The 112,405-nt window shown below is 39.3% G+C and overlaps 2 protein-coding genes across 5 annotated transcripts; one reads left to right on the top strand and one right to left on the bottom strand.

Annotated features, from left to right (window-relative positions):
• The first annotated feature begins 22,590 nt into the window (after positions 1 to 22,590).
• On the top strand, positions 22,591 to 85,080 carry LOC123745832 (Actin binding protein 1). Of its 4 annotated transcripts, none has more exons than XM_069321809.1 (14): positions 22,591 to 22,759; positions 30,544 to 30,599; positions 41,636 to 41,748; positions 43,849 to 44,061; positions 58,174 to 58,272; positions 58,847 to 59,011; positions 61,569 to 61,769; positions 63,505 to 63,650; positions 65,792 to 65,904; positions 73,724 to 73,851; positions 74,815 to 75,138; positions 77,216 to 77,452; positions 79,826 to 79,892; positions 81,157 to 85,080. In XM_069321809.1, exons 1-14 carry the CDS (start codon positions 22,677 to 22,679, stop codon positions 81,297 to 81,299), a joined length of 2,088 nt encoding a protein of 695 aa, XP_069177910.1. In that variant the 5' UTR covers positions 22,591 to 22,676; the 3' UTR covers positions 81,300 to 85,080. The 4 variants fall into 4 exon arrangements, with proteins under 4 accessions (XP_069177910.1, XP_069177911.1, XP_069177909.1 ...); XM_069321810.1 differs by lacking the exon at positions 58,174 to 58,272 and adding an exon at positions 45,756 to 45,803 and having other exon boundaries at positions 22,592 to 22,759; positions 65,789 to 65,904; XM_069321808.1 differs by having other exon boundaries at positions 22,592 to 22,759; positions 65,789 to 65,904.
• Positions 85,081 to 91,524: 6,444 nt separating this feature from the next.
• LOC123745823 (uncharacterized) lies at positions 91,525 to 102,614 on the bottom strand. The gene is made up of 3 exons (XM_045726853.2): positions 102,479 to 102,614; positions 94,721 to 97,577; positions 91,525 to 92,620 (listed from the first exon to the last, which is right to left on the bottom strand). Coding segments are annotated over exons 1-3 (3,042 nt in total). The 5' UTR covers positions 102,480 to 102,614; the 3' UTR covers positions 91,525 to 92,436.
• Between the last annotated feature and the right edge of the window lie 9,791 nt (positions 102,615 to 112,405).

Consider the following 112,405-nt stretch of genomic DNA (forward strand, 5'->3'; position numbering starts at 1 on the left):
CTCTCTCCTCATATATGTTCCTAAGTGAACATTGGAAGGTAAAGGTTGTTATCCTACATCAGCTCATCAGCTAATTTTTAGTTAGGTATAAACATTATTTAAGGGTTAAGCTACGCTCATAAGAGGGTAAGGGGCCAACTGATTGATTGATGATAAAGATTAAGCCACCCAAAAGGTGGCACGGGCATGAATAGCCCGTAAGTGGTACAATTTTTTGTTCAGTAATTCTTTTCAGTATTCTTTCAGAGCAAGAAGAAATTTCAAAATGTTGTGAGTCTCCGACTAAGGCGATATTGCTACTCAATGGCTTATAATGTGGGGAGGCTGTGGACAAGGTGATGTCCATTATCAATAAATTGGCAAACCGCAGCAAAGTTAAGAGTCTGGGGCCAGATTCACGAAAGCACTTACGAACCTGTACATCTTTTCTCAATCTTTGGCGGCTTTGTTTCCAATTATTAAACAGTTAATGAGCTCCGAAGCACCAGGAGGCTGTTTATAACAATAACAACAGTTGAATGGGAAGTTTTCATGCTTGTAAACTGTTTAATAAATGTAACCAAAGCCGTCAAAGATTGCGGAAAGATGTACACGTTCGCAAGTGCTTGCGTAAGTGCTTTCGTGAATCTGGGCCCTGGGAACATAGAGGGGAAAATTACTGCATCTACTTTGTGTTCTTCCTATGTTGGTGTTAAGTGTTTCTTTGGCAATGAAATACATTCTTGAAGGATAAGGATCATAAGGAAGGATAAGGAAACATAAGGAAACATTTCATTATCTCTGAAATTCTAACCCCAATACTCTGTATGTTTAATCATATCATTATCTCAGTAAGCTAATTTTTCTACAGCTTCAATCCTCTGATCCAACTTTTTTAGGTATTTCAATATCTCTGTGCCGACCGCAGAATCCACGACGCTTCTGTACCTCATCACCACCTTGAGGTTATCTTGAGGTGCTTCCGGGGCTTAGCGTCCCCACCGCCCGGTTGTCGACCAGGCCTCCTCGTTGCTGGAATGGTCAACCAGGCTGTTGGACGCGGCTCGCAGCCTGACGTACGAATCACAGCCTGGTTGATCAGGTATCCTTTGGAGGTGCTTATCCAGTTCTCTTGAACATTGTGAGGGGTCGGCCAGTTATGCCCCTTATGTGTAGTGGAAGCATGTTGAACAGTCTCGGGCCTCTGATGTTCATAGAGTTCTCTCTCAGAGTACCTATTGCACCTCTACTCTTCAACAGGGGTATTCTGCACATCCTGCCATGCCTTCTGGTCTCATGTGATGTTATTTCTGTGTGCAGGTTTGGGACCAGCCCCTCTACTACCACTAGGATACACTTTTTCTACTTCGTTTTCTACTGACACTAGACTATCCTTAATCGTCGCCGTGCCTTTCTCCCAAAAGTTGGTCACAGAGACTATCGTTGTCTTTCCACTGTTTCTTCTTTGTTCCTGCTGTGCGATCTTTCTTTCCTTCGGAGCCTCATTTGCCCTGCTAATGGTTGCCGGTTTGGAATCTCTCACATGGTGCTTCATGGGACATAGCGAGGAACCAGCATTGTGTATGCCTCGACAATTGCAGCAAGATGGCAAAAAAAAAAAATTGTCTATCCTAAGTATACTGTCGCGAGTCATGCTTCAGACCACAATCTCCGTGGTGTAGTGGTAAGACACTCGCCTGGCGTTCCGCGAGCGCTATGTCATGGGTTCGTATCCTGGCCGGGGAGGATTTACTGGGCGCAATTCCTTAACTGTAGCCTCTGTTTAACGCAAGAGTAAAATGTGTACTTGGATGAAAAAACGATTCTTCGCGGCAGGGGATCGTATTCCAGGGACCATAGGATTAAGGACTTGCCCGAAACGCTACGCGTACTAGTGGCTGTACAAGAATGTAACAACTCTTGTATATATCTCAAAAAAAAAAAAAAAAAAAAATACCGACATCTGGGGGCAAATTTACATTTCCACGCCATATGTCCCCAACGATAACACTTCATGCATAATGTAGGCTCCTCAATATATTTTGCCACTTTCCTGTATCCATGTCCTTCCACAAAAAGTCTTTATGGAGCCTCACCCTTTAACAAGGCAACAATCTGCTCTTGTTTTTCACCACGTACAATGTTCCTCTTGGCCCCCACACAACACTTTCATTGTAGAGGTGAAGAAATTCAGGATCTAATTATGTCGGATATTTAAAAACAATAACTTTAGTGGAAATTATTCCGACTTCAGGAATAACCAAACATTATTCTTAGTTTCAGCACCCTCAAGACTATATTTTATTCCCTATATCTTATTCGTATTGCGTTTAACATATTTGTGTTGAATATGAATTGTATGAGTATTCTTGAATTATTTAAGTATGTCAAGTTCTACATCATGTTTGACAAGCCTCATGTATGTCAACTATATAGTTGGTGTTGGAAGTGGTGGAGGTTTACACTACACTACACTACACACAGTAATCACAATTGCGTGATGCATCAAATGAACAAATCCACAAGGGCCGTGACGGGGCAGCCCGTCCTCCAAACAAAGATCCAAAAGTGATTCCATGAACCCGCCAAACCCCCTGTTTATGAATGAAAAGCGGTTTACACACGACTCACAACTGCTGATGTTCGAACATATCCGGAACAAGTGCTTCACTGACGAATTTTGTTCGAATCACAACGCTATAAATGCTTCACCCACGTACTACAAATACAAATAATCGCCAACAGAACCTAAACACCTAACCTAACCTAACCTATGCCTATATATGCACAATATGCTAATATATTATAATATTAATTTATACTTGAGAAAATTCCCGTTTTGAATGAACAGCATGTTAAAATTTATGAATGCGTCTGTGGGGTCGACCGCTGGATGTAATGGACTTGAGTCGAGGACGGGTTGGACGGGGATTCGAACCTCCGTCCGAGAGCATCCCAGACGCTGTCTTAATCGACTGAACTACGACTTTCCCTTTTTAATTACTAATGGTAATTCACTTTGTTGCCAGTGATGCTATGTTATGCTCACTCGTATAAATTTCGGCCACATTTATTTATCTTGTTACATTACCATTTAATTCAATCAGTATGAACATTATACTCGTACGGCGAGAGCGTAGACCTCGCCGTTTACACGTTTGAAAGAGCATTTTAGAGGTAATGGCATCACTTCCTGACTTTTCACAGAATGCAACCCTACAAAAGTTGCTTAACTTTCGGGTGCCTATTTTACTGCTGGGTGAAGAAAGGCATAGGGTGAAAGGAAACCCAAGCGTCTCTGTCCTGCCGTGGGACTGGAATTTAGGATCTAGGTAATGAACCGATTACGCAGACTACTAAGCTACAGCACCCCTTTATGATAAATTAATGAATACGAAGTCAACAGTGAATGATCAAAAGTCGAGCAGTGGAAATGGAAATACCAAAACCCGGGATATAGAACGTTTACATACGAAACAAATGGCCATTTCTGGCTTGTACCAGTAGATTAATCCACATCCTGCCCTGCACTGGTAACTTGGTCAACAAGTTAGCCTTTACCAGTAGCCTAGTTCTCATCTCGGCATGTACTGGTAGTGTATTCCACAGCTTGACCTGTACTGGTAACTATAGTCCATATCTTGGCTAATATTGGTAGCCTAGTCAACATTATCATAGCGCTCAGACGCATCAAATTCTTATCACTTTAATTTGTCCTTATGTTTTTTGTCTTGCAATAACTGAACGATTGCAAAAAGCAAGTCCCATCTTGACTTCAGGTCAAACAGGTTAATTATCATTTATACCATTTGTGTATAAACATCAGAAGCGTAACGATTTTACAGTATTAGACATGGATTTTATAACATTTCAGTAGTGAAAATTGCTTAAGAGTTAAATGACGAGGTAACTTGTTGGGCTAAGATTTATTTCATTCATATTGGACAAGACTTGCGCGTCCGCCCATATATATACACACATATATATATCCGTGAGAAAGCTGCATGAACGCGTAAGCCATAGATCACTAAGGACTCTATTTGACCCGGCCAGGATTCGAACCCGGCTGTTATATTTGAACAGTGTTACAAAAAAGGAGTTGGTACAAAGATGATTATCATAAGTTGTCGAGTGCCTCCAACTCCTCAGATGGCAGGCAGGAACCCGAATACAGTGTGCGTTTCCCCTTTGTATCGCCACGCTGAGGCGCTGGAAAAGGAAGTTGATAGCTCTAGGGGTCTCTTGTTGTTTCAATTAGCCTAGAGCCCAGTTCCTTCAAAAAACTGGTGGCACTCTTACCCCAGGCGCCGAGTGTCTCAGAAACAATGGGGACAAAATTGTAGTGGTGATCCAGTTCTCTGTACTTACGGGATTTGGCTGATTCCCTGTAAGTGGCAGCACCACCTGATTTTGCAACACTAAAGTCAAAGTAGGTGTTAGCCAGGGTTGTTAGGCACGTGTAGTCCCATATCAACTGCTAACCATTCTTCCAGCGGCTCACAATCATTGTGTGATTGAAAAATGTACCAACTCCGGTCGGGAGTTAGTACATTTCGATCTAACACATTCAGACGCGAATAGATTCGTATTCTCGAGTGAAATTCGTTGCAATGACACTGCCACAATTAGACCTTACTTATGAATAATTGTTTCCGATACTCGGGCCTGTTGCAGATGAGTACGAGTCAACAGGAATCTTTTCGTTGTTACAACTTGTGCCCCGGCAGACAAGCAGCTAAGCTGACGTTGCTGATACGCACGTCTTATGTTACTCCTAATCGGACGTGGCGGTGTTATTTCCGGAAAAACTTTACAGATGGCATAAACTTACTTTTATTGCAGTGACGTAAAAACCCATGCACAGTGCTGGGGATCGGGGGTGGGGGTGGAGGGGGGTGAGGCTTCCAAGCTTCTATAACGGGTCTGATCTATACCAGGGGACCGGCTGTACATTAACAGGGAGGGATCCCGGAGCACTACTGTACTTGGTGGAATGCAGACTTCGCCAACTTCTGCTGTATTGGGAAAACACTGCCAACTCTGCTGCGCATCTCAAGTGTCTGCAGGTGGCCGATAAATATTATGTACTCCGTGGTTTGTGGTGCAGTCTCCAAGTCGTTTGCTCTTGAGATCTACACTTACGAGCCTGGCAGACTCAATACTGCTAGCAACTGGTGATGTCTTGAACCCCTCTCTACAAGAAATAAAAAAATGCCCAAGCAAAACATCATAAGGAGTAGACAAAGATAAGTTCACAAACTAAATATTTTCAGTTAGACACCGTAATCAGTCATTCCATCGGAGAGTTCTCAGGCTACACAAACCTTGTGGATGATTAGACATCTACTACAAAAAACGGTGTAGTTATCCGGCATCACTAAGCAAATTGCTCATATGATACCATCACGTTGCAGTGGTTACTGCAAGACCAACACGACTGTACAATTTCACCATTACCTAGACTTCTATGGACCGCTTCCAACCTGATGAGTCAATGTATGATGAACATACATGATAATTGTAAATTGTTTCAAATTCAAATTTATAATCATTTTAATTGTGCAGTTAAGGAATAATTAATTGCAGTATCCAGATGATGCTGTAAGCTGTATATAAGTGCAATGGAATCTTTGGTATTTTAGTGTTAATTCAACGTTTTATGTACAACTTACATCATCTTCAGGATGTTGTAATTAATTTTTCCTTAATTGCGCAATTACAATTATTAAAATGTTGAATTTATAAAAAAAAAATTATAATTTTCATAACAGAACAAAGGAAAGTTATATTATCTCCAGGATAATGATTGATAACCATGGAATCAATGTTTAAAGTTAAATACTAATAATTATATAATACTTCAAGGGTTGGCATACAAAACAATGATGTTAATGTTATCATGAAGAAGAGTCTTGCCGCCACACTAAGCTAGTGCCCAGCACAGAAACTATTTCTTCAGGGACAAAATCTTGGTAGTCCCTATTGTCGGCCAGACTGGATAACAATATATCATTGAAAGAATGGTAGACAGCTGGTGTGGAATTACAAATGTGTATCTACCCAGGCTGGTAACTGTATCTCCTCTATTGTTGATCTGATGGCACAACTTTCTTAAGCAGAAACCCCCATGTAGTTTCCAAATAATATCGTATCCTGTTTCAGCACCTCACTGTGGCGAGCCAGCAGGGAAACCCCTGCCCTAGCCTTCGTTTCCGCGCGGCCACATATTAAAGGACAAATATCTACATAAATATCATATTATCATCGATTACTTGATATCCAGGCTCGGGATCAATTATTTAAATATGTAAATAATGCTGGGAATAAGAGAAGAAGGGATGGGAGAGTCGACGAGTGCTCAAACTGACCAGGATTCGAATCCATGATTTTCAGAATCAACCACAAACGTACACACTACTGTGTACGTTTCGGGGTGAAACTGGACGTCGTTTCGAATCCTGGTCAGATCATTTAGAGTTTTTTATTTATTTATTTATTTATACAAGAGTTCTTACATTCATGTACAGCCACTAGCATGTACAGCGTTTCGGGCAGGTCCTTAATCATATGTTCCCCGGAATACGACCCGCCAAATCGTTTAACACCCAGGTACCCATTTTACTGTTGAGTAAACAGAGGCTACAGTTAAGGATTGACGCCCAGTAAATCCTCCCCGGCCAGGATACGAACCCAGGATAAAGTGAGAGAAAAGCCCTAGCTCGAGAAAAGCCAGCTAGGCCAGTGTCACGCCACTGCGCCATGGGGACTGCTAAAGTGAGTGAGTTCTTAGTGATCTATGGCTTTGCGCGTTCAAGTTCAAGTATGATTATTGAGACAAGGAAATACATCCCGAAGGGATAAAGTAGTTTAGGCTATTTCTAACCCCGCCCCCCCTGGGGCTTGCGCGTTCCGGCAACCATTCACACATACACACGGGGGGGGGGGGGCTGGTGGCTGAGTGGACAGCGCTTTAGACTTGTAACATACGTTTATGTTACGTTGTTGGGTAGATTAGATACACATTACACACAGAGATCACACTAACGTGATGCATCAAATGAACAAATCCACAAGGGCTGTGACGAGGATTCGAACCTGCGTCCGGGAGCATCCCAGACACTGCCTTAATCGACTGAGCTACGACAGGGTTAAAAGGGTTGAAACCGAAGTTCTACTGAACTTACTGGATCCCGTAGCCTCTCCGAGGCACAAACCAGGCTTTTACACCCCCCCCCCCCTCCTGCACCCGAGCTATGTCAATAGTAATAATAATAATAATAATAATAATTTTTATTAATAATAATAATAATAATAATAATAATTTTTATTTAGGCAAAGGTACATACATAAAGAGATTTTACAAAGTTTGTTGGCTTTATAGATAAGAGCTAGTACATACAATGCCTAAAGCCACTATTACGCAAAGCGTTTCGGGCAGGAAAAAACACTACTGACTAAAGCTTAAAACTAATGGGTAAAAAGAAAAAAATGCGTTGAGTACAAATAAAAATAGAGGTAAAAGAGGGGGGAACATTGTTGAAAAAACAGCACAAATACAATTACAAATTATTACAGAAAATTACATTAAAACAGCGTTGAATTGTAAAACAAAAAAAAACAAAAAAACAAAAAACATACATGGGTTGACAATAGAGAGGTAAGGTAGGTTACAGGGAATTTATTAGGTATAGCTTCGTTTTTAACTTAAACTGGTTGAGAGAGGTACTGTCTTTAACATGGTTGGGAAGGTCATTCCACATCCTGGGCCCCTTGATTTGTAGAGCATTTCTAGTTTGATTAAGTCGTACTCTAGGAATATCAAAACTGTATTTATTTCTGGTGTGGTGCTCATGGGTTCTGTTACAACCTTCTATGAAGCTTTTGAGATCAGGATTGGCATTACAATTTAGCGTTTTGTATATGTATAGTACATAGGCCGTTCATATAGTACATAGTAATAGGCCGTTCTCCCTCTTCGCCCTTACATCATCACACACATAGAACTTTGGTTTCAACCCTTTTTACCCTGTCGTAGCTCAGTCGATTAAGGCAGTGTCTGGGATGCTCCCAGACGCAGGTTCGAATCCTCGTCACGGCCCTTGTGGATTTGTTCATTAGATAGCACATTGTTTAGTGAGTTTTCATATTTATTTAGTAGTCTTGATTACAGTAGTCGGTTGGTAGCGTTGTCGTAAATGTTCAGACGGAGCTTGGAGCAGAGCTGAGTGAGACCGAAGTCGCGGAGCTCTATGTTGGAGAGCGTGGCGGCTCGATTGGGAATTGTGAGTGTCTGAACTCGGGGAGCGAGAGCGTGGCGGCTCGATTGGGAAATCGCGAGTGTCTGAACTCGGGGAGCGAGAACGTAGTAGCTCGATGCGGTCGTAGTCTGCTGTCTACTCTGTGTCGAAGCTGTAGCGTCTTGGGTCGATTAGAACTGTACACGCCGAGTGCTACATTGTTGACTGTGGAAATTGAACTGTCCCCTATTGATTGATGAAGATTAAGCCACCCAAAAGGTGGCACGGGCACGAATAGCCCGTAAGTGGTGGCCCTTTTTGAGTCATTACCAGTATCAAGAGCTGATACTGGAGATCTGTGGAGGTGCAACTGCACCGTGCGTGACGGGAGATGTCTCCCGTGTGTCCGCTATTCATCAAATCGCTTGCTTATATGGTGATTCCACCTCAGCTCCCTCCAACAAGATGAGAAGAGTATTACATGTAATTGGGGGAAAGGATTGTAGCTTCTGTAATTAGTTATGCTATTATGGTAATGAGATAATGGAGCGAGTATAAGATTTACTCGCTACAGACTTGTGGACCAAGGGACCGGAGTTTGATCCCCGGCGCCGGCGGAAAAACAAATGGGCAGAGTTTCCTTCACCCTAATGCCCCTGTTACCTAGCAGTAAATAGGTACCTGGGAGTTAGACAGCTGCTACGGGCTGCTTCCTGATGTGTGAAAAAAAAAATTAGTAGTGAGTAACAGTTGATTGATTGACAGTTGAGAGGCGGGCTGAAACAACAGAGCTCAACCCCCACACAGACCACAGACCACAACCCCCACTTGGTGAATACACACACACACACACACACACACACACACACACACACACACACACACACACACACACACACACACACACACACACACACACACACACAAACACACACACACACACAAAAAAAAAAAAAAAAAAAAAAAAAGTAGAATAACGTCTGCGGCATATGCGAGGCTGGCTAACATCAGAACAGCGTTCAGGAACCTGTGTAAGGAATCATTCAGAATCTTGTACACCACATATGTAAGATCAATCCTGGAGTATGCGGCCCCAGCAGGGAGCCCGTACCTTGTCAAGCACAAGACGAAGCTGGAAAAAGTCCAAAGGTATGCTACTAGACTAGTCCCAGAACTAAGAGGCATGAGTTATGAGGAAAGGCTGCGGGAAATGCACCTTACGACACTGGAAGACAGAAGAGTAAGGGGGGGACATGATCACAACCTACAAAATCCTCAGGGGAATCGACCGGGTAAACAAGGATGAACTATTCAACACTGGAAGGACGCGAACAAGGGGACACAGGTGGAAACTGAGTACCCAAATGAGCCACAGAGACATTAGAAAGAACTTTTTCAGTGTTAGAGTAGTTAACAAATGGAATGCATTAGGCTGTGATGTGGTGGAGGCTGACTCCATACACAGTTTCAAATGTAGATATTATAGAGCTCAGTAGGCTCAGGAATCTGTACATCAGTTGATTGACAGTTGAGAGGCGGGACCAAAGAGCCAGGGCTCAACCCCTGCAAGCAAAACTAAGTTAGTACAACTAGATGAGTACACACATAGGAATTGGAATAGGAATAGGAAACAAACATGGCAGGGGGAAGACGTAACACAGAGGGAGAAGGACAAGATGACTCGTTTCAGGAGATACTCTTTCAAATGTGGAGAGAAATCAGGGAAGAGCTAAAGGTAATGGGGAAAAGGTAGCCAACCTGTAGAATTACACGAATGAGGCAAAGGAGATTAAAAGCCTGAAAGAGAATCCTCCCCCAATACCAGACACGAACCAGCCCTCAGGAAGATGGTAATGTATCTATGTAGCCAAGTAGCCATGAAAGTTGCTACTTCTCGGGAAGCAGCAAGATGCATTAGCCGATTGATAGAGAGGAAAAGAGCAGTAATCGTAGTAGGTATTAAGGAGAAAATAGGCGCCAGTCCAGGTGAAAGGAGAGATATGGACAAAGCCACAGTCAAAGATATCATTGAAGGGGGTACCGATGGAGAGGAAAGAACATAATATAGGAAAGGTTTTCAGGCTTGGCCAGTACAACAAGGACAGAGATCGATTGATAAAAGTGGTTTTCAAAAGCGAAGACACAAAAGAATAAATTTTAACAAAGCTGAGGAGCCTATTCAATGTACCAAAGTTCAAAAAGGTATTCCTGCAGAGGGATGTGACCAGGGAGGAGAGATTGAGGGCAGCGAGGAAGGAGGGCAAGGAGAGAGATAGGAATCAGGGAACCACAGCCCTACCCCTATGATCCCAGAGGGGAGTGGGGAACCCTCCACAGGCAGTTCAACAGCCCCAGTGGGAGGACGATCACACCCACCTCCCACCCAAAAGAAGCCCTACCTACCCTAGCCCTTACGAGCCCCCCACTGAGTGGCCACCTGGACCACCCTCCCCCCTCTCAAGATGCCCCCTCTCCACCACCCCCAAACCCTCTCTTCTCCCCCAAGCCCTCCCCTCTTATCCCCCCCTAAGCCCCCCCTTTCTCCCTCACCCCCACAAGCCCTACCTTCTCTCCTGCCCTCACAAGACCTCCTTTCTCCCCCTCCCCGGCAAGCCCTCCTTTCTCCCCCACCCCTCCAAGCCCTTCCTTCGTCCTCATCCTCTCCAAACCAGATTCTCCCAGCCCTCTCACAACCCAGGTCCACTTTACCCTCAGCCGCCCTCACAACCCAGGCCTCCTTTACCATCAGCCACCCTCACAACCCAGGGGCCCCCCTTTCTCCTCTCTATCCAGGACCCACCATGTTTACCACCTCTAGTGGAATCAACAGAAACTGAGGATGGACAGAAAATCAACAGAAACTGAGGATGGTCAACTTCAAGGTGATGTAATCAAACATAGATGGGATTACAAGCATGGCAAGTGAACTTAGGGAAAGAGCACAGGAAGTAAACCCGGATATAATTGGACTCATGGAAACCAAATTCTCATAACGAATGCGGTGTTTCCCCTGGACTACACTGTAATAAGGAAAGAGAGGGAGGGTAGGGGAGGAGGCAGATTGGCCTTACTCATAAGAAAGGAATGGAATTTCAAGATGGTTATCCCAGGCTGCGAGGGGCTTAGGGACAACATGACAGGCACCATAACGATTGGAGGACCAAGAGTAGTAGTAGTAGCAGTGATATATATAATATATATATTCCCTTTCTTGTGGGTCAGGGAACCCACAAGAAAGAGGGAAAACGATGAACCAGCGAGACTCGACCTAGTCTTCACTCTGAATGACTCCGACATAAGGGAAATTGACTTTGAGGCCCCCAATAGGAATGAGCGATCACAGTGTACTGGCGTTTGAGTATCTGGTCGAAGAAGGGTTAAAGTACTCGAGAAAGAGAACTGAAAGCAAAAGGCTAGCATTCCGTAAGGGAAACTATGAGGAGATGAGAAAATTCCTAACGGATATCACATGGGAAACAGAGCTCAGAGGAAAGACGCTCCAAGACATGATGGAATACATCACGCAAAAGTGTAAGGAGGCAGCAGAAAAGTTTATCTCAGCCCATAAGGAAAAAAAGGAAATGCAGATGAGAAGTTCATGGTTTAATCAGAAGTGTAAGCTTGCTAAGCAACTAAGTAAAAGAGCGTGGAGAAATTATTGAAATAACAGGACACTTGAGAGCAGAGGAGGATAGCAGAGTGCCAGGAATGAAATCGTCAGGGTGAAAAGAGAGGCAGAAGGGCAATATGAAAACGACATAGCAATCAAGGCTAACACTCAACCTAAATTCCTGCACAGCCACATCAGGAGAAAGACAACAGTGAAGGAACAGGTAATGAAACTGAGGGTAGGGGCAGACAGATTCACTACAAACGACAAAGAGGTATGCGAGGTACTCAGTAAGAAATTCCAGGAAGTCTTCACATCAGAGCAATGAAAAGTTCCAGAGACATGAGAAGGAATAGTCAACCAGGCACCACTAGAGAAATTTGAGATTACCAGTGGGGATGTAAGGAAGCTTTTGCTAGAGTTGGATGTGACAAAGGCTATAGACCCGGATGGAATATCGCTATGGATACTAAAGAAAGGAGCAGAAGCACTGTGCCTGCCACTCTTCATAGAGTATAACAAATCACTGGTAACAGGTGAACTGACAAAAATTTGGAAGACAGCAAATGTAGCCCCGATATACAAGAAGAGGGGATAGACAGGAAGCCCTGAACTACAGGCCAGTGTCCCTGTTACGGCCCTCTCGGGACGCAACGGGGTTCTTACTCTGATGTTGTTAGAGGAAGTTGTATCCGACCCCAAGCCAGTAGTGGCTTTCAAGGGATGTGATCCGTGACGCAAGAAACTTAAAGGGGGAAGGGAAAGAAAGTTAAGAACTTAATATAATATAATGATTTCCAACACCAATAAATAATATATAAAAGTTACACAGGGGGAGGGGTATTAACACTTATTTACAGGGGAAATACACTGTAGTCTTCTGCTGAAGACTCTGGATGCCGACTCTCGGTGCTGAGTCCTCGGTCCCTTGACGAATCCTTCGACCAAGCTGAGTCTACCCCAAACACAGGCCAGCCTAAAACACAGGTCCACTGGGGGCACCGCCGTGGAGGCCGTCAACCACACGTCCAGCAGGTTTGCTGGCAGGTTCCGGATCAGCAAGGCTGGTCAGGCCACTCCACGAACGATATAAGGGTAACACCCTAGACAGGAGCCTCGTGTGATACCACAAATCACTCTCCTGTCCTCAGTACCCCAGTGGATAAACGTCTCCAGCAGTCGGTCCCGGGAACGACGATCCTTTCAACTGCCTCTTCATTGGCAGGGTAACACCACAGTGTTCTTCCGGGGGACGACTTCACAGCTGCTACAGCAAAGCACAAGGTATGGGGATGGCTGCCTTGGGTAGACTGACTCAACTTCCAACACAGCAGTCCCAGGTCGACTCTGCAAGCAGACACGTCATCAATAACAGGGACACTAAAACACCTCACTTACAGGCTCAGACACAAACGCCCACCTATCCACTCCATAGATGGCGCTGGTGTCTGAGCACCACCTCACCAGAGGTCAGCAGCGGCTGTGTTGAGCGCTGAACAGGACTGGAAACTGGCCCTCGAGGCCAGTACACGTCGTCCTCACCAGGTAGTCGTCGTCCGTTTGGAGGGGGTTTCGGGAGCTGACCCACAGATGGCGCGGTCGTCACTGCTCCGGGCTCGGATGCTGGATCCGGGTTCGTAACAGTCCCAAACTTGCATACCATGCAAGTTAATGGAGAAGATTGTTCCAAAAGAGCTAGTGAAACATCTGGAGCGAAGGAACTTTGTAACGCAACACCAACATGGTTTCAGGGATGGCAAGTCATGCCTCACAGGATTAATTAAATTCTACGATCAGTCAACTAGAATCAGGCAAGAAAGGTAGGGGTGGGCAGACTTCATATTTTTGGATTACCAGAAAGCCTATGACACAGTACCACACCAGAGACTATGCGAAAGCTGGAGATGCAGGCAGGAGTGAAAGGGAAGGTACTCCATCGGATAAGGGAGAATCTAAGTAACAGAAGACAGCGAGTCACTGTGAGGGATGAGGTCTTAGATTGGCGAGACGTCACCAGTGGATTCCCGCAGTGTTCAGTCCTTGGACCTATACTGTTTCTGATATATGTAAATGATCTACCAGAGGGCATAGAATCATTCCTCTCATTGTTTGCTGATGATGTAAAAATTATGAGGAGGATTAAGACGGAGGAAGATAGTATGAGGCTACAAGATGACCTAAACAGACTGAATAAATGGTCCAACAAATTGCTACTAAAGTTCAACCCGAGTAAATGTGAGGTAAAGAAATTTGGCAGTGGAAACAGGAGGCCAGACACAGGATACAGAATTGGAAATGAAGTCCTTCATGAAACGGACAGAGAGAAAGTTCTGGGAGTTGATATCACACCAAACCTATCTCTTGAAGCCCTCATCAAAAGAATAACATCTGCGGCTTATGCGAGGCAGGCAAATATCAGAACTGCCTTCAGGAACCTGTGTAAGGAATCATTTAGAACCTTGTATATCAAATATATAAGACCACTCCTGGAGTATGCGGCCCCAGCATGGAGCTCGTACCTTGTCAAGCACATTGCGAAGCTTCAAAAAATTCAGAGGTATGCCATTAGGCTAGTCCCAGAACTAAGAGGCATGAGTTACGAGGACAGGCTGTGTGAAATGCACCTCACGGCACTGGAAGACAGAAGAGTAAGGGGAAACATGATCAATACCAACAAAATTCTCAGAGGAATTGAGAGGGTAGATAAAGATAAACTGTTTAACACGGGTGGTACGCGAACAAGAGGGACACAGGTGGAAACTGAATACCCAAATGAGCCACAGAGACGTTAGAAAGAAGTTTTTCAGTGTCAGAGTAGTTAAAAGATGGAACGCATTAGCCAGTAATGTGGTACAGGCTGACTCCATACACAGTTTCAAATGTAAATATGACAGAGCCCAGTAGGCTCAGGAATCTGTACACCAGTTGAATTACAGTTGAGAGCCGGGATCAAAGAGCCAGAGCTCAACCCCAGCAAGCACAACTAGGTGAATACACACACACACACACACAATATATATAAAACAATAGTCAAACAGTTACTCCCACGATGTGACTGGGCCTGTCACGCCCAAGTCCAAATTCATTTTGACCTGGACAGAAAAACTAGTAGGATAATAAAGGCAATCCCTAGTGCCTCTGCAATAGAGATGGCTCCACTACCTAGGCAACTGTCTACTTGATGAAGAATAGTCCTACGCTGCAAACGGAGGACTTTTTTCATCTTTTCTAGCATCTGTACAAGAAGCTCCAATTGTTCCTGCATCTGCAGGATTTGAATTTGTAGGCCGTGCAGCTGGTATTGTTCCTCCGTGCAGTTTTCAGCTGAAGGCGTGTCCTCAGCCCGGGGTTCATAATCGGGAATCGGTTGATCTTCATTGACTGGGAGGCTGTCAGTTTCACGGGGCAAGGGGTCGGTTATATTGTCCACGGGGTCAGTTACATTGTCCAGAGGGTCAGTTACATTGTCCAGGGGGTCAGTTACATTGTCCAGGGGGTCAGTTACATTGTCCAGGGGGTCAGTTAAATTGTCCAGGAGGTCAGATACATTGGGCATTGGGTCGGTTACACTGGACAGGGGGTCAGTTATATTAGTCTGAGAGTCCGTTTCACTGGTTAAGGATTCCTCCTCCGGGAATACGTTTTCACTATGGGATAGGCGGGAGTATCTTCTCATAAGGAGACATAAACTCCACCATCCCCTGATCTTAGTCAGTATAGAGGGGGTCTTCTCTGGGAGAGGCTTCTCAACAGGGGCTATGGCAAAATACCTACCCACCAGGGGCAGGGTACTTAACCATCCCCTGATCTTAGTTAGTTTGGAGGGAGGCTGCTCTGGGAGGGGCTTCTCGACATGGGCTATGGAAAAATACCTACCCACCAGGGGCAGAGTACGTAACCATTCCCTGATCTTAGTCAGTTTGGAGGGCGGCTCCTCTGGGATTGTCTTCTCGACATTGGCTCTGGAAAAGTACCTATCCACCAGGGGCAGGGTACTTAACCATCCCCTGATCTTAGTCAGCATAGAGGGGGGTTCCACTGGGAGGTCCTTCTCGACATCGGCTCTGGAAAAGTACCTACCTAACAGGGGCAGAGTACTCAGCCACCCCTTGACCTTACTCAGTATAGAGGGAGGTTCCACTGGGAGGGCCTTCTCGACAGGGGCTTTGTCATAGTATCTACCCACAAGGGGCAAGGTGCTCAGGCATCCCCTGACCATAGCCATCAGGGAAGTGGGCGGCAAGGGCAGAGACTTCCTGTCAGGTGTCTGGGTGTCTAATCCAAAGATATTAACGAAGGTACTCCCCACTATGGGGATGGATTTTATCTTCTCCTTTAGGCCGTGACTTTTCTGGTCTGCTTTGTTACTATCTCCGTAAGTATCAGTTGCGTCCTACATCTTCCCCTCGCTGGGGACAACGCAGATTATTCCCCACCACACCAAGCACACAAGAAATACGTACCTGAAAGATTCCATCTTTAAAACTTTGAAAAAACTATAAAAAAACTATTCAAAGTATTATGTTCTTTAATACCGTGATAGTAGGAAAAGTTTTAATATTATCAGTTGTTAGGCACATGTCGTAAGTGTCATATATCAGCGATGTTTATTTATAGGGAGGATGGAATTTTTGTTTGAATTTTCAACTAAGTGAAGATGTTGACTGGCGGTAACAATGGTGATTAATGTCTTGGTGACTGACAGTGGAGGTGACTGTTTTAGACTGGCAGTGGAGGTGACTGTCTTAGACTGGCAGTGGAGGTGACTGTCTTAGACTGGCAGTGGAGGTGACTGTCTTAGACTGGCAGTGGAGGAGACTGTCTTAGACTGGCAGTGGAGGAGACTGTCTTAGACTGGCAGTGGAGGAGACTGTCTTAGACTGGCAGTGGAGGTGACTGTCTTAGACTGGCAGTGGAAGTGACTGTCTTAGACTGGCAGTGGAAGTGACTGTCTTAGACTGGCAGTGGAGGTGACTGTCTTAGACTGGCAGTGGAGGGCCTGGCACTAGCAGGGTAAGGAAGGGGTGAAGGGTAGGAAAGTTGCTGAAGAGTAGGGAAGGTGGTGAAAGGTAGGGTAGGGAAGGTGATAAAAGGTAGCATAGAGAAGGTGGTGAAAGTTAATGAAGGTGGTGAAAGATAGGGAAGGTGGTGAATGGTAGTGGTAGGGAAGGTGGTGAAGAGTAGGGAAGGTGGTGAAGGGTAGCGTAGAGAAAGTGGTGAAGGGTGGAAAGTTGGTGAAGGGTAGCGTAGAGACAGTGGTGAAGGGTGGAAAGTTGGTGAAGGGTAGCGTAGAGACAGTGGTGAAGGGTATGGTAGGGAAGGTGGTGAATGGTAGGATAGGGAAGGAGGTGAAGGGTAGGGAAGGTGATGAAAAACAGCGTAGAGAAGGTGGTGAAGGGTAGTGAAGGGTAGGGTAGGGAAGGTGGTGATAGGTAGAGAAGTTATCTTGAGAGGTTATCTTGAGATGATTTCGGGACTTCAGTGTCCCCGCGGCCCGGTCCTCGACCAGGCCTCCACCCCCAGGAATCAGCCCGTGACAGCTGACTAACTCCCAGGTACTTATTTACTGCTAGGTAACAGGTGCATCAGGGTGAAAGAAACTCTGCCCATTGTTTCTCGCCGGCGCCCAGGATCGAACCCGGGGCCACAGGATCACGCGTCCAGTGTTCTGTCCACTCAGCCGCCGGCTCCCTAGATGGGAGAAGGGTAGGGTAGGGAAGGTAGTGAAGGGTAGGGTAAAGAAGGTGTTGAAAGGAAGGGAGGTGATGAAGGGTAGGAATGGTGGTGATAGGTAGGGTAGGGAAGGTGGTGAATGGTAGGTTGAGGAAGGTGGTGGAGGGTACGGTTAGTGGTAAATTATAGGGTAGGGCAGATTGTGAAATGTAGGGAAGGTGGTGAATGGAAGGATGAGAAGGTCGTTAATGGTAGGGCAAAGAAGGTGGTTAGAGGTAGGGGAGGTGGTGAAGGGTAGGGATGATTGTGAATGGTAGCGTAGAGAAGGTGGTGAATGGTAGGTTAAGGAAGGTGGTGAAAGGTAGGGAAGGAGGGTGAAGGTTGGGAAGGTGGTGAATGGTAGGGTAGGGAAGGTGGTGAAAGGTAGATTGGGGAATGTGTTGAAAGGTAGGGAAGGTAGTGAAGAGTAGGGATGGTGGTGAAAGGTAGGGAAGGTAGTGAAGGGTAGCAAATGTGGTGAAGAATAGAGAAGGTTATGAATTGTAGGGTAAGGAAGAAGGTGAATGGTAGGGAAAGTGGTGAAAGGCAGGGCAGGTGGTAAATGGTAGGGTAAGGATGGTAGGGAAGGTGGTTAATGGTACGGTAGGGAAGGCGGTAAATGGTAGGGAAGGTGGTAAAGGGTATGGTAGGGAAGGTGTTAAAGGATTGGGTAGTGTAGGTGGAGATTGATAGTGAAGGTGGTGTAGGATATGGAAGGTGGAGTGTAGGGTAAGGAATGTGGTGAAGGGTAGGGAAGGTGGTGAAGGGTAGGGAAGGTGGTGAAGGGTAGGGAAGGTGGTGAAGGGGAAGGTAGGGAAGGAAGGGTATAGGGATATAAGGGTATAAGGGATATATATGTATATATATATACATATATATGTATATATATATATATATATACATATATATATATATATATATATATATATATATATATATATATATATATATATATATATATATATATATATATATATATATATATATATTGTGACGATAATCTCCTTCAAGAGATTGAGCCTGCTCTTCCCTCCAAAAGACGTCGACATAAACATCTATATAGAACAAGTATGGAAGAAAAATCCAACAACGACAACACCAGCAAGGTTTGCCAGAGCGCAAAACGTATGCAGCCAGGAACACCTGCTCCACCTCAAACCGCCAAACTACCTGTCTTGTCGCCGGCTCCTCGCTGATTGGCCGCGGGTCTAGCTGCAACTGCACTCCACCCCCCATACTACTTGATGTCTGGGGCCGCCACGACCTCAGTCTTCAGAATATTCAGTGCTTTCAAACGGTTAACACGTCTTCTTGGTAGACTGAGCTGTGGCTTACGTGTACTAAGAGAGGTGATAGCTAAAGCCAATATTCCTGCACCTCTCATTTTATTGTATATTGCACAGCTTGTTATTGCTCACTTGTCTTAACGTAACTTTTCATTTTGTCATTTAATTATTCTTATTATTTTGATTGATTGATTTTATTATACGAATTTGTATGTCCATTTTATTCATGTTTTGTTTTTCTAACGTAATTAAAATTGCATTGTTAAAATTTACTTGTGTTTTGTGTGTCTTCTCCTTACCTTACCACAGACGAAGTTCCAGATTTTCTATTTTTTTTTTATTCTATGTGACGAGGCCATACCCCTAGCTTTGAACAGCCGAACACCAATGCGTTACCGTCACAAATATATATATATATATATATATATATATATATATATATATATATATATATATATATATATATATATATATATATGTCATACCTAATAGCCAGAACGCACTTCTCAGCCTACTATGCAAGGCCCGATTTGCCTAATAAGCCAAGTTTTCATGAATTAATTGTTTTTCGTCTACCTAACCTACCTAACCTAACCTAACCTAACTTTTTCGGCTACCTAACCTAACCTATAAAGATAGGTTAGATTAGGTTAGGTAGGGTTGGTTAGGTTCGGTCATATATCTACGTTAATTTTAACTCCAATAAAAAAAAATTGACCTCATACATAATGAAATGGGTAGCTTTATCATTTCATAAGAAAAAAATTAGAGAAAATATATTAATTCAGGGAAACTTGGCTTATCAGGCAAATCGGGCCTTGCATAGTGGGCTGAGAAGTGAGTTCTGGCTACTAGGTACGACATATATATATTATTTATATATATATATATATATATATATATATATATATATATATATATATATATATATATATATATATATGGGTACCACCACTGGTTTAATTAAAGGGACCCACATCCTCGAAGAAGAAAATAAATAGTGTTCAGAGAAGACCTTGTGGATTCTCACTGAATACTTTAATCTTTTTCTCTCCTACCACCCCTATTATTTTTTTTTTTATTTGATTTTATTGCAATGTTACAGTTTACAGAAAACACACACTTATATAACAATATAACAATATACCAATCAGTGTTCGAAGACCTCATCCAGTTCCTCGGGGGTCGGGTGCGTACCCAAGATACAGCACGCATTTCCCCTCTGGACAGCGACACTGAGGCGCTGGAACATAAAACTGGCCGCTCTTGGGTCTCTAGTCTTCCCAATGAGTTCCTCGCCCAGCTCCTTCAGGAACTTAAGTGCACATTTACCCCAGGCGCCCAGAGTCTCAGAGCCTATTGGCACGAACCTGTAACAACGTTCTAGGTCCCTGTACTTGTTAGTTTTCTGGGTCTCCCTGAAGGTGGCCGCCCCGCCTCCCTCAGCTGCGCTGTAAGGTAGATAGGTATCAGCCAATGTGGATGCACACGTGTAGTCCCACACGACCTGTTTACCTTCCCTCCACGGCTGCAGGGTGACTCCATCTGGGCGTTTTTGGCTGTTGTCAGGCCTGCACAACTGAGGTTCCCGTTGTGCTGGGCACCCAGCTGAAGCCAAACTTCTCTTGATGATGTCATTGACTGCTTCATGTCTGGCAATCTTTCCCTGTGTCTTACGACAGATGAGACCATGGCTGCCGTATTGGTCTGCCCGTGCATGGCCGCAAATACACCGGTGCTCGGTGGAGATAGGGGCGGCAAGGCGCAGAGCAACACCAATAATTAGGGTCCGATGGTCCAGGCGGGTGCCCAAGGCGGAATTAGGGACTGCCAACAGGAAGTCCCCGGCATGGGGAGCTTGCACAGCTAGAAGACGCGCTTTGTCCTTCCTGGAAGCTGCCTCCAGCAATGATGTGGCGATGTTCTCCACTATGGGGCTATCCCATTTGGACTGTTTGCAGTCATTTGGAAAAGTCGGTCGAGGATGAGAGTTGACAAGAGTGTCCCACTGACCGGCTCCTTCCGCGAATTTGGGATCATGAATCCCAATGAAGTCTCTTAGGTGTTCCGGTAGTATTTCCTTAACTAATTCACCTGTTGCACTGGTCGAGGATAAGAATGCCGGCAATGATAACTGTGTCGCCTTGCGAATACCTATCCCCCCGAGTCTAACTGGGAGCGTTGCTTGGTCCCATTGGTCATCTTGCAGGGAGAGGTTTAACACTTTCACGGTTATTGACCTTAGGAGTGTGTCATATTCTGTTAATTTTGGGCTGTCGAAGGAGGGAGCACACCTTAGGAAATAGGTCAGTCTGGGCAAAGCCAGGCACCTTGTGAGAAGGTACAGAGCATCGTGGGCGTCCAAAGCCCCTATTCTTCCCTCCATCCTCCTCAGGTCGTTCAGCTTTTCTTCGAGGACTACCTCAATGGCGCTCGAGCCCCGAGGTGCCCCTAGCAGCACACTGTCGGTGGGAGCGATCACTTGGGCTCCTGGCAATATGGTTCGCACTGCATCTATGGTTGGTTGGCTAGATGAGATGATTTCACACTTTAATGGGTTTAGGGTGAGTCCTAACTCCTCTCCCTTAGATTTCACCAGCTGTAGATCTTCTAGCAGGGACTCCTGTGTCCCTGCCAGGGTGCCATCGTCCAGGAACCAGATGTTGAGTTCACTGGTCAACCTGCTTGTGACCTCTTTAACAGCCATGCAAAAAAGAAAAGGGGCAAGTGGGTCTCCCTGCTGGACACCTTCTGCAGAAACAACTTCCTATATATATATATACATAGGAACTATATATATATATATATATATATATATATATATATATATATATATATATATATATATATATATATATATATATATATATATATATATATATATATATATGTCGTACCTAGTAGCCAGAACACACTTCTCAGCCTACTATGCAAGGCCCGATTTGCCTAATAAGTGAAGTTTTCATGAATTAATGTTTTTTCGACTACCTAACCTAACTAACCTAACTTTTTCGGCTACCTAACCTAACCTAACCTATAAAGATAGGTTAGGTTAGGTAGGGTTGGTTAGGTTCGGTCATATATCTACGTTAATTTTAACTCCAATAAAAAAAAATTGACCTCATACATAATGAAATGGGTAGCTTTATCATTTCATAAGAAAAAAAATAGAGAAAATATATTAATTCAGGAAAACTTGGCTTGTTAGGCAAATCGGGCCTTGCATAGTAGGCTGAGAAGTGCGTTGGCTACTAGGTACGACATATATATATGTATATATATATATATATATATATATATATATATATATATATATATATATATATATACATATATATATATATATATATATATATATATATATATATACAGTATATATATATACTTTATCCTGTAACATAGTGTATAATCAATGTATATATATATACCGAAAAATAGGGTACATATCTCGGCGTGTATATATCCCTGTTGCGAGTGCCCTCGGTCCCGCAGTTGACCATATATATATATTATTATTATACATGTGGCCCTTAGAAGGCCATGGTCAGCGGGTCCCGCTTCCCACACGCGTTATCCTCGCCCAACTTCCACACACACACACACCCGTTCTAGAAAACACCCTTCCCATATTGAGCCGTTTTGCGCCCTGGTGGAAACCCATACGCGTTTTGATCATTATAGCGACATCTTTATTTTACATTAAATCGAAATGGAATGAAATCTCTGGAATTCGCGGCATCCGGCCAATGTTTACATCATATGAGGTGGGTGTACGCCCCTGCTGCCTCAGTTGTCGGTGCGTGACGGGCGGAGGTGCACGTCCCCCTCGCCCTCCTCGATACACCCGCCACCATGAGCATAGATCTCGAGAAAAACCGAAACTCAGTCTTACAGGCCTTTAACGATGTAGTGAGTGACAAGAAGGCCACAGACTGGTGAGTAGCCCGGCGGGCAGCACAGTACCGTAACATGGCTGGGGGTTCAATGGTACACAGAGAGAAAGAGGCAGGCCTGGCGTGTCTGTGGAAAGTGTTATTGTTATAACATGTGTGGCAGAGCATTTGAATGGTGGGTGTGAACAAGCCAGGGCATGGTAAAGCCTGCCCCACCATGCCCCCGCTGTCACCACTCCCGGCGGAGGCTTATCTAGGCCGGTGGTGGTAGATGGTCGTGAACTTTTGGGCTCGGCCGAGAGAAAGTCGGAAGCTGTGTCCTCTCCAGAAGAATGTGACTTATGTCTGGAGATATTGTTAGCTTGTCATTTTGCATGGTAGGGAGCGACAAGTGGCGGTGGAAGGCATGACAGGACAGTGTCAAGTGGTGGTGACTTGATGAGTGACGGGGGGAGGGTGTCACGAGGGAGGTGCTCCACGGCTTTGTTAAGTGTTGCTCTTTAAAATAAGTGACTGATCATTTATAATGAATTAAGATAATAACAAGAGGAGTTCTTTAAATAAAAGTTCACTCGAAGAACTTTGTTAATTGTGATAGTGCTTGTGGTGTGATTACTACTAGTATTCGTCACTGGATGTTGTTAAGACAAACTAGTAACCATTTTTTTTTTTTGTTCATATATGTCCCTACTTGGCCATGTCAGCTGTTAATACTTCACCACCACAACACCTCACATTATGAAATGTTGACACAATTCTTGAAAATAATGCATTACTGTTTATTTATTTATGTTAAGGAAAATTTGTGTTAGTAAAATTTTCATTTTTTTATTTTTTTTTTTAAGCTTGTATTAGAGGAATATGATCTGTAATAGGGTCAACATGTGATATACTTAGGTTCAGTGTGTGTTCTTGCATTTGAATTAATAATTACAACAAGATATGGTCTAGTTTCTAAAGTTACACTGCATTCATAGTGGATGCCACAAATACTGGAGTCTACACACTATGACTTTACATGGTTTTGTTTCAGATTAACTAAACATGGTGGGCTAGCTAACTAATTGATGGATAACCATTAAATATGATTATGAAATACAAGTTAAAAATTAAATGGAATACATAATACTGTAGGCCTACAAACTGTGATTCTCTAGCTGCCACATTGGCCGATGTATGCAAGTGGCATTAGAGATGCACCCGTTCTATGTAACGTAAGACCAATCCAATATTTATTAAAAAAGATAATATTCATGTTTGACATAATTAAATGCCTTTATATGTTAATATTTGCCAAATTCCTATTATTCTCATTGTTTTAGGATACATATACACATACATATATAAATATACACCTACACACACATATAAACATGTATATATGTGCTGTATATATACAAGAGTTCTCACTAGCACGCATAGCATTTTGGGCAGGTCCTTAATCCTAATTTTTCCTGGAATACGACCCATCAAATCGTTTAACAACCAGGTACCCATTCACTGCTGGGTGAATACAGGCGTACAGCTAAGGATTGGCACCTAATCAATCCTTCCTGGCCAGGAAACGAACCCGGGCTAAATCATTTGCGAAGCACTGGGCGAGTGTTTTACCACTGCTCCAAATGAGTTGTAATGAACGTGATGGGAACACTATGTTAGTGGTTTTGCCACAAAACTTGTATTGTCAACCAATTGCACAATGCTTTTTTTAGGCAAAATAGCAAAAATGTATTGTATTGAAATTTAGACCATAGTTTGTTGGGATGTTAAAAAATAATTGAGTTGATATCTATAGAGTAACAGTAGGCTATATTATTTAGTGTACAAAGCTAACAGACACTTAATACCATACTGTAAATTTTGGCTGGGAGACAAGAGTAGTTTTGTGTGTTCCAAATACTATGAGCACACCATATTTATTTATTTATTTATATACAAGAAGGTACATTGGGTTTGTGAGAATACATAGCATAGTATTTACAATCTTGTAAAGCCACTAGTACGTGCAGCGTTTTGGGCAGGTCCTTAATCTAACAGATAATTTTAAGTAGGTAAATTCTAGCAGAATTAATAAAATAAGACACATTGCAAGAAAAAATGAGATGAGAGAGATTAGTAAGTATATTAAAGCTCTGATTGATTACATTGACAGCTTGATTGGTAATTTAAACAAGATTAATAGGCATCATACAGCAGATTGAAAGCACATATAAGAAGACAGCAATGATCACAATGGTAAAGATGTTCGGATTGGGTACATTCTGTAAAGATTGGCAGATTGAGTAGCAATAGATACAGTGCAATTTTAAAGCAACAAGGTAAAAAAACGTATGAAGATGAAAATAGGTACTTTTTAGTTTTGTTTTTGAATGACTCAAAAGTTGGACAGCTTTTCAATTCATTAGGGAGTGAGTTCCATAGACTGGGTCCCTTTATTTGCATAGAGTTTTTACACAGATTAAGTTTGACTCTGGGGATATCAAAGAGAGATTTATTTCTGGTGTGGTAATAATGGGTCCTATTACATCTGTCCAGGGAGAGTTTCAGAGCAGGATTTGCATTTAGGAACAGGATTTTGTAAATGTAGTTGACACAAGAGAATTTGTGGAGTGAGATTATGTTTAGTATGTTTATGGAGTTAAACAAGGGGCCTGAGTGTTGTCTGAAAACAGAATTTGTTATAATTCTGATAGCAGATTTTTGCTGAGTGATGATGGACTTGAGGTGGTTTGCAGTGGTTAAACCCCATGCACAGATACCATAATTAAGATAGGGATAGATTAGTTCATAATATAGAGAGATGAGAGCAGAGCTAGGTACATAATATCTGATTTTGGAGAGTATACAGACTGTTTTAGAGACTTTCTTAGTTATATATATCTAATATATATATATATATATAAGATAATCCCACAAAGAAAGTCGAGAAATGGGATTAGCCCATCTAATAATAAAAAGATCAAATTAATTATAAATAATGTTAGTGTTCAGCATCAAGTGATTGCTTGGAATTGGTTGTAAGCAGTATGACAATTTAGTAACACCCAATTAATGATGTACAGTATTAACAAATTTTTTTTTTTTTTGGTATCATTGTGAAAATATAACGATGTTATAAATTTACTAAATACTTCAAATAGGCACTAGCCTAAAAAGGTCTAGTTCATTTATTATGCTTCCTATAGGTTAGGCCTACAATCCTTTTGAGCAGTGATGGAAATGTTACAGTACATATAACAGGGCTCAGGTTTTGAATTTATTAAATATTTGTTTGGCTAAGAATGTACTTTACCCACTGTTATTTTTGTCATTTTATTGATGAACTGAAGAGATTTCTAGTGGGACAGACAAAAGTAAAGAAAGAATATTTAAAAATGTTCGTCACTTGCTGACATCCTGGGCACTTGCAGTGTGAAACAGGTCCCGCCCAGTTAGCAAGGCGGGTTTCAAGAGCTAATAGGTTGATTCTGTAGGCACAAATACAGGGGACAAATTTAATAGGGAAACATGTTGGAAATGAAGCTGTTTTCTCTTTACTTTTCCCACCGAATTTGTGTTAATCTGGGTTTTTCCAGCTTGTCACGGAATCTCAAAGAAGATCGTGACTTAAAAATACTGTAATAATAATTCATTGTGTTGAGGGACAGGAAGCCAATGTGTATTCATACACATTAGGCTTTTATCGAGAGGATTTATTTTTGCCAAGTGGTGGTGCATCAAGTTTAGTGGTATTGTCAGAAAGTCATTAATGAAAACAAAAAAGATAAAATAGTTCAAAATTATAATTTTGAATGTAATTTTTGTATGTAAATATGGTCAGTCAGGGACAGAAAGCTTGTTAGACTTGTTGAGGTACCCCTAGCCAGGATGCAACACATAATACAATAGTTGCCTAATTCCCAGGGAACTTGTTTACTGCTTGGTGAATAGAGGCATCATGTGTAAGGAAAAGTGCACCTGCCAATTAATCAAACTGGTCCAGTTGATTGCAGGTAAACTGTATTAACTACTGAATAAAAATATTTACAATTTGTACTAATAAAAAGATAATGTGCATTAAGAAGTAACATTTTTAATTACAGTACTACTAAAAATAACATCAATGTTTGCAATGTCCAAGATTTTGAAGATATCAGTCCATTAGAGGCCAATTTGACTAAATATGAAATGTGGGTATAGCATGCCTTTGTTGAGACAGGCTGGTCAATTGAAATGGCTCTGGTTATACAAAGACTTTCCAGTAAAATAAAGGTTTGTCTGGTAGCAAATACGTTCCCCCATCTCAAAGATTCAGTTATATTGTGAACACTTTTAAGTCCACTACAGTATATATTAGGCAGACAGGATCTCATGAGCATAATTCTTTTGTTTTAATAACAAATACTGTAGTCCCAAGTAATCTCATGTACTCTACATCATCCCCCCACATCCCATATTTCAGAAGTGATCTTAGAGATGAAGATATTGTTTGATATGCAGACTGAAATGCTGACATGCATATACTGCAGAGAAACGCCAATATGAGAGTACGGGTAGATCATAGAAAGCCCCTGATTTTATAATGCCCATATAGGCACAACATTTTCTAAAAATAATGTACTCTTATCTTGGTGTTTCTTTACAGTACTTGGACTGGACAATAGAGCAATGATCTTGCTTCATTTAGGTCAGAGTTCAATCCCCGACCATCCAAGTGGTTGGGCTCTGTTCCTTCCCCCTGTACCATCCCAAATCTTTATCCTGGTCCCCTCCAAATTCTATAATCATAATGGCTTGGTACTTTCTCCTGATGGTTCCCTTTGCCAAGCTACCAGCTTCCTGTCCGTGTCGAGGTCACTGATGTGTGTAAACAGTTGATTCATTGTATCAGTTACTTATTGAATCATTATGGTGGTGGTAGCATCAGTACACAGAGAGAAAATTTGTTCATGACATTGCATTTGAGAGAAAGTGTAAGACTGTATAGGAGAAACTACAAGAAAGTCATTGCCAGTGGCAGTTTCTCAACAGATGGCTGAAATGTCTCTTCACTACAGTCACACAGGCTGAAATGTCTCTTCTCTACAGTCACACAACATTCTGTGCATTACTTATATACTGTATTTTATATCAGCAGGCATACATAAGGAAGTTTAAGAATTGGGCATTTGGTAGTGGGGCTGCATTTGACTGGGGGTGAATCAGATTTAATAGGCAGTTTTGAGGTGTGACGGTGTTTTTTTTTTTTTTTAAGAGGTGTGTGACGATGTGTTAAAAATTTCTATGTAGCACGGGCTATGGTGAGCCCATACCTGTAATTGAGTTTGTTTATTCACAATTACTCTGATATTTGGGTCAAAGTTTTAAAGGAAGGTAGTTTCCTTCTTTTCACACTGGTTTTTAGTCTTATTTTGATTAACATTATCTTGGAGCCAGATATAGATGCAAAATGTTCACTAGTGTGTCCCATTTTTCAACTGCTTTTTAAACCATTGTAGTCACTGTGGATTTTGAATTTAATGCAGCTGCTAAGGATTTTGAATTTAATGCAGCTGCTAAGGATTTTGAATTTAATGGTGGGGTTTTTGGAGTCGAGGGGTGACGGTGGGGTTTTTGGAGTCGAGGGGAGACGGTGGGGTTTTTGAAGTCGAGGGGAGACGGTGGGGTTTTTGGAGTCGAGGGGAGACGGTGGGGTTTTTGGAGTCGAGGGGTGACGGTGGGGTTTTTGGAGTCGAGGGGCGACGGTGGGGTTTTTGGAGTCGAGGGGCGACGGTGGGGTTTTTGGAGTCGAGGGGCGACGGTGGGGTTTTTGGGGTCGAGGGGCGACGGTGGGGTTTTTGGGGTCGAGGGGCGACGGTGGGGTTTTTGGGGTCGAGGGGCGACGGTGGGGTTTTTGGGGTCGAGGGGCGACGGTGGGGTTTTTGGGGTCGAGGGGCGACGGTGGGGTTTTTGGGGTCGAGGGGCGACGGTGGGGTTTTTGGGGTCGAGGGGCGACGGTGGGGTTTTTGGGGTCGAGGGGCGACGGTGGGGTTTTTGGGGTCGAGGGGCGACGGTGGGGTTTTTGGGGTCGAGGGGCGACGGTGGGGTTTTTGGGGTCGAGGGGCGACGGTGGGGTTTTTGGGGTCGAGGGGCGACGGTGGGGTTTTTGGGGTCGAGGGGCGACGGTGGGGTTTTTGGGGTCGAGGGGCGACGGTGGGGTTTTTGGGGTCGAGGGGCGACGGTGGGGTTTTTGGGGTCGAGGGGCGACGGTGGGGTTTTTGGGGTCGAGGGGCGACGGTGGGGTTTTTGGGGTCGAGGGGCGGCGGTGGGGTTTTTGGGGTCGAGGGGCGGCGGTGGGGTTTTTGGGGTCGAGGGGCGGCGGTGGGGTTTTTGGGGTCGAGGGGCGGCGGTGGGGTTTTTGGGGTCGAGGGGCGGCGGTGGGGTTTTTGGGGTCGAGGGGCGGCGGCGGGGTTTTTGGGGTCGAGGGGCGGCGGCGGGGTTTTTGGGGTCGAGGGGCGGCGGCGGGGTTTTTGGGGTCGAGGGGCGGCGGCGGGGTTTTTGGGGTCGAGGGGCGGCGGCGGGGTTTTTGGGGTCGAGGGGCGGCGGCGGGGTTTTTGGGGTCGAGGGGCGGCGGCGGGGTTTTTGGGGTCGAGGGGCGGCGGCGGGGTTTTTGGGGTCGAGGGGCGGCGGCGGGGTTTTTGGGGTCGAGGGGCGGCGGCGGGGTTTTTGGGGTCGAGGGGCGGCGGTGGAGGAATACTGAGGGTATGCCTTGTTCTTGGATCAATGTCTCTATGGCCCGGTCCTCTGACCAGGCCTCCTGCTTGCTGGTGTTGTCAACTAGGTTTTTATAGCAGATTGGTGTCAGCATACTGCAAGCAGAAATAATCATAAGCTGGTTAATTGGTTAATTAGTGTATCAGTCACCAATCGATTGCAGTATCCATCAATAAACTATTTTTTCTTAGAAGTATATTTTCTATTACAGAAGAGGTACAGATAATGTGCAGGATGAATAACCAAAACTGTAAAATATAGTTCTGTATTTGACAAATAAAGCAGGGTTAATGTGACATAAATAGCAAAATATTGTTTACACTTATTTTACAATGATGCTATTTCATCTAATAAGCATATAGTGTATACGCTCTCTAGTGTATACTCTTCTCTCAAGCAATGTGCTCATCTAGCCATGCACAGGGTAATTTGATAATACAATATCATACATAGTCAAATTTATGGCAGCTTTCCATTCTAAGCTGATGGAAATTAAAATGTCAACTGTATTTATTAAAAAAAAAAATTTTTGAAGGTCAAGATAGGAGGCAGGGGATACATTCCTCATTAGCCCTAATACAATTGAATCATAATTTGTCCATTTATTTTGTATAATTTAATATGATAGTTGGACAATGATGAGCATGCTTCATTACAGTAGTTATTACAATTCATCAAGCTTGATATGTCGAATTATTTTTTAATATTGAAGCTGTTGGAATATATTAAAATGTAAATACAATGTAACAAAAGGTTATTGATTTTACATGTATAGTATTTTATTTCTAAATTTGTGATACAAGTGGTTTTTTATTCTAAAGTGGAGTTGAATCTGTCCAGTGCTGCCTTGGCTGTAGAATTATTTTGTATGTACAAGTTTGTGCTTAATGGCCACAAACCACAGGTTCAGAGCTCGAGTCTCGGTAATTACTGTACTAATAATATAGTAATAATAATAGTAGTAGTTGTTATAATAATAATGATTGATAATGTAGGTTTTGAAAAAAAGATGGCATTTTAGTATTGAATTATTATGGGACATGCATTTTAAATTTTTCTTCGTTACTAATAATCTCCTTCATCTCTTATTTCAGGGCTCTTTTCGGTTATGAAGGACAAACAAATGTTTTGAAGGTGGTTGGAACTGGAGGTAAGAATTTGTTCTAAATCACCATTTTTCAGGATATATGCATCATATACCGCATATATATATATATATATATATATATATATATATATATATATATATATATATATATATATATATATATATATATATATATATATATATATATATATATTTATATATATATATGTCGTACCTAGTAGCCAGAACTCACTTCTCAGCCTACTATTCAAGGCCCGATTTGCCTAATAAGCCAAGTTTTCCTGAATTAATATAGTTACTATAATTTTTTTCTTATGAAATGATAAAGCAACCCTTTTCTCTATGTATGAGGTCAATTTTTTTTATTGGAGTTAAAATTAACGTAGATATATGACCGAACCTAACCAACCCTACCTAACCTAACCTAACCTATATTTATAGGTAAGGTTAGGTTAGGTAGCCAAAAAAAGCTAGGTTAGGTTAGGTTAGGTAGGTTAGGTAGACGAAAAAACATTAATTCATGAAAACTTGGCTTATTAGGCAAATCGGGCCTTGAATAGTAGGCTGAGAAGTGCGTTCTGGCTATTAGGTACGACATATATATATATATAAATATATATATAAATATATATATATATATATATATATATATATATATATATATATATATATATATATAAATATATATATATATATATATATATATATATATATATATATATATATATATATATATATATATATATATATATATATATATGTCGTACCTAGTAGCCAGAACTCACTTCTCGGCCTACTATGCAAGGCCCGATTTGCCTAATAAGCCAAGTTTTCATGAATTAATTGTTTTTCGAGAACCTAACCTACCTAACCTAACCTAACCTAACTTTTTCGGCTACCTAACCTAACCTAACCTATAAAGATAGGTTAGGTTAGGTTAGGTAGGGTTGGTTAGGTTCGGTCATATATCCACATTAATTTTAACTTCAATAAAAAAATATTGACCTCATACATAATGAAATAGGTTAGTTTTATCATTTCATAAGAAAAAAAATAAAGAAAATATATTAATTCAGGAAAACTTGGCTTATTAGGCAAATCGGGCCTTGCATAGTAGGCTGAGAACTGCGTTCTGGCTACTAGGTACGACATATATATATATATATATATATATATATATATATATATATATATATATATATATATATATATATATATATATATATATATGTCGTACCTAATAGCCAGAACTCACTTCTCAGTCTACTATGCAAGGCCCGATTTGCCTAATAAGCCAAGTTTTACTGAATTAATATATTTTCTCTAATTTTTTTCTTATGAAATGATAAAGCTACCCATTTCATTACGTATGAGGTCAATTTTTTTTTATTGGAATTAAAATTAACGTAGATATATAACCGAACCTAACCAACCCCACCTAACCTAACCTAACCTATCTTTATAGGTTAGGTAGCCGAAAAACGTTAGGTTAGGTTAGGTTAGGTAGGTTAGGTAGTCGAAAAAACATTAATTCATGAAAACTTGGCTTATTAGGCAAATTGGGCCTTGCATAGTAGGCTGAGAAGTGCGTTCTGGCTACTAGGTACGACATATATATATATATATATATATATATATATATATATATATATATATATATATATATATATATATATATATATATATATATATATATATATATATATATATATATATATATATATATATATATATATATATATATATATATATATATATATATATATATATATATATATATATATATATATATATATATATATATATATATATATATATATATATATATATATATATATATATATATATATATATATATATATATATATATATATATATATATATATATATATATATATATATATATATATATATATATATATATATATATATATATATATATATATATATATATGTCGTACCTAGTAGCCAGAACTCACTTTTTGGCCTACTATTCAAGGCCCGATTTGCCTAATAAGCCAAGTTTTCCTGAATTAATACATTTTTACTATAATTTTTTTCTTATGAAATGATAAAGCTACCCATTTCATTATGTATGAGGTCAATTTTTTTTTATTGGAGTTAAAATTAACGTAGATATATGACCGAACCTAACCAACCCTACCTAACCTAACCTAACCTATCTTTATAGGTTAGGTTTGGTTAGGTAGCCGAAAAAAGTTAGGTTAGGTTAGGTTAGGTAGGTTAGGTAGTCGAAAAAACAATTAATTCATGAAAACTTGGCTTATTAGGCAAATCGGGCCTTGAATAGTAGGCCAAAAGTGAGTTCTGGCTACTAGGTACGACATATATATATATATATATATATATATATATATATATATATATAATGTCGTACCTAGTAGCCAGAACTCACTTTTGGCCTACTATTCAAGGCCCGATTTGCCTAATAAGCCAAGTTTTCCTGAATTAATATATTTTTCTATAATTTTTTTCTTATGAAATGATAAAGCTACCCATTTCATTATGTATGAGGTCAATTTTTTTTTATTGTAGTTAAAATTAACGTAGATATATGACCGAACCTAACCAACCCTACCTAACCTAACCTAACCTATCTTCATAGGTTAGGTTGGGTTAGGTTGCCGAAAAAGGTAGGTTAGGTTAGGTAGGTTAGGTAGTCTAAAAAACATTAATTCATGAAAACTTGGCTTATTAGGCAAATCGGGCCTTGCATAGTAGGCCGAGAAGTGCGTTCTGGCTACTAGGTACGACATATATATATATATATATATATATATATATATATATATATATATATATATATATATATATATATATATATATAATATATATATATATATATATATATATATATATGTATATTATATATTATTTATTATTAAATATGACCGAAAAAGTAAGATTAATAATTCTAACACGAATTTTCTCAATGTTCCTTACATTTTTCTATACCTGCATTTGGGTGAAGTGATCTGTTGTAACATATCACTTCACCAAAATGCAGGTATATAAAAATCGAAGATGTTTAAGCTCTGTTCAGTTATAGTTGTGTGTGTGTGTGTTCTCAAGTCGAGTTTCTTTTAAACATTTAACTCGCTATTTGAGGTTTGCCTCGGTGCTCAAGTTTGTTGATACACGTATGGGTCGATTAAGCACTTGGTGCGCTTCAGTTTACAAGTGTCTCATGTCTAGTGACAACTTCGCTTGAATTCTTTGTGAAGAACTTCATTGTTTTTGTGCTTTTTTGGTTTCTGAACATAAATGTTCATATTATATATCACATCATGAGTTTCAAGAATGTCAGTGGTAAAGTTCAACGTAAGAAAATAGTTATGAGGATGAAGAGGAAAAACATGAGATCATTCATGGTGAGACAATGTGATGTCTCACTACAGACAAGTGTTTAAACATAGGGAAAGTGTGTATAGACAGAGTCTTAGTAAGACAAGCAAGCAGACACAACCAGGTCCTTTTTAAGTTAATATTTTTTTAGGGGGTAGAATGGATTTAATTCAATTTACATTATAGGTACAGTATTTCTTATGGGAAAATTAATTTCGTTTTTCGAACAGTCTCTGGGAACGAATTAAATTAGAAAATGAAGATACCACTGTACTCTATCATAAGGCAGTTGGAAACTACTGACTCTCTTGAACAAATCCACAAGGGCCTGTGACGAGGATTCGGCCTCAGGTCGATTAAGGCAGCATCTGGGATGCTCTCGGACGCAGGTTCGAATACTGACTCTCATGTCACCTGCTAACTTGTTCCGTGTACCATTCTGCAAAAGTGACATAACCAATGTTTTTAGGGTTGGGCCATGGGGTTAGTATCTATCAAATACTGTACTAATAGTTATTTTGAATGGTAATTTTCTAAAAGGTTTGTTCTAGATTTTACCATCATAATGGGTGTAATTGGCATCAAGGATGGCACACCCTGTATATTCAGTTCATAATGGGATAGCCACATCAGGATGAAGTGTTTACAGCATATAGCTAACTACATGCTTAACTAAATTTCTTCACATTTGATATACAGTATAGAATTCTTAGGATCCTATCCATTCATTATCATTATCCCATTTTGCAATTTCATGTGGTGGAGAGACATTAGTCTAGAGAAAATAGGTGAGTTACATAGTGAAAGATAATGCTGGTCTTTTGAAGTACAGGAATTTACAAAAAAATTGAAAAATTATAGGTATTAAAAAATAATGAAATAATAAAATATTCTTTGCACATTGATAATACCTGAATATATTATATAGCATCTCAACTGCCACACTGTAGCAATCCTCCACAGCAGCACCTCATTGCTATATAGAATATGGTGTACAGTGCCCCTAATGAAATGTCTTAATACTACATATTCAAATACTGTACATTAAATCCTTCCCTACAAATTGCTTCCACCAAGCCTTGTCCCATACCATATTACATGAGTTATTCATATTTACTTCCTGGTTCCTCTCTCCCTCACCATGTCCACACACTTTTCTCCAGTGCGCTAGCCTCCAATTTCTCGAATCTGGGACTTTCACCAGTCTACTATCATGCATCCCCTCAACATGCCCAAACCACCGTGATACATATTTTTTTTATCTTGTAGTTTGTTGACTTTCGATTTCATATACGTCCATGACACTCATTACTTTCTCAGTCTTCTCTCCAAATGTCATCATATATCTCATATTATCCACTTTTACTGCTCTAATGCTTGATTTATCACAGTCATACTTCCCCTTCATGCAGCCACTTTCTTAACATGACTGATCATACTCTCAAACTTTCATTGCATTAATTCCTCTCAGATATTTCTCACCAGGTATAGTATTTAAACTGGTCCACCACTTCAAGCACTTCAGTCACATTAACGTATACTCATTTAACAGCCCCCGTGGTGTAGTGGTTAAGACGCTCGCCTGGCGTTTCGCGAGTACTTTGTCCTGGGTTTATATCCTGGTCGGGGAGGATTTACTGGGCGCAAATCCTTAACTGTAGCCTCTGTTTAACTCGACTGCAAAATGAGTACTGTACTTGGTTGTTAAACGATTTTTCGCGGGGTCGTATTCCAGGAAACATAGGATTAAGGACCTGCCACTAGTAAGCTACGCGTACTAGTGGCTGTATAGGAATGTAAGAACACTTGTATATATAAATAAATACAAAATAAAAACAGAGTATTGAAAAGATGGGGACACCACAAGCGTAGCTCTTATCGTGTAACTACTTAAGTAATTACATACTTGAGGATACTTATCTCAACAAGCACATACTGTAGTCAGTTAAACTTGTTTGTACAATTTTATAAAGCTTTCAGTCTGCAACCAAGTAAGTGTTAAGAGCTTTCCTGCTGATTGTGATATTCTTATATTGTAGGAACATTGCCTGTTTTCAAAACAATGTTGTAATTTTTGCAGTCATTGACAACTCTTCCTATGTTGCCAACATAAACATATTTTGATGACTGGGTATGAACCAGCAGACTTTATAGTGGCATGTCTGTTCTGTAGCATAAGAATTTACAACACAAAGTTGACACTATTAATAACATACAGTGCATAATCTCCTGTGGTGATACCATATTATGCTAACAGTTTTCCATGTTTTGTTCCGATACCATAGTATGCTAACAGTTTTTCATGTTTTGTTCCTTGTTATAATTATGCTGAAGTGATAACACTTTGTAGTGTACAGGAAAATACTACATTTATAATAGGTGACTTGAACAGACTTTTCAAACCAAAATGTATATACCAATACTGTATACAAAGTCTGTTATTTTTGGAAGAATTTTTGTTAGAATACAAACAGTGAATACAAAACTCATGAGTTTGATAACCTTGTTGAACTATATATCTATTCAAGCTTCTTTTCAAGTGCCAGAGTTGCAAGTTGCTAAGTCTAATTTTACACCATGCAGGAAGAATCTTAACCCTTTTGCTGCTAGAAGCAATCATGGTTGTACAGAAGGAAATTGACCCAGTGGTTCTGTGTGGGATTTCATTCAGGTGCCTAAAGAAAGCTTCTTTGTTTGCTTAGGTTTTCTGACCTTCAAAACTGGTGCTCAAACCCAGTAAATGCACTTCGTAAGTATTTGAACAGTGACACAATGGTGTTTTGACTCTGTACTCCAGTACATTGGGGTTTTAAATGAATGAATGCCTATGAGGTTAAAGTGATTCAAGCATCATGGAAAAATTTCAGAGGTCATTGCTGAACTTGTTAACACTTTCGCGCTCTCGGCGCTCAAAAAAAATCAATACCCCAGATGCTTTCGGCACTTCGCGCGCCTACGCGGTAAGACCGAAAAAGTGTACACTCTTTTGACTGTCCTGACAATAATTGAAGGCGCACGTATTTAAATTTGGTATCGCTGTGTTCGCAATGAAATTGTCTATAAGAGCATACCTATAAAATGCCGCCCAAGCATAAGGAGTATCAACACCAAATAAAAAACTATGCAGATCACTCGCCGAGAGCGCCAAACAGCAACAAAATGTTTCCACTCTCTTAATGGTTGCGAAGCCTACAGTTGTCCTACATCGCTAATTTTGGTATCATTGGAATCACAATAAAATTCTCTACACGGACATATGCATATGAATGTTTAATATAGGTAATTGCCCACCCGCAAGAGTGTGTGAAGTGGAGAGTAGTTAGCCGCGAGCGCACTGGCAAAAACACAGGGGGGGAAATCATGCTTGGAAAGTTTATACATTTATACGTTTCCTGACCCTACTTTTCTATGTACGTATTTCTTTTTTATACCATTGTGTTCGCAATAAAATTTTCTATAAGATGAAATGTATAACATTTGTACAAAGCATGTGTAAGAGAAGCGCCAAATATAGAACCACGTCGCTCAGTATGCGTTTGCGGCAGAAACGAACGCATTGTTTTCGTTCGTTTGATGTTTGTCATGTTTGTACTTGTTGAAACATTTTATAATTTGTATGACAGTGATCGCAGTAAAATTCCCTACACAGACATATACATAACACATACAAATATTTCCCACGTGTTGGATATATCAACGGCTAAAGGGAACCCACTGCCACACGGCCGCCACACCCAGAGCCACACCCGCCACACCCCCAAACATACTTTGTGTTTTTTTTTTTTACTCATAGAAGTTTATGTGATATAATATTCATTCTGGTACCAAAAAATTCGCAAATAAATTCTCTACAAAACGTATATAATATAACTTCTTATAGATGATAAAAAATTCCAAATAGGTGTACTTACCCTGTCTATGTTGATTGAAGATCAACAGTTGAGCATTTTTTCTTCACTCCATCTTCAGGCTTCTGATCCTGAAGTTGCTCATCTGATGTTTCTTAGGTGGAGTGAAGCTGTTGCCGGTGATTATTTTTTCTCCACCCAAAATATCTTTCTTCGGTGGTACCTTGTGTAGCAAGGCGCAGCGCACAGTGCCACATCACAAGTTTTACATCCATATATCACGTCCCTCCTTTTGCCAGACTTGAAACAAACACGGCATCTTCTTTTTTTAGCCAAGTGCACGAGTTCATGCGTCAACTTGTAGTTGAGACGTTGTTCTGAATATATAATTCTTTTATTTCTTGGATGCACTGGAGGAATATTGTCTTCTACAGGAACCACCAAACTTGTAGTAGAATCTTCTATGAAATCAGAAACATCAAGTGGTTCTATGTCCTCAATGTCCATTTCAGAATTTGTGGTTGATGAGTGGGCTTGAGGTGTTGAGGTGAACAGAGGACGCCTCGCACCAGATGGCCCGGGTGTTGAAACTGCCACGTCAGCAGGAGGAGCTGCGCTGGCATCTATGTCGGGAACATGTGGTATGCTTGTTGTTGTTGGCCATTCCTTGCTGTTCCACGCCAATAAGGCTGAGTCATAAGGCTAAGGCCAATCTCAGAGTATCCCCATCCATTTCGGTTAAAAAATGGAATTTATAGAAATATTTTTTCGATGGACGAGAAAAGTAGGCTGTTATGCGGAATCGTAAGAAAAAACGGCGACGAGTTATCTCTAATCTAAAGCGCGAGTGTTAAAAAATGTGAAAAAAGGAAAAATAACTACAGTAGATGGATGATATTCAGTAAAAAGAGCTTTAACAACTAAGCTCTTCCTCAAGAGGATTTGAGATAAACCATATGATCATTAAATTTAGCTACCCAGGAAATCAGATTAGTCAAAAGAAACTTATGAAAGAAAACAGGTCTCAAATATGAACAAAAGATAGCTCTTTTTATGCTTATACAGTACAGTGGAAACTCAGTCCATGAATTTAATCTGTTCCAAGAGACGGTTTGTACACCGAAACAAATTTTCCCATAAGAAATAATGTAAATTGAATTAATTCATTCCACACACCCAAGTCTCGCTTCATGCAGATCGCCGTTCAATCCAAAACCATCCAAGTGGTTGGGCACCATCCCTTCCCCCCTATCCCATCCCAAATCCTTGACCAGACCCCTTCCCAGTGCTATATAGGCGTAATGGCGTGGCGCTTTTCCCTGACACTTGCCTCCCTCCACACACCCAAAAATATTAACTTAAAAATAAATTTTATACAGAATACAATACTACAGTACTCATTTTTTTTTTACTATACCTTACCTTTATTGAGGATTCTTGTTGGCGTATGGAAGATGGTGAGGGTGGGGGGGGGAGGTGTTAGTGTTTGTAAGGGGAGTCCTCTTCCTTTATAACATCAGGCAGTGATGCCATTTCTGGGGTACACTCTCTCTTTTATGTTTTGCAGGCATACCACTAGGACCTGGTTGTGGCTCACTGCTTGCTTGTCTTACTAAGAACAGAATTTTTCTATAGATACTTTTTTTTTTCCCCTACATTTTAACACTTGTCTGTAGTGAGACATCACATAGTCATTAAAAAGGTTAATGCAACGGCCTGCTGCAGCTTTATCTGGGTGAGACTTTTCAGCAAAACTTTGAAGCTCTTCCCATACTGCACACATTTTCTTAATTAATGAGGAAGGGACATCCTCTACTGCCTCCTCCTCCCCTGATGAAATTCCCTTAGCTGTCTCTTGTTGCTGCTCCTTGTGAAGGGGTAGGAGTTCTTTGGTGATATATAATAAGAACTTTTATGTTCAGAAAAAAAAACAGAAAAAAATGAAATTCTTCACAAAGAATTCAAGTACGGCCATCACTAGGCAGGAGTCACTGGTAAACCGAGCATGCCTCGCCCCGCAGCCAGGAGAACCCACTCGCCTGACCCATACAAGTACTGTATCAACAAACGACTCGTACTCCAGTGCAAACTTCGTACACCGAAAAAATCTTACTCTGGGGCATTCATAGATTGAAGTTCCACTGTATAAGGAGTAAAACTAGGACAAAAGAATATGTTGGGCCCGAGACGAAGGGGGGCTCTACATTGGGCGCAAAGTTGAGACCAAGTTATAACTGATAATACCAAGGTACCCAACACTGAATGAATCTATCGGTTTTCACACTAGAAAGTTTAATCATCCCAATATCCAGACAAAGATTTGAAGCAAAAGAGAATGAGTTAATGATTATCACCCATTACAAGTGAAATAATCAGGCAGAGCATTGACAAATTAAAGGAATCTAAAGCTCTAGGTGTGACTGGGATTCAATCCAAAATCATAAAACAACTGACTGATGAACTATGTTTTACCACTGAAACTGCAATTCAGAAAATTTCTGGACCAAAAAAACAAGTCCCCCATAGATTACAATAGGCAGAAAAAGTTCAGCAGACAACTACCAAACAATCAGCCTAACCTCACATCATTACAACATGGTTTTTTAACAAAATAAATCATGTGTAACTAACCAGCTCACATTTTTATGAATGGTAACCAGCTACTCAAAGAATTCCCAAGAAATGTTGTGAAGAAATGTAGTACATGAACTTCTCCAAAGCTTTGGATAAGGTACCACAGGTAAGACTGGTACAGACTTTGCAAGCACATGGAATACACAGCAAAATACAAAATATAACAATGGATGGAACTATGGTTAAACAAAGAAAGCACATTAAATGGAAATGAATCTGGTGGGAAAAATATTGAGTGGAGAACTACAAGGCTCCATCTTGGGGACATCCCTTTTTGTTGTATGTAGTAGGCATCGATCTGTCTCAGCAGGAGACTGTGGAGTTGCTGTCTAACAACCTCACCAGGGTGCAAAGCCAGGGGTAGGTTGATATGGAGGAGAAGCTGTTACCCAAGCAGCATGTCCCCTCTCTCCACGGCACCAAAAGTCTCCAATGGAAAGGCAAATGCCAATACGATTGGTTACAGTGCTGTTGCAGGAACTGTGAGCTCCGGAGTTGACCTTGAAGTTGGTGAAAGAAGGCACAGGGACTCCAAACCTGGTGACTGCCGTGGTTGGGACCGGAGAAGCTGGATGACCCCAAGATGGAGCCTTGCAGTTTTTATGTACATCAGCATATATACATTATATACATCAAATGAGAATACAGTACTGTATTACAAACCTTATCAAATTTGCAGACAACACAAATATCTATGGTAAAGTGAAAAGTAAAAACAATACTGAGACCTTGCAAAGTGATCTGCTGTACTTTTAACTCTATAAATGGTCAGAAGACCTGCAAATGTTTTTCAGTATTGAATATATTGCATTAAATATGACTATACAAAGCATAACTGTCATGTCAACAACATGATCTTGCAGAAGATTACCTTACCTTCTGGGTGGACAGCACTTCGGATTCGGAGTTCTGAGGTTCTGGGTTCGATCCCCAGTGGAGGCGGAGACAAATGGGCAAAATGTTTCTTTCACCCTGATGCCCCTGTTACCTATCAGTAGATAGGTACTTGGGAGTTAGCTGCTACGGTCTGCTTCCTGGGGATGTGTAATAAAAAGGAGGCCTGGTCGAGGATCGGGCCGCGGGGAAGCTAACCCTCAAAATCATCTCGAGATAACCTCAAGATACCTTACCTTGCGATGATTCCAGGGCTCAACATCCCTGCAGCCCAGTCCCTGGCTGCAGCAGACTTGTATAAAAATGGTACTTTACATATTTTCTTATGTGTTACAGAGGATGGGCTAGAGGAGCTTGCTGAAGACTTAAATAGTAGTAAGATCATGTATGCTGTTGTCAAAGTCATTGATACCAACACCACCAGACCAAAAATTGTCCTCATAAATTGGGTATGTATATTATTGTAATCTTTTTTTCAAGTGATGGTAGACGAGAGCTCCAGACATTTATATGAATGAGGTCAAGTAAGAAAATTCAGGAATCTGGGAACTCTTTAATTTTAGCTACAAGATTGCAGATGATGTGAATATTCCTTTACAAATTGAAATTCATAATAATAATGCTGGTGAACTGCTAGGTAAGCTACCATTCTATATGCAGAAAGAGGAAAAACCTTCACACTCCTCCATTAGGGGAAATGATCATGTTTTATTGACAGTTGCATGTGTAGTTTTATCCTTGTCCTAAGCTCTAGTTGCAGAAGATTTCAAGAAAAGTTCTCTCTTTGTCATCATTTGGCCTTGTTCTCTCTCTCTCTCTTCCTTGACTTCCACGGCTTTGCTCAAGTTGTTTTGTCTCTTCTTTGTGATGTGATGTTGGACTTCTTTATGGCTTGTCTTGCCTGCAGGTAAGCTGTGCTGGTTCAGGCTTTTAGTAAACAAATAGTCCCAGTTGTATTCCTTCCAGCTTACCATCTTAGGCTGGATGGTAGTTACAGTTTCGCTTTATGCAGGTCGATCCCCAACCATCCAAGTAGTTGGGGCACCATTCCTTTCCCTCGTCCCATTCCAAATCCTTATCCCGAGTCCTTCCAAGTACTATATAGTCGTAATGGCTTGGTGCTTTCTCATCATATTTCACTTCCCCTACAGCACCTCCAGTGATTGTGGGGTTGTGTTCCTCCCACTTCCAAAGTCTGAGTTGTGCCAGCTTGCCTTTCATGTGTGCATGGCAATTTGGAAGTTCTAGATGTCTGATCTTTGAGCATCTTGTAGGCTACCTAAACTTCACCTGGGCTAGGCATGGTTGGAGGCCTTGTACTGCATTTTTCTGTTGGGTACTCATCATTGGTTCCTGAATTCCTTGATGGCCTTCAGTTCAAAACTGTAAGCTTTCACTAACTACATTTTGTGGCGAGGCTTCTAAAGGTGGTTAGGGTCAATGGGATTCATTTAATTTTAATCTTTTTGAGATCAGTTCATATATTGTACTAACAGTTATTATAATTTGAAATTGTTTGTTACTTTTATGTTTTGTCTTTTGCTCTTTTATCAAGTTGACCTCGATTATAACTTTTCGCCAAAGAGCGCTATCTCCTGTATATAGGGAGAGAAGTTCATATTAGCTGAATGATGTGAACCATATGTATGATCTCATTTAGTATGGCACCAAATAAATGATCTGTAAATAGATTAACTTTCATTACAGCCCAGGACTTGAGCATTTGCACATGTAACTTTGGTTCCGTTCATCAGCATATTAATAATAGGAATACTGAATTTGCAGAATAGCATTCAGTTAACACCTTTTTTATTTGTAATAAAAAATTCAAGGCACTTGATCCACAGAGTGATTGTTTGTTTAAACCCACTTGACTTGTATTATTGGATCATGCTGTACCGCATATCCAACTTTAAATATCTTTATGATAGTGGGTTTAATGGTAAAACTTTCACGAGCTGGCAATACATTTGAGGTGACATTCAAACAAAGGCAAATTATCCTTTTGTTGTTGTTCGTACAATTGAGATGGTAAATATTTTGTGTGAATCAATCGGTGTTAAAGTAGATAGTATGTGAGCAGGCATGCCATGGAAGCAAGAGTTTCTGCACACCCTGAGAAAAATGTTTTCTTGTGCATGAGAGATAACAAGATACAAAAATGTTAATTAGGTGTAGATAGATGGCAGTGACAATTTACTTTTAAACAATGTTCATATGAACACTAAATCTTTATTCCCCTTCTCTCAAGCTTTCTTTTTCTTTCTCTATTTTCTCTGTTTTCTTTATTGATATTTTTAATTTAAAACTAGGGCTCATTACGAATGGTGCTGATATTCCTAATGAAAGTGCAAGCTAAGAACTGATATCCTACATTGCCTCATCTGAAGCCTAACTTTAGAAAACTCATTTATATTGAGGAGCTTATCAGTTTCCATTAGGAAGGCAGACAGGACAGGAGAAATACGGTAATATTAGTTATAATTACCTTTTAGTTCATAAATATTACAGCATTCTCTTATCTCTCACAATCTCCTTTGCACTTACAGCAAGGTGAAGGGGCCCCAACTATACGCAAGGGTACTTGTGCTCGACATCTCCATGACATACACAAGCTGCTCAGAGGCGTGCATGTTACGGTTAATGCCCGAACAGAAGAGGAAGTGGAACCTGAAGTTATTATGGCTGCAGTTCTTAAGGGATCGGCTACAACTTATAACTTCAATGAACGATCAGAGATCAATGATAAAACGGTTCCAGTAGTATGTCTTACCCATATCAGTTACTTTTTGTTAGAACGTTGGTTGACTTTAAGACAAAATTATATCTTTTTGCCATTGGTAGACTTATGATAAGACTTTAGTCTTCAAACAGGTTATTTGTGGGCCTTGTACATTTCATGTCCCAAGTTTTTGTTTATCATTATGGTAAATGTGCTAGCCGAGTGCAGGCATTTTTACCATAATGCACCAGAGGTAATCTGTGATTACCTCCTGTGCTCATATCACCATGAGATTTTTGTTTACGTTCGTTAAATCAACTACAGTATTTCTTGTTATGTGACCCCGTGATATAGGGCTTTAATTGGCCAAGATGATTAAGCATTAAAACTCTATAGCGTCCACACTGTTGGATAATACAAAAGCACAGAAAACCAGGAATCCTCGAAAATACTTAAATAACATACTAAAACTTAGAAAGATTTGCCATGAATTATTATTCATTGGGGTGAGGTACACACAGTTTTGTGAAGGATGCAGTCCTTAAAAGTTTCAAACTAATAAAATATTAAAAAAGTAGAAATCTTAAACATTATTATTCTAATAATACTAGATAAAATCTATGACTAAAAAGAAATAAGATGATTTACGGAACTAGTGAAATGTATTTTTGTCAACATTGGCTATTCTTCACCCTCAGATTGGGTGGATGGGTGTAAATGAATTTGATGAATATTACAAGGTTTTATTTAAAAGAAAAAAACTTTAAAATGTATCGAGCATAGTTTCCTTCGCTAAAACAATTTTGAAAGCATTTTCGATAGATAAAACAGATGACTTGTCACATCATTTTTCCAATTTATGCTCGAGTCAGGCATAACTGGCCGGCCCCCCACAGTGTTCAAGAGAGAACTTGACAAACATCTCTAAAGGATACCTGATCAACCAGGCTGTGACTCATACATCAGGCTGTGAGCAGCCGCGTCCAACAGCCTTGTTGACCAGTCCAGCAACGAGGAGGCCTGGTCGACGACCGGGCTGCTGGGTCGCTGAGCCCCAGAATCACCTCAAGGTAACCTCAAGGTTGAGTCAGTGGAGAGCCTTCATTGAATATTTCTTGCATTCCAACCTAAAGTAGTTGACTAAACTTGACTGTTAATGCAGGGAGTGACCAAGGTCTTTCACTACCACATTGTGATATCGTTCTTAAAGGAAACAAAAATTTGTCTGTCTTTTTTCTTACATTATTTATAGTTTTATATAAGTTTAAATGCAGTGGGTGAGCAAGTTTTAGTTCCAGATATTCTTAGTGAGTTACCATTTGCCTCTAAATATAAGAACCTTGTGTATGCATTTACAGTATTTGCAGTAATGGAAGTGTGTGTGTGCAGGTTTGCATGTGTGTGGTATCACTGTTCGTGTATATGTAGATAGCCTTATAAAGTTTTTAGAAAGAGATGCCTAAAGGATTTTCTGTCGTGGGTACCATGAATCTAAACTGAAAAATTTATGGAGGGAAGAATTTATGAATTAATGTATAATTAGAAGGCTAGTAGATAGATTTATAAATAAATCTAAAGATATACTTGTAGATAATATGTAAATGGTTTTGTCGCGATGAAAAGTGACGGGAAATTATTATTGAAAGGTGCTTACGTATAAGTATTATAAAATGTATATTTTTTCAGCATTGCTATTATTTTATCATAAATATAGGTCAAAACGTTTACTTTCAGAAAGGCTTAGTAGAGACTTTCAAGAAGGGTGAAGCCACTGGGGCTGTGGTAAAACAGCATGTGATGTGTGCAAATTGTTTTTTCTGCATTCTTGCATTCTGGAACAACTCTTCCTCTAATGTGCTAATCAGCATTGAGCCTTGCATTGGATTGTTGGATATGAGTGATGTTTTGACACAGTTCCCCTTCCCCCCTTAAAAAAATAACAATAATACATAGTAGACACGGTTGTGTCACATTGCTTACCTGAGTAGAGATTTTTTTAATTTGATAAATTTGGCTCTATTTTATGAAGGTTGTTTCAAACGTGCAGCTAATTATTTATTATTTGTTCCTGTTTCTTTTCCATAATCTTTCATCACTGATTTACTTCAAAATAATTTCAACAAATTACATATACCTGTCATCATCTATTTTCATAGCTAGTGCAGTAAACCTTTGCTTTTTCTGGGGGAAGCCACGTCGGCTCCCGGAGTTTACTAGGCTGATATGCTAATGTCAGACTTTGGCATCAGTCATGTGTATGGAGTTCTGTGGGCCTACAGGGGACCACGAGCCAGAACCTGGCCCTCCTCAGAGGCATGGGGAGCAATGGCCTATAGAAACCCCCGTGTGGTTGGAAGCATTCTATGTCTGCCATCCATCGGGTCAGGCACTCAGAAAGGTAATCATCCCAAAACAAACCCCTATTATGATGAAATTATTGCTACCTAAAGTTGACCAAGTGGATAGAACTCCCCTAAAAGAAACGAGCAAACAATCATGACGTCACACGTCGCCGCACCGCTGTCTGTGCAGCTTTACCCTTCCCAGGAGGGAGGAGCCCCAGACCCCTCACGCCGGCTATCCACCTATCAGTTCTAAGGCTGGATGTCAAAACACACGAAAAAAAATGCCAACCGGGGGAGGAAGGGATGCTGGGGAGCCTTCTGGGTCTCACCCAGAAAATGGCGTTTCATTACATTTAATGCTGGTTTTCTGGGGGGGAGCCCCTTCGGCTCCCCGGAGCTAACTACCCACAGTGGAAAAACTTAGGGACTTACCCGGGAGGCAGTCGTTGCTCACTCCACAACGTGAAGTCGAGACAACTGGCTGCAACCGCCGACCCAAAACGACACAGGCCCGATGAGGCCCCAGGACATGCACAAGGTAATGACCAGTCAGGACCCTGTTCGAACCTCCAAAAGTTGCGTGCCCGAATGTCAGTCAAAGACATGGTACCAAAGATGGCAGCAAGAGCAGCGAACTTACGAACGTTATGGGTACGGGGATAGACCGCAGGCTGGCTAGCCTGAAGAACACTGCGGACGACCTGGGAGACTCGCACACTATTGAACAGGGAAGAAGGGAAAACCAGATCAACCCAAAGTGCGTCCCCGGACACAGAAGCCGTGGCGCGTAAAAACGGCAAAAAGCCTGCCACCGGACACAAAACATGATGCACCCCCCGGCCCAACCAACCAAGCATCAACAACTCAGGGTACCCCTCCGGAAAGCAGCAGTCTCATTCTTCGCCAGAAAAGGAAGAAAACGGCTGCAGATGAACAAAACCAACACGAAGATCGAAAGAGCAAAAACCCCTGCGCCGGAGGAGAGCATGAAGCTCCCCAACCCGACCCCCAGAGGCCAATGCCAACAGAAAAGGAGCCTTGGAGAACAAACCTGAACCGAAGGGGCCACAACAAACCGGAGAAGAAAGAAAAGAGCCCTCTGTCCAATGACAAGGATGGCTCAGGTGGTGCAAGAACACGCCGGAGGTGAAACAATGCACGAGACAGCTTGCAAAACAGCGCAGAAGTAACATCAATACCGAAAGCAAGCTGAAGCGACTCCGCCAGCGCTGCACGATACGAGGCGACAGTATGGGGCAAGATGATGGCCCCTAAACCTCCACAAGAGAAGGACAAAACCACACCAACGAACGCAGCTACTGAAGGAGGGATAGAAGGAAAAGGAAGGACGGCCAAAAATCCCACACTGCCGCCAAGAAGAAGCATGCAGGTGGGACACCAACGAAGCCTCCCGACCACCAATAGAAGGTGAAAGACTCGAGGCAGAACCAAACCGGCCCCGCCATGTGCCAATCGAGCCTAGGAAGAGGCGAAGCTGTGGGAAGATCTCGGGTGCGACTACGGAGCCAGCAGAGCCTGAAACTCAAGCCGACAAAGGAGGAGATGGAACGTCCGCTGTACAGAAAAACATCCCAACGCCCGCGATTCCTGCCAGGAGGTTGGAGACGACAATCCCGATGCGTGAGTCTAAAGAAGGGAAACCACTGAGACCGTGAAAATGCCAACAGGCCGGGTAAGCCAGAAAACCAGGAACCCAACCTGGCAATCGGAGAGCCAAAAGGCACAAACAAAACACACAACCATGTGTAAGATAAAATGAGAAAACTGAAAAACACTATTAAAAACCAGAAGAAAGGCTCCAGCACCAACGGCAAGGGACAAGAAGTGTAGAAGGAAGATGAGGAACGAAGAAGACAAGTAGCAAAACGGGAATGAAAGGGACACGATCAACAACAACACAGAGCCGCTGGTCATGTCCCAACAAGCCATGCCAACACAGTTGTGTGACATGTCCCAAGATAAAAAGGAAAAAAGGAGCAAAGGTATGCCACCAGACCAGTACCCGAACCAAGGAGTACGTAACTACGAGGAGATGATCACAACATTTATGATTCCCAAAGGAAGGGATAAGGTAGAGAAAGGCCGGACCCAGGGGCACACGCACCAGGGGACACCGGTGGAACGAAAGCCCAAACGAGCCAGACGTGGGAAAGAAGTATTGCAGTGTCAGAGTAATAGACAAGCGGAACGCATGAGGAAGCGATGTGGTGGAGGATGACACCACACACAGCGTCAAGCGCAGATATGATAGAGCCCAGCAGGCCCCAGGAACCTGCACGTGTGCGAATGACAGGTGAGAAATGGGACCAAAAAGCCAGAGCTCAACTCCCGCAAACACAACTAGGTAAGTACTGTACAGAGAATCCAATGTATATGGAAGGGCTAAGCCAGGCACTGCAAGACGTGCAAGGAAAGAGTGACCCTAGATAAGACTACGAAAAAAGGGGCAATGACCCCCTTTGCAACCATTAACCCAGAAGAACAAGTAAGGCCTCAGGAAGCACGGAAGGGCCAAACAAAAATCCCCAACCAATCCCCAACACGCATCCACAGCATGAAAACTGCAAAAAAACGTCACCTCAAAACATCCAGACAGGAACACTTATCCTATAACATATACCTTCACCATTGTACCTCATAACCTGGTGGAGGTAGGGGCCCCTATCTGGACTCAAGCATGGACTTTACATGCATAAGAGTGGGACTGGATGGTATAAATAGGAGCTGCCTTGTATGGCCCAATAGGCCTGCTGCAGTCACCTGTGTTCTGATGTTCTTATATACGTATCCCAAAACCACGAACCAGCAGCCTGGTTGAAAGAGATGCCAGACCGCATAAACTCGCCTGCAAAACGTAGGCACAAACGTGTCATGATAACGTAGCAGAGAAGATTCTGGGAGCACTGCCAGTGGAAGAAGGCAGAGCCGCACATGCAGGAGAAGAGTAGGGTAGAGGCGAAGGAGGAGCTCCACACCCATACGCAGGGAAAACCCAGCGTCCTCCCCATAGCAGCAATCCAGAACACCCCCAGGAGCTACGGGGCACGGACTGGAGAATTGAGAAGAGTGAGAAGCGAAGCACCCGAGAGAAAAGGGACGCAAAACCCCAGCACACGTTCACACCACCCATATCAAAACAACCACGGCGCATGCGCAGCAGGGATGCTAGATGTGGGTCGCCAAAATTCGCTAGCTGAAGAAGAAACCACGAATGTAACTAGAAAAATAGACAAAATAGTGTTGTTAACGACTGAATCCCATATGAGAGTACAGGGGTACCTCGGTTTAAGAGTTTAATCCATTCCTGGAGATGGCTCGTAACCCAAAAACTCATAAACTGAAGCTAATTTCCCCATAAGAAATAATGGGAAATGAATTAATCCATTCCTGATTACCCAAAAACCTCACTTCAAACTAAATTTTATACCTAATTCATATAAATCTACACTATAAAAGTATGTTCAAGTTATTACTTACCCTTACTGAATACTGCTGTTGGCATATGGAAGATGGTGAGGAGGGGGGAGGAGGAGAGGTGTTACTGTTTGGGAGGGGAGTCCCCTTCCATTATAACATCAGGCAGTGAGGACCTCTCTAGGGTGCAATCTCTGGCACATTTTGCCTGCATACCATTACGTCCTGGTTGTGGCTCACTGCTCGATTTTCTCACAACAAAACAATCCATTGAAGATTGTTTTTCCCTTTTTTGCAAGATGTCTCTGTAGTGAGGCATCACATTGTCATTGAAAAGATTAATGCAACAGCCTACTACAGGTTTCTCTGGGGGGAGGCGTTTCAATAAAAGTTTGCATTTCTTCCCACATCTGACACCACTTCCTAATAGTTGGGGAAGGGACTTCTCTCTTCTGCCTCCTCCTCCTCCAGTGGAGAATTATCCTCAGCTGCCTCTTCTTGCTGCCCCTCTTGAAAGGCTTGGAGTTCTTTGTTGTGTTCTTCCACCAACTCCTCCACATCAGCACCATCCAATTCAAAGTACATTTTCTGGCCCAAAGTAACAATTTCCTCAACAATAGGCACTTCATTTACAGACTCAAACCCTTCAAAGTCTAGTTCTGGCACACATTCAGGCCACAATTTTCTCCAGCCAGAGATCAGGGTTCTTTGAGTCGCTTCTTGCCAGACTTTGTCAACGAGTTTTAAAGCACTACAAATGTTAAAATGGTGTTTCCAGAACACTTTGAGGGTGAGGTTTGTGGTTTCAGTCACTTCAAAACATTTCCAAAAAAGTACCCTTTCATAAAGTTTTTAAAATTCGCTATGATTTTCTGGTCCATAGGCTGAATTAGAGGAGTGGTGTTAGGAGGAAGGAACTTTACTGTGAAAAAATTACTGTATCTGTTCAACAATTCATCTTCCAAGCCTGGAGGATGAGCAGGAGCATTGTCGAGGAGAAGCAGGGCCTTGAGTGGCAAACTTTTCTCCTGCAGATATTTTTGTATAGCAGGACACACCACATCATTCACCCACTCTGTAAAAAATCCTAGTCACCCATGCCTTATTATTAGCCCTCCACATTACACACATTTGGTTTTTCTGCACTTTATACTGTTTGAAAACCCTTGGAATTTCAGAATGATACACAAGCAAGGGTTTAATTTTCACATCGCCACTTGCATTTCCACACAGCACAAGCGTTAACCTATCTTTCATAGGCTTGTGTCCGGGCAATGATTTTTCCTCCTTAGTAATGTATGTCCTCTTGGGCAATCTTTTCCAGAACAGTCCTGTCTCATCACAATTAAACACTTGTTGCAGTAGGTATCCCTCAGCCTCTACAAACTCTTTAAATTCTTCAATAAATCAGCCGCTGGTTTGCCTGAGCTGGCAGCCTCCCCATGCCTCACAACACTATGAATACCACTCCTTTTCTTTTTTAAATTTGTCAAACCATCCCGTTTGCCTTAAAGTCTATCGTATCTGCACTCGTTCCAGAGGTTTTCTTTACAAGGTGTTCATGCAATACCCTGGCTTTCTCACAAATGATGGCCTCTGAAACACTATCACCTGCTAACTCCTTGTTTCCAAATTAATAAAAACTTTTCCACTTCCTTAAGTATTTATGGTCTTTGTTTCGTGATTCTTGATACGTCTTATGCCACTTTAGCACTCAATGTTCTTTTTCTTGGCAAGTATAGTACATATCATTGACGTGGATTTGTTGTGCTACCTACAAAGTTCAACAACACATGCACCATTTTCATGCTTCCGAATGATCTCTTGTTTTTCCTCTATTGTCATCCTCATGTGATTTCTTGGCTTGAACCTTACCAGTGACTTTCTTGGGACCCATTGCGAGTACTGTATATATACAGTACAGTGGCACCTCGACTTACGATAATTTTGAGTTACAATGTAAATTTGATAGAAAAATGTGACTCGACATACGATGGTGTCATTGACTAACGATATTTGTTGGTACACGTTCGGGTCGACCAAGCACGTTGTTCCCGGTCATGCGGGCCGTCCTAGCCTAAGTTTACTACAGCTGCCCGCTTAGTGACGATCATGCCTATAAGAAATTCTGTTTTTGTGGTGATTTTTTGCTTTTTGAACATAAAAGTAATTATTATATATCACACCATGGGTCCCAAGAATGTCAGTGGTAAGGTTCAACATATGAAACCCTAAGGATCACTATAGAGCAAAACAAAGAGATCATTTGTAAATATGAAGATGGTGTGCATGTTGTTGAACTAGCTAGGCAGTACAACAAATCTCAGTCAATGGTATCCACCATATTGGCTAAGAAAAAGGACATTATAAGTGCTAAAGTAGCAAAAGGCTTATCAATAATCACGAAACATAGAACACAAACACTTGAGAAAGTTGAACAGTTGCTATTAATTTGGATAACTATGTATGTATGTAGTGTAGACTCTGATGTAGACTATGGGTAGAAATGCAAACTTTTGTTGGAACGACTCACCCAGAGCAAGTTGCAGTAGGCCGTTGCCTTAACCTATTCAATGACAGTGATGCATCACTATAGACAAATGTTAAAACGAAGGGAAAAACAAGTGTCTCTTGACAAATTTTTAGTGAGACAAACAAGCAGTGAACCACAACCAGGTCCTAGTGGTATGCAGGCAAAATGTAGGCGAGAGTATACCCTAGAGGAAACATCACTGCCTGATGTGATAATGGAAGGGGACTCCCCTTCCAAACAGTAACACCTCTCCTCCTCCCTCCTCATCACCATCTTCCATATGCCATCAAGGGTCCTCCATAAAGATAAGATAAACGTATGTACTGTATTGTAGTTAGAAAAAACAATTGTATTCAGTATAAAATGTATTTGTAAGTTAATATTTTGGAGGGTGGGGAACGGATTAATTCAATTCTCTTTATTTCTTATGGGAAAAATTGCTTTGACTTACGATATTTCGACTTACGATCCGTCTTTGGGAACGGATTACCATCGTAAGTCGAGGCCCCACTGTACTCATTCTCACAAGTCAAGACTGGCCTCAGGCAGGGTTTGGGGGAGTAGAACTCCCAGAACCCCATCAAGCAAGGTATCTAGTAGGTATATATATATATATCTGTACACACTTCACACATGATAAGCATATTACCGAACATTCTTAGTGATAAACATATGCATTTCCTCCTTTACACATGCAGTATATTACCAGACATACACGTCTGACGTCCAGACTGTACCAACTCTCAATGTGAGTGAACCTACCACTGTGCAGTTTAAATTTTAGCATTATAGCAAAGTTGCACAGGTACCAAATTGTGTTCACTGAACTCTGACAGCAAAGGCCTCGTGCTGTGCTTGTTTGCACTTCTCACCTTTCTGACCATATTATTGATACAGTAGTCCTAATATGTCTTCCACTGTTTTAAGGATCTGGTAAGTAAATGAAGCTTACAACACAATGTACGTGTCATTTACTGCTAAACGTACTGTATTCTTAAGAAGTGCAAGGGTTTACTGCATTTCATCCTAAGATATTAAAAATTTAAATTTTATTTTGAAGTAATGATAGATCATTGTTACCTTCACAATTCTAATGGTTTTCTTCCTTGTAAATAGTGTACATAAAAATTATTAGTTTACATAATGCATATATTGTACAAATATAACTGTGTCAAGTGCTTGAATCTGGCATCACAAGTGATAAACAAAACTGCACACTTTTCTCTCTTTATTCTCTCTCTCCATTTTAGATGCCTTGGAATTCTATTTAAGGAGGTATTAGCCTTGTATACTAAAGTCATTTTCTTCAATTCAGCTACCTTCAGGAGGGATGGTTCTGATATATGTAGAGAATTAAGGCAAATTAAAAACAAAGTAAAATAAAGTAATATGTAGAAGGAAGAAATCCATGACGTAGATACTCATCATTGGTGGTGATTATTATAATAGGCCGTGTTTGGAATGAAAGTTGGGGACTAAAGCTACAAAATAGTACTCTAGTTAAACTGTAGTCAGTATTATGTGGAGACTAGGGTACACTCCTTGTGTATGCTCTTACCATGTCTTCGTTCTTTTCACACATCCTCGCTTACAATGAGAAGGGGGGGGGGGGCACATAGCTCTAACACTTGTATTCTGTAATTATCCAACATGGAATTCATTGACTGGTATGTTTAATTGAATGGATTCAGGTTGTAAAGTATCTGTAAGTTCTCCAGGTTGGCAACTTCTCCAGCATTGAATGGTGCTGTTAGTATGCAACACAATATTCCACCTTAGAGAACACTAGTATCTTAACAGTTCCACCATTGGTCTGGTATCACTTGCATGAAGGGTTCTTGGTATCTACCATGTGATTTTTCTTGCATTTGCAGCAGCTACTTTATTGGCACCACAAAGTAGGGTGCAGCTCATTTCCATAATAGTTTCCTCAGGCACCCAAACTGTTGCATTCAACCAATTTTTTTTTTTTTTTTTTTTTTTTTTAACACTTTAATAACATTGGGCCTAGTTGTTATAAAACCCAGGAAGCAGTTAATTCCTATTGGTAAAGACAGGAAACCTGTTAACTTTGTCTGGGTCGCCTTAAATGAATGAATGTGACTGAAATTCCCCAGGATGCAACCCCACAATAGTTTTGTAACTCCCAGGTACCTATTGACTTCCTTGTGAACAGAAGCATAAGGTGTAAGGAAACATGCTCAAGCATATCATCCTGTCTGAGGATTGAACCCAGGTTGAGAGTTGATTATGGTGGCTACTGCATAGTAATAGTCTCCAGGTTTGCAGTGTTTTGTATAGATAGATAGCATCTGACTTCAGTTAAAAAAATTAAATTAGGTAACATATAAAATATTAGATAATCAAAACAATCTCAATTTTTTTTAATACTGCATTATATTTGAGAGGAAAGGTAGCGAATCATTTACATAACAATTAAAACCATTGTGCTTGTGATAAAGGCAACAATGATCAAGGCATAATATTGTTTCATTGTACTGCATTATAAATCATAACATTTTACCATTTGATTAACTGAAGTTGTGTATTTATTTTTCTATTTGTTTTGTTACTAATAACTGTTTTAACATAATTTTTAATTGTGTTATTAACATTCTCTGAAGATTATATATGTGGACATAAATATGTCCAGTTTATGCTTTCTGAAGATTTGTGCAGTAAGCATGTGTGAATTGTTGCTTGTAAATTGAGAGAGAGAGAGAGAGAGAGAGAGACGGGGGAGGGGGAAAGAGAGAGAGAGAGAGACGGGGGAGGGAGGGGAGAGAGAGAGAAAGAGGGGGGGGCATGGTAGGGGATAGGATATTAGACAGGAAATAAAAATGTGACTGGCAAGAGGGTGAGGAAAAAAGAATGGAGGAGTAGAGTGGGAGCATGAATGTGGTAAGGTGAGGGAGGGAAATGAGAAAAGCAAGAGAAAAGATGAGGGTAAGGTAGTGACAAGGAAGGGTAAGAGGAGTGAGGATGTGAAAGGGAGAAGTGGGTGGCAGGATATGGGATGAGAGTAGATAGGAAGGTATCTGACAAGGCATGAGGAAAGAGTAAGAAGGGTGAAGGAGGGGGGTTGTGCTTGAAATGAAGCGAGCATGGAAGGGAGAGAAGGGGAATACAGTAGAAGGGGTGAGAGTATGAAAGGGAGATGGAGAAGGGTTGAGGTGAAGTTTTGGTGGCTACAGTAGGTTATTCTGTTACTGCAGGTATTTATATCTGTTCTTTCTCTGATACTGTTTTATCTTAGTCTTTTATTTACACATTACAGTATAATAATCATAATAATATTGTAGTGACCGATATATTGGAAAGCATTTCCTTTCATGAACCCGTAACTCTTATGTCATACTTTTGGCATTGCATTACCATTTCGTGCATCTTGACATTACCATATCTTAAGTTTAGCACATTAGATACAGCTAGTTCTTTATAGTGTACTTTCAATATGTGAGATGCATCAACCATCTCGTTGTTTTCTTCTAACTTTCTGCGGGTTTTCTAAGTTACGAAAGGAAGTAAAAGTATTTTCAAAGTGCAAAAGAAATATTATTAATTTTAAAGTATTTTTGTTTTGATGTTCATAAAAATAAATTAAATTGGGCAGGCACTTTGAAAGAACATTTGGCCAGAATTATTCTAGAGTGAATCTCGCTAACTTGTATTCGTTAATAACCAAAAATTAGTCATTCTCGATAGTTATGTGAAGTTTCATCCCTCTATGCTTTATTCTTGTTATAGCTCAGTTCCTTATAGTATCCTCTGAAAATATTGACTTTTCAAGCACTTAATATGATCATTATTATTACTTTTTGCTGTCATATATTTGACTATGGAACTAGCTTCTATAATAAATATATTTTCTCGTACTTTGGGTAATGTATATTAATTTATACATAATGGGTTAATTCCAATGATGTGGAGATAGCGTTTGCTGATAACTTTTCCTCTTTGCTAAAAGTCGTAATTGTTTTTGTATATGTTGTAACAGAATGTACAGAGGTTTGGAAGCTCTATTCATGAATATGTTTTGTAGACAAGCATTAAATAGGAATGCATCTCGACATACTTATTCTGTTATGCCAATACTGTACCACTCTTGGCACATTATGGTGAGTTTTCCCAAAATCTAATTTAATATGACAGATTTGTTTTGTGGTACAACCACTAACTGACATTGTTAAATAACATTTAGATTAATGATTTTTGTCCTTGAATTTATAAGACAGTAAGTGGAAAATTTAAAGATTGGCATATGCAGAATTCTAACATTTGCACATTCTTCACATTCAGGGGAAATGGTATGCTAACCCCTATTTTAAGCCTCATCTGCATTAACATTTCACTGGGATATTGAACTCCTGCTAGACTGCATGTTGATATGACACGCTGAACATGGGAGTTGCCAGTACTAATATCCTACATCACGTAGGTGTATAACCGTGCACATTGCAGACATCTTCACTATTTTTCTTTTCCCCTTTTTTTTTTTTCGTGCATTAGACTTGGTTACACTTGAATAGTTATTAATGCACTTAAATTTCAATTATCAAAAGCATTTGTCAGCAAGTTTTATGTTTTCAAGATACATACAGTATATTAAAATGAGAATATTGAAGTGCCTGTTAATTTATTATTGTGGGCTAATTGTGAATGATCTCTTGTGAGATCTTTTAAAGAATCCAATGCCACATAACTTATTAATGTATCCTTAGCTGTTTTTTAATTGTGGCTATTAAAACATTTTTGTGGACAAAGTGAAACAAATTTTTAAATCAATTTTTTGTACAGTAAGGTAATAATATTGGTGTGACTAGCTTGGTAGTCATTGTAATACTTAGTCAAAGGTTACTGAACTTATTGTTTTGTAGTGCTACAGAATACTTGGAAAGATGCAGTTATTTATAAATGGAAGCTAAATATTTACAGAAAGATTCTGTGAAATGTATGTATGAATTTTGGGTATTAATTAAACAAGGAATGAAAGTTTATTAGGGGCTTGGTTTGGTGGAAGTTGATTAGTGTGTGGAGGGAAAATACAGTTATGTGCTGTTGATGAGCTTGTTGGAAGAATTCATGTGCAAACAAGGATATGAATTTGGTAAAGACTGATTTAGCGTGTACAGTAGTATGTCCTAGGTTACTGGTCCCATATTATAGTGGGAAAATTTCCATAATACAGTGATGATGATGATTGCAAATTTTCTATTAAGTTTTCAAGGTAATCAATATGATTGTGTTTTGTCATGTGAACAGTGCAATAAATCTTTAAATGCACTGGAGGTAAAGTGAATGTATTTGGCACTAGTAGTTAAAGACTGTGTGATATTTGGGTGGCTGAGCAGCAAAAGATTCAAGTCAAGTTAGAACTGGTTTGAGTTGTAATGCAAGTGTACTGATGGATGTAATATTCAGTAACCTTTTGTATATCTTGTGGGTTTTTTTAAATGTTAATTGATATTATTAGAGCTTAATATGGCACTGGATTCTTAAGCTGGCTGTATGTCTTGGTGTTAAATAGCATAATTTTTCATCCTAACAAATTCCCAGGCCACACATTAATTTTCCTATTCCCCTCTGGTGTCTGAAATGCTGGAGGATCCCATATGCATCAATATTTGTGTGGTGTAGCACATAGCAGCAGCCATGATCTCAGCATCTTCATCTAACAGTGTGTGGCCTTAACCTATATTCCTTAACCACTTCCATCCTTTTCCTTTCCTGTCCTTCCCTGACCTCCCTCATCCTTCATGTTCCTGTTTGATCCTTTCCAATTTAACGTTGGTGTATGCCCCAGCACCCAAAGTCTCTAAGCTTGCTGTCTGTGTTGTAGCCGATGCCTAGTGGTGCTAGTGGTGCTGCTGTAGCTTCTGGTGATGGCCCCCCAATTTTTCCCTCTAAAAAGCCTAAACCCAAATTGAAATCTGAAATGGTAAGTTATGCCAATAACCTCTTATTTTATCTCAACTGACTTGTTTTTTTCTCTCATGACTTGATTATAACTTCCATTAAACCTGAAGTGCTTTCCTAATTTTTGTTTGTCTGTGAAGTTTTACAGTGTTTATGTTTTTCACCTCACAAATTTAATATTTGTACTGTACAATATGTCATTCTTTTGTTTGAAAATTATGCATAACTGTAGTTCACTTTTTTAAACTTTTATTTTAAATTTTTTTATAATGCCAAGTCAAATTACTTTGTGTTTAAGTTTTTTATCCTGTTAAGTATTCTTCAATGTTTGGAACACTGTTATAAGCTGATAAATGTACTTATTGTTTTTATTTATACTGATATTTTTGTCACTCATTAGCTGCTCTGTAATATGTAATTCATCAGTAGATTGTAGTTACATATACAGTACTAAGTAAATATTTAGCTCAGTTTTTTTTTTTAACTTGTCCAATATAAACCTTAAAAATTACAAATTATAAATTACATTTACCTTTATGGTTTTCTTTGCCATCCTAAGGATATGTCGACTATTGACAATTTGACTTAATTTACAGGGTACTAATTACAAGCGCACAAATCCTCTTGCCGAGATAGATTCAAAGTCTCGCAATAAATTTTGGGAGGAACAAGAAGCAGAGGAGAAGAGGAGAAAAACTGAAGAACAGCGCCTAAAGGAAGAAGAATTAAAAAAGCTTGAAAATGAACGTAAACAGCGAGAGGTAATGAAGCAATAGAGGCCATATTTACAGTGCTGTAATGAGTTGATAAACATCTTCCATATGAGTGACATGACTCTCACTACTCCTACTTACTTCATTGGCTTTTTAGCCTGCATTTATTTTGTATTTTTCTTTCTCTGCCTCCTTCATGTTCCAATTATTGTTTTGCTGTTGCTTATCCAATTCCAGACCATTTCTCTTATCTTCTCTTTTCTTCATTAAATTTTTGTTTTCACTTAATGTATTCCTTTCATCACTTCATTCATGGGCAAATGTCTTCAGGTACTTAAATATCTATTACCCAATTTTCCTCTTTCCCTTTTCACTGGAGGCATCAGCCAGGATGTTACAAGAGAAGGAGAGGTAGCTGCTCTACCTCTGAGGTAGAAGTACCTATAGGAGAGGTAGAGTATGTTAAAAAATAATGCCCATCCAAACAACCCATCCTCTTACAAATTACGTCGCTTTTCACAAATATCGAGGTACTGTAATTCAAAATGAAAATTTATTTTCCAATTAAATTTTGGAATTTATTTTTCCAATACAGCAAGTTAAGGGTCCTCTGGTAGGTTTGAAAGGGCAGAAAGTTCTCCTAAGGTTTCAAAACGTCATGAAACCTAAGCCATATGACCCAAAACAGAAAACTGGACAGTACGTCACTTTCGCGAGCCGATTCCATTTTGAATTTAGTCGATTTTTAGCCGGAGTGTGCACACGAGCAAAAAGGGACGTAATTTGTAAGAGGATGGGTTGATCCAATTGCTAATCAATCATGTAAGTTCGTCTTTGTAAATATGGTAAGATTAATCTTTCATTTTTTTTATTAAACAAATTGTTATTGTGAAATCACCTGTATTGCAATACAGTAGTACCAGCAAAACTCTGTAACAAGTAAAATATTATATTGCAGCCAATTTTTGTTTTCATAATTTGGTCAATTTGGTTTGATCGTAATAAAATTTGGTTGAGGTTCTTGTGAAAAGCCAAGATGTTAACATTAAATTGCTAGACCAAAATTTTATTTAATAAAAATTGTGAGTACAGTATTTTATACTGTAACATTTAAATTTTATTAACAATACACAAAAACCCTTAAATTACTGCATGGAGAGCATCATATGATTTCTTTAATCCAAGTAAAGTTACTGATGGGATCCATCAAATGGTGATTTTTCATATATTCTACGATTTTATCTTGTACAGTAGCTATGCAAGCATTCAATCGGTGCTAGTTAGAGATTTAGTGTTTCCAGGTCAGCGAGCCTGTATGGCAAGGCCAATTGTAATCTTGGTCTTGGTCAGTGTTAGACTCAAAATAAAATAGTGGATGTACTGAAGTCAGCGAAGTAGTTTGGACTTGACAGTGTATTGTTAGTAAAGATTATCCCTCAGTACAGTACAGATAATATTTGTATTATTTATTTTAGCAAACTTCATTGTCCTGGAACAGAAGCTCTTTTTCCTAAGGATAAAAAAATGAAAATGAAGGGACAGTTTGCCTTTACCCAAGATGGCAAGGAACATATTCATATGTAAAACCAAAAGTTTACCTGTTCTGATGTTGCGCCCTTACTTCTCGTATGTCGGCTACAAAAAATTGAGGGGTTCCTGCATCTTTCCAAGTTCTGTGGTAGCATCATCAAAGGCAGATAGCTTTTAATTTTTGTATCCTGATCTTATCTGTAGCCTTTTCAGGGACCATAGTTTGGTTCTGGCTGTCTCAGCAAATAAACATACAGATTACAAGGGCCTTGTATTGTCTGTTCTTTCCGGGTCCTCTCATCTGCCATTGTCTCCTCTTATTTTCTCTGAATCTTCCTTCTTCCTTTTCTCAGTTCTTGTCTTGCCTTTCATTAATCATTCTCTCCTTATCCACCTCTCTCTTTTGTCATCATTCTCTTCCTTCTCCTTTCCTGCTACTGATTACCTTGAGGTTACTTTGAGATGATTTAGGGGCTTAGCATCCCCACGGCTTGGTGTTCAATCAGGCCTCCTCGTTGATGGACTGGTCAACCAGGCTGTTGGACACGGCTTCTCGCAGTCTGATGTATGATGGTTGATCAGGTATCCTTAGGAGGTGCTTATCAAGTTCTCTCTCTCCCTTTTGAACACTGTGAGGGGGGTGTCTTTAATTTTCTGCTAGCTTATTGCTACTGCTCTCCTTTTCCCACTCTTCTTCCTTGCCTATTACCTTTCATGCTACAATTTTTGTTTGCTTCTATTGAAGTTGGTTCTTGTATAATGTTATTGGCTAAAATCACAACTTCTCCAAATATTAAAGATCAATAATAATTCATGCAATATTCTGTTATTTCTCCAATTAGATATCAATAAAAATTTGTATATAAATTATCTGGAATGCACAAATTTCCTTGACTCGTAGTGCTTAAATTAAAATTGAGAGAGGATTGATGTTAGTCACAAAACCTAATGTTGTGTAACTACATATTACAGTACAATTACTTCGTAATAAGTGTTTTTAAAAGAAATATTAAAAAAATTATTCAACTATTATTGGGTAATTTAGTCACTATATATATATATGTACCATTTTCAGATCATTGATGCTCAACATCGTGAACAATTAACCAAAGAAAGAAATGCGCGCATTATTGCCGAGAGGAAAGCTGAAGATGAAGCAGCCCATCGTGTTGCTGCTCGGCAGGACAGTAAATGGCAACAGGAACTTGAGAGTCAGCATAATGATGAAGCTGAGCGAGCCAGGCGTGCCGAGATGATGCGTTTGGAGCGGAAAAAAGTTGGTAACTGATTGTGCTAAAATTAAGTACAGTATGTGTTCACAAGGAGAGGATATTTATTTTAAACGATATGTAGTGTAAAAGGAGAAAGGTAATTACTTGGGTAAAAATACCAAAGTGTAATTGCCTAATTGCAGTTACAGGGATGAGAGCTACGTTCATGGTGTCCCATCTTCTCACTCTGTCATATTACTACTGACAGTTTTGACATCCCCCCCCCCCCCACCATCTCGCCTAACTTGTTCCAACCGACTACCACTCTGTTTGCGAAAATTAATTGTTTTATATTTCTCGGCAGCTTTGCTTAGTTTAAATCTGTGACCTTGTGTTTGTAAAGTTCTAGGTCTCAGAAATTCTTCCCTGTCAATTTTGTCGATTTCTGTTACTATTTTGTACGTAATGATCATATCACCTCTTTTCTTATATCTTCTAGTTTTGGCAGATTTAATGCCTCTAACCTCTCTTCATATCTCTTGTTTTTTAGTTCCGGGAGCCATTTAGTTGCATGTCTTTGCACCTTTTCCAGTTTGTTGATGTTTTTCTTAGGATATGGGCACCATACAACTGCTGCACAACAAAAGTCGTGAACAATTTCTTTATTATTTCACCATCCATGTATTTAAAAGCAATTCTGAAATTGGAAAGTGTAGCAAAGGCTCCTGGCATGATGTTCTTTATGTAGTCCTCAGGTGATATTTTTTTATCTAGAACATCCCCCAGATCCCTTCTTTATCATAATTTTTTTCACATAATTTTTCACATAATTTCAGGTTGTGTGGTCTATGTCCTCCTATCCCACATTCCATAACATGGCAATAATTCACATTAAATTCCATTTGCCAAGTGGTGCTCCACACACTTACTTTGTCCAGGTCTTCTTGAAGGGCATGACAATCATTTAAATTTCTCATCTTCTCTAGTATCTTAGCATCATCAGCAAACATGTTCATATAATTCTGAATTCCATTTGGTAGGTCATTTAGACAATGAACATTACCTGTGCAAGAACTGAACCCTGTGGTGCAGGGTTCAGTGACATTTCTGTCAGTGACTCGTGACATTTCTCCAGTCCGATACATTGCCTCTGATTACTGCCTTCATTTTTCTGCCAGTTAGAAAATTTTTCATCCATGTTAAAAGCCTTCCTGTCACTCCTCCAATATGCTACAGTTTCCAGAACAAACTCTGTATATGGAATTCTGTCGATAGCCTTGTTTAGGTCCAGATAGATGCAGTCAACCCACAACCATCTCTTTCCTGTAAAATCTTTGTGGCTCTGCGTGCAACCTTATGAGGGTATTATTTTTTATTGTGATTAATTGTAACTTTGCACATTGGTATATATGAGCTTTGTTACAAGTGTTATGCTCAAAACAGTTAATATATTCATGAAGCAATATATATTAGTTACTAGTTTCTCTATTGATTTAAGAGTAAATTAAATTCATAATTCTCATTGCATTTAAGGAATAATATAAAAAGCTGTATAAAGTCAGTTGCTGTTTTTCAGCTTGGCCTTGTTCTATTTAAGTAAATTTAGAGTTGCTAGGAAAAGTTGTGGTGGAGTTGGAGGGTTATATGTTCACAATGACTGGCCAAGCACAAAGTGTAGGTAGACCCTGTATATATATTTTTAAGTGTTACATCATTCAACAAATTAATGTGCAAAATATATAAGATGACAATTTATATTACAAAGAATTGATTTAATTAATTTTTTAATTCACTTGTTAGGAAGCAGAAGCTCTCATTGGCCATCGGACTCATTCTACACGAGATTTGTTTGAATCTGGTATCAGTAATTCTAAGCAAGCAACAGATAAAAACCGTCCACCTCCACGTCGTCTAAAAGAATTCAAACCTGTCAACAGTCCAATGAGGTATGAATTTTATAATTATAAATTTTAGTAATTCTTTGAGTTACAGCTTGGAATAAAACAATGTTATTTAACTCTTGTTTGGGAGTGTAAAAAATAACTTCTGGGCAGCTTCCGGGAAACCAACATCTATGGGTTCTGGGGAAAGTATGGTCGCAAAGCTGAAACTTTAAGGAATTGGCGGAAGGGCACCACCAGGAGTGGAGCCTGTGGCTTAATTTTGGACATCTCCTTCTTTCACCCCATTATTGCACCCATCCCATCCGTACCTTTCGCCTTGCTCTTACCTTCCTCTAGGAATTTCCTCCTCACCTCTCTTGCCTTAATGCCTGTGCCTCCCTTGCTCCCATCATAATTGACTTGGTCTAGAATGGACCGAAACATCGTTGTCTCTTCATCTTCTGGTGTGTGATTTAGTTGTTTAATATGTCTTGGGCAGATATTTGGGATTGGGGTTTTACAACCAGGTATTTAGTTAATGTCATGTTTCCTAGCCAGTGGTTAGTGCTTGCTGCCTCTCCTCCTCTGGTAAGTTCCCCCCATTCTTTTTTTCTGTGATTATTTGGTTCTAGGGAACCACTATGGGGCTCCACCAGTAACCCAACATTGAATGTAGTGAAATGCCTCTTTTTGGCAGAGTACCAATATTTCCCTCCCTTCCATATTTGTCAGTTCATTGTGGTGTTTTTCTGCTCCTGATCTGATCTGATGCCTGAAGCTGGACTGAATTACAGGCTGGCCGGTAGCAGTACTGTACTCGGTACTGACGAGTTCTAGCTAGATTTGTTTGTTTTGTTTTGTTTATTTTAATTCAAATAATTCATCCATTCCCTACTCCCCCGTCCCCTTGTCCTCCCTATCATCCCCCACTCCCCCGCCTCCTTGTCCTCCACACCATTTCCCTGTCCCCTCGTCCTCCCCCACAATTCTCCCGTCCCCTCGTCCTCCCCACCATCCCCCACTCCCCCATCCCTCCCTTTCCCCACCATCCCTCACTTCCCTATCCTCCCCCCCCCCTTTCCCCACCATTTCCCACTACCCCGTCCCCTTGTCCTCCCCCACCATCCCCCACATCCATGTCCCCTCGTCCTCCACACCATTCCCTCACGTGAAAAATAGTTAAAAAAAAAAATTGTTTTACCTGTCACAGGTTTGACATCTATATAGTAGGTATATAAAAATGCACGCGTATTTGCATGCAAAGGTGTTTCAAAATTTCAAAGCAATCGGTGAAGAACTTTTAGAGATTAATGATTTTGAACAAAACGAACATTTACACTTTTATTTATATAGATTGTTTGAGGAGTTATTTGGCAGTTTAGTGGCTTTTGAGTTATGTGAACTTAGCAGTTGCCTGTAAAGTTTGGCTGACTTTCTGGATGCTTTCCCGGTGAAATGGCAGAATGTCATTTACTCGCTGTTCCTTTTGTGATGGGGGCTAGGTTTTGGCTCTGGCCACTGGTTAGCCAAATGGACTCGTGCAGCTGATGTAACTTGATAGATTGAAGCAGTCTCTGCGAGATCACTACAGGGAACCACCAGGCCTCTTCTAAATAGAGGTGTTTCATTACATAAATGGCTGGGTTTTTAAGTTTGAAATTTGTGTAGGAATTGGAAAATGGTGTGGTAGGAGTGTTTGGTAAAAGCCTTTTGTATAAGATGCCAATGTGAAGGGAGGTGAAGGATTTACCTAGTGAACAGCTTTTGTGTTTTTAGCACACATGGAGTAATGATGCTCCAGCAGTGTGAAAAGAGGAGCATGAGGAAGATAAAAGGCTTGCATTCTCTATTTTATATATGGGAATGAGAGAGAAAAGTCTAGTACAATAATAAATAACTAATATAAAGCCACAAATATGTAAAGGCAATTAGAATGCAAACATGAATAATAATGCTGGGCAAAATAGTATTAATAAAATTTCGAATGAGAAAGGGGTCATATTTTGCAAAGTTACATAATGTAATGCAACACTAATTTAGGAGTAGACTTTATTGAAGTCTTTAATTTACCCTTGCTGACAAATCTTCAGTAAAGTCAACCTTCAATCTGATGTTTATCATTGTCAACACTTTATGTTCTGTTCAACAAAAAATATGTATATAATATAAAATAAAATTTTCAACTATTATTTTTATTTTAGCAGAGAAGAGGGAAAGGAAAATAGTCCCTCAGCGCCGAGTAGAGGGGTAGCTGCTCGCTGGCCTCCAGTCTCATCAGATCGTCCACAGCAACCAGTCACACCCACACAGAGCAGAGGTACGTCACTAAACATTCTCACCAATGCTTAGCATTGCAAGCAGGCATGTCCACACACAGCAGAGGCACATACACCAAATTCCTTTGATGAACGAGAATAAGTGGGGGAAAACTGTGATGCAGAGTAACACTTTTCTTGTCAACTTGACAATAAACTTAACCTTTTCTTGTCAATTTTGTATTCATAAATCTTATAGGTAGACTAGAGCAGCTAATGACTCATCCCCACACACACATTGATATGCTATAGTGTGTAATGATAAATTGAGTTTTTGTCTACAAACATTTTATCAAAATTTTTCATAAAGGCAGTGTTCACACAATAGGGAAAACCACTTTTTACCCCAACAAACCATCACAAAATCATTCAAACCACTGATGAATTGTAGTATAAAAGTTTAATATTATCATAACTTTTCAACTGCGCATCACAACTGGGGTTGTTTCATCCATGGTGCACACCACAGTCAGGGTTGTTTTAGGTATGGTGTATGATTAAAAACTCCCATGGATGCATGGGGCTCACATCCTGTTCTTTAAGGGGCCCGGTGATGGTGCACCAAAACTGCCTCAAACACACCTTTTTTTTTTTTTTTTTTTTTTTTTTTTTTGTGAATAATCTAAATGGTAAATGCTCCTAATTTTTCCTAATGGATCAACATCATACCATGAAAAGAAAAAAATTACAAAAAAATAGAAAAAAGTTCACAATATTAAATTAGTGATAAAAATCTTTAAATGTACCAGTTGTTATTTTATTAATTTAACAGTTGTCTCAGAATGGCACATAATGTTCATGAAGTCTTTGATAAAAATATGGTTTGAGAGTATAGTATACTGTAAAACATTTGTTCAATGTGGCCATCAAAATATGTGCCAAATTTATACGTAAGAAATTTATAACTCCAAACATTATGGCTTTATGACTAAACGACACAGAGATTGTTATAGAACTAAGAACCTTGCACATATATAAAAATGGTGAGAATCGGTCAGAATCTTAAGTTATTATTATGGTCTCAAAGTTAAAATTTCTGTTTTAGAGAAGGTTGTAGATATTGACAATGAATATGGTAGTTCTAATTAATTAATTTTCTTGTATGTTTTAATAAACATTGCTTGGCATTCATACTCGAATATGTGAAAGTTGAAGGTCAGTATGTGTTGAAGTAAAGTCAAGAAAAATACCCCCCCCCCCCAAAAAAAAAATAGTATAGGAATACATTAGGGATAACTGTAAAACAGGTTATCTTGAGATGATTTCGGGGCTTAACGTCCCAGCGGCCCAGTCCTCGACCAGTCCTCCTTTTTGTTACACATCCCCAGGAAGCAGCCCGTAGCAGCTGTCAAACTCCCAGGTACCTGTTTACTGCTAGGTAACAGGGGCATCAGGGTGAAAGAAACACTTCGCCCATTTGTCTCCGCCTCCACTGGGGATCGAACCCGGAACCTTAGGACTACGAATCCGAAGTGCTGTCCATCCCCGCAAAAAAAAAAAAAAAAAAAAGGCGCCCTAGGTTAGACATATATGAATGAGAGTGGATGGATATAAATAGGAGCTGCCACATATGGGCCAATAGGCCTTCTGTAGTTACCCTCATTCTTATGTTCTTATAACGAAACATATATATATATATATATATTGCAATAACTTTATTGATCATTTATAAGTAATAAGGCCCTCATCTGGTCCTCGTTCATCAATACAACCAAAATAGACAAAGAGAATAGAGTTTGAAATCTGTAAATAAATCATCCAAAAAGAAAGAGAAAAGTCACATCTTCTGCCACCTGTGGCTGATTAACATGTTGACCAATTTCGTTCCAACTTCACACACTTAGTGCCGGATACGCTTTCTCCAAAATGTAGGTCACATAAGAATTTGCATATAAACACGAGAGAAAAAATGGAAGAAAAACTAAAAAATATATAAAGCAGTTTTCAGGTTTTTGTACAAAGAGACAAGAAATATTGCCATTGGGCAATGTATTTATATGATATATATAATATAATACAGCATAATAACGTACTAACTCATTATTATGAATGAAATCTGGCCCTCCAGGTGGCACCAGCTGCATATCCACTTTGTAGACCTTCCTTACTACTACTTGTCTTCTTTGTGTGTCGGACAGGTGCTTGCATCTCTTTATCCTTGATTGCCAGTAAATAGGTGTTGTTATCAGTTATCAGTACCTGTTGCCGCCCGTCGCGCATGCATTTATTTTTTTTAAAATTAAAAAAAAAAGTCCATTTCTTAACATATTAGAATGAAATTTTCACGACACTGATGCCAAATAATGGACGATTTGTTTAAAATTTTTCACTAATTTCACATTGAAAAAGTCCTCCGTCACCGGGCCCCTTAACCACTTAACTGCGCCAACCGAGTATTCTCGGTCGGCGGGAAACTGTGCCAACCGAGAAAACTTTTTTTTTTTTTTTCCGGTACCAATTCTAAATATGTACGAGGTTGGTTGTGTACGAAATGGACTCTTAGGACCTCCAGTGAGGGGCAGCCATCTTGGAAAAAATTCCCAGAATGCCCTAGGGTTGCTGGCTGGGTTAGTACTGAATGAACAACCATGGGTGGCGCACACGCCTCTGGCTCCCAAACACCTGTCCGACGCAGTGTTGAAAGATAATGCTCTGTCACTGAAATTCAAACCTTATTGTTTGAAGAACATAAGGGTCATAATGTTGGTGAAATTAGGCACAATAAAGACCTAACACAAAGGTCGGATGCAAGTGATACAGCACCTATGAGGACGATACGGTGAGCGTATCCAGTTGTAGCTCTGAGCATCACCCTTGCAATCCTATGCTATCTACAATTTATTTAGATGATACATAGATGAATCATTTTCTCCGTTCAGTGATGATGCACCTGATACAAATAGCATAGATGAACAGTGTTAGAGGCTTCCATGGTGGTATTTTCCATAGACATTTCGTGTTTAAGATTGCTAAGCTTACACACATTTTACCTTAATATTTGTCTACTCACATGTAGGTAACCACAGGTGGAGTAATTACAGTAGTTAAAATTACTATATTTTGTCTTAAGTATTAACTTTTTACAAATTCATGATGCTAGAAATCATAGGGACCTTAAATGTTTTAAAACATAAAGTCTTATTTTTAGACGTTGGAGTGGTTAAGTACATTTTCTGGGGGGAGCCCCGTCGGCTCCCTGGAGCTATCCAGGCTGATTGGATATGTATAATTTTATGGCATCAGTCAAAGTGCTTGGAGTTCTTGCCTACCGGGGACCACGAGCCAGACCCTGCTCCCCTCAGAGAGGCACGAGGAGCAATGGCCTATAGAACCCCCCTCCCCTGTGGTTCAGAGCATTCTATGTCTGCTATCGACCGGGATAGGCACCCAGAAAGGTAGGCGCCCCAAAACAAACCTCTATTCTAGTGAAAACATTGCTACCAAAAACCGAACGAGTGGACAGAACTTCCCAAACAAAATTATCAAACTAGCATGACGTCATCACGTCGCCGCATCAGCCTATACCATGCGAACTGGCGATCCAACTGGCAGTTCTTGGCTGATGGAATTACTGGCTGGTCGAGGGCCTCTGGCTCTGGTTTTTGGGGGTGGGGGTCGCTTCGGTTCTGGCTCCTTCCGCTCCTCGTCCTTCCCCTTCTGTTGTGCACACTTCCTCCCTTGCTTCCGGCTCCAAACCGTAGGCGGGTTTCGGGGTTGGAGCAGGGTCTGGTTGGGTCGAGACTCGGGCGGTCTCGGGGGTTTTCCTCTTCCGGGGTGGCAGCGGAGGCATTCGAGTCTGTTTCTCCAGCCATGCCGTATGGGTCTGACCAGTGGGCTCCTTTCCTTAGTGTTAGTACGGCTGCCCCGGCTTTTCCTTGTGAAGCTGGGGCTTTGGGGGTGTGGCTCGGCCCCGGTCTTGCCGTAGAGTTCCCGGAGTTTGGGGAGGCCTCGGCCCCGTTTTGCCCCGCTTGGGTCTTTGTACCCCTCGGTGCGAGCCTGGCAGTTCCTCAGAGTGGGGTTGCTCCTTCCCCCTCTGCGTTCGTGTTGGTTTCGGGTCTACCCCTCCCTGGGTTCGGGTCCGTTGGTCCCATCATTCCTGGGGGTGTATTTCCTCGCCCCCCTTTCCTCCTTCCTCACCACCCAGTATTTTCCCCCTTTCCTTACCCTTTTCATGCTTACATCATGATACTGTTTCCTTCGTATCTGGGTACCTGTGTGTCCCTTGATTAGGGGTGTCTTTTTGTTCATATGTACCTCCATGCATTTGTGCTTGCTTGTTGTGGTTCTCGTTGGTTCGTGAACCTCTTCGTACCTTCCATTATTATTGGAACGTTATTCGTTGCGTACGCCTTCCTGATGTTTGTATGATATGTGTATACAATGTGTCTGTGTGTTATGTGTATGTACGATATGTGTATGTCCACCTGGTGTACGAGCCGCGCCACCCAGTGGATGGGTGGTGCGGTTCATACCTTGCGCGCTGGGGTTCGGGGTGTTCGTTTTGTTTCTGGGTGGTGTACTCGTGTGTTATGCATCGTTCATCGCGGTTTTCTACGACTTCTTGCTCGTTTTCACTCTCCAGTCATAGCCCTCTAAATGCTGTGGGTGTTCTGGATTTTATATATGGGGACGTCACTTCGTTCTTTTCTCTGCTTCCAGGTGTGGGGTGGCTCAGCGTGGCGCCACCTCCACCTCTGTACTGCACCTCGTCTTCTGCTGGGCGTGCACCTCTGGACTTATTTCACCTTCGACTTCAACCTTTTATTCAGGTAACAGTACATACAATGCCTACAGCCTCTAGTACGCATGGGGTTTTGGGCGAACCACTAACGGTGCTCCTGGTATGTTACTCTGATCGACTGTGTTGTGGCACGGTCGTGTCTCCGCTCTGCAGGTGAGGTTGTCCTGTCTGGTGACTCTGTCGGCCAGGTGCTGGTTCCCGACTTTTGGTGGGGTATTTGCCTAGTTGTGCTTGCGGGGGTTGAGCTCTGGCTCTTTGGTCCCGCCTCTCAACTGTCGTTTGGAGGGTGTGCAGTTTCTAGAGCCTACTGGGCTCTATTTTCTCTGCATTGCTCCTGTGTGTGGAGTCTGCCTCTTCCGCATCGTTTCCTAGTGCATTCCATTTCCTACCTCCTCTGACTGACATTGCTCAGGTTCTTTTTAATGTCTGTGGCTCATTGGGTACTCGGCTTCCTCCTGTGTCCCCTTGTGCATGTTCCACCCTTGATCATTACACTATCCTTGTTTGCTCTGTCACTTTCCCGCTTGGCAGGGTTGCGTCGATGGCTCCTCCCGGGGTGTTGGGTGTCGTTGACCTGTGGGGCAGTGCCTTTTATTTCGTTTTTCGGCACCTGGGTCTTTTCCCTATGTGTGGACACTTTCGTTCCCTCGGTCCTTGTTTGTGTCCTCCTTCATTGCTTGGTCTCTGATCTCTGGATACTCATTCCTTGCCTTTCTTCAGTGCCTGGCTGCACCCTAATACCCATGGTGTCCCTCGGTGTATGTGCACTCTCCACTAAACGCTTGGTGGTGGGTCGTGTACATTGTGTTGCCGGCTGCTACTTGGTCCTTATTCAGGGTTTTTCCTTGCCTATTTCTGCTTTTCCTCCTATGCTACACTTGACTGTGTATCTGGGTCAGTGCTTATTGGCTACACAGATGTTGGGTGTACACTGTTGGCCCACAGAGGGTGGGCCTCTGTCCATGTTCAGTTCCCTGCTTTTGAACTACCCCGGTGTTCTGTTTTGGTATCGAGTTTCTTCACTCTTTCTTTATATCTCACTGCAGGCTTCTGTGTTGCGCTGTCTGTGGTGGTTGTGGCCTTTCGGTCCACCGCTCCTGCTCTACTGGTTCCTTTTCTTGGGACGGATCGCTGGGATTCATGTCCTGGCTCCGTCATTTTTGTTCCTTTTCTGGAACGTGTGTTTTTGTTTCCTGCGGTTCGCGTCCTGCGCAGTTCTCCTCCTGGATACCTCGGGGACATGTGCATTGTTCTTCCCTGCTGGAGCTGGTTGCGCTGATCCTTTGGGTTGCGGGATCGCTGTTTTTCGCTTTGTGTCTTGCGCTTTCGTTTGTGGTGCTCGTTTTTTCTCGTTGGCCTCTGCCTGGGCCCTGGCTCTTTGGTGTTTGGCCTTGTTGGTCCTTCAAGGGTCCTGGGAAGGGGGGGAAGGGAGGTTCCTCCCGGACGGGGCGTTTTCTGCTCGCCCGGGTTGGTTCCTTTTTGGCTCGGTGGGATTGGGTACCTTGTTTCCTTGGCTGCTGTTCCTTTCAGTTTTGCCTGCCTTGGCGAGACCTGCTGCTGTACTGTTTTCCGGTCCTGTGGGTTTTACCGCGGCTCCACCTCTTTGTGTATCGGTCCAGCTCTGTACAGGGCCGGTTCGTTCTTCCCCTCGCGTTTTCGCGTCTCTGGTTTTTTGTCTAGTTCTCGTCGCTTGTGGTGTGGGCACTGGAGGCTTCATTGTTGGTCTCCCACCTGCGTGCTTCGTCTCGGGCGGTGTGTTGTTTTCCTGGCAGTCCTTTCTGTTTTCCTATCACTACGAAGGGTCCTTCAGTCTCTGATAGGGTTGGCTCGTCTTCCCTTCAGGGTTGTGCCGGGACCGTCGTCTGGGTCAGTGTACTGTTGCCTCATCTTGGGTGGTGCTGGCGGAGCCGCTCCAGCTTGCGTTCGGTGTTGCTGTTCCTTCTGCTCCGTTCCGCTTGCTGTCTTGGGCGTTGTTTCGCCTCCGGCCTGCTCTTGTGTTTCCAGTGCCATCCTGGTCGTTGGCCCGGGTGGTCTATTTTCTTTCGTCTCCTAGTTTTGGTCCTTGGGTTTCTGCTTGGTTGGTCAGGCCGGGGGTTCTTCCTTTGTTCGGTTATGATTTTTCGCTGTTCTCTGCACGTCTTGGCCTCTGGGGTCTTGGACGAGTTTTGGTTGACCGCGTTCCTTTTCTTCCCTCATTCCTGTTCTGGGGTTCCGGTCTTCTGGGTCTTGTTTCGTTTGTGCGCTGGGTTTTTTAGGTTAGGGCGCGTGGCATCCGCCTCCCGGATCCTTCCTTATTTTCCTTATCTGTGGTGAGGTAGCTTCGGGGAGCCGACGGGGCTTCCCCCAGAAAACGTGTTGAATGCAATGAAATGGCATTTTTTAGGCGAGTCCTGGAGGCTCCCGCCATCCCTCCCTCCTGGCTGGCAGTGTTTTTTTTTGCGTATTTTTACATCCAGCCTAAGAACTGCCAGTTGGATCGCCGGCACGTATGGTCTGGGGCTTCCCCTTCCCCCTCCTGGGTAGGGAGGGGGGTTGCTCAGACGTGATGACGTCATGCTAGTTTGATAATTTTGTTTGGGGAGTTCTGTCCACTCATTCGGTTTTCGGTAGCAATATTTTCACCAGAATAGGGGTTTGTTTTGGAGCGCCTTCCTTTCTGGGTGCCTATCTCGGTCGATGACAGACATAGAATGCACCCAACCACAGGGGAGGGGGGTTTCTATAGACCATTGCTCCTCGTGCCTCTCTGATGGGGGGCCAGGTTCTGGCTCGTGGTCCCCGGTAGGCAAGAACTCCAAGCACTTTGATGCCAGAAAGTTGTACATAGCCATTCAGCCTGGATAGCTCCGGGGAGCCTCCGGGACTCACCCAGAAAATGGCATTTCATTACATTCAACGCTCTTTTTTTTTAAATATTAGCACTATAGGCAGGTACTTTTCTGATATTGATATTGCACAAAATAAACAGGACTTGCCAGCACTGATACATCATTACATCTCTAGTTCTGAATTACTCATCACATTTTGTGTGTGACCATTTTATTTTCAAGACCAAGCCTAATGACTGTGCCTCTTTGTAGGCGATTTGGTGTCACATGCGTTTGCATCATCAAATACCCGCACCCCAGTCCTGGATACAATACCCCCTCAGTCATCACCTCCAGCGCCGCCCGCCAAGCAAGCCCCAGAGTCTTTACACCCGCAGCCGGTTAGAACTTGCATCTTCGTGTGTTTTGCTTTACTGCAAAGTTATTATTAGATGTCAATTTTTGTATATAATATGGCATGTATGATGAATTTTACCTTTGTTGATTTTCACTATTTTTTGTTTTTTGTTGGTGTACCTAAACTACCTGGTAAATTATTTCCTTAGTCAATACTTAAAAGTTTTTCTTGAGAATTGATGCGCATGTCATACTAAGTTATGACTGACCTGTAAGTAGAAGTGGGCACATCTACTTCATACAAACCCATAAATTCAAACATTAATTATTTTAATAGTTTTCAATTTATATCACAAATTATTTACTAAGTTTACAGCATGCAAATAATTAAGTTGACTGGAATAATTTTCCTTTTCCCTCAAGTAGAGTATATTAATAAAATTAATTTAATTTAATGTATAATGCTCATAACTTGATATAAACTTAGTTATTAGTTTTGTTTATATTTTTGTGAGGATTGAGTGCTTTGGAATTTCCCTATATATTACCAAGCATAAAGCATATTATTTAGGATAACAGCTCTAAACCAAACGTCAGAATCTTCAATCAACCCATTAACAATAGAGCTTATAGTGTTATATGTTTACCTTGCGTGGTATTTGTTAATACATTTTACTTTGAATCATATTTAATTATGGAGATTTTATGTAGACTTGCAATTTTTTTTTATGAATATACAAATGCTAGATTTTAATGCTCTCTTTGAAAAGCTGTTGCCATGGTTTGTTTATTATGTAGATTTAATGGTGAACAGTATCTATAAATGGATTGACTTTTGACAAGTTTTATTTTGCATTTTATTTGCATGAATAAGTAATGCTTGTTTTATCAATATTTTACTTAGCATTGGTTTTGTCTTGCATTTGAATTTGTTTTAAACCTTCTCTTGTTTAACTTTGGCTTTTGAAAGAGGCTGGCATCTTTTTGAATTAGAATATTATCATCAGGAAGTTAATTCTGGCTTTGTGAGGAACTTGCTACGGGATGGGCTGCCAGTTCGACCAGCATCAGAGGATGAGGATACTACAGCCCAAGATGAGTGGGAGACGTGTCCACAGGATGCATACCCTAGCGTCTCCCATTTTGAACCTCCAGTTAACAATGCAAACAGCAGTCAGACTAATCATCAAATCTCCTCTCAACCCTCTCCACCACCACCACAACCACAACAGTCTTCCTTAAACCAAAGTCCCCCATCTTCAAGTTCCTTACACCAAACCTCACCACATCAAAAGGATTCTGTGACATTCCAAGTTCCCTCAAACTTCACTGTAGGTTCAATTATTATTTGTATAGCCTTTTTGTATTAGTCTTTGGTACAGTTGTCTTGGAACTATTATGTAAAAAAATCTTTTATACCATGTGTGTGTGTGTGTGTGTGTAATTGGCTATTACGTTTCTTTTAGAAGTGACTGATCAGTTTAAAAACCTGGACTGTGTGATCATTTAAAGTGGGATTTGTGCAGTTGCAGCTGAAAGATCTGTCTGTCTGGGAAGAAAGTGATCACTGAAGTGATTCTATTTTTTCAGGTTTTTCAAACCAGGGATTTACTGGTTTGAAAAACAAGATTGAAATAGAATCAGACAGCACGAAAAAATGTGAGTGCTAGCTCCTGTGCACAGCTTTTAAATGATGATTTAGTATTAGTGGGGAAAATGAATAGCATGATGTAAGTAACAGTGTGATGTTATAGTCTCACAGGACGCAGTCTCCGTGGTGTAGTGGTAAGACACTCGCCTGGCGTTCCGCGAGCGCTATGTCATGGGTTCGTATCCTGGCCGGGGAGGATTTACTGGGCGCAATTCCTTAACTGTAGCCTCTGTTTAACGCAACAGTAAAATGTGTACTTGGATGAAAAAACGATTCTTCGCGGCAGGGGATCGTATTCCAGGGACCATAGGATTAAGGACTTGCCCGAAACGCTACGCGTACTAGTGGCTGTACAAGAATGTAACAACTCTTGTATATATCTCAAAAAAAAAAAAAAAAAAAAAATAATATATAAGACAGTCAAGTAAGGCGTGAGAATGTCATGGAGAGGCAGTGCACTAAAGTCCATAAATTTGCAAGTTTAAGGAAGATGGTATCAAGATGGTTCTGGCATGGCTTTGTGAATTTGTGAGGGTAGACTGGTGACATTAAGTTAATTGTCAGGAGAAAGCACTAAGCCATTGCAATTATAAAAAACAACAGTAATATTTTGTATACCAACTGATAAGATTTTCAGAGTAATATACTTTTTTAAGGCATAAAGTACACCACACGATTTAATTGTTTTATTAATATTAATACACTGCAAGCTTGATTAATACATGCAGTGTGTGTAATAATATACACTGCATGTATTCGATAAAAAATGCAATAATAGGAGAATTTAGCAGAAGAGAACGGGTAAGAGTATAGGAAGGCCAGTTATAATGTGGGTGGATGTGGCGAGTGTTTGAAGAAATTGGGGAGCGAGTTTGAACAGTGCATGGGATATGGTAAGGCACAAGGCTGAGAGGAAATGAGTTAGAAATGAGTAGATGTATTTGTATACTTTCAACAATTTACAAGGAACACTGTACACCTGACCTCGTAAAGTGGGGAAATGTTACTCTGGATGACAACTGAAATTTGGTGGTGCTTGTTTACCTATGGTATATATTATGAAGGGAAGGGAACTATCAGGGGAAAGTGCCAAGCCATTACAACTATTATAGCACTTGGAAGGGGGTCAGGATAAGGATATGGGATGCGACGGGGGGGGAGGGGGGAAGGAATGATTCCCAACCACTTGGGCGGTTGGGATTGAACGCCAACTTGCACGTAGAGAGACCGACGTTCTACCGTCCAGCCCAAGTGGTTAGGCGGTGTATATTATGAATGAGTGGATGAATGATATTTGTATATACTTGATACATGTAACCAGCTTTAGCTATATTTTCATGTTATTCTGGACTGATGGTGCCCTCATTCCTTGAAAGAGGGAAATGGGGTAATTATAATGTACTGTAATTAGAGTATGCATTTATATACATGTGTTTGTGAAGCATTTTTCCTTTGTTAATGTTAAAGAATTCTTGAGTAAGCAAGGTACACAGTGTGCTGTACAGTTTGTATTAGCTGATGTAGATAAATTGTTTATTTTACAGCAATTAATTACTATTTGTGATACAAATTAAAATTGAACAGTTTGTCCTCATTCACCAAGAATATTTTTTTCTGAATATGAAGACAAAACAAATACTAGTCATTGGGCATCAGTGAAACCTTTCATTATCATGGTGCAACTTTATTTGTATTTGTATTTTGTTGTATAATGAAAGAAGTACACTATTTAATTTTTGTTAATTCTTTCTTAACAGAATGGAGATGGTGATTCTCAGATCTATGAAAACACAGCAGTAGAGACATTCAGAAGTTCCCATCATAATGGTGCACAAGAAAAGCATACATACAGTCATACAGAGCAGCCGGCTTCAGTTAAACCATCGTCCAACAGCGCCAATAATTTGTACGAAACGGACATTCACCAAATTAACTCGAGCACATCAGGGGCTCCTGGCACCACTCCTGCTGTTGGCATGGTATACGAAGTTGATGTAAGTAGTAAGTGTAAAACCTTAGATATAGATATATTTAATTTTTAAATTTAAATTGATCTCTAATCTAGCATATAATGTTTACAAACATATGGTAATCGGACAAATAATTACTTATAATGTATACAAATTTAAAAAAAAAAGTAACGGTAACAACAAACACTTTTGTAAGAAAGAAATTTCATGTGATCACTTAAAAGTATTAATTTATTTGTAATATCAAATATCATGATGAAAATAATAAATACAGTACATACCTATATTACTGTTAGGAATTGTGTGAACAGGTTACTCGAGAAACAAGACGCATGATTTTTGTTTAATTTCCTTATACCCATATACTTATTGGCCCAAATTGATCACCCACCTTTGCTGGCTGTTTCCTTTAGTGGTGTGTCTCTTCATTTGTATTCTGTTCTCTGCTTCGTCATTCTACTACTATATACTGTTTCGTATATTTTTATATGCACAGAAGTACTTCAGAGTAATGAAACATTTCTTCATGCTATTTACAATGCTACTACCAATAGTAAAATGCTTTCTCAATCTTTACACAATAATACCTACAGACGCTTCTTCAGATTTGAACTTTCAAAACTGTTTGTATCTGTCGGTGTGTGGTGAGAGTGGATAGAGTATTGTACACCCAGAGAGGTGGACTTCAAGAAATTGTTCCTGTACTATCAAGTCAGCAAACTGTATTTCCCATGTGGAGTGTCAGCTAGCTTGCGCCATCTGTTGAGATACATCTTCAAACATTGGATAAACGAGGGGATGAGATTTCCCATCCTTTAGTGTTGCCTTCCTGAATACTGCTAGCATGTTGTCAGGACTGATCTTGATGAATCCATGCAGTAGAGCCATCTTGAGTGATGTAGTCACCTCTCCAACCTCTGTCTAGCTGGTGGTAAATGTTTAGTGCCTTACCGGTTAAGAGACAAATGCTACAGCCCTTTCCATCTCGGCCCATTCTGATACTAGGAATGTGCACTAAAAGTGCTCTATATAGGCATCCAAAAGAGTTATCCTTCTCTCAAAAAGTTGCCAAGTTGGGTAATTTGCACAGCATCAAACCACCCTAGACTCGTCGTGATGTCACGTCCGTGGCCACTCTACTCCTCTCAAAAGTGACATGCTCTCTGGCCAATTGTTCTGCCCCCTTTCATGTTTTCTGGTCAAGTAAGTACCCTTGTTTATTTGCGTACATGTTCTCATATCTTTGTGGTACTTAAGTGTAACCCAGTGAGACTGGATTATTTCCAACACACACCAGAATTTATGTGGATACAAATTACTGTTCTCCCAAGCATTATTAGAGCTCCTAATTGTCATTTGACTAAAACGGCAGTTTTAGTCAAACTGTCAGGCAGCTGTTATTAGTGGATTGTGCATATTGTAATGCTAAGCTAGGGTCTCTCATTACTTGCTTATACAACACTCTGTAATATAAAGACAATTATCTCCCAACCATGTGTAAATATGTGTGTGTGTTTTCTTTAGTAAATAAACTAGTGTTGTAAGTTTACATGGTTGTATCAGTGAATCCCTCCTTCCTCATATGTAAAGTGTACTACAGGCTCGCCTTAGCCCATACTACTTGGAACATTTTGTTCCAAGTAGCGAATCTTAAACAACAACATTCCTCATATGTACGGTAAGTTTGTCCTCCTCATCAATGGAATCCATTTATGTTAGCACCACATTAATAAATATTGCTGAACAGATTCTCTTATTCACTGCATCAGCAGGTTGAGTCAGACATGACCTATATCTGGCAGATCTATATCTGTGATCATATACACATGATCTATATCTGGCACTCTGAATACTATGGTGTTGCTTTAGGCACACCATAGTAATCACACTATCTTGGGCTGGACGGTAGAGCGACAGTCTCGCGTCATGCAGGTCGGCGTTTAATCCCCAACCGTCCAAGTGGTTGGGCACAATTCCCTCCTCCCGTCCCATCCCAAATCCTTATCCTGACCCCTTCCATGTGCTATATAGTCGTGGTGGCTTGGCACTTACCCCTAAAAATTCCTTCCTTCTAGGCACTTAACACTTGTTGATAACCACTGTGAGTATTCATCCCTCCTTCCCTAGCACCGCTGCATACACAGGTGGTCATAGTTAGGTAATCTCGGACAATATATCGGCACTAATCTTGATCGTACAACATTTTCATGACAATTAGATTTTAGGCTTTTGAATTAGCTTGATCCTGGAAGTTGGAAAATTTGAATGTTTCTTGACTAAATCAGTTGATGAGGGTCTGCTTCTTGTCAACTTTTAGCAAATGTAAAATATCACATCTAAGAAACATGGCCATTTAGCAAAATGATTTGATTCTAAATGTGGATTTTTTCTTTTCAGGGAATGGAATATCAGATTCTTCCTGAGCATGGGTTGTGTGCCCGGGCACTGTATGATTATCAAGCCGGTAAGTAAATTTTTAGTCACTTTTTCAGTACATAAAAAGCTTAAGAATAAAAGATTTTCAGTGTTATGGGAATATAATTAGGTATTCAGTAGTGTAGTATTAATTATGAGCCTGTTTCTAGGATTTCTAGCAAAACTGTAGTTAACAAATCTAAATATCTGATACATCATTTTAACTATACTACCAAATACTGATAAGTGCACAGAATTATTTTAGTACTGTGAAGGAAATGATACAGTAGTAGAACAGTAGAGATGACAATGTATTACCCTTGTGAGAAAGGTCTTCCTTATCATCAAAATATTCACCTATAAAAATACAAGGGATAAAGATATAAGTACTGTATAGTATAAAGTTATGTGTACACAAGTGGACCTAAACATATAAGAACGTAAAAGCATCAGTCATCGTATTGATCCAAGTGAGGCTGGTTGTAATTATACTCACTTTTTTATATCAACCTTAGTTTTAGAACTTTGCAAGGTATTAATTGATAGTGTATACTATAATCATCAGAAGCTTCAAAACATTATAAGACAAAGATTATAGGGAAAATGGGACACCACAAGCATAGCTCTTATCCCTGTAGCTATTTTACACTTTGGTTAACACTTTGTCTGCCTGTTAACGTTATTTCAGGTAGGTAATTACTTGTATAACATTACTTAGTATGTACTTTGCTCCATTTATCCAAAAAATCCTATTATCAAAGCAGTGTGTACTTATAATCTTTCTGTATAAATGTTTTTCGTAATTAAATCCATTGTTATGAGTTCTATTTCAATTTAAAAATTTTAAAACCTAATTTATATTCCCATTATCAATTCTTTTTTTTGTCCACATGTATACTAAATCATGTTGCCCATTGTTCTATGCCACCCAAGATGCTATAAGACAGATGTGAAGTATTGGGGCATTGACTTTGCATTGTGTCCTTTCTGTAGCATCGTGACTAAATCTCCACAGCAAAATTCATGCAGTGTGTCTACAAGAAGGGAAGTTGGATACTATATACTATATAGTATCTTAGTATAGTTAGTATACTATACTTAGTATAGTAAGGTCACCCATATCTTGTCACTTTAAATTTTTGTATTCCAGGTGGAATACATTTCACCGCGTTTGTTTTATGCAGTGAAATGATTTACATTTGGTTTTTCACAAGCGCATTGTCAGATACTCTTTCTACAGTTTCATTATTCATTTTGTTCCATGTGTAATTTATGTATTTATATGTTAGCATTTTGATGCCCTTCTTTTGCAGCTGATGACACCGAGATAACCTTTGATCCTGCAGAGATCATCACCAACATCGATCAGATAGATGAGGGTTGGTGGCAAGGCGTTGGCCCTGATGGCATGTTTGGCCTGTTCCCAGCAAATTATGTAGAACTCATCAACCAGTAACCTGTTTGAATCATGTTGTTTCCAACAGGTGTTATAGCTTATTATGCTGAGGTGGGCAGTGAACCCAGTCATTATTTCCATAGACATTTGACAAGCGAAATATATAATTGGTGCATTTTGTAATCGATATGTATGTTTAAAACCTGATATGCCTTAGTTTTAATCACATTGCATATTGATGGCTGCATTGATAAATTATTAAAAAATTACTTACTTTATGGACTTGACCACATACATGTACAAAATAGAAATAATGTATTTGCAGTTATCATGTTGACCTAAAAACCTGCAGTAACATTATATTTGACAGAGCTCATTGCTCTCTGTTGCACATATCCCGAATAGAGAAGTGGAAAATTAATATAATTTGTCAGTGGTAACTCATTTATCAAGCTAAAGTACTTCTATGGTACTTGTTGCTTTGATTAACTACAGTATATAATTAATTTTACCTTGTAAATCTGTAAATATGAAAGTTCATTTCATATGTCATGCAGAGAAACTAAGAGCATACTACCAGGTTTTAGGTACAGTACCTAAAATCACTGTTTATACTCAGGTAGTTCACACTAATTCTCTCTTATGTTGTCTTATAAAAAGTCTTCCCTGTGCTCTCACTTTTAATGATTGAAAGATATATGGTAACTTCTGATTCCGATCAGTCATATTTCAGTTTGAACTAAACTTGCTCCCTTTGGTTAATTTTCATAATTTATGCATTATCATTATGCACTTAAGCATTTTCATGTGGTGGGGTGGCGTCACCCCCAATAAAAGAAGATTATAGATACTGAAGAAAAGCATTTTGTTTGTTTATTTACTATATCATTCATAAAACATTAGATAGCATCACAAATCAACAAGCACCACCTCATTCCAGTAGTCATCCGCAGCAATAACCTACCTACCACTTCACAAGATCAGGCGATATACAGTACTGTACAAATGTACTTTCACTCAGTTAAAATATACATGCAATTCCCATTGTAAGGAACAGGAGCCTATGTATATATATATATATATATATACTTTAGGTACTTTCCCCCTTATTTCACTAATTCCCAGGTACCTATTTACTTCTAGGTAAACAGAAGCATTAGGTGTAAGGACACTAACTAGCCCAACTATGTCCTAACCTGGAATCGAACTTGGGATGTACTATAATATATTACATTTCTTATTTTGTATAGTAATTTAATGTTCCTAAAATTTAATAATTGAACATTATAGTTTTATATAGTAGTCATTAAGAGGCTAAACTGATTAAAAAAAATAATTCTGGCTTCATTAAAAAGGTTTAATGTAATAGCTGGTTGTATGGCTTTAACATTTTAGAGTTCTATTTGAGAGCTCATTTAGAATTCATTTGTTCAAGAAGTAATAGCAAACATCTACGTATCCTGGTAATCATTCATTGAAAGTGATGTAGTGAGGAGCTTGAAAACAATGTCTCTTACGAAGGTACATTTTCTTTTAGACTCCTGACTGTAAACTGAAATTTATTTCCATAAATTTGGGAAGACATTCATTTGCATTATTATAGTGAAGACACCAGGGACTTGGCACTAGATATAATTGCATTTGTTCCAAATTTTTGATAACCCAACCCAATGATTCTAACTTGTTAAGATTGCAGTATATTTTGATAGCACCATAATATTTCATGCCTGTGAAGATACTGAGCACTTAGTTAAATTTCACCCAAAGGAGCATACAGTTCTGTTTGAGCTTTATGCTGTCCATATAGTGTACACAATGTGGCTCTGGAATGGTGCGGGCCTTTCATCTGGAGAAAGCTTGGAAGTGGTAAAGCAGCTCAGGCTGCTTATCTTTGATCCTGGTGTGATTGAAGATGGGCATCATGATGAGGCTTTTACTCTTCCCTTGATGGTACTTAATATTGTGCTAAGGTGTTTGGGTAGCTTTTACTATATATTTGTTATAGAGCCAGTTGGAAGTGAGTCTACACAGTGGTTGTAATATAGTTTGTAGGTCTGCAACCAGACAAGATTTTTTATACATCACCAGTGACCTCTAGATTGTTAGTAGAATAATGTTAACAGTTATTGTAAATTAACAATATAGCTCCTTTGCTGGAGATGCAGGAAGGTTTGAAACAAAAATGCATTTTTTTTTTTTTAAGTGCGTAACTTAATATTTTAGAAAATTCTGCAAGGCGTGTGCCTCGCAAGTGATACTTCTTTAATGAGGGTGAACTCTCACCAGTGATATTAAAAAAGTTATCTGCAACAGATATGAAGAATTCAATGTATAGTACATGGTATTTAAAAATGTGTTTAAAATCCATTAAAATAATTTAGCCCTGAAATTTATCCTAAATATGGACCTCTTAAAAAATTAAATTCACACACTATTTAATAAGGCTTTGTGACCCTATGAGCATTGTGGGTTTGTGTTAAGAAACATTGGTCTTCCCTTTTTGTGTGCCAGTATTAAGGTAAGAAGTAAGAATACTGTATTCCTCTATGGAAAGTCTCAATATCACAAGTCCTTGAATTGGACAAGGTAAAGAAAAAAATACCCTAATTTTGTTAGACTAAATTTACGACAAGGCAAACAAACAAGATTACTACTTTAGTAATAGTAAACGGCTTGTTTTTGCCCAAGTCTCTTGGCAATTATCCGACATTATGATTGTCTTTATTAGTATCGTACATTATTTATAAATGTAACAATAAGAGCTTTACTTGGAGTGGTTGAATATAGGTTAAGTGCATGGGAAATATTCTTCAATGCTACTGCCTTGAGAAATGGGAGACCCCCCAAAAGGCTAGAGTAAAAAGGTGTGACAAAATAAATACTGTAGTTATTTTTTTGTTTTGTTTTTTTTATATCATGAAGCTTGAATTATTAGTGGGTAAAAAGACAAATTCTGTTACCTACTTTGATTAAATTAAAGTGATTGAAGGTTTCAGTTAGATACACACTATTACTTGAAATGGAATTTGTACTGATTCTGTATAAAAAATTTATTTTGCACGGACTATACAGTATTTACTGTTTATGCATTTAGTCATACCGTACATTCGTCCTACATTTATCATTAGGTGAAATAATTTTATGCATACAGCCAGTTGGGTTGTGTGATGTCCATCGCAATGGATCAAATTCTACGTTTTACTTAAATATGGTTTTGTTTTGCAACTTCTTAAAAAAATAGGTTTTTACTTCGTTGGATTTTTTTTTATACAAAACCATTTAGTGCATAAAGGATCATTAAGTATATGGTTACCAAGTAATATCTACTGCTGGATAAAAAATCATGTGAAGAGCTAGCAGAAAATATCTATTGTCAAGGTATCAGATGTTTGTTTAATATTCGGAAGCATATTTTTTGTTCAAGATTATAGTGACAGTTTGTTGAAATAAAGTTGACCTGTCAACATTTTGGGGGAATAAATTTTATCTTCATTGCTAAAGGCTTTCTCAATTGATTGCAGCATAATTGTTGTATATTTTTTATGAAAATTTTGTCTAGTGTGGGTTACCCAATTTGATCAGATGTTTTGATAATTTTTGCTAATTAATAATTAACTGGTCATCTGTTCCCCTTGAAGATATCTAAACTTGAGTACAGTAAGTGGTATTAGTTATTGTGATTTTAAATGTCCTAATAATTTGTTCTTATTAATCGGAGAATATTACATACAAGCACGGACTGTGGTATCCCATGTATTTACCATAGTTTGCATTCGGCTCAAATGTTAATGATTTTACCTGCCAGTCATGGCCCAATTTTATTAAAATCCAATGGAACATGTTCGTTGTATTTTTTAAAACCTTCCGTCTTTTGTTATATCTCGCATAGAATGTTTGTATGCAAAGAAGGGGAGGCTTGTCAATGTCATCAAGATAGAGTTGTATTTGATATTAGGATTTTGTTCTAAAATATATTTTTAGGAAAATATGAATTTTGTACAATGATTGTAATTCCCAAGAGATTCTTGTGGTCATTAATTTAGCAATTCGAAGAATTATTTTTTTTAGCTGCATAAGTGTTATATATAAAAGGTTGAACAGATATAGAAAGCCACTTGAGTCTGAAAGCTTTTGATTAAAAAAGTACATTATTGGCATATTAAATGACAGTTCAGTATAGGTTTTAGAGTTGCAGTGCTTATTGTTGGGTCCATGTCCATTCTTGATATGGGGGGACATTCACTAGACATGTTTTACTGCTTAGTTAATATAAAATTTTGTACGTGTAAAAATGTACAAATAAATTTTGTGTATTTCTAATAATAAACAAAATTGGTTGTTTTTTGTGTTGAGATTTTCGAGAAATGAAACAAAGAAATCTCACAAAATTGTGAGAGGTACAGGGATTATTTTAAAATAATATGTCCAGCCACTTGGACTGGACGGTAGAGCGACAGTCTCGCTTCATGCAAGTCGGCGTTCAGCACCCGACCATCCAAGTGGTTGTGCACCATTCCTTTCCCCCCATCCCATCCCAAATCCTAATCCTGACCCCCTTCCAAGTGCTATAAAGTTGTAATGGCTTGGCGTGCTCTCCTGATAATTAAAAAAAATTAATATAAAATTTAGGACATATTTCAAGTTGGTGGGATTGTACTCCTTATATTCTGTATTTTGGCTTTGAGATTTTTTAATTGAATGTCAAACGGCTTTTAAACAAATTCTTCAGGGAATCGATTTTCATACCCTAATATGACACCTTGGTATATAGGATTTGTACTTGGTGCAAACCACATATTTGCACCAAGATATGCATAGTACAGTATAAGGTTTTAACACTAGCAATCTGATGCATTTGACATAATCCTTGGTTATATGGTGATCGCTGTGACGACTAAAATGTTATCTGATTTAAAAATTGGAAAAAATCACTTCATTATTCACTCTATATCTTCATGTATCTCTAAATACGTGAACACAGTGTGGGTACAGCTTACAGCCACCATATTGGGTATCAGGCCCAACCTGATATCACCTCAGCCAACTACTTCCATCACTCAAGACCCATGTATTGCCAATTGTGATTTAAGGTGTATGTATTTTCATTTTCTGATTTCAAGTGTTTTTCTTGTCCCTTACAAAACATTTTGTACTGGAATTATTTTTTATACTACAGTATACATCTAGTCACAATAGATTAGAAAAAATCTAAAATTTACTGGAACACATCTCCAGAATGAGAGAAATTTTGGAGCAAGATGGGGGATGAAACCAGTCTCCTGGGTAATCTCGGATGAATCACGGCATACTAAAAGTTATGCTATACATAACCCATGGATCACAGTATACTAATCTGAAATTTGTCTGGATCCACTAACAGTGGAGGCACCAAGTAAGTAGCCAATCCAGGTTTTACATGTAACCTGCATACACTCTGGTGCAAGCGGGTAATGGTTTTCATCAAACCCTCCCATCAAGTAAACACTGAAATCACAATAACATAATGTATCTCAAGATAAAACGGTGGCATTTCCCATATCTAGACCTGTAACAGATCCCTCTAAACAGACCAAATAATTGCCACCAGATCTCTCCTCCAAATTTTTAATTTTTCAGAAAAATGTCAGGATTCTAGAGAGGGGCCCCTTGTAAAATCTAGATCATTAGGCAAAGTAATTATTAAAATGAGTTCCCAAGATATTTACTCTTGGGAACGTTTAAGAAATTTTTGAGCATAGGGGAAGTTAATAGGCCTGGTTCATTTGGTGTTATGACCCTGTCTGAAAAATTATTTTTAAGGTGTTGGATCCTGAGATGTACTGAGGGAGAAATCTATAGGCAGGTTCTTTTGGTGGTAGATCACATGATAGGATAAAATATTAATTTTGCTTCATGAAATACAAATAAATAATAAATATAATAAGATACAAAAATTGTCATGATTAAAAAGAAGACAAACTTTCAAATATATTAGCACCACAAACAAGCATGAAACAATTACAGTATTCAGTAGTGAGAATAGATAGAATGAAACCTTGAGAAAGAAATAGTGGACAAATGTAAAACAGAACTATGAACCATTAAGTTCATGAAATGCAAATTGTAAGAGAAAGTCCAAATTCAGAGTACAAATGGGACAGACTCTGTAAGGAAATGTGTGAAACATGAAATGAACAGTTCCAAGGTGTGTTTGTGCGGAATACGATTTTCAAAGAACTAGCCGCAATAACGATTTTCAAGTACAAAATACTGTAGAAAACTTTTGAGTAACTAGAGATAAGGTAGGAAAGCTGCTCAAGGAACAAACATGAAACTTTACTAACGTGCAAAAAACACAATTTCAATCTCTGAAAACAAGCAAAGAAGATCCTCTGCCATGCTATTGCTTTACTTACAAAAGGGTTTAAATCAGTGTTAACTTCACTAAAAAAAAAAAACTAATTAAAACTTTTTGAGCTGTATTTCCCCAGTTTTGATTTCTCAATGAGTAGTTTTACCACAAAACTAAAGTAATTTTGATAAGAAAGTATCAAATCATTATGATTAGATAGCACTCAGAAGGGATATTTGAATGATTTAGGATAGGATGAGGGAAAGGAATAGTGCCCAACCATTTCAATGGTCAGGGATTGAATGGCTGCAAGAAGTTAGGCAGTCGCTCCACCATCCAATCCAACCACAACACTGGAATTTTGTATGCACTGAGTCTTGATACTTTTAATGTTTCAATAATTCTTTTTTCATGTAGTTGATACAGTACTCATATGGCCCTGGAATCTTTTAACCTCTCTTCCTGTAGTGATTGAGCTCCAACACTGGTTGTATTTCATGATTACCAGATTTTAGTCAAGTTAGCTGGGTTCCCACTCACAGTGGTGTTGACTCTACTGGCCTTGGAGATTTTGTCACTAAAGTGGCCATTTGTGCCTGTTCTATCTTCCAGAAACGAATTTCTTGGCCAGATTTCAAGTCATTCATTACATAAACAACAATCATTTGAGTGATAAATAGTTTACTATTAGGAATAATAAATTACATACTGTACTTTCAAATGAGACCTGTCTCGGTGACCTTTCTCCCATCATTGTAATGAAGTGCGAAATGTCTCTGGCTATATTAATTTAATGTATTTTCCATGTATGATTAACTCTCGTACATTTAATTAAACAGACTTGCATCTTACTCTCAGTACCGCATTGTTCTGCTAACAGTCAAGACACATTATAGAATATCCCGATTCTCAGAAAAATTGGAAGTTTAACCTTCCCATTGACCTCAAGTCATGTGTCCCTCAATAAAATCAACAGCGAATCAGATTCTTTTCACATCATACGTCTTATGTCTTTCTGCTCTCGTACTGGCATTCTGAAAGTATGTAAGAACTTTTTAATATTCTGTGGCACAGATGGTTCATTGTAGCCTTCTGGGTTTAATTTGTTTCAGTAATTACTTATAAGTATAGTATAATAATACAATAAATTTAAATTTTGAAACTATCATAAAAATGTTCTTTTAACAGTGAAAATGAAATAGTGAATGCACAAAATGCTCTGGGTCCAAAATGATAGGAATAACATATCCTAATTTTGTAAAAAAATATATGCTACACATAATTAGTGGCTTTGTCAAAATAAAATGCCTACTTAGTACAGGTATTCACTGTATTCAGATGCTGTGTATTTTTTTTATAAATGTAATAATAATATCATTATCATCATCATCTTCGTTATTATTGAAGGTGAAGGAAAGACCCAATTTATGTTTAAGTGTGCATATTAAAAACCAAAATTTGAAATGTAACCTACATCCTTTCTCAAGGTGCTGTATACAGTCTTCTGCAGAACATTGTATATACTGTAGCACCTTTTAAGTATATTGGAGCTAACACCAGTATCTAGACTCCATTTCCAAATAATGCCTAGGGATTGTGATAATTTGTTGTGGTTTTTGACGAATTTAGAATTCCAGGAATCTGGTCCTGGTGCAGAGTACATGGGCATGCTGTCTATGGTTACATTATTATCCAGTGGTGTTAGGGTGACATCTGATATATGATTCAATGTTGGTATTATCACTGTGATATTGATAGATATTGTGTTCTATCTAGACTAGATATCATTGTGTTCAGGAATTCACTGAAAGCAGAATTGTACTGTATCCTTAGTATTTAATTAATTTCTTTGTTTTCATCTGTGAAAGTCCTATCTTCCTGGCTAAATGGTCCAATGCTAGATTTGGTGGTTTTTGTTCTAGATTTTTGCAAAGGAGAAAAGGTATATTGGCCTCCTCTCTTTTTCACTGATGGTTTTTTGCTCTTTTTTTTTTGCTTCTCCTTTTATGATTCTTGAAACATCAGCTCAATTGTTTCTATTTCCCTACATAGCCTTCATTGTTGTTCTTGGGATGGGGTTGCACCATTTAACTGTTCTTCCCTGCTTATTTCTGTGAGATTTTGGTTTGTTAGTTTCCCCATTATCAGTTTATTATTAAAATTAAATTGGCTGAACTGTCCTCTTAGATTTGAGACTGGCTGCACAGGACTGTTGTCCATAATAGTTTGAACTTTGATTAGGTTCTAATCTGAGTAACATGTATTTGTAATCATTATGTTCCTATCCCATTCATTGTAAAAATAAGATCTAAGGTGTTTTCTGGTTGATTCTACAGTATTTGCTGGTTTAATGCAAATCTATCACACATCCAAAAGAGGCCATTTCTTTGTGATTGTTCAATTAGACTATTTCCTGGGATTCCCTCTGATAAAACTGTATTTTCCCACCGTTTTATCCATTTTAGTTGCTGTAAGTTGAAGTCACCAAGCAAAATAATGTTTAGGGCTGAGATTCTGAGGTTTTCTAAGCAGCATTCTATTTTCATAAGTTGATCTTTAAACTGCTGAAGATTTGCATCTGGTGACATATATATATATACAAGGACAATAACCATTTGGGATATCTGTTTTGATTATAAGCACTTCCACCATATCGTTTGCTGTGGTGAGTAGCTCAATGCAGATGAGTATGGCTTTGATGTACAGGCTGACGTACCCCAGTTTGTATCTTGTGTTTTCTGTCACATCTGAAAAGGTTGTGCTCTGGTATTCAAATTTCACTATCAAAGTAATCCTTTATAACAGTTTCAGTTTGGGCTGCAAGCACTGTATTTCTCATTTAGGAGTCGTTATAAAATAGACTATTTTACATGTTGATACCCTGAAATGTTGGCAAATATGAATATCATATTTGTGGAAGGGTTGGACATTTTATTCGAATGATGAGTGTTAATATTTGTGGTTCTGAAAGGCATTGCCACTATCTTTGTGTCTTGTTTAGCATTTAACCGAGATGTTGGTAGAGTCTCCGTGGTGTAGTGGTAAGACACTCGCCTGGCGTTCCGCGAGCGCTATGTCATGGGTTCGTATCCTGGCCGGGGAGGATTTACTGGGCGCAATTCCTTAACTGTAGCCTCTGTTTAACGCAACAGTAAAATGTGTACTTGGATGAAAAAACGATTCTTCGCGGCAGGGGATCGTATTCCAGGGACCTGCCCGAAACGCTACGCGTACTAGTGGCTGTACAAGAATGTAACAACTCTTGTATATATCTCAATATCTCAAAGTCTTGTCATTTCTACCTGTCATTTCTTCTCTCTCTTGCTAAAAAAAATGCCCTGGTATATAGAGTTGTGGTTATTTTCATAATGGCATTTGGTTTTATTCACCTGATTCCTCTGTCATAGCATTTTTTTTTTTTTACTGAGATTTTAGTTCTGGGTGGAATATGCAACCTTTGGAACTTTTATCTGTACTAAGAGATTTCTACATTTCCTTGTGTGATTATACTTTATTTGCATACCCATTTGATTTTCCCTATAGCTCATATACCCCGTTTATAATGCTGACATGAGAGAAGTAATGTCTCACCTCATGAGGGCACAAATCCCAGGTCCCCAACTTCGTAATAGGTATAAAATCTGTTCTGGCACACTCCCAGGGACCCCAGTTTCATAATAGCAATAATATATGTTCCAACACACTCCCAGGACCCCAATTTCATGATAACAATTATGTATGTTCCAATACAGCTCCCAGGACCCCAGCTTCACGATAGGAACACTGCATATCCCAGCACTGGCCTTAGAACCCCAAAAGAATTGAGTGAAAAAGCATGTTCCCATCACCAGAAATTTTCTTAAAAATCGAGAGCATTCAGGCAACATATACTGTATATGAAGTGTACATATGTCTGTACACCACTACACTGGGCAATAAAAACAAACTTAACACTTTAGGTTTAGATCAGATATATTAACACTGCATTTTTAATAGATTATAAATAAATGGAACAATTTACCAGATAAACACGCAATTACCGTAACTTGGAAAACATGAATACATTTGAAGACGTCAAAAATAATTGGGTATTAACAGCTATATATATGCTTTACCTTGTATCAATCAGTAAGTCACTTCTAAATATTTTTCCATCAAACGCACAATATTTTATCATGTGCAATATCCAGTATAAAATGAACTAAATAGGTATATGCAATTATATATCTATATATTTATATATAATTAAATAAATATATAATTTAAACACCTAGATAAGAGAAGCAATATTTTTAGAATTGGGAATATGAAAATAAAAATATATAATAGTGATCTGCTTCAGAAGTCACAGAACTCTGTAACAAAAATCATACGTAATAGTAACATGTCTCCATAAAATAAATATTTGATAGCAGTACAAGTAAATCCTGACATTTCACGATGATGGATATTACGTATTCACATATCTAACTTTATATTTGCAAAGTCTGGAAATGACAATGTTAATTAATTGTAATCCAGATGATATTTAACTAAATATCCAGTCAACAGTAAAATAAAAAAGTAGCAATTAGTCCTTTCAGCCGCTACTGTTGGTGTTCATCAATATCCACGAAGATGCAAATTAACTTCTTGTATATAAATAAATAAATAAAATAAATAAATAAATAAAATAAATAAATAAATAACAGACCCTTAGAGCGGTGCGTGGTACTTTACTGTCCAGTTGACAGTAAACGTAGTAAATCCTGGCTTACAACTTTTTCTCTTGGTATTCATCAATATCCACGAAGATGACTTAAGTAATGATGGCATACAGATCCTTTGAGGGTTGTGTGGTACTGGGCCTCCAGGAAGTACTCTGCATTATATCCAGTTGACAGTAAACGTAGCATTGGCTTGTAACTTTTTCTGTTGGCTTTTATCAACATCCATGATGGTGCAGATTGATAATTTTTCAATTATAATCCCAGAGAGTTCCTTCAGGAAGTTTGCTTGGGCCTTGATGTCCAAGGTGCAGGTGTTGAAATATGCCCTTTTGATTCCATTTCTGCAAACAATTGTCACTAATGAAATAATCGCATAACAGTATGGGTTCGAGATCAGTCTCCTATAGCAAACCAATATTTTACAGTACAAGTTCTTTATTTCTGATTGCTAGATGTAAATATTTGTTAATTAGTAATGGGATTATGATATATTTTTCATAAAGTACTTTTAATCGACCAGATTAATGTTAATTAAAGCTGAACAATTTAATTTCATTAATATTTAAACTTTTTAACGATCACCGGACTTTATTTATAATTAATGCATGTAACGACACCATGAATTTCGCATTTAATACAGATCTGAATCAAAATACAGTGCCTCATACAAACACGTTCATTTGTAAGTGCATTTATTAATAACTATTCTTACGATTTTTTTAAATGTAATTAATATTATAATTGGTCTCAATAAAAGGGCCCAGTATATAAATAATGAGCAAATCATTATAATTTATGGTGTTGCCAAAAAATGAGCAGGATGTTTATATACTAAAATATAATAAAAGCCTATTCTTGAGCTATGACAGAATTGGATATATCTTTACAATTATATTGCCGAGGATTCATTGTGTCGATGTTTATGCGCAATACTCAGATTCATAAAACATACATACATCATTTCTGCAATTTTATCAACAAAGCAACTTATAGTTGCGTAGATTATCTATAGTAGGCATTAACACAATTTACCAAATTGCTTCAAATTCCTTAAACTGCGTTGTTGTAAAAAAATATTAATTTTCGTTTATCGAAAGGTATCATATACTGGTACCTTTTCTTTGTGTAAATTAAGAAAGTCATAAAGTAAATAAATTTCGCCACCTCAGGTTCCAAAAGTGTTTATTTAATAATTTATATATAAATATAAAGTGTGTTTGTTTGAGGTTAGGGCCAGATGCTTGGGGCTAGCCTCATCAAACTTTGCAGGGGAGACTGGTCGTTGTCCAGGGATGCTCACAGGCGGGGTTGAGCCCCATAACCCTTTTACATGAAATGGAAAATTACACTAATTTCCAATGATGCCTTTGATAATTACTTATTTACTTCCAATCTCACTAAATATCAGACTAGCTTCGAGTACTGACCAGGGAGAATTCAGTCTGAGCATCAATCCTTAACTATTCGCCCCTGTTCATCCATCAGTAAATGGGTCCCTGGTTGTTAACTGATTGGCAGGTCATGTTCCAGGGTAAGGCTCACGAGCTATGGGAAAGAAAAGCTCTCAGCCTGCTAACAAGAGTAAGAAGTATTGTTCCTGTACTCGCTTGTAAAAAAATCTAAACGTATAGATTTTTTACAAGTATCTTAACACGTTCACCATCTTGCTTTTCATAACAGAAAACTTCCATGACTACAGGTTTTTGAATAAGCTAAGAAACCCACGAATTTAGAGTTTTGACGGTGGTTTATTATGGTATGCCAAATTGTGTTGGAGAAGTGTTTAAAATGTATTAGGAAAAAGTCTAATGTACGATGTGACTTGTGTTCCTCTAGGATATAAATTATGTGTAATGAAGATGTACACAATGAATTAAATTGTTATTTAATCACTTAGATTGGTCATCTTTCTGTTCGTGGGTACTTGCCCGAAACGCTATGCGTATTAGTGGCTTGAGGTATTGTATGTACTAACTCTATCTATAAATCCAACATGATGTTTGTAAATCAACTATGCATGTACTTTTCTTGAATACAAATTTATTTATTTATTTATTTTATTCGCTAGGTTCGGGAATTTTAGTGACATTGTGAACGCTCCATAGGACGGGCTGAATGATCTATTGCCATGATGTTGGATTCAGGATCCAATCAGGATTCTGGTGTAGGTAAATTCCAGTATTGCTGCAAAGTTTTACCATGATGCAGATTGTGATGTATAGATATGCCTATGTTTTATAGGCATTATATTATAGATATGCAAAACTAGTAACGCCGGGTACGAGGTAGTTTAAAATAACTAGATTAAATTACTGTACTGTATGAATTTTCGCAGGTGGCGTTATTTTCAACACATTCTGCAACATGTACAATAAAGTGAGAAACGATACATGTATACTTAATTGAATGTTTAATCAAAATAAGGAAAAGGTTTACCTTACCTTCCACCAATATTTTTCATGGCCTTAATTATCCATTCCTTATTTTCAACAGATATTTCTTTAAAATTAAGTTCTAGATCCTGACAGTTAAGCTCTGTGAAAGATGCTGGGTCGCATTCTTCAGGGATGGCAATGGTGATGCGAACGATCTGGAAGGCTTCACACCCGCGTCTGGTGAAGCTTCTTAAAGTTCTGAGCGCCCCAGGCGTTTTCAGTCGGACACGTAAAGTTCTGGCACTATTTGCCTTACAGATCAACTCTTTTCCTTCTTCCTGTTCCCCAAGCTCACCCGTGAAGTTCACCAACATGCCCCATGGGTGTAGGGTACGGAGAAACTTGTCAGACGGCTCAGTACTTCCTGTTTCATCATGATGCCAAAAGTGCAACTCTACTTCAATTTGTTTGTGCTTCCCATATCTCCCTTCTAATTTGGTTGGAAAACTCTGCATGGTACTTAGGAATTCTGGGATATCAAAAGGATCGATGGTATTAGGAATGTCAATCTTCAAACTTTTAAGGTTAACTGGACAAGACCCAAGGAGTTTAAGAGCAGGAACAACAGTCTTGTCATTTACTACCCAATGAGATTTAGGTAAAAATCTTTCGACAATGAAATCTGTAACAGTTTCATCACCCTTACTCTCAACATAGAGGTCCCACCAATAGCTGTAACTTTCCGCAGTAAAACCTGCATTATCGATAATATTTAGTACTTGTTTCACAATCATTTTGTCCATTTTTTCATGAGAGGTCAAATGTCCAATAAGAAATAAAAGAACAAAACTAAAGTCTTTCCAGTTACTCACTTGCTGTTCAATATCTCGGACAGTAGTTTTCTTTTCTGTTATGCATTCCGTTAAGAATCTAGAGGCATAATATGCCTGTTGAGGTCTGTTCATAAAAGAAAGCTCTCTCGTAGTAGGTTGTGAATAGTGGTTGGAGTTACATGTTAGATATGGTAGTAGCACGTCAATAAGATCAACATTAAGACCCTTTACGGATTCTCGTATTTCATCTACCATGCTTTCTTGCAGAGTATACATTTTATTCTTGAGAAGCATCCATGCTGACTTTCCTAATAACTTAGGCAATACGTGATACAATATGTCTTTGTCAGTTACATTGGTCGTGCCTTTGCGATTTTCCAACTTTTCTGTGCTTTTGTTGAATAAAGCATCATGTAGTTCAGTTCCTGTTTGCACTTTAATCTTACCAGTTCTCCAATGGACCATATAAAGAGCAGCAGTGAGTGGAAGTCTCAGATGACCTAGAATGTTCCTCCCAGCACCTCTATGGTGATACTCAACAAATTTATTCAGTGTTCTCTCAGCTTTACGATTGTTACACATATGCTTGTAAATAGCTTTACCCATTCTAATTTGTGAGAGATCATCAAGTTCTGAGACCTCAATAGTATGAAAGTTAACATGTTTTTTTAATATGAGAGTTGTGGTGGCTCCAAGTGAGTCTGGTCGCGTCGTCAGAATAATGCGTTTGTTGCCAAAATGCTCAAATATTTCATCAACAATGGGAAAGGTATCTCTAGTAGTTTCATCATATCCGTCTATAATAAAAATTATATCTAGTCTCTTCATAAACTGAAGAATTTTGTCAATTTCAAAATCTCTGCAAGTTTTTGTCAACATCTGTTCCCTCATTACATTTTCAAAAACCTTAGACTTAACTTTGCTGTGTTCAATAAGAAACACTAAATCAAAATTATCGAGATCATCAATTATGCCTGATCTTCCAAGCCAATTTTGCACAAGATTGTAGCAGATAGTCGTCTTTCCTGAACCTTCAACGCCATTTATTATCAAAACTGGAGTTATTACCTCTTCTTCCGCTATCCTCTTGGTAGCTTTCAGCACCTGATTCATGCTAACTTTTGTTTCAGTGCCGCCAATACCCAATGGTGTGTAAATTTCGTTTGTAACCAGTTTAGCCACGACTTCACCTTTAGAACTTTGGTAGCACTGATCATCTGTCCAGGTGAAAGGATTTGCCACTTGTAGCTTCTTGTGGTGATCTGATAGTTCTCTCTGAGCCATAATTAGCTTATGAACTTCAGTGTCATTTGAAAATTTATGGAAAACGTTTTTGTCTAATGACAAATCTTGGCTTTGAACCATACTTTCTTCGGAAAGTTTTAGCATCCTTAATATCTCGCTAAGGCTTTCTTTAAAGTCAGTTTTGAATTCCTGACTAACCTGCGTATAGATGTTTTTAATTATCTTCCAAAACTTGTGTAGCTCAGCTCTAATTTCATTGTTACTTTGCCCATAATTTTTGCAAATCTTGTACTTGTAATTCTTTACTAACTTGATTTGGCTCCGACATTCTGGATCCAACCACTCAAATACATTGCCACATATTTCCACAATAACGTTGAATGCAAAATGTACATCCACTGTTTTCTGCTTTTTAATATTATGTGACAGACATTCACTATATTCAAATTTCCTCTTTGCTCGTTCAGGACTCCAGTGCTTATTCGTAATGCAATAATCGAATACAGACATGTTTCCATTACAAGATTTGATGTACTGCTGAGAATAGAGAACTTTGAGAACATCAGTAATGACCAGCTCTCCAGCCTGTGTCACATAGTTATACAAAGCATCAAATTCACAGTTCCTTGTTAGATCCAAGTTCGAAATTGCTTCCTCTGAAGGTAGGATAGTAGTTGCATATGAATGCATGGGAATTGCCTCATCCGAGGGTGTGATGGTTGTTTTATCCGAGGGTAGGGTAGTGTTTTTATCCGAGGATTTGGGAGATTTCTCATTGGGCTGTTTGGGCTCCGTCCTCCGAGGTTTAGTCTTGGAAGTACATTTCGAGTTCATCTTGGAAGCCACTGAAAAGAAGTGTTAATTAACTTTAATTTTCTGTGCAATAATATGAATTTTACACGATTTTTTTTAATATAAAAAGAATATTTAGCCTACGAACAAAGTACAGTTAATAAGGAATAAACAATTAACAAAAGTCTTTAGTAAAACGTGAAAAAACTCTTCTGCTAGGTAGACCTTTAGATCTGTAAGTGTGGGTTATAGTTTTCACTCAGCGTCCAAACGAGTGGCTTCTGATTTATCCATCCAATTAAAAAAAATGGATTGGTTGGTACAGCGGCACCCTTGCTTCTTACAAGATTGGCGTTCGATCTATGATGGTCAAAGTGGTTGGGCATTGTTCCTTTACTGGTTTTATATATCCTTTACAAGTGTTATATAGTCACTCTAGCTTAGCAGTTTCTCTTGACAATTACCTTACCTAGACACACAACTCATCCTCAGGCTATGCTCGTCCAAGTTGCATCAGACTCCAAAAATTCAATCGTCAATTGTAACGTATTGAATACCAAAAAACGAAATTTCATCAAATATACGGTAATATTAAAGTCTATTATAATTTTGTAGTTAGGCGTTCGATAGGTTAGGTGTTTCATCTCTGATGACAATTATTTGTGTTTCAGTACCGTTGTGTTGTGTGGTGCATTTAGAGAGGTGCTATTGGAAAACAGGATAAAAAAAGAGGGAAGCACTGCTGTAAACATTGCTAATCAGTTGAGTCATATGTGAAGGGGAAGTCTGGTTAACGTCCATATAACGGGCTAGCATATACAGTAACAATCTGCCTTTAGTTGATATTTATTTTTGAACTAAGCTAGGATGTATTCAAGATACGAGAATACGCAAAATTAGCAATTGTTTCCTTTAATATATTTGTAATTCAATCTATTCACACGTTTCATTCATCAGTATAACTGCGCTGAATTCCTTAACATTAAATATGACACATTTGATCACAATTTGTGATGGAATTAATGAATTTGCAACGTGTATTAAATAAGGTTTTCTGACTGTTTGGTCATATAAAATACCTGGATTTTAATTTATAATAATGATTTATTAAGGTAGAATTTTATTCTACACTGTTGAAGACATCGTAGAACAATAAATTCCATAAGACTGAACAAGAATATACATAATATAATATTCATAAAGAGCGAAATTGGTTAAATGGAAAAGGATATACCCTGATCACAATTTACGATTCGAATAATAATTCATTTTGTCGGAAACAGGCAGCCAGAGTATATACCCATGTTAGGTTCATATCGAAGTCCCCCTCAAGGTCGCAGACCTTGCCCAGGATACAACCCTACAAGCTAATTCCTGGGTTACTGCTAGGTGAAGAGTGGCATTAGATAATAGTAAATGTGCCCAACCATTTCTGTCCCACCCGGGATTCGAACCCGGAATTTCCAGTTGTGAGCCGAGAACGAACCCAATGTTGGCCAAGTGAAATGGGAAAGGCAACTTATTTGTTGCCTTTTATCCTTCATTTGGCAACATATTTGGCATCAGTTGTCTTCTAAAGACAAATTGGTGAAATATATCTAAGCCATAGAAACTAGCGCAAAACGTAATTTGATATACAAAAAATAAAGGTTTAGTAGCTTCGAATTTGGGACTATTACGTTGTTGTAGACCAATGCCCATTTTAAAATAAAAATAATGATTGAAATCTTCTCGTTATTTGACTGGCTTTAGCTCACCAAACCCAACAATTTATCAGAGACATATGCAATTAACTGTTTACAATAACAGAACAAAGTAAATATTTGTATAGCAACAAATCCAATTAGTGGCAAAATCTGTCGCCAATATTGCATCACAGCCTAATTTTGGTATACATATACATCTTAGGTAATTTGTAACGCCTTTACTTTCAGAGCGTGTGAAATAAACTTAGTAGAAATTCCATACGTTTCTGTACCTCAGACAATATCTACTAGACACCTTCACATACCTAAGGACTAGACTATGCTTTTTATTTGATTAATTATTTGCCAGCATCGACTAGGTATGGTAATTAAGCGCGGTCATCGGGAGCAGGAAGCCTACATGCAAGCTGGACGTACCATATTCTGAGGTTATCTTGAGATGATTTCGGGGCTTAGCGCCCCCACGGCCCGGTCCTCGACCAGGCCTCCTTTCTGTTACACATTCCCAGGAAGCAGCGCGTTGCAGCTGTCTAACTCACAGGTACCTATTTATTGCTTGGTGAACAGGGGCATCAGGGTGAAAGAAACTGCCTATTTGTTTCCGCCTCCGCCGGGGATAGAACCCGGAACCTTAGGACTACGAATCCTGAACGCTGTCCACTCAGCCGTCAGGCCCCTGTAATTATTTATCTGAATTTACCTGAGGGCCACTAACACACTAGTACCCTCGACGAGGATAGGAAGCCGGCGGTTTGTCAAAAGGCCCCCATTTGCTCTGATGATTTTTTCCAGCTGGATTTTAAAATTTAGCAGAGTTTAGCATTTGCGGCTTCGGCGGGTAAGCGGTTCCATGGGTTTATAACCCTGTGAGTGAAAAAAAACATAATTTTCAGTCCTACATTTTACTTCACTGTGATGTCCAAAGGACTTGGAAAGGATGGGGGAGGAAGAGGGATGGGGAAGTGAAATTCTGTAAGAGGATTTGAGTGTAGAGAGAGAGAGAGCTTTCAAAGTTCGGTGGCCTGTCCACCATGGGTTGGCATGAGGTCTGGGTCGTTTGTTTGGATGTGTGATATGTAAGGTTGTCCGTGTATTGGCTGGGGTGGCCAGTGTGTGTGTCCAAGCTGTGGTCTAGTAACCTTTTAGCCGGTGGAGTTGGCTTCATTGAATTGCCTATCCTGTACTGTTGATTGGGTTATTATATTTGTTTAACCAACTGTACGTCAGGTATCTAATGCTTGTGTTTGCTCTAACAAAATTTAAATCTTGCTAAATTTTTATTGTCGTGTATTTTCATGCTAGAAAGAGATTTTATTTTGGTTTGCAATCTTTTAAAATATATTCAGCTGTCAAATTTTCATCACAATACTTGCAAAGATTTCATTCTTTTACTTTCTGTCAACGCCTTTTATTCCATTCTAAGAAAATAGACAGACAGTTTATTTTCTTTACCTGCTTTCTGGTTACATTTTCAATGCCTTAATTGCCTTAAATTTGATGATGACTTAATTTCTAGTAGGACAACTAATCTATTTTCAGTATGATGTTGCTTTTTCATCAGCTCTTAATTTTTTCTTATGTTACTGTATATCGTTATCAATTAACCCCACGTGGCTCGATGCCCTGCATATGTGGAATCTGACTTGTATTATAGTACCATTCGTGTATATCTTATGTGCACTGTATTTGATGTGGTTATATTTCTATCATGTCATTACAGCACTCCTAGTTCTAATGACTATGTGTGCTGTAAAGTGAGCGCCCTAGTACTAGGTCACAAATTGAATACAATTTACAATTTTTTTTATACAATTTTAAATCAGAATTCGGACTAGGAGGCCAACAATTAAATTTAGTAATTATATAACGTTAACACGTCTATTTAAGACATTATACGTGGTTAACATTGTTGCTATAATTGACAAGGTTGTCACTATAATGGACAAGGTTGTCACTATAATGGACCAGGTTGTCACTATAATGGACCAGGTTGTCACTATAATGGATCAGGTTGTTACTATAATGGACAAGGTTATCACTATAATGGACCAGGTTGTCACTATAATGGACCAGGTTGTTTCTATAACGGACCAGGTTGTCACTATAATGGACCAGGTTGTCACTATAATGGACCAGGTTGTCGCTATAATGAACAACGCTGTCACTATAATGAACAACGCTGTCACAATAATGAACAACGCTGTCACTATAATGAACAACGCTGTCACTATAATGAATAACGCTGTCACTATAATGAACAACGCTGTCACTATAATGAACAACGCTGTCACTATAATGAACAACGCTGTCACTATAATGAATAACGCTGTCACTATAATGAACAACGCTGTCACTATAATGAACAACGCTGTCACTATAATGAACAACGCTGTCACTATAATGAACAACGCTGTCACTATAATGAACAACGCTCTCACTATAATGAACAACGCTGTCACAATAATGAACAACGCTGTCACTATAATGAACAACGCTGTCACTATAATGAATAACGCTGTCACTATAATGAACAACGCTGTCACTATAATGAACAACGCTCTCACTATAATGAACAACGCTGTCACTATAATGAACAACGCTGTCACTATAATGAACAACGCTCTCACTATAATGAACAACGTTGTCACTATAATGAACAACGTTGTCACTATAATGAACAACGCTGTCACTATAATGAACAACGCTGTCACTATAATGAACAACGCTCTCACTAAAATGAACAACGCTCTCACTATAATGAACAACGCTCTCACTATAATGAACAACGTTGTCACTATAATGAACAACGCTCTCACTATAATGAACAACGTTGTCACTATGAAGCCGAATTCAATATTTAAAGCCCAATCGGCATAGACGCAGATTTACCTATTGAAAATAGACATAATGGCGTCTGGAACGTATCGCTCATTTGAATAATCTTACTTATTTGCGCTCTATTATAATTATCTTATGCATTATCGTGAGGTTCTTCACTATGAAGAAGGGCATGACACCTCCACGATCTTCCCGGCGTCTTAAGGGTCTTGCACCTGCCGACAGACGCCAGCCATCGTGGCGGCTCTTATTGTCTCTACATAACTCACTCAGGCCAGGATAATTCACCGCTAACTCGGCACTAGCACCTTGGAAACCCACTACACCACAACACACAGCCTGATATAGGCCTATATAGTTCATTAGGTACATAATAAGAGCAAGAAGAGAGAGAGAGAGAGACAACTTACTTGCTGTGTGGAGCCCGTCGCCGGCCGCCGCTTGACCACAGTTGCCAGCTCCTCGTCCCACCTTCACCTTCCAGAACTCTCTCCTTCTCTAACCTCTACTTCCATTTTATTCAATGATATTCAAACTATACGAGCTGAAGAAAAATTAGTTCATTTATTAATTATTTTTTGTTTTTTCATAAATATGTGGTTTATAAAATATTTGTAGCGTTAATTTAATTAGGAAAGGTGTATTTCCTCATAAGGTGTTTGACACTTAAAAATGATCAAAAACGCTTATATATATATATATATATATATATATATATATATATATATATATATATATATATATATATATATATATATATATATATATATATATATACATATATATGTATGTATGTATGTATATGTATATGTATATTGTACGGTATATCACATATTCAAAATCTTACATCAAATCCTTCACAAATAATATCGCTAAAGTTAAAAAAGTTTCATTAGCGTCGTACTGGTGTTATTTGTTTTATTAAACATTTGCAGCCTGTGCGAAAAGTATTAATATTAACAACATTAATTGTAACGCCATTTTAGTATTTAATTATTTTGCCATTAAAATTTCATACGCCAATACTGACAAATAATTTACTAACATTTATTTATGACATATTTGACATATTATTTATAACTTAAAAGTGACATTGTCGCCTAATTTAATAAAAATAATGCTTAAACTCTAATTTTTATTATTTCGAACCCTATAAATTGTAGATATGGCAATACTGTCAATTTACTAACGTCTGCATATATTATTATTTTTAAATGATATTTTTAACAAGCTTTATAGACTTACTCATGTCTCTATGGTGTATTTAACTATATTATTTAGGGAATTGTTGTAAGCAGGTGCTCTTGTTGACATGTTCATATTTCAATGACAGTCCCTGTTATGTCCCGCCAAAACACCTTTGCAGTTAGTATAGGCCTACCACATTCAGTTATGGAAATATTATAGACCCTGAGGTTTCAATGAGGAATTTATAAATGAGTAGTGAGCATTTGTTTCCTGGTTTCCATTATTTGAGCTCATCATGTGGGTTTAGGAAACTAGGCTGCGTTTTGGTGATCTAAGTTTTAAATTATTTTCAGATGATACTGATATCCAACGATTTCATAACTATCATTTTTAGGAGGATAGGATCCATTCTATCCTCCTAAAATGACAGTGCATATAGCAACTATTTGGTCAAACGTACAAAAAAGTACTGTTCGACCCTGAGAAAGCTATCATAACCTAAGGCTTAGGCAGTCTTAGGCCTAATATATGCTATCTTAGTCCTAATAAAGTTAATATATGCTTACATTTGGTTTTGGATAGTTTCTCCGTTCCCTCTACAAAGTTAACAATAGATCTTAATTAAATTTAACGTGAACCTTAATGAATCTTAAATTAATCATTCTTAATTAAATTGCACGTTAATTTGTTTAGGTGTCCAATGTTCCATTTTTGTAAGTTCAACAAAATATTTGCTCTACATTCATTTTAGGGAGATGGCCTGTTATCACATGGATGTACGTAAGTTAAGGCAAACACCAAGAGAGAAAGTGCTAAGCCATTACGACTATATAGCACTTGGAATGAATGTAAGAATAAGGAGTTGAGATAGGACAGAGGGAAGGAATGGTGCCAAACACATGGGCGGTCGGGGGATTGAACACCGACCTGCAAGAAGTCGGTGTTCTTGCCACCGACAAGAAGTCGGTGAACTGGACGATATACCGTCCTGTAAGAGTTGTTGGATGTATACGTAGAAAACAATTATTTTGCAATTTTCGGCACATGTGATGAAATAGACAGCTTCATTATACTAAAAAAAGATCTAGTTCACTACCATTTATTTGCAAATTACTTTAGACTTAATTACAATGCAAGCTTATTTGCCATCATAGCCGGTTATATTATCTTTTGCTCGGTTATATTTGAATTTGAATTATAAGTAATGTCATTGTAGCGTTTAAATTGTAAATTATGTAAACATTCAACTGAGCACACATGGTTGCTTTCATCTGCTTGGCTGATTGATGTCCACTTCAGGTGTTGTAGTGAGCGTTATGGTGGTTTATGTGGGGCTGTAGTGTGAGTTATAATGGTTTAGGTGAGTGACAGTAGAGTGTGTTAAGAGGAATATGGTGTGAACAGAAGTGTGGGCTATGGTGGTTTAGGTGAGAGGCAGTAATGTGGGGCAATGGTGGTTTATTTAAGGGGCAGTAGTGTGAGCAATTGTGGTTTAGGTGAGAGGCGTAGTGTGGGCTATGGTGGTTTAGGTGAGAGGCAGTAATGTGGGGCAATGGTGGTTTATTTAAGGGGCAGTAGTGTGAGCAATTGTGGTTTAGGTGAGAGGCGTAGTGTGGGCTATGGTGGTTTAGGTGAGAGGCAGTAATGTGGGGCAATGGTGGTTTATTTAAGGGGCAGTAGTGTGAGCAATTGTGGTTTAGGTGAGAGGCGTAGTGTGGGCTATGGTGGTTTAGGTGAAAGGCAGTAGTGTGTGCTATGGTGATTTAGGTGAAAGGCAGTAGTGTGGGCTATGGGGGTTTAGGTGAGAGGCAGTAGTGTGGGCTATGGAGGTTTAGGTGAGGGGCTGTAGTGTGAGCAATTGTGGTTTAGGTGAGAGGCAGTAGTGTTGGCTATGGTGGTTTAGGTGAGAGGCAGTAGTGTGGGCTATGGTGGTTTAGGTGAGGGACAGTAGTGTGGGCTATGGGGGTTTAGGTGAGGGGCAGTAGTGTGGGCTATGGTGGTTTAGGTGAGGGGCAGTAGTTTGGGCCAATGGTGGTTTAGGTGAGAGGCAGTAGTGTGGGCTATGGAAGTTTAGGTGAGGGGCAGTAGTGTGGGCTATGGGGGTTTAGATGAGGGGCAGTAGTGTGGGCTATGGTGGTTTAGGTGAGAGGCAGTAGTGTGGGCTATGGAAGTTTAGGTGAAAGGCAGTAGTGTGGGCTATGGAGGTTTAGGTGAGGGGCAGTAGTGTGAGCAATTGTGGTTTAGGTGAGAGGCAGTAGTGTGGGCTATGGTGGTTTAGGTGAGAGGCAGTAGTGTGGGCTATGGTGGTTTAGGTGAGGGACAGTAGTTTGGGCTATGGTGATTTAGGTGAAAGGCAGTAGTGTGGGCTATGGGGGTTTAGGTGAGGGGCAGTAGTGTGGGCTATGGTGATTTAGGTGAAAGGCAGTAGTGTGGGCTATGGGGGTTTAGGTGAGGGGCAGTAGTGTGGGCTATGGTGGTTTAGGTGAGAGGCAGTAGTGTGGGCTATGGTGGTTTAGGTGAGAGGCAGTAGTATGGGCTATGGGGGTTTAGGTGAGGGACAGTAGTGTGGGCTATGGGGGTTTAGGTGATGGGCAGTAGTGTGGGCTATGGGGGTTTAGGTGATGGGCAGTAGTGTGGGCTATGGTGGTTTAGGTGAGGGGCAGTAGTGTGGTCTATGGTGGTTTAGGTGAGAGGCAGTAGTGTGGGCTATGGTGGTTTAGGTGAGGGGCAGTAGTATGGGCTATGGGGGTTTAGGTGAGGGGCAGTAGTGTGGGCTATGGTGGTTTAGGTGAGGGGCAGTAGTATGGGCTATGGGGGTTTAGGTGAGGGGCAGTAGTGTGGGCTATGGTGGTTTAGGTGAGGGGGCAGTAGTGTGGGCTATGGTGGTTTAGGTGAGGGGCAGTAGTATGGGCTATGGGGGTTTAGGTGAGGGGGCAGTAGTGTGGGCTATGGTGGTTTAGGTGAGGGGCAGTAGTATGGGCTATGGGGGTTTAGGTGAGGGGCAGTAGTGTGGGCTATGGGGGTTTAGGTGAGAGGCAGTAGTATGGGCTATGGTGGTTTAGGTGAGGGGCAGTAGTATGGGCTATGGGGGTTTAGGTGAGAGGCAGTAGTGTGGGCTATGGGGGTTTAGGTGAGAGGCAGTAGTGTGGGCTATGGTGGTTTAGGTGAGGGGCAGTAGTGTGGGCTATGGTGGTTTAGGTGAGGGCAGTAGTGTGGGCTATGGTGGTTTAGGTGAGGGCAGTAGTGTGGCCAATAGTGGTTTAGGCGACAGGAGGTAGTGTGGGAAATGGTGGTTCAGGTGAGAGGCAGTAGTGTAAGTTTACGGTGAGAGTCAAACGGTGTATAAGAGCCGCCGGAAATCAAAATAATTTTGAAGAAATTTTTCAAATTATATGCTAATGAACAACAACTTTTTATATATGCAAATTTAAAAATTTTCATAATATAAATATCAAATATTGGAAAATAATTGGTTATACGTGTATTCATAGATATTTGAAAATAATGTGAAAGTTAAATCACAACATTGCAGCCTATTTCCTAATGTCACATGGTCGGGGGTGGGAAACTTTCATTACTAATTTATATAGTTTTCCATGAACGCTGAGGGGTCCTTATTGTTTTCTCTAATTGGTTGTTGTAGGCCTAAACAAATTAGGAGCGTGTCTTGGCGGGAAATAACAGTGGGAGAGGAGAATCAAAATAAAAACTTGTGTTGCTAAAATTATGAAAATCTGAATAGAAGTTATGTATATACTGTAACCGTTTCCAGACTTAATATAAAGTAAACTATAGCGAAGTGAAATCAAGTCTTCAAGTTAGATAAAAAAAAATATTACTTTAAAATAATATTTATTAGATGCTCAGACGCTTGTGGATTGGTGGGCAGTATTGCCATATACACATTTTATATGAAGCCCCCCCCCCAAAAAATAACAAAATTAATAACTCTAAACTATCATTTAAATTTACTTTTTGATTAGTAGTGTGATTTAAATATGATGAAAAAGTTAAATTGCAAAAAATACCTTGAAGGGGTTCATCTCCAATGGAAATTTATTAAATGATTTGCAGTTAATGTACAAGATTTTTAAAAGTGATGTACCATACTATATAGTGAATGGTTTGCTTAAAACTCGTTTAAATGCTTTCCTTCAAAGTCTTTGGAAAAGAGGCAGGCTATTACATTAAAATATTTAAACGTTTGTGATAATTTTGAAGTGTCAAACACCTTATAAACAAACCTATCTCTTCTGAATTAAATTGAACATTACAAATATTTTATGAACCACATATTTATGAAAAATAGGTAATGAAATTAATTAATAAATGAGCAAGTTTTCTTCAGCTCGTATAATTTGAATATTATTGAAAAAATGGAAGTAGAGGTTAGAGAAGGAGAGAGTTCTGGAAGGTGAAGGTGGGACGAGGAGCTGGCAACTGTGGTCAAGCGGCGGCCGGCGACGGGCTCCACACAGCAAGTAAGTTGTCTCTCTCTCTCTATCTTCTCGCTCTTATTATGTACCTAATGAACTATATAGGCCTATATCAGGCTGTGTGTTGTGGTGTAGTGGGTTTCCAAGGTGCTAGTGCCGAGTTAGCGGTGAATTATCATGGCCTGAGTGAGTTATGTAGAGACATTAAGAGCCGCCACGATGGCTGGCGTCTGTCGGCAGGTGCAAGACCCTTAAGACGCCGGGAAGATCTTGGAGGTGTCATGCCCTTCTTCATAGCGGTCTTCAAAGAAAACAAAAATATCAGGCCATTAAACTCTTTGCTCTCATAATGGAATAAGTAGATAAACATATTTGCAATGAAATTTGAGGTTCGGATGCTAAGAATGTAACTGAAGAAAAACTTTCTCCATGCTGGCCGATGTTCTTGAAAGAAGACCATAAAGATCACTATTATCTTTTGTACTTATCAACCGAGTATTAACTTCTCATTTGCTAATTAACATTTACAGGCTCAGACTCTTGTACCATATGATCGTATGGTCAGAAAAAGTTCTTAAATATTTTTACTGTATTTTTGTATCACATTAACTTGCTTCTTTCATCAAACTAACTTGCATCCTCCATCAAAAGCGGCATATACTGTTTAATAGGTCCTCTAAATGTCTATTCTGCATATAGCGATTATGCAATCTATTAAATGTATATTTATTTATATTTTATTTATATTTACAAATTACAAATATAATATTAATTCTCAAATAAAATATGAAGAGCATGAAGATCAACAATGGGTTATGACCCTCCTGAATCCTGCCAGGACGAGTACCTGACAATTATATTGACCAAGCGTTTGATATATTGTCCTAATACACGTGTCAAGGCTGTCACAAGTCTCTATGTTAACTGAAGACTAGTCAAGGAGAAATCTAAATCTAAGGCAAATCTATGTGATGTCGTAAACATGCACATTTGAATTATAATGCAGTTTACCGAGATATACTGGACGTTTAATATTTAAATGCTGATTTTAAAAGATAAAAAGTGTTTACCAATTATAAAAACTTTTATATCTATCATTTTAAGACTAGCAGAGAGTTTTGCACTGAATTTCTTTATCAGTTGTAATTAGTATTTGCTTTGTTATCATTTTAATTAACACATCTAAATTTCTTCATAAAAGAACAGGTTTTTCTATATCTTTGTCAGTCACATTGTAGCAAGTATACTTATCATTTTGATATATTCTTCTAACAAAAATATGCACGAAATACAAATACTGCTCATTAATTGCATAAATGTCTCAAACTACTACCTATGTAATTAATACCTGGATACTATGTAGCCATCATGGCATTCTTATTGCCCACCTACTTTATCAGTCACAGGACTGTACACAATTAATCTGTCAATCTTGTTATCCCGTAATCTCATTCTCTAGGCTGCCTTAACAAATTAAGACTGAATTAGATATCTTTCTCACTACTGTCGTCAGATGGAAAATAAGCTAGTCAGACCTACTTGGATGTTGCACACTTATTGGATGACTGTTACCAGAGATAAAATATCTTTGACCCCTTTTTAATACTAGAGATGAAAGAGAGGACAGAAAAAATGAGATACAATATACAGGTGAAACGTAGAGATAAAAAAAAAGTTGATAAGAGAAGAATGCGGAGAGTGAGAGGTTAGGAAAAGGAGTGAGTTGGGAGAGTGAAGGAGATAAGAGATATGAAGTTTGGGATAAAGATAGCAAGAAGGGAAAAAAGAGAGAAAGAGAGAGGGGGGGGGGGATAGGAAGGGTGAGAAAATCAGTTACTATTATTATTAACATCTTTATTGACAAAATTTAATTACAATTTTGCCTAATTTGAAGATTTCAATTAAGTCTTATGCTAATAAGACTTAATTGGATAATGCTGGTATTCAGTGTCACACAGGACAGAGGGTCATATATAAGACAATAGGTCTAAACCATAGGCTGAAGCACATATATATCATGGTTACTATCAATGTTTTAATGAATGAATATGTAAAATCAACTTTATATTGTGCACTGCCATACAAGGTCAGGGATGGGTTCGCAAGAGATGCAACTGAAAAATAATATATATAAAATTGTTCTTCATTCTTTAAAATGGACAAGCAAATTTTGGATAAATTGTTAGGATGTCGTCAAGTACACCATATTCAATGAAATAGTTACACAGTTGGTGGTACAGTAGGCCAGGAGGGTCTAAAATCTTTGACGGTTTCACATTCAACAATATAGTGTTGTAGTGAATGCATTAAAGGTTTGTCATAGAGTTTGCAATCTGAATATTCTGGTAGTGGCTCAGCCTCACTAACCTGCCAGATGTGCCTATAGCCAAGGCGAATTGTCGCAGTGAATACATCATATTGCCTGCTCCGGTTAATATTATTATTACAAAAGTTGTCATAGCTTTTAATACTGCAGCTTTCATGTCTTTAGGCATTTCTTAGTTCTTCTAAATTTGAATTAATTTCTTTAATTTGTATGTTTCTAATAATTGCATTAGATAGTCCAATGTCACAATCAGTGTTTTCTTTCCTGCAAGCCTCATTGATCAATCCATCTACAAAGTCATGTTTTCCAACTCTAACATAGGATAGGATCCACACAAATTTTATACAATAGTTATTATCATTGGCAAAAATTCCATTGCATTTAATATTACAAGCTACTTTAGACATACATTGTGATGGGTTATTTAGGGATTGCAAAGCACTTTTAGAGTCACAGAATATCACTCTACCACCATTGAGCACCACCATTGAGCTTAAGGTACTCTGGCTAGATAAATAACCAATAGCTCAGTCTGTGTCGTGCTTGCTCAGTTGTTCAATCTCTGTGTACTAGACATGATCATTTCATTCCCTTTATATACTGCACATGCACAACCTGTTCTACCAGTGCCTAATTGCTTAGAGCCATCAGTAAAGGCATAGGATTCAGTTGGTTTGAGATTTTGAAGATGACTATCAATAGCTTTTAATGTTATTCATAAAACTGTTCACTATATTCTCCATTGGAAAGATGTGCAAGGTTCTTTACATTATACCCCCATCAGTGTCAAACAAATGTATAACACTGAAACTATGAGAAAATCAGTAGGGAGCCATGAGTAGGATTCGAACCCGCTCACTTGGTACTCCCAAGTTAGCGCCCTAGACCACTATCCATTATTCAAATTCTCAAAGCTTCTACTGATTTTCTCACTGATGTATCACTTTAATAGTGATTTCATTGTGCATAGGACGGATGAGGTGAGAGTGTGCTTGGGAGGGGGGGGGGGGAGAGAGAAGGAACAAGTGCATTTGTGCTAGAAACGAGCATGTACGCTAAAGTAAAAATACAAAATTTCATTATGTACACACATAAACGTCAAATTAAAAAGAAGCCGTACAAAGTCACAACAAATGCCGGTTAAACATGCAACACGACCATTCGTTTTGTCGAGGGACAGGCAGCCTGTGTATGCATATGCGTTAGACTGGTATCGAGTTCCCCCTTCAAGGTCAAACTACAGACCTTCCCCAAGATGCTCTACAACAGTTGACTTAACTTCCGGTAACCAATTTATTGCTACGTGAACTGGAACATTAGGTAAAAGGAAACTTGCCAAATGTTTTAATGAACAATACCGGTCTTTCCCAACCGGTATTCATACCCTGTATTCCCAATTGTGAGTCGAAAACGAATCCAACTGTACTAGTGAGATCCCAGATACGTACAGAAAATATGTATAGGAAAAACTAACCCCACAAATATTTAAAAAATCATATATAAATTGAAATATGGAATAAAACAAGTATACATTGAAAAATGCAATAAAACAGGTATAGCATACAAAAAAGTGATAACATGTGACACAATATGAAGTCAATTACTCTATTTATTAGAATTACATTGCATATTAGAGTTTACATTAGCCTAGCACTTTGTCTTGTACAGTATTACTTCTATATTGTTTTTATCTATTACAAGAAAAGTGTTGGTGCATTGCGAGGATTTCTGGCATATTTATTACATGGCATAGCGCCGTAGATAAGTACAGTACTTGGTCAGCCAGTTTAAAGCGGCTTTGGGGTCTAGCCAGTAATAGACTAGACCCCAAATTGTTATTCCATATATCATATTTCAATCTTAGGGTATCATACACAAGTCGAATAGCGGTGAACAGCCAAGAGCCATCAGATAATGTTGAGTGCAAATTTGAACCAGCAGGTCCATTGTTTCCCACAATTAACTATAATGTAGTGTGGACTAAGTAGTCCTACACTACTTGTCACACAAAGTTAGTAGACAAGAAGTGGGCAAGTAAAAAAAGAAAGTAGAATGGGAAGACGGCACTGTTTGAATACGCCCAGGACCAATATTTTATATATATTTTTTAAGTTTCTTATGTAAAGATAAAGCTATCCATTTCACTATGTATGAGTTAATATTTTTTAATTTGAGTTAAAACTAATGTAGATATATGACCGAACCTAACCGACCCTACCTAACCTAACCTAACCTAACCTATCTTAATCTAACCAAAACTAACATAACTAAGTCAATAATTTATGTTCTTAATATAATATAAAAATAATATTTCAAATATACCAACTGGAAACAATTTATTGAAAATACAGTAAATCACTCGGCCTATTAGGCAAATCGGGCCTTGC

This window comes from Procambarus clarkii, chromosome 10 (assembly GCF_040958095.1).
Source record: "Procambarus clarkii isolate CNS0578487 chromosome 10, FALCON_Pclarkii_2.0, whole genome shotgun sequence".
In the NCBI taxonomy this organism is placed as follows: Eukaryota; Metazoa; Arthropoda; class Malacostraca; order Decapoda; family Cambaridae; genus Procambarus; species Procambarus clarkii.

Bases quoted from the DNA above. Each gene is read 5' to 3' on its own strand.
- LOC123745832 (XM_069321808.1), top strand. From the start codon at position 22,677: ATGAGCATAGATCTCGAGAAAAACCGAAACTCAGTCTTACAGGCCTTT. The intron at 44,062-58,173 runs GTATGTCTTACC...TCTGTGTTGTAG, and splicing joins ATGATAAAACGGTTCCAGTA to CCGATGCCTAGTGGTGCTAG. The intron at 75,139-77,215 runs GTAGGTTCAATT...CTTTCTTAACAG, and splicing joins AAGTTCCCTCAAACTTCACT to AATGGAGATGGTGATTCTCA.
- LOC123745823 (XM_045726853.2), bottom strand. The intron at 92,621-94,720 runs GTAAGGTAAACC...AATTGTTTGCAG, and splicing joins ATGAAAAATATTGGTGGAAG to AAATGGAATCAAAAGGGCAT.